Raw genomic sequence first — 144179 nt, forward strand, 5'->3', positions numbered from 1 at the left:
TTTCTTTAGAAGGACACATTTTTTTCCCACGCAGTGGTAGAGCAGCAGCCTATCAATGTAAAATCGTGGATGCCATTATTCTTTGGAAACTACAGTTATCACACAGTTATTAAAAAAAGAGAAAGATTCTATGTGGTAGTACTGAGATTGAATTTGTAATAAATGATATACATATTTGTTTGAAGTGATCTCAGGAACTACCAAGCATATCCTGGCATGATGTATTAAATTCTGCATTTCAGAGAAAGTTGAAACATACCAGTAAGAGGGTCTCCATTTCCTTTCTTTTATCACCTGCTAATGATTTGAGGTAAGAACTTACTGAGGTGAATCATAGGAGAACACATCTCTCAAGCTGTTTTAACGTTGTTTACAGACCTAGCACTAATTGTGTTATTGATTTGCTCCCTCTTCTTTCCTTAGAGCTGTCTATATAGTCTAGAGACTGAAGAAGCATCTTTATTTAACTTAAAGCTTAGCTTTTAAGTGGAATATGTTGTTTATCAGAAGATCATCAACATATTTTTTCAGTGAATGTGCTTACTTAGGAATGTGCAGATACATGGAAGCAAAATCCATGTGTGCCTTTGTTTTGGCCAACAAAGGCATTATCAGCCTCTCTTCTGCAAAAATATTCTGAAATCTGTATCAGAGGAGTAAAAGGCAGAGGTGCTAACCACATTTATTTTGTGGGTTTTTTGGTTTTGTTTTTATGTTTTTGGCTTTGTTTGTTTTTGTTTGGTTTTTAAAAATCTCTTGTAATGTATGGATCTTTGAGTAAGTATGTTATTATTACTAAAACACTTGCAAAAATTCCTAGGTCAGGCTGAAAGAAGAGTGGTACATGAAAGCTTTTTATTCTCTTTTGCACTCACATATTTCTCCATGCAACTCCCCCCCCCCCCTTTTTTTTTAAATAGCCTTTGTACAATGGTAACTGTGCTACTTTCCATCTGAGGTGGGCCATGCCATATTTGGCCTTGTTCTACTCTGTTTGAATGCCTCAGTAATGTGGTACAAGAATATTGCTAGGAGTTTCCTGGGAAGCAGTTCTGTGACTCTTTTCCCATCTTGTTCACAAATACGTCACAAATACCCCAAATGATTACATAATTGTTTTCAAGTAGATGCACAATTATCGTTCTAACACAATCATTAGATTACAATAGTTTATTATCAAGGTGTTGGTTTATAAAGCAAATATACCAGGCTTTGAGATTAAACTCCACCTTTGCACAGATTTGGGCTGTAACACTGACAGGTTAAATGCCCAGAGACCTCCTGAAAGGTGATTTGGTACCTAATGGTACAAATGAAGACTTCCCTAACTTTGCCATCAGGAGTTTAACTGCTGTTGTATCAGCAGCAGTGCTCTTGGTCTCACATCTACTTGCGGACAGAGGCATAGTTTCTCACCACCCCTGTTGTGGAGTTGTGTCAGAGGCAGCGTATTTTACTGGCAGGACTCCAGGTGAACTCTGCTGGTTAACAGGATCTGCTTCTGGACCAGGGCACTGGCAGCATTCTGAACCTTTTTGTGCTCCTCTCAATTCCCAGGCAAAATCCTCTGTTGCACATAACATGTGATTCTCTCACACACAGTTATGTAAATGTTGTTTTTCCAAGCTTGACATGTCACGCTGCTGAGGAGAGGCAGGGGGACAAAATATGTTAGCCGCTTAGCATCCCTATAAAATCTCATTTTATCTGTGAGGAATTGTCTGCTCTTTCCTGTTGGTTCATCTGTATTGCTCCAGAGTGAGGGTGATCAGCAGAGAGACTGATGTGCTCCAGCACTGCTCACTCTTTATGGGTTCCACTTCCTTTGCATTGTTTTTCCCTTGGAGCTTAAAGTGTACAGCTTTTTTTTTTTTTTTTTTTTTTTTCTTTCTTAGTTACTTGCAGCCTATTTCTACATTGATTTCAAGAAATAGGGAAAAATGCTAAATAATCACCAGAAAGAAAAGTCCTTGGTGATTTTTTCTTCATGTAATAAAATTTAAATTGCATGCAATATGTTGCTGCATAGCATAATTTTTATATGTATTAAGCACAAAATAGATGAGTCATTTTTTTAGGACCCTCAGAATGCCAGAAGCATGCTTGTGTCCCTCACACAGTCTCCCTGGCTAAGCATAGGAGGTGTTGCAGTGGTGGAGCTCATCATCCTTGGAATGATCAGGTGCTGGGATGCTTTGCTGTGACCCTCAGTCTCCTGGGCAGGCAGTGGAGAAGATGATGTGAAAAGCAGCAGTGCACTGCTGGCAGCCAGGGTACCTGCAAAAAAGAAGACCTGTAAAAGGAGTATCTTACCAAGGACTTTTTTTATTCTTGCTTGTTGCAAGAGTCCCTGCCTGCTTGGAAAACCAGCTTCTTGTGTACAGAGCTGGAAATGTTTGCCCTGGGATAAGATCTGCAGGGCTTGGAACACAGAACCTTGCTTAACACATTAATTTTTTCTTTCATGTCATATGAAGAACAGAAATACCTGTGATTGCTGGTGACTGCTGAGGGTTCCTGTTAATTTCAGTCTACAAGTCATACTATGAGAGAACCTGATAACATCTGCCATTCCTTAAGTGTAGTATTATCAAAGGTCAAAAGGATAACAGTTTTAGCTTGGACTTCACCAAAGGGAAATATTACAAGGTCTTATATGAAGAGTAAAAGTTTCCAATCATTAAAGGGAAGAAAGAAGAGAACAATTCTAAAATAGTGTCTACAAGGTTAGGGAAGAAAAAAAAATCAACTCTTTACTTGATGTTCATTAGAAATGATAAGTAACTCTAATGGGAAAATAGGAGGTTCATCATCTAGCTCCATCAAGTAGAGAGTTTGGTCATGTCTATTTCCTCTCCTTGAGTGGTCCATCTGTGACTAGTTTACTTGCTGGTGATTGAACTTAAATAGGAGAAGTTAGTGATCTTGTGGAAGTGAACATGCTCAGCTCCTCCTCTAGGGCATGCTGAATTGTAGTATATTTCATTTTGGTAAGAAAGAGAGCCAAAGAAGTAACATCAACTGTGGAGAGTTTAGTTCAAGCATGGCTTAAAGAAAAAGGCCATGAAGCCATGCAATTGAGAGAAAAGTAAAAGGTAGTTGCGAAGCAGTTCCAAAAGCAGTTCCCAACCTGATTTCTATAAACAATTAGACTCTCTCAGGCATCATTGTATAAACAATAAGATTCTCAGACAGTCTTCCCATAACAAGTGAAACACCCTCTCTGGGAAAAGATGGCACCCTGGGAACAGATATGGAAGTTTTGGGAACCTTTCATATCACAGTGGGAACACTGGTTTTATTTTGTGTAAACAATCAATGGTATTGTAAAACAAAAGGTGTGGTTAGAGTTTTCTCTGTTAGCCTATCATGAACCTGGATTTTGGAATATGCATGAAGTTCATTAACACTATTATTTAAACTGGCTGATCGATCAATAAACTTGAGTTCGATGCATCAAAGGATGGTACTTCTCCCCTCACTTCAACAATCAACAAATCCAAACTGTACCCCACTTCAGCATTAAGACCTGCAGGGGTGGGGACAGATGTCCTTGTCCTTTGCTTTGCTGTTGTAAGAAGTTTTAAAGGTTAGTCTGGGATGGAGCACCGAGGCATCTGAACTCACTGTGGGCAGAGGCTGCAGCAGAGCAAGGCTGCAGATGACAGCCTACCCCTTCCTGGAGGCATTGGAAGGACCAGGACAGGGGTGGCCCTCCAGGACCTGTCCCCTGGAAGGGACTTCCAGCAGCGATTGCTACAAGCAAGAGCCTCTTGCAGATTTTGGCAGTCTCCTGCTGTAGGAGGCCTGGGTGAGATTTGTTTCAACAGCTGATGTACATAACCCTGAGCAGAGACACAGGCCCAAGTGACTTCTGTGTCTGTCCTTGCCAAAGTTCCTGCTTGCTTAACCCAGCAAGTGACTTTTCCTCCATGCCTTCCTTGATCAGGCTTTACTGCTGAGACATTGCCAGCCAACTGCCAAACTTCAATTTCTTTCTCTAATCTTTCAAATTCCTCTGTAATCAGCCTTTTAGATCTGCTCATAAGCAACTTTAGATTTTTTGTATCACAAAAAGGAGACTCTAACCCTCAACACAATTCCCTTCATTCAGAAAACTTCAGTTGTTTGATGTTAGCTGAAGAGGTTGCTTAGCATTTTCTTCCCAAACAAGTTGCTTTTCTCTCCCTCTCTGCTTATTTTTCATAATAAAAAATGGGCAAGTGTCACTGACAAAAGACTGAGGGTAAAAACAGTGCTGGGACTGAATTGTAAAATGAGTGAGTGAGGTATACACTGGTATCTGAAGTTGCAGGTTGCCTTGGGTATCTCTTCCTGGAAAGAAGAATTTAAGTTTCCCCACTTCTGAACTTTGCTCTTATGTAAGCACTGATTCCAAACAAAAAAGGAAATTCACGAAATGAGAAAACCTCAGATGTGTCGGCGGCTGTGAAGAGCCGGAAGCACTGTTACTAGAAATCTGATGAGTGATAACAGCACAAGGGTTGAGTGCTTGGGGTAGGCGTGCTCAGTGTTACGCTGGTTTTATAATTTCTCTGAGTGGAACTGGGGCATTAATGCTGCTCTCATCTCTGTAGTGTCTGTATGCTTCAATTTGCTCTTTCTGTGGGTCTGGGAGAGCTCCTCTGTGAAGAGGACAGTTGTGCTATGTTTATTAGCATTGCCTGAGTTTATTAGCATTGCCTGAGTGTGAAAGAAGTGTGTGAAATCTCTCAGGGGCTGCTTGCTGGGTCTGGGAGCTGGTGCAAACTCAGTAGTACTACTCCAATGAATCATGCTGTGCACTGGAGCTGTTTCCATGCTGGGAATAATTTATACAGATCAGGTAGAAAGTTGTGTTTTGTGTTAGTTACTGACTTGTGAAGTGTATTTGGCCAGGGGATTTTCTTTTTTTTTTTTTCCCCAAGCTGAAAATAGTTGTGGTTATATTAGGGCTGTGTAAACTTTCTCAGATTTCTCTGATCCGTAAAAATTAATTCTGTTGGCTTGTGTGTCCACAGCTGTTAGGCAGGCCCTCTTTGGCATGGATTTAGTGGTTTGCTTGAATAAACCAGCAAGGCAGGAAACAGGCATTCAAAGCAGTGGTTTACTGACAGTGAATGCTGTGGAGGGGGAAGAAGAGAGGAGTAAAGATGCAAGCTTTCCAGAAGTGGCTTTCCTGCTCAGACCTATCATCCCCTGAGAGCAGGACAGTAGTCTGTAGTTTTGGGCTGACTGTCTTGCAGTATGGGCTTTACTAACAGGCAGTTTATAAAGCTCTGGCATGGAGCATTGCACAGCCTCTGAATACAGCCTATTGGGAATAGATTTTATGTTTGTTTGTTTGCTTCTTCTTTTCTTAGTAACCCTGCCATTCACCTAGACTTGCTCCATAAAAATCAGGGACATGGCACAGTCCCATCCAAAGCAAAAAACTTCAAATATGTTGTTTGGGACTCAAAGACTTAAATCCGAACCAGACATGATCTTCTATACAAAATTTCTGCAGGTCTTAAATTATTCAGTTTAGATTGATAGTATCTGTTTGTGTCATATGTGAGGTTTAGCTCAACTAAATAGAACAAGCCCAACAATTTTAGACAAACACAGTGCGAAATGAACATCTTGTCCATTCCATTTCTTTTTCTTTTATTGTTTGTTATTCCAGACACAAGCACTGGAGTGAAGGTTACAAAATCACTCAGGACATGCCAAACAATTATAGTCTAATCATAGTAGAATAGCTGGGCAGTGGTGTTCATCAGTTAAACAAATGAAACAACATTTTCACTTGCATGTCCAAGTAAAAATTTGTTAAAGACACTGAGATCTTGTCTGAAGGGCAGAATAAACAGGTGTCTTTTTTTTTTTTATACAAATGAACAAAACAAGACTAAATTCCTCTGAAAAATTTAAAGATTATAGAAACAAACACACAAATCATTTTAGTACACTCTGTTCTTTTTTGTTTTCTTCATTACACACATAGTATCATGCTTGTCTTTACTCATAACTATTGGGCATCTACATTTTTTTTTCTCAAATAGGTTTCCTTTCAATGTAACCTGCTACACTGTGTAGCTTTTGTTTCCTCAGATTGTCTCTTGCACCTTTTCTAGTTTGAGGCAAAAATTTACATAACTCTTTGATTCTGGAAAGAAGTAGTTTTTGCAAAATTACTAATGATCCCTGATAGAATATAATTCAAGTAATACTTGGATTGGCTCTTCTGCAAGGATGTAGCTGTTACTTTAATGACATCTTCAAAACATAAATGATGTGAGAGCCCTGCCTACTGTAAAGACTCTCTCCTTTCAGGATATACAGTGTCTTTGGCATTCATTAATATGCACTGGCACTTGCAGATGAAATGTTTAAATGTTTGATGGTAGACCTCTGTATATTTAGAGTCGGTTTTGTGGATGCATATTTAGCATGTAACTGAATTGTTGATTTTTGTACTTTAAAAAATGCATTTGGATAATGCTTTTCTCATCAGTTAAAATATTAACTTTGTATTGGTATGAGAACATTTTCTAATACCTTTTTTGTGCTGTATCTTAAATCACCTTCTCTCTCCCCCATCACAGCGACATTTGATAGACATCACACTGTGTAGAGTACTTGGAGAGAGGTTTTGAGGGAACTGAGTTAATAAATGGTGTCCAGGGAGGACAAATTCCTCCAGCAGAACCTTGTGGAGGAGGCTGTTTTGTGTCCACAGCTCCACAGCCCAGGAATCCAATGGGGAGGAAAAGCCCCAGAGATCCCACAGGAGGAAGGGCTCCAAACCCAGCCCAGGGTGCTCTGAGGAGGAAAGACCCACCCTGTGCTGGGAAGGCAGCTGAAGATTTAGCCAGAGCTTGGACCTGGTGGTCCATGAGCAGCTTCATGATGAGGAGAAGCCCCACAAGTGCTTGGAGTGTGGGAAGAGCTTCAGCCAGAGCAACAACCTGATCTGCCACCATCACATCCACACTGGAGAGAGGCCCTGTGAGTGTGGGCAGTGTGTGAAAGGCAGCAGAGACAGCTCTGACCTGATTGTCCACCCGATGGTCCACACTGGACAGAAGCCCTATGAGTGTCCTAAGAGTGGGAAGAGGCTTCGGAGCAGCTCCAATCTCCTCCTGCAGAAGTGGATTCACGTAGAGGAGAGGCCCTTCTGCTGCCCCTTCTGCTGTGGGAAGGTTTTCCAGCAAAACTCCAAACTTGTCACCCACCAGAACATCCAGAGCTGAGTGGACCTCCCCCAGCCCACGGAGTTTCTGACCCTCTGAGACCCATAGGACTGCAGGGCTGGGCCAAAGGGGGATTTTGGCTCCCATGGGCTTTTCTGTTGCTGTTGGTGGCTGGAACAAATAAAGGACTGCAGCCAACCCAAAAGCTGGATGGGAGGGGGGAGCTGTGCTGGGCTGGGACCCTCCCCAAGGGCACAGCTGGGTCCTGGCAGGTTAATTAACGCTGACAAGCAGAGCTGGCATGGAGGGGGATGTCCTACTGTTTATTTGCCATGGAGATGGCAAAAGCACTGGGATGGCACCGGACACATGGCCCACCACCATGGTCCCCTCAGTGATACTGAATGCTGTCAGTGACACCGAGTCCTGTTGGTGACAGAGGTTTGGGTGGTGACCATGGGTCCCATCAATGACACAAGACATGCTTGGTGACACTGGGTCCTGTCAGTGGCACAGGATTTGAGTGGAGTGACACTGAGTCCCATTGGTGGCATGAGGTTTGGCTGCTGACACAAGGTCCTTTCAGCGACACTAGGTCCTGTCCGTGACGCTGGATCCCTTATGGGGATACCTGGGTCTGGTTGGTGACCCTGGGTCTGGTCAGTGCTGCCATCTTCTCACATCCCTTCCCACGAGGAGCAGACCCAGTCCCCACCAGTGCCACTGGTGCCACAATGTCCCCGACGTGTCCTTGGTGCAGTGTTCCCACTACATCCCCTTAGCCAGGGCAAAGGATGCCAGTGATGGTGCAGCTCAGGATCAGCGTGTGGATGTCACAGGTGCCTGCAGGGATCACCACACCTCAGCCTGTACCCCAGAACCCCCCATGATCCCCCAGGGAACCCCCAGTCCCCCTCCCTGCTGTGCCCTTGTAGGTGCTGATGGCCTCAAGGTTCATGAAGTGCAGATCCTGTTGCCCCCCAGCACGTGCCGCACGTCCCTTGCCATGCCCAGCGCAATCCTGCATGAGTTCTGCTTCAGCATTGACATGATCTCGGAGGCAGCCTGTCACAGACATCTTTTCATTAAAAGCCTTTCATTAGGATTTCTCCTGCTGAAGCTGAGAAGTTTCAGCAACAAATGTAAACAATGGTTATCTGCTGCTGAATGCAACAGGTGTGTCCGTGATTGGTCTCCTGTGGATGTTTGGATTTAGTGACCACTCATGGCGGAGCTGGGTCTCGCAATCTGTCTGAGACACAGATCTTTCTTATTCATTCTTTTCTATTCTTAGCTTAGCTAGCCTTCTGAGAACTTTTCTTTTTATTTCTTTTTAGTATAGTCATAATGTAATATATATATCATAAAACAATAAATCAAGCCTTCTGGTCATAGAATCAACATTCTTGTCTCTCTCTCATCCTGAAAACCCTTGTGACCGCAGTCACAGCAGCCCTATGGGGACACAGACAGGGACACACTGACCCTCTCCAGACCCCCCAGTAACCCTGGGGACAGTGCCACCCACCTGCCCTTGTTCTTGATGCAGCCGAGGTGCAGGCAGGCGTGATTTCCATCACCATGTCTGCCAGCTTCCTCTGCACCAGCTGGTTCCGGGCCAGCGGGCCCCCAGACCGCTTCCTGCAGGCCTGGGCAGGGGGGCAGTGAGGTTTGGGGTCTGAGGGGTGGTGGCCCTGCTCAAAGCACCCCCAGACCCCCGTTATCTGTCGAGAACATATTGCTGCACTGTCTCCAGAGTCCAGGGAGGGAAACCCTTAATCAGGAGGGACACCACACTGAGGTGTTGTCTTCCTGTGTGGATGGGTACTGTGGCCTCTTCACCTTGTCAGTGGGATGATCAGGGGCCAGGTGGCACAGCCAGCAGTGTGTCTGGCAGCACACACAGCTCCCTCCTGTGCTGGTGCTGTGCCAGCCGATTGCCCTGCTCGTGAGGAGCCTGGCATCCCGCCCTGCAGAGCTGTGGGACAAAGTCCCTGGGACTGGAAAGCAAGACCTACTGCTGTGACACAATTTGAATACTGCTGTTTTCTGTGATAGCTTCTTTCCTAGGGGCATTTCTAAGGTGCTGTCTCAATTTTAATTGATTTCCTTAACTCTCCTAAAGTTTTATAAACTGTGATTAGCAAATCCTCTCATCCTGGCAGGCAGTGATATTGCAGCAGAAGAAACTGTGATGGTGAAGGAAGTGATTTGCCCAGGGTTACAATGCCAGTGTCAGAATTTGTGTGTGAACTTGGACTCTGCAAACCACCTCCTCCCAGTGAGGATGGCCAAGCAGAGATGGCATCTGTGTCTTAGGAACAACATTACTTTCCCAGTAGCAGGGCTGGGATCTGGGCTAAGTACATCCCAAGTGATACACTTTGCTTCAGGCTCATTTTGCCAGGGGATGAGTCTCCTTCTTAATGTGACCACCTCTATTCTGCTTGACATGTCTTTTAAATCAAAAGAGGGAAGAAGAATGAGATTTCTCTTGTGGCACAAAGATGTGAGTTTCAGAACTTGTCAGAAAATATCTTGTGCCCCAAACTCTAAAGATACATCATTTTGCAGCTGTTTCAAGAGATTAGAGCAAATGTTTTGTGGGAATAAATGTCTACTTAGATGTGGCATTTCAAATGAAACCTAGAATGTCCTCTTTGACAATTTTAGCTTTTGTCTTCCCATCTGGAAAATGCAATTTCTCAGTGGCATTAACTGCAGTTGCACGAAAGTCACTGGACTGGTGTTGACTTGCATTTACTGAAGATGTCTGGATTAATATTCAAGGAGTAGCTGAAAGTGTGGCTTTTTTTATTTTGTTGTGGTGTACATTGGTAAGATTTGTCTGGTAAGCTGTATTTGCAGACATTTCCGTATATCTTTAAAGATGCATTACTTTTATAACTTAAATGGGGAAAAACTCAGAGAGTGGAGTTTTCTGGCGTATCTAGCTGTATAATAAACCATGTGTTTTCCTGTTGCATGGTTATCACCACAAGTTGCTCCCCTTGCTGACACAGTGGCACTGGCAAAAGTTTTGATGCGCAGCCTTTTTTGCACCCAGCCTTTTTTTCCCTTGCCTGCTCTCTGTGTGAAGCAGCAGATCAGCTCATATCACATTGAAGACAGTCAGACTCCAGCTCGGGCAGCTGTCAGATGTCTACTGGTTTTACTGGATCCAGCTGTCAGATAAAGGTAATTAATTATTCTTAAGTGGTTAAATGACAACTGTAGTCCCTTGTCCCACCTGCTGTATGAAGCTTTCTGTTTAGGAAAAATTATTTAATTAATTTGTTCTGTACAGCATAGAGAAATCTGGGGTGTAAGTACTGCTGGGCTGTGTAATTCGCACAGCACAGATAATGCAAAGTTCTTAGAGAATCCTTACTGGTGAGGTCATGCCATGGAAGGAAGTTAAATGGGGATGCCTCACCTCTGTTCCTGGGAAGACCATGGAAGAAATCCTCTATAGCTGTGCTGAGGCACATGGAGGACAGGGAGGTGATTCAAGGCTGCCAGCATGGCTTCACCAAAGGCACGTCCTGCCTGACCAACTCCGTGGCCTCCTGTGATGGAGTGGTTCCATCAGTGGACAAGTGAAAGGGCCACAGATGTCATTTATCTGGACTTCTGTAAAGACTTTGACACATTCCCCCTTAACATCCTTCTCTCTAAACTGGAGAAGTGGAGAGAGATGGATTTGATGGGTGGACTGTTTGGTGGATGATAAATTAATTGGACAATCACATCCAGGGGGTAGTGGGCAATACCTCAGGGTTCTAATGGAGATTAGTGACAAGTGGTGTCCTTAAGGAGTCTGTATGGGGAGCAGTGCTATTTTATCTCTTCATCAATGATATGGACAGAGGGATTGAGTGCACCCTCAGCAAATTTTTAGATTACACCAAGCTGAATGGTGCAGCTGAAGGCTGGCACACCTGAAGGATGGGATGCCGTCCAGAGGGACCTGGAGAAGCTGGAGAAGTGGGCCCATTGGAATCTCCTGAGGTTTAACAAGACCAAGTACAAGGTGCTGTACCTGAGCTATGGAGAGCCCCAGTATCAGCACAGGCTGGGGATGAACAGATGCAGAGCAGCCCTGCCCAGAAGGGCTTGGGGGTGCTGGTGGGTGAGAGGCTGGACATGAGCCAGCCATGGGCACTCCCAGCCCACAGAGCCAAACGTGTCCTGGGCTGCATCCAGAGCAGCGTGGGCAGCAGGGCCAGGAAGGGATTATGCCCCCCTGCTCCCCTGTGCCCCTACCTAGAATGCTGTGTGCAGCTCTGGGGCCCCCAACATTAGAAGGATATGGATGTGTTGCAGCAGGTTCAGGGGAAGGGCCACAGAAATTATCAGAAGCCTGAAGCACCTTCACTGTGAGGAAAGGCTGAGAGAGTTGGCATTGCTCAGCCTGGAGAAGAAAAGGCTCTGGGGAGACCTTGTTGTGGACTTCCAGTATTTTAAGGGGGCTTATATGAAAAATGGGGTGAAGCTTTTCAACAGGACTTGTAGCAGTAGGCCAAGGGGCAATGGTTTTAAACTAAAAGAAGGTAGATTTGTATAAGTTGTAAGGAAGAAATTATAACTATGAGAGTGGTAAAACACTGGAACAGGTGGTCCAGAGTGGTGGGAGATGCCACATCCTCTGGGAACATTTCAGTCAGATTGGATGGGGCTCTGAGCAAGCTGAAGGTGTCCCTTCTCATTCCAGGGGTGTTGATGACCTTAAAAGATCCATTCCAACGGAAAGAATTGTATGATGCTATGATTCTGTGTTTTGCTATTTTTCAATATAAACATTGAATACCATGTCTGAAACCTGCCTTGAATATGCAAAGTTTGATTTTCTCAGAAAATATCTGGGAACTGGATGTCCCAGCCCACTGCTGCATCAGAGATAGAAAAGCTAAGATAATTCACACACATTTTACAGGTAGTTTCCTGAAAAATGGTGGAGAGAGGTTTTTTGTTGTGTGCTGCATCTAGCTGAACACTTGCAGATTGATTAAAATCTTCCCCTTGGAGATGACACTGCATATGAGACTCCCTGTCTGCTTCTGCTTTGAAGGTAACTGCTCAAACCTGCTTTATTTAAAAATGAGAATTTCCTCTGGGCAACATTAGAATGTAAGTGTTTTTTCTAACTCCTGAAATGTAATCCATTTGCTTCTAGCCATCAGTTGGATCCTGCTGTTCACTGGGTAGAGGTGATGAACTTAAATGTAGGAAATGAATGTCCTGGTACCAGACCACTTGTAGTCCTGGAATTTTTTTTTTTTTTAAATACCTATTCCAAGTAGTTTCCTGCTGTCTCCTTTGTTTTCTGAACCCTGACACAGAGCTCACTATAAGATGTATTCTCTAATAAGAGGTTGATTAAAGTCTCTCTCTCTGCAGGAACGAAGACAAATAGGTTATTTTCCTGTGGACCACTTCTGTCCCGTCCGTCAGTATTTGATAGCTTTCATGCCTGGGAGCGGTGCTGCTTTGGAGGAGGGTAGCTGCAAGCTGGTTTTGACTCTGGGGGATTTTCTCCACACTTCCCTGCAGAAGGAGTGAAGGGGGTCTGTGCTCCTTGCTGGAGCTTCCCAAACTGTGCAGGAAATGATTCCTCTCCCCCTTGAATGCAGCTCTCTGATGTGGGTAGGGGGCTCTTGTTTTCCTAGTGCTGTTTTGTTGCTAAGACATCTTGATAAGAAGGAAGGAGAGGGGAAGCTTCAGAAAGAACGCCACCACAGCAACAACCAACAACCAACAAAATCAATAGTAACAGTAATTAAAAAAAAATCTTCCCAAGCCTTCTAATTTTTCTCTTTTAATATAACAAAAATCTCATGGTAGTTGTTTGTTTCCTGCTTTTTCAGGAAATAACTTGTTTGTATGCTTGTGATTCTTTATACTTGTGGCTCTTTGTACATGCCACTGTATGGTTTCTAGTGTTCTTTATGGTATGCAATCTATTATTTATCATGATCACATTTCCAGTCTTTATTCTTTTCTTTTTACACCGATTCATCAAGATACCTGTACTTTCTGTATGTTCTGTTTCCAGCCTCTTCCAGAAATACCTGCATACTCTTCAATACATAGGCTAGATTATATCCTGATGATACTGAAGTAAAAACTGAGTTGTTTACACTTCCCACTTGAGCAGAACAGCAGGTGACCTGTGGTCATACTGCTCTCCAGTTCTGTATTAGGGAAAAAATATAGTTATTAGCATTTGGGGTAGGCAGTTTAAAATCAAATGTGTATAATTAAGGTCAGCACTGAGTCAGCCTTGAAGGCTGTGATTCATCTGTGATGCCCTGTGCCTTGCAGAGTGCAGCCCCACGTCCCAGCCATCCCTCTCTGTGGCTGCCAAGCTGAGCCCCTGTGGGGGTGAGGGCAGGGCACAGCGATGTCTGCATTTGTAAGCTATACAAGGAATATATGTAAGGAATGCTCCCAGGCCCTGGAACCTGGCAATCTCTTAAATTGCTAAAACACTTGGAATTTCAACCTATGTCAGAGAGAGCTCTCTGAGAAAATTGCCAGGCACTTAACTTGAAATTTCAAATTTGGCATTTACTCTGTGCCAAAGGTTGGCCATTCACATGCTTGATTTAATCAAGTAGCTGCAGCTACTGTCTTTTGCCTTTTGCTGATAAACAGGCAGGCTCAATACTGGTAGCAAAGTGTCAGGACATCTGAGATGCCCTCCAATAGCAAGTTCTTTGTCAGAAATGCACACACCACAGCTCACTAACTAGTTAGGGAGATTAGGGAAAGGCAGTTTGACTTCCTCATAAAATCCAAAATAAAAATCGGGCAGGGATAGGGAAGCGTCTGTTGCCTTTTGGACACAAGAGCCACTGCCACAGGGCGTGGTGGGACACAGCAGACGCAGGCAGACACAGGGTAGTGCCCTGCAGAGGGTGAGCCCCATGGCCCTCTGTGCAGGGTGGGCTGGGACCTGGCCAAGGGGACGCTGTGGGGCCCTTCAGGAGCACAGGCAGCGCACAGGCACAGGGGTAAGGCAGGCGGATCAATGCCTTGGGGCAGATTTTGGCTGCGCTGGACATCCAGCAGGGGCAATCCAGCAGGGACACTCCATCAGAGAGTTTTAATGATGCTGCTGCCATCAGCAGCGTTTCCTGTGAGCGTGCTACCTGGCTCCCTGCATCTGGGCTAACCAGCTGTCTGTCCTCCTCCTTTCCAGGGCTGCTTTGTTGACAGTGATCTCTGGTGAGTGTGGTACACTATGAGGCTACAGTCAGTCCATCTGCTTTAATGAAGACCATCTTCCTTTGTCCTCTTCTGAGCATGTTTATCAACCTCTTTCCCATGGTGAAATGGCTTTCTTTTGGGTTTTCTCCTGCTCACCAGGGGAGGGAAGATCTATGCATGCATCAGAATTTTTCTCAGTTCCAAGTGAAATATGACCACTGGTGGAAGTCTTTTGCCTTATAGAAGTTCATTGTACGTGTACAATGCACCTGTACAATAAATACAGGATGAATACATAAAAGTGCTGGAGAACTACAGCCCAAATAAAAAAGGTCCATCCAAACAAATGGTCTTTGGTTTGGCTGGGCTTTATATGTGCCCTGCCCATGATGGAGAGTATTCTTGGTGTAATAATGAAAAGAGCAGCATCAAGAGTAATGTGGCAGTGAATGGTATGCCTTGTGGTTAGAATTCAATTAACAGTGTTTGTATTTTGTTTGAGAGGCATGAAAAAAAGAAACAGTAGGCTGCTTTGGGTATTCCAGTACAACTTGGAAAGTAAGCAGGCTACACTTCCTACCCTAAACAAACAAACAAAAATACCTGCAAAAATAAAGAGGTTTTCTATGAGACGCCACAGAAAACCAGTCTAACTTTTTGGAAGCTGAGCTATTTAAATCAAATTACTTTTGGCAATGTCATAGCTATGTATGAAACTGCCAATAAATGACAGAAAAAAACCAACCCTGAGTTAATTTTGCTTTTATAAAGTTTATAAATATGAGTAATGGTTTAAGTTGCAAAGCTCTTGCTGTTGTCAGCTGTTTGTTCCCCAGTGCATAAATCTTACTATAATTAGAAGTGTATATTTAACACATGAATTTTTATCTCATTACACTTCAACATAAGTGTAAAATCTTGGTTTTCTGTAATGTTTTGTTCCTGGAACATGTAGTTCTTTCAACACTTTCATTATAATATAATTGGTTACTTACTGTTGCAATAGAATTTCATAGTGCTTAGAAATGGGGTAAATCAATAACTTTTGAGAGAACCTGATTTAAAAACTGTCTGTTAAAAAACTTTACTAGATATGTTAATAGGCTTTCCCTAGTGGATGACTGGATTTTTGTGTTTTGTCACACTTACCTGAATTTTTCTAGCTATGGAAACACTCAATCTCCTGCAAGTTAGAGAACATTATAAATACTATCTTCTAGAAAAATAGCCTGTGAACAGATTCTTTCATGGAATGGACAGGAATATGAATCTTCTCCTGCATGGATTGAAAGAGGCTATGTTCCAACTCCCTGGTTTATTACAGTCTGACTTTTTGTAAGAGGATTTCTTGGATGTAACCTATTGTTTTTATTCTCTTTTCCTCCCCCTTTACTCTTTTCAAACCTTCAGGCAATATTGAATGAAAAAACCTTTTCTTTCATGTGTGTTTTTGCCAGCACAGGCACTGAACTCTAGTTTTCAATGGTTGTCTTGCAGCTATAACTGGTATAGAGACTACAGAAGGTGATATTTTGGTGGTTTGTTTGTTTGTTTTGTAGTTTTGGTTTGTTTTGTTTGGGTTTTTTCCCCACTTGGTTCATTTGCAGTGTCTTGAGTCCCCAATATCAAGCAGTGGCCTCCCTAAATGTGGGAAATCCTTCATTGATATTATATATGCTGCAGAAACACTGATAAAAACATCACCCAAGCACTGATTCGGGGTGTACCCACTTACTGTTTAGTCTTTGTAGTATTGAGATGTTGCATTGAGAGTATTGAGCTTTTGAGATGACGTAGTGCAGCTAGACCTATCTGTCTGTGGTGCCTATAGAGACCTATCTGTCCCTTTTGGGAATCCAGATACAGTACTGTGTGCCTTCACAGGCCATCAAAATACTATAATCAAGGACAGGGGTAAGCAGAAAGCTCACTGATGGTGCTGTGTTACAAAAAAAAAAAAAAAACCACAACTTTTGTTCTGTTTAATTTTTTTTCTTAAAATAAACATGCTTTTATTTGCTTGTTGACTGGTACATCCTAAGCAAAACTGAAGGCTTTTGAAAAATAAGGTAAATATATTAGACTGCTCTTCAAGAGGGTATTTATTAATAAATTGCTAAAAGCTTTTAGGGAGAAACTGTACTGAGCTACTAATGACTTTTCAGAATTCTCTTGTGAAATTTTTCTTGGTAATAGTTTTCCCTCTCTCTTTCTTTCCTCTCCACAGTGCAGCAGTTTGTTTGAGAGCTCCCCTTGACCTTATGCCTTTACTATACTTGAGAGCCCACCACACACAGTCTGGGGGGAAGCACTGCTAGGGGTGGCCACTCAAAGGCCCAGTCCCTCTTGCTGTGTTTCGAGCACTGCAACGTGCAGGCTGCTGTCCCAGTTTAGGGCGCTCCATGCAGATGGGGAAGGGGAACTGTCAGGTTGAGCTTTTGTCTCACCAATTTCCAGTCTAAACAGGAGAGCAGAAGGTAGTGCTCTAAGGACTAGTGCACTTACCCTTGAGCAGAAGAAGAGGAAAAATGGTGAAAGAGAGCATTTTATCTCAGAGTGCGGGTTTGGAACTATTTGCAACTATAACTATCCACTACTTTAGGAGTGGATAAGCAAGAGGGAATGATAAGACCCTAAAAAACTCTGCTCCAGGTGCTGTGATAGTAAACTCCAAACAGGATATGTGGCAAATATAGGAAAAAAACCCTCCAAACCAACAAACCACAGACTGGAGACTAAAAAGTAAGTTTCAGTGGCAACAGTTCCTGCCAGAAGAGATAGCAACACACGTGACACATGTAGATAGCAGGTTTTATGGACTAGAAAAAGCTTTGAAGGAAACACTAAAAAAAATAAAAGGGAGGAGGGGGGATAAATAGAGGGAAAAAAAGACCTTATTTGATTTCTAAGTTCCTTAAGCAGTAACCACATCCTCTCTCTTTCCCAGCTGCTTTTCTTTAACCACCCAGCTAGTGTTGTTCATATGGGCAGCGCTCACATTGAGAGTGAGAACTTGTCACTTGGCCATGATGAGGAAACACTTCCTCCTGACCTTTCCCTTTGTGTGTTTTCATAATGTATGGCTGCAAAGTTTGTTCAGCTGTTGGACTGGGGTCAGTGTACCACCTTCTAGTTCAGTTATGTCTTAAATCTGGCAGACCAAGGACAGACCTGATGTATGCAAGAAGCCAGGGCAGGGAACATTGCCCTCCTCATCCACCCACACAAGTGGTTTTGGGCATAAGATGAAGAAAAAGAGTCCTTAGAGCTGAGTTGTGTGCTGGCCTTTCCAAGTACAGGGAGGGCCTATGAAAAGCTTTCTAATTGCCAAAATTGTTAAAGTCCATACGCCACAACATCCCCTCTGCTCCCTTAGAAGTGTCTGCTGGAAGGAAGGACTACAACCAGCCCACAGGTGCAGGTGTTGTGAGTGAAGGCAAACACTTTGAAGATGAGGGCCTGCTCCTGGGAAGGGAGGGTCTGCTGGCAGCAGCATCCCCTGGGCAGCCTGTGCTCACCCTGCAAGATTAGCGTCCTCCCTGGGAGAAGCACTGCTGGTGCGGGGGTTTGGTTTTTGGAGACTGTCAGAGGTTTTATCCCAGGTATGAGAGAGAGACAGCAGCTGTAGATCTTGCACAGAAAATCCCATAAGGATAGGACCCTGCTTCCCTGGATTGAAACTAGGGATTGCTCTAATTAGTAGAAGAAGACAGTGCCAATTTGTCACCTTGAATGGGTCTTCAGCAAGTGGTGCTATTTTGCAGCTGAATTGGTTAAAGTTCCTTCCTTTGCTCTGCTGAGAGCTGAGAACTGAGTTGGCTACCCACTGCAGCTAACTTTTTAAGGGATTTGCACAAATGCCTAGTAATGCAACCAGAAAAAATGTCTGAAAGGTGACAATATTAGATGACATATTTGTTCGCAGAAATGTATGGGAACTTAGAGCATCTTTAAGGGAAAAATATATAACATCCCCCCCCCCCCCGCCTTTTGTTGTTTCTACTCAGCTTATTTTATTTCCTTGCAAATGCTTCTTTACCTCTTAGTAATTTTCCCTTTACCTTTCTCTGTTACAATATTTGGTCTGTTTGTCTTCTTGAATAATAGTTTTAAAACACAACTAAGTAAAGGATATTTTCTGAATTGTCAAGGAGTGGACAAGACTGAGATAAAATGATTCAAGAATCATATGAAAAAAAGCTAGATATTTTCCAAGGTTGCCCCCTTGCAAGTCAGTTTTTAAGTGTTAGTTTCAGGATTTGCTGTGCACTGCATATGGGGAGGGGAGGACTGCTGTTGTTCAAAGGGAATCTATTCGGTAATACACGTGGAAAACCCACCACAACACATCTTTTCCCCTACCAAGATGAGAAAGAGGGTGTTACAGCAAATATCACAGAAGGATCTTGCTGCTTGTATGAGACAAAAGAGAACCAGCTGGGATGCTGGAGCTTGGAGAGTGCAAGTGGCAAATCTAATTGATGTGGCATGGCAAAAAGCAAATGCCTACATGAACAATGGCTCGTGCCTTGGTTGATGTCAGAAAGTTTGCATCAGTGTCAGCACCAGTGGGAAATATGTAGCTAATTTCTTTTGTCAGGATGGAATCAAGGTCTACAGAAATCTGGGTTTGGAATCCAGAGAAAATGCTGTTATTATTAGGGGAGTGGGATGCAACTGACAGTGTGCAAGCTTAGCAGTGTCCTCACAGGTTATCCAAGCACCTAATGGAAAAGTGGCTGTCATGCCCTCTGTACAGAGTAACCTTTGTCTCAGATGTGCTTTTGTTAAACAGTAATTGTGGATGAAACAAAAACAAACCTCTGCATTCTCCTCTCTCTATCTATTGGTTCTGTTACATGCCCAAACAGGTAAAACAGTGCTTAGCAAGCTAGCTGCACTTTGATTTTGCTGCACTTACCCAGCATCTGAGAAAACACATAACAGTTTTGACTGCAAGGGTCAGTTGCATATTTCTGGGAATACTGCTTTGGTTTTAAAATGCAGCCTTTCCAAGTGGGTCAAGCAAAAATATCTTTGATGGAGCAAATCATTCCCAGATACACTTGTGACTGGAATTTATTCACTGCAATTTAAAGTTTTGAATAAGTTGTGTGGGATACTAGTGAAATACTAGTTAAAAAAAAAAAAAGTGATCAAGCTTCACAAATTAATAACATCCTGAAAACTTTTGCTTCTAACTCCCTTTTTTTTAAAGTAACAAGTTCCTCTCTGATATTTGTAATAAAACCCACAAAACCCCATTAATATTTAGCCCTGCTGAATAATCTTCCCACATAAGAGGGGATTTTCTCTTGTGGTTTTTTCAATAGATTCTCAGTCTGTTTTGTTTAAACACCTCTGCAAGTTTTTCTTTTAAGTCTGAAGATTTTTCATAAGCTTGCAGGTGGTTTAGAAAAGACAGTGCTCTGCTTTTAGGTTTTTTTCTCTTTCTAACATGAAAAAGTCTCTAGGATATTCTTTAACTAGTTTTCTTGTAACTAAGAAAATGTTTGTGTGAGAAATAAAGAACATCAAAAGCAAGCAGAACAGGACAATCCCCTCCCTTGCCCAGCTGTGATGCTGTGCCTGATGCACCCCAGGACAGGGCTGGCCCTTCTGACTGCTGGGGCACTGCTGACCCATGTTCAACTTGCCACAGACCAGGACCCCAAGGTCTCTTTCCACTCCACTGCTCTCCAATCTCTCATTCCCCAGTCTGTCCATACAACCAGGGTTGCCCTGTTCCAGGGGCAGAATCCAGTTCTTGTTTTTGTCAAACTTCACATGGGTGGCAGTTGCCCAGCTCTCTGCAGGGCCTCTCTGTCTTCAAGTATCATTGTCAAATTTACTGTACTTTTGAGTGCTATGTCCAAATCATTTATGAAGATGTTGAAAAGCACAGGGCTGAGGATGGAGCCCTGTGGAACACCACTAGTGACAGGTCACACCAGTCTGATGTCACCCCATTCTCTGCAGCCCTTTGTGCCTGACCCCTGAGCCAGCTGCTCACCCACCACATGATGTGTTTATCCAGCTGTGGGCTGGACATTTTCTCCAAAAGGGTCCTGGGAGAGACAGCATTGAAAGCTTTACTGAAATCCAAAAATACTACATCAGCTGGCTTCCCTTCATCAACCAGGTGGGCTGCATTGTCAAAAAAGCAAACTGAGTTGTCAAGTAGGACTTCCCTCTCTTGAAGCCGTGCTGGCTGTGACTGATGACTGCATTGTCTTTCAGGTGTTTTTCAATAACTACCAGAATCAGTTTCTCTATAATTTTACCAGCCACTGAAATGATATTGCCCTCCTTATGTTGAAGATTTTCTGATAGTTTCACTCCTGTCACCGGGGATTTTTAAACTAGTCTTTTTGGTGAGCAGTGTGATTAAGAGAGTCAGCAATTACCACTTCACTCATGAGACCTTCTATATCAACAGGAAGCAAATCAAAGAGGGCAGCTTTCCTGGTTGTCTCCCGTAGCACCTGTACCATGAAGTTATCATGTGTTTTAGAAACGTTACCATGTGTTTTAGAAATCTTCTGGTCCTGTTTGTGCCAGCTGTGTGGTGCCAGCTGCCTTAACATATGAGAAGTTGAAGTCTTTCATAAGGACTAGGGTCATTGATTTAGAGGCAACCTCCAGTTTCTTAAAGAGTAATTCATTGTCATTGCTGTCATGCCTGGGTGGCCTATAGTAAACTCCCAGTTTACTGTCCTGCTTGGTGTCTGTGGATGTGCGCTCACATTTTTGTGCAACCTGGACATTTAAGTCACTTTCAGTAACACTTAAGATATGCTTCTCAGTACAAAAAATATTATTTATACAGTTCTTCAAAGGAAAAGTTCCTGGCAAAAGTAGACAGACTTTGATCAATCTGTGAATTGCGGCATGTTTTTGGAAGGGGTCATATGAAATAATGTTTACAGAGTGGTCAGTGTTTCTGTATGTTCTTTATTTTATGCTGTAGAGGTTTTGTGGAGCAATTTATCTTTTTTCTTTATTTTTTTTATTTTTAGTTCTCTGATAGAATGAATTAGTTTCCTTTGTGAAACAATGGTGACAGGAAGAAGAGTCATCCTTATGACCTGCATCCCAGGTCCTTAACCCTCTCAGAAACTACAAAACTGAGCAGTAAGGGTCTGTTATGCCTCAACTCTGTAAGTCCTCAGATGCCCTTCCCACAGCTTCATTCCTATGGCAAACTAAAGTGAGCTGTTCATACAGCAGGCTACAGTCTTCAAAGCATGATTGTGTAAGAATGTAGTTTAGACTTTTCCCAGGACCTCTGCCATCCCTCAAGCACTTAGAAGGGGACCAGATTTCAGGGTGACATCACTTTGATGCCTCCCATGTGAAGGAGTAGGGGAAGAGAAGTTAGGGGATTTCTGTGCTCACTGATCTGTGCAAGTATCCTGTCCTGCTTGGCTGGTCTTCCTATCCAACCCTCCTCTGCAGTTTTATTTAAATGCTACTCCTTCTTTAGTGAGAAAGTGCCATCCAGCTGGAGCAGATCATATGGACATACACCACTTGCCCAGCACTGCGGTCAACTCCTGCATTCTGCTACATGATTTTGGTTTGTTACAAGATGAGGGCTGCCCTGGTTCCTTTGCAGATATCTTCATGCTGCAGCCATTTGCAGAGCTGTGAGCCAGTAATTTAACAGAAACAGCAGGAAGATGTTGCAGGGTTAAACAAAATCAATAGTACATGCTGCATAAAGACACAGTGACATCTGCACAGCCTGACTGAGTTCAAGCAGTGTATCCACATTTATGTAAACACTGGGCTCAGTCAAGTGGGTTTTGCACTTCTCCTTGTGTTCCTCCCTCCCAAGTGCCATTTAGGACTGGAGTGTTGGCAGCTTGCTCCAGGATTGTATTAGCTGTGCTTAGCTATGGCAGGTGCCCATGACCAGCTCGCTCCCTGTCTGATCAATATGACTCCAGGCACAAATAAGAGATGTCTGTTAAAGAAAGCAGCTGCATTAAGAAATTTACATGTATCTTTCAAGGTTTAGAATAATGTCAGAGATGAAGAACTTTTTATAAATTAGCTTTTTCTACTTAGGTTCTGATTGCAGTCTTTTGCTTCATACTCTGTAGGGTTGTGAAATGCTAGCTGGCATTTTGCCACAATCATGAAATGTAACTTGTCCTTATTAATTCGGTGTTCAAGGACAAGAAAGTAGGATTTCTTGGATTCACAGATCACCGGAAGAAAAAGGTACTTTGCTCTGAAAATTGAAAGGAGTCTTGGTCTTCTGGGAGCTGCCTTTAGGGTGTTGTATATTTGCAGATGTACATGTAAAGCTAGGAGGAATTTCCCTTCTCTGTAGTTAGTAGGATAGTAAATTTTTCAGTGACCTGTATTAATAAACCCTCAAAGGTGTTTGTTACTAAAAAAAGTTCCATTGATCAGCATCTTCAAAGACAAGAAATTCAAAGATTATGACAGACTCTGTTCTTTAATCAATCATTTGCTGAAAGTTTGAAGTATAATGCAATTCCATCTACCATATTGTAATACTTAATTCCAGGGGCTAACTCACTACCTTTAAGCAGACAGAGTCAAATCTTGCTCTTTCAAGAAGTGCATTTATGTTGCTAGATCCTTGGCTTGCGCACATCAAAGAACACCTGTAGCAGAGGGGAAAGGACCTAGTCTGCTTTTTTTGCCTTCAGAAAAAGACAGTAAAAGGTGAACAAATCTAAGCCATTAAGTGTGCCTGGCATTTCTGAGGACTGAGCCCCAAGCATTTATTCTTATGGGTGCATTCTACCACTGCAATATTTTTTCATTACTAATTAAGTAATGCAGTATTAGTAAATATGTGGTTAATACCATCCAAGTCTTTCAATTGTAAAGCCTGTCACAGTTTGTTATAGACTTTTTCTTAAAGGGTTTGACTGATTCCTCCTCCTTACACTTAAAGGTAAAATTGGTGCTGTCAAACTTTAAGCATAATACAGTCCTGGAGCAAGTCAGAAGTTAGGTTACATACACGTCTTTCACAGCACCTGAACTTTTTATTTGGGTGGTTTGTTTTTTTTGGTTTTTTTTCAGGCTGTATGGAGGCTTTATGCAGACCCATATTAAATGCATACACCAGAGGTTACACCTACTAAGAAAGGATTGAGTGCAAGAGGAAGCCACGGTTTTTAGAGTAGGGAGAGAAAACTTACCCCACGTTAAAGTTAATACTTCAAAAGGCTGAAGTGCTATCCAAATGAAGAAAATGAAAAAGATCATAAGCCCTGGCAGGTTCAATGTCTAAATACAATTATCTGTCAAAAAAAGAGTTTGAGAAAGTTAACAGACATAATAAATCTCTCTTCAAATGCATCAAGAACAGGAACCATGCCAGAGAGTTCGTAGGGCCAAATAGATGATACAGGTATCAAAGGAGGAGTTAGGGAAGAAAAAGCTGTTGCAGAACAAGTAAACAAAACCTTCAGAGTAGAAAAAGCCAGGGAGATTCCCATCTTGGAGCTTTTCTTTGTGACAGGCTAATCAGATGACCATCCCAAAATTAAAATTACGGAGCAGTAAATGAACTGTAACATAATACTAGAAGCAGATGGCATTGACTTAAGAGTTTTAGAGGTATTCAGAGGTGAAACAGTGCAACTTGCTTTGCACTGTTTTCATAGCTGGTAAATGTGACACCAGACTAAAATTTTCCAGCATTTCAGCTGAGGTCTCAGGGAGGTAGGGGCATGTAAAAATAAAGTGCATAGTAGAAAAACTGGTAGAAATGGTAAGAAAGGAATGGAAAGAGTGAACACAGACAAATAGGATGTGTTTGCAAAGAGTTAATACTAATTTGTGAAGAGGGAAGTCCTACCTCAACAACCTATGTGCTCCTTGAAGTGATTTGCCAAAACATGTTAGCTATGAGAGACCCTTTGATACAAACTACCCAGATTTTTGAAAGGCTTTTGGCAAAATTCCTTCACAAAGGTCTTTGAAATGCACTAGATGAACAGTGCATATGTACAAGGGAAAGCACAGATGAAAAATAAGCTGAAGGGTAGTAACCACGCTGGGGAGGCAGAGAATGAATGGTGAGCTCTCCTGCTGGGACAGGGACAGTAGTGGAACTCCATGATGAGTTAGTGCTAGGATCTGGGATGTCCATGTTCCATGGTACTGTCCTTAATAAAATAATGACCACAAATGGGAAGAGGATATTCCGCTACATAAAATTCTGACCTAACATTGTACTGATACTTCTGTGTTAAGGCAGGCTCTTCTCCATTGCCTTTCAATCAGGTCGTAGCTGCTGAGAGAGGTACCTAATTAGAGGTCTATAAGACAAATGCTATGAACTTCCACTAAGCTTCTCAATATAAGCTTTTGAATGTTGGGTGCCTTAGAGGTGAACAGTAGGCGTACATGAGTCCTAAAAAGGCTCCTTGACTCTCTGTGTAAATGTTTCCTTAGAATGAGCGGCGCAACTATCCCTTAATCCATGGATCTGTAACAGATTTAGCAAAAGAGACACTCTCCTGTTCACGCCATTTAGTCAGAAGTCAGGTGGAATAATTTTAGGCTACTCTACATGACATGTATATATTCATAGTTTTACATTAATTGATAATGAAGAATTTTATGAAGCTGTGTTCCTTTAATATTGAGGTCTGAAACATGAGGACATGCTACCAATCAGAGTGCTTTTTGGTGGGGACTTTGGTAGCTAAAGTTCTGGTTTTGTGCCAAGGAATCTGCTTGACTCATTTCATGTGTCTGCAGTGTCAATTTGTCTTGCTCTTTGTTTGATTCAGTTTTTTATTCTACTCTTAATCTTTGCTGGTGGGACATTTGTTCTCCAGATCCCTCCATCATGCTGCAAAAAATGCTGTACTGGACTGTGATGTATTTTCTTGTTATTTTGGACAGAGAGCTGTGACAACTGTTCAGGATGTTTCACTCCAGAGGTGAGGTTAATTTTGTACATGCCCTCTTACCTGGACTAACTGTTCATGGCTGCATTATCGAAATACAGTTCTGGTGCTTTTTGGTGACATTATTGTTCCTCGCAGTATTTTGATGGGAAGTTCATTATCATGCTAAATTTTCAAACCAAGATGAATCTATGTCTGATGAACTTACACAGAATATGCAATGACATATGGGATGACACTGTAACAAGTTTCTTTTTGTTTTCTGACTTAATGTTAGCAGATATCAGCATGGAAAATCATAAAGCTGAATAACATTAGAAATTTAAAATTGAGTTGGGAAAGACCTGAAGACTGTAGGCTACTCTAATGTAACAACAAAGATATCAGTGGAATTGAAATCGTAAACTCCACTGTTGATTTTGTTTGTGTATAGATATTAAATTACACAAAATTGCATAACAGTGGCAGTGTTATTTACAAAATTGTAGCTGCATTTGGAAGAGATTTTGCATTTGAAGTAAATTGTTTAACAGAACAAATTGTCCCTGCAAAGCCACAAGTATTAATATTGTAATGATGTTCTTATTGGATAAGCTATTGCATGTAGGTGACACACAGCCACTGCAACAGATACTCTCTGGCTTTCTGTCAGTAACACATGGAAGGCAGAAGCTGAATAGCAGTCATAAATTTTCCTACAGAAGCTTTCTTTCTATAAAAAACAGTCTACAACTTGATAAAACTCTGAGATTATTTGTAATGGAATATTACAAATATTCCACAGTTAGGGGCCTCTTCAAACTCAAGGTTCAATTTATATTTCTGTCACAGACTATTTCATAAGACCATATCTGACTTTTGAAAAAGTTACTCTAATTGAGGACCTACTGGAACAAAAGTTTGGAGCTTCTGCCATCACACTGCTGAATGTTTAAATCAGCACTGTCCACTTTTTAATATCTCACCTGTACTGTCTGTGCATTACTTCTTTATTTGAAAAGCTATTTGGAATATTTACCTTCCTCTTCTCCAGATTTCTGTCTGTCCATCTGTCTCTGTCTGTCTCTCGCTCCTTCCCCCTCCTACAGAGTTCAGGAGATTTTAAAAGGCCTGTAAAAGTCTAAGTTCTCCCAAAGTTTCCACCTTCTTCCACTGAGATTGTGTAAAACTGAGTATCTAATACCCATGAGGATCTAGCTGAACACTGCAGGGCTAGGGACAGTATTTACAGTGTTGTGCGTCACAAAGGCTCTTCAGTGGCACTGCAAGACTGCTGCAGGATCTTTAAAAATAACTACAACAGTCAAGGAAAAGTTCCTTGGATTCTCTTCTCAAGTGGTTGCTATTTGCTGCTGTACAAATAACTGAAAATTATCTTTGATACTCACTTTACATTAATTTCATTACTAGAGGAACAATAACTCTTGTATGAGAGAAATAAATATTGGGATACTTAAGTAATGGAGAGGATGTCTTCTGATTCACATTTCCAAAAATTCTTAGCAGGTTTGATAGGAAGAACTTAATTACTTTGAGGCATGATGTGACAATGAATCACTAAGAAGCAGCACCCCAGGAAACCATGGGGAAGAATGATTTGGTAGTGACATAATTATAGAAACTACATGGCAGAGAGAGTTGTTTGTACCAGTGGTAAAAGTGCAAATCTGAAGAAAGGAGGAAGGCAAAAAGTCATGAAACAAATAGCAAAAAATTATCAGTCCTTTAAAATAACTTTTACCAATGGACCAAGGTTTGCTGTATCATTGGCAGTTATTTTACCTTCAGCCTTTCTGCTGTGACATTGCTATTTATTTCACCTGGGATTTCAAATGTAGTTTTTTCCCATGTCGGATCAGACCAGTATGTGAGCACATGTATGGAAGAGATGGAAAGATCACCTTAATTGACATCCTGATAAAGACCTCAGCAGTGTAATTGGAACAATGTTATGCAACATAATGTGTATCATATTTTTGACTCTCATTAGTGAGATCAGAGGATATTTACTTTGTTTACTACTCAGATTGGTCTTTCCTGCCTCTGTAACAATTCTGAATAGACATTTGCAAGCATATTTTCTTCTTTGTGGCTATGTGGTTGTTAAATTAATCAAACCTGTTTAAACAAACTTTTTATTTTAAGCAAAAGTTTTCAAACCAGACGGCCTTAGGTGAGGTGCTTAAATGTTGTGGACTATTCTGCAGGTGTCTCTGCTGTTTTTAAGGCAGAGAAGCCTGAGAAGGTCTACCTAGAAGTATTCAGAAGCAGCTACTCCCAGCCGCTTTCCACACCTTTTCAAGTACTGTTCACCACCTCTTCTGCAGTGGCAGCAGAAAAACTGTACTCTGCTCAGCAAGAGTACAGTAACTGCACAACCCACCTTGATCAACAGCTTAAATGAACATGATGCAAACTGAAATGGTGAAAATATCAGCAAAAATCCCAACTTTTCTACTCTTCCTATGGGAATAGTAGCAAAATCACTTTAGCCTAGTGTAGTGTATCAGTGCAGTTAGATGCAGAGGTTTATTTAGAACAGTCCTCTTCTACTGCCAGTTCCCCTCTATTCACCCAGGCAATTTTAATATAGAAAATGAAGTGGTTAATGGAACATTTGGAAGAATGTTTCCCTATTTACACAGCTACAACTGCAACACAACGGTCTCCATGAGATGTAATTGGTGGAGGAGGCCAGCCTGGAAATGTGTGCTGCTGTTTATAGTGATTCCAGCAGCTGGAAAGTGCCTGTGGAGCCTCCAGAGTGTGCAGTGCCAGACCAGCATACTGATTCTTTTGTCTGTGTGTCCCTGGGCTGGTGGTGTGGCCTGAGATACTGCTTCTCTCCTTGTCTAGAAGCTAAGGGCTTCATGAAGCTGGCATGAGACCAGGGGGAGACTGAGCCATCATTATATCTATTAATGTTCTGAGAGAATAAATGAATTCAAACTTGTGCAGGACAGTGAGGTCAGGGAAGGTATCTTTTACCAGCCACGTTGAGTGTGGAGGTGTTACCCACGTTGATATGGCTCTTTTTGAGCTGCTGAATGTACTGTGGACATCAATGTTCACAGAATTAGAAAAAGAAACGTCTTATTGGCCAGTTAACAAGTTCCTGTCCTGTATGGCTTCTGCCTCCAGAAAGTACCACAGAAATGAGAGAATGTACAAGGAACACCATATGGTATTAATATCATGTGATAGATATTAAAATGATGCTGGGGGGGGGAAAAAGGCTATTTTCTGACAGCTTGTCCTTTATATATTCCTTTGTGTTTGATTTTCATTAATTGAGAAATCTCCTTTAAAAAACCAGCTCTGTGGAACTTAAGAAAATAAAAAGCAATAATATATAGACCTGTGTTCTTGCCAAGTCTCTGCCCTCTGCTTCTTGGTGATAATGCTATTTTCCAAACACCTGCCTGAGCTGTACCTGTTTTCTATTTCTGAGAAAAAAAATTGGTGAAACAAGTACTATTATAAAACATGTTTGTTTCTTAAAAGTACATTACTGATCAAATCTTATTGAGACAAAGGGTAGCCTGAGTTCTATACTTCTATAAAGAACTTCCAGGAAAAGATACGAGGTCCTATTTGTTAACAGAGAGCTCCAGTCTGTAGTTTCAGCTACAGGTTAGGGTTACACTGAAGCAGTTTTTGCTGCCCTCTCATCTGTGTTTGAAAACCAGTACAGCACCAGAGCAGATGAGGTCAAATACGCGTACCAGCTATATCCAACCCAGTCAAATTTCCTCATCCTTTTGTCTGTGAATTTGAGTGAAGCTTTCTCTGGAAAGACTTGTTTCTTGCTCCCTGGCTAAGTTCTCCGTCAAATAAATAGTGATGTCCTGGATGTGTAGAAAAGCAAAATTTTCATGTGCCTTTGCCAACTTTTGATAATTTACCACATCTGAATCAATTGTGCACATTGTGCTCTCACACAAAGCAGTTCTGAATCTAAACAGCAATGCGAGGAGCCTTTTTTCAACTACTATAGCATTGCCATGAATTTGCTTGTTTTAATAAACCCTGTGAGCTAATAACTATTATATCCAATGCAAATGACTCAATCAGACAGCAACATTTTCTCTGCTAGTGTTTCATCAGATTCCTAATGAGCTGGGTGTTTATGTATGATTTTCTGTAACACCTTTCTGAAGAAGGCAAAGAGGAACTGAATTTCAGATGGAGTGATTAACCACAGCAGGGTACACCAAAACACTATACCCTGCCAAACAATGACTCGGGATTTGCATGAATTTGCAGCTTGTATAAGAGTCAGAACCCGATTGTAGGAAATTTGGTAGCTGCAATCTGAGAAGGGGATTAGGAAGCTGGCTTGTTATTGTAAACCTATCTAATGGCTATCTGTCTGTTCTCCCTTCTCCTGTGCCCTCCTGCATGTACACACACACACACACCAGACATGTGACAGTAAGATCAAATAGCAGTTTGTGGACTACCCTGCCGTGCTGTGCTGCTCACCACATTCCTGCCCTGGTGCCTTACAGACTTACTGAAATCCTGAAGGCCTTTCCAGCTCTGTGAGCCAACAGGTGAAATGACTCACATGTCTGGCCCATCTATGCTCTGTGCAGTTCAGTGTGCCCAGCCTGGGCAAAACTTAGGCAAAAATGCCTTCTCAGATGCCTAAGGGGGAAGCAGAAGGAACTCTCCTTGGAGCAAAAGTTCTCCAAGGAGCAGCAGTGGTTGAGGGTCACATTTTCTTTGCAGCATGGAGGATATTTCATGTTCTGTGCTGGGGCTGAACCCCAAATGGCAGGACCATTCTGCTGAAACCTGCTGCATTTTACTTCCTCTTGGGGCTATATGACATCACCTTCCTAATTTTGTCAAAACCATTGCTGAGGACAAAGTCAGAAACTGGAATCACAGTAGATCGGACTTCAGTGTTGAACTTTTTAAGTTATACCCAAAGATTTGTAAACTTGGGCACTCACTTTAACTCTCTCTAAGGCTGGTTTTAACATACTTCTGTGAGTGATCTTAATTCAGCATATAGTCCCTCTGGGTGAGAGGTTGCTTCAGAAAGTTTACTGGACGTGGTTTCACAGATTATTTATGGTGTAAAGGTTCATCCCCATCAAGGCGTTTATGGGAATCACAGCAGGCTAGCTGCCCACAACAATGAAATGAGAACCTCAGTACATCCTGTTGCTTGATCTATGTCCTGTATTAAAGGGAGCTGAGAAATAAGGGTGCATCAGGCAGCACCATGGCTTTGAGTTTGAGGATGTCTGTCTGCTGCTCAGCAGGCTGGATCTGAGTGTGCAATGTTTATTGTGTTGGATAACGAACAGGAGTCTGTTTTTGTGTCTATAGTACAGCCATGCTCTGAACCAATTTTAGGGAATCCAGATCCTTAATGCTGAAATATTGACAGCAGTAACAAGGTTTCTCTAGAGCCCCTCAGTAATAATGTTGGCAGTTAAAATTTTCACTGAGAGACATTCACCCATCGCGTGGTTCACAGACTCTGTTTTGTAGAAGGGCTAAATATGCTTCCATGTCATACCACAGACACATGAAGAAGAAAAGAGATTTTTTTAAATGCTCAGTTTTTCTAGCCAATTTGAGCAGTTATGTCTTGGGCCTTTGCTATGCTGACATAAAGTGTCCATTTTCACTTCATTCCTTGATACTTTAATGCAATAAAATACATGTTACACTTTCGGCTGGCCTATTACTGTACAGAGAGCAGGGATGAGTTATCTTGCTAGCTGCCAGTCTGGAGGCTTCAGAGGGAGAAGGTTTCCTGATTTACTCTTAGGGATTTAAACATGATACATCTTCAAAGTTTAAACAGTAAGTGTTTATAACAAGACAATTTAATGGATTTGAGCTTTACTCTGAGTTGAGTAACAGGTAAAATTAAAGTTCAGGGCTTATCTAGAGGTTTGGCTCAGAAAAAGATTAATTAGAAAAGCTTGTTTACATAATTGTGGCATCCAGGACTAACTTCCCCTGTAAATACAATGTGATCAGAAAGCTCTCCAGCTCAGGAATGACTGCTTTCCAATCCCACTCCACAATGTGGAGTGCCAGTAGTCTGGCCTTCAGCTCTGGCTTAATGCACCGGGGGCATCAGAGGTCAATAAGAGAAAAGGCCAGTTGTGGGAGAGCTGGATTTTGGCGGGTGGACATGGGAGGCTGGGATTTCATTCCCTCCACACAGTCATCCTGCGCTATCTGACATGCTAATGAGCCTTGTCTGGGGGCCTCCCAGTTGCTCCCAGAAGGGCACAGAGGTCTTGCACCATCTGTCAGCCTATTCAGACATCTCAGAGAACCCCCCAAAGCCTAAAAAATTATTAGGTAACTATGTTTCTGTAACAAGACCCAGAGTATGTAAGGTGCCTTCTGGAGTTTGAAAGTCTAACATGTCTGTGTTTACACAGAACCACAAAAAATAGCAACTTATGCACTTGAACTTAGGTAATGTCTGTACTGTATTTTTTCTTATGCACAAATGCTGCCAGCACATTCACATGCTTACATTTCCCTTTAAGGTTAGCACATAAAGAATGCTTGTCACAGGTGCAATAATTTTTTACACTTAAAACCAATTTGCAATGATAAAATATATCCAAAACCAACAAAATACTTCCAGTACGTAACACTTCTAATGAAATACTTCATAACTGTAAATACTTGATAACTTTCAAATACAAATGAACACAGCATTTTACCTCCACCACTGAGAAACTGTTGACCTTTGAAATCTAGCTGTTCTTTTTTCCCTCTCTCCCTCTCTCTCTCTTTTCTTCTATGATAATGTAATTTTGCAAAGTGTGTTTCTTAGCAGTATAAAAACCAATTCCTCTTTTTGAGGCAAACAGAATGAGGGGACTCTTCTTTGCAGAGTGGCTCTATCTTGATGGTAGAAATGGAGTTATGAAAGACCTTACAACCCACGATTACCTGTAAAATCACTTTCATTCTTCTCAGATGTGTTGTATCAAATATGAATGTCATAAAATGCAACACATTTATTTTGGGAAAAATTATGTCAGAAAACTGCTGGCAGCAGTGATTTCTGCTGTAAGTTAACAAAGACACAAAGTCCTCTGAAATTTCATGAGGGTATGTGAAACATTATTAAGTTAAAATGGTAGTAATAAAAAGATCTGCAAGGTACTTTTCCCAGTGGTGAATTACTATCCAGGTACTGTGCATGAACAATGAATGGTTGGCTTGAAAACAGAGCTGAGAAACCTTCTCTATGAGATTTTACATTTTCCTTCTACGGCCTGCATCACTCCTCACCAATGCTCTTCTTCTTACCTTTTAATTCTGACAAAAGAAAAGCTGATAGAATGACAACATGGTAAATGTAGCACGATGCACACAGTTATTTTCCTCCCAGCACATGACATATCTGACAGGGATAGTAAATCCCACCTGCTTTTAGACTGTATCTCTCCAGAGGCCATTGCCAGGACAAGAATGCTGTAGTTATGCTGTGCTGGTGATATGGCTGGTGTGTGCTAACAGGAGAAAAACTACAGATTGCAAAATTAAGTGTGAAACAATTTAAGATGCTAACTGCTAAATGTACATTAGCAGGGTAATCTCAATAAAAATAAGTCTTTTTGCCACACCTTAGAGGTCCTGTGTTCCTCAGCAAATACAGGGGATAATGCTTTAATTATGTGTCCTACCCAAAGTGCATGCAGCATGGTTTCCTGCATTGTATGTGTCTGCTTCTGGCAACCTTTACCTTCCTCCAGTTTTTCTGGCACTTTGTCACATGAAAATATCTGTTCCCTCCATTCCTGAGGGCATACACAGATTGAAAGAGCTACAAAATCATCCTGTTTCAGTTCAGATTTGCTGTCTAGTGGCTAGAAATAGGATAGTTGACAACAATTTATGATTAAGACATTCCTGAAGAAAATGACCATCTTGCCCTATAGAACTTGGTGCTGATTATGAATTTGAAAAGTGCTTTGTTCAAAAGTACATTGTTTTTTTATGAGGAAGGGTATTCAGATTCATTACACTTCTGACACTTTCTTCTGTTAGTTGCATCAAATTACAGAATTTACTAGAGTTAGCCATTGTCATGCGTCATGCCTTTTTATTTCACCATGTTTTTAGATGGGTAAGTGGGGTTTGTTCAGCTGATTTAAACTGCTGAACTTCTCATTTTGCTCATGAGGAGGCAGGGGCCTAAGGTTTGTGGAAGATCTGCAATCTGTGACCCATCCTCAAGCATACTTGCTCCCTCTTATCTTCTGACAAAACTATGTGTTAACAGCAGGAAAAAAGTCACTTCAAGAAGCTTGGGTACAGAATTATAAGGACCATTTAATTAGCAGCAGAGTGCTTGGCTTTCTAAGGGATCAAAATCTTTCATTTCAGTGAAGGACACAAAGTCTGAAGTGACTAGCCTTTGAAAATGATGCCATTTGCTCCATTTTCAAATACAGTTAGTATTCTTCCATGCTAATGGCATTTCTTCTTTAGCCACCTGTTAGAAGATCCAGGAATACACATAGCATTTTCACTTGGTGCAACCACTATCAACGGGCCCCATTATTCCAAAAATGGATGATTTCTGCTTTATCAGCTACCCTGCAAATAAACACTGAGAAGTGGTGCAGAGGTACAACTGGGAAATTATTTCTTTGGTACATCCAAAATTAACACTTAAATAGTTGTTTTCTTCTTCTCTAAACAGTCTCAGTTTTATGACCCAGCATTTTGCATTTTCTTTTAAAACAGGTGAAAATAGGACAGTCAGAAAAACTAACCACCATGAATTTTTAACTCAGCAAAGCATTATGCATGATTGATGTGAAAGTGACAGCTTAAAGGATTTTTTTTTTAAAGACAAGCATGGGTATCAAAGTAAAGAACATTTCCAGAGAGGTTTCAGCTCTTTTGTCCCTAGGAAGAAATATTTGTACTGTCAGTGGCAGCCCAGCTTTGCTGAAAGGAGGGTGTCTGCACCAACCCAGTGCCAGAGAAATTATGAAGTGCCTCGGCCACTTGCAGGATGCTTTATTAAGATTATCACACTGGTAAAGAAGGGAAGAAATTCTGACTGGAGGAGAGGCAAAAAGAAGCAGGCTTCACTGTTTCAGTGCTTCAGCATCTGAGTTACTGCATGGATTTCCACTGACTTTACTTGGTACCTTGGCATGGGGATTACCTTTGGCCCCACGGTTCTATAATGCTTAAAGAGTTTTTAGTCTCTAAATTAAATGTTGAAGGAATACTTAGTTTTCTTCCTCCTAGCATAGGAGTGAATAAGTTGATATTATTGGTTCTCAGTTGTATGTAGAAAATGTAGATATTATATATCATAATCTTTTATTAACTTCAAGAAACTGAACAATAGAGGTGACAAGTATTCTTTTAATGGTTGGCTCAAAAGGAAGATATTCATACCTTTGGTACATACTAGTTAGGGAAACACAAGAGGATGTGTGGGGCCTAGTGCTATGGGGTTTTTTTTGGCATAAAAGGCATATTGCTACTAGGAGAGGGAGGAAGTATAGGGAATCAGAAGGCAGCATGAAACATGCACCTATTTGAGAGCTCACTGGCTTTTGATCCCTCCCATTTATATTTTGCTTCTAGATTACAACACATGTAAAACATCCCAGAGAAGTAACACACATTTTATCATTTCTACTACCCCCCAAATTTGGGAATGCCAGAGAAACAGGTGGCAGGGAGACATGTCAGGATTGCTACCATGACAACCACATTTACCTGGCTGAAGTCAAGAGAAGCAGTTCTTCTCATGTGCCAAGGACTGGGGCACGGCCATTGAATCCAGTGTGCCAGGGCATCACTGCAGGGCTTGAGCCAGAAGGAGCTTTGCTAACTCTGCCCTGCATGGGGCAGGAGCTGTGGCAGGAGGGGCACTCTGTCTGCAGTGGCCAGCTTAAATCCCCACTGCAAAATCCAGGGGCTGCCCAGGAGCCCATGGGATCTTCTCCTCTGGCCTTGGGATTTGCAAGGTGCATTGGGTCGCCCTGTGATAGGACCAAGGGGACATGATGCTCCCTGTTAGTGCTGCTGTGCTTTAATTAGGCTCACTGGTGACTTCTGTGGGGACTTGCTGCCTTTTGAACACCCCATGGCTGGTTCATGTCGGTGTTTGATTTGGGAACTTATTACTGCTTATTAATCTGCAAAGTAAATCACATCCTGGTGTATGGTTACACTCACTATATTATGAAATATTCTATTTTATGAGATTCAAAACATATATACTTTTCATTAAGGTACCTGTTACATTAGATAAAAAACTATTTTGTTTCAATGGGATACACCTGGTACTTCATACTTATTTAGAGCTTTTACCCAGTATAAGATGAGCTGCAGATATACAGTGCCTCCTGAGACTCTTAAAGAAACATTAAAACCACAAAAATAACAGTTCCTAGGGTGCACACAGAAGCATACTGCATTCAGCCCTTCCCTCAATTTCCTTTTAAGGGGTCTTCACTGTTAATAAGATTTTTCTCTAATGAACTATCAGGGCTAGACTCTGCTTGTCTATGCAACTAAATGAGGAGCAGATTTTAATAATTTTGATGGATATGGAAATACATTTATTCCTTCTCATCTACTTGGTCTCAGTTGTCAAAGTGACAGCAAATATTTCTGAAAGGATTTTACTGGGTTTCACCTGAATGACAAGTAATACCTCAGCCCAGACCATTTATGTTTGCAAGAAGGGAGTGGTTCACATCAGAAAGAAATGTGGATATGAGTAAGGCAGATACAGAGCTTTGCCAAGCCAGGACAATAACAGTGGTGAGTGCCACATGCCAGCCTTATGTGCTGTTTCACCATCTTAGGTGCTGCCAGCTGTCTCCCTGCTCATGGCATGATGGGAGCAGCAATAGTTTGTTGGCTGTCACTCAGTGAGACTGTGCTTTTATCACTAGCCAGGCCATAAGGTTGGAAATAACTTCAAAAATACCTCGTAGAGTGCTGTCAGTGCTCATCCATTTTAGTGGTGCCACATCACAGGCAGTATAAACCTAATGGGCTCACAGCATTCTCCTTCTGCCCTGAATGAAGAGAAGCCTCTTGCCTTGCTAGCTGTGTGGCTCCTGCAGGAAATAACGAGAAAGGCATGGAAAACGTCATTTGCACAGTCACATTTTGCATATGGAGTGCAGGCACCATCTCTGCTGGTATGAGCATGCTCTGCTGCACACTGTTTCCTCTGTTTCCAGTGAGCCAGCTTTTGGAATCACGTGCACTAGGTCAAGAGCTCTCCAGGGCTTCTATAAACATGGGCATTTGGGCACATTGCCATTCCTGTTTGGCCTCTCTTGCAAAGCTTCCTGACTTTGCAGGACACAGGGAGTCAGATTGCTATGAGTGCTTGTGCAACTCAGGGAAAGCACCTGAATTAGACCCACAGGCTGTCGTAACTGCTTTGAAATCAGCTGACGTCTTCCTCCAGACTCTTCGCACACAACTTTTTTCTCTAATAGGCAGTGATGTTAAGAAAGGAAAGCAAGTGGTTACAGACCAGACCAAGAGATGAACTCCAGATGAGCCTGGAATTGTTTCTACTTAAGTTCCCAGCCCTAGAGCTCGCACTGATTTCCCTGGGAGCACTCAGAGCGTTTAGATCTGACCAGCAGAAGGGAAAAATTGCTAGAGTCATCTTAATTTACTTTTGGCCTTGACCCTTTAAGCCTAACTAACAAACAAACAGGCAAACAAACAGGCAAACAAACAATTCTCCACACCAGGAAAAAAGGTAGTAGAAATATTCAGACTCCAAACATAAAGGTAAACTTCTCTTTGCATGCTGGTGAAAAGGAATTCTCTTCAGGGACATAGAGCCAGAAAACATTCAAAGGATGTCATCAAAGGGAGTGGCTTGAGGAAACTCACCTGCCATGTTTGATGTTTCTTGTCAAACACAGAGTAGCCCTGTTTGAAGCGTCAGGAAACAGGGAAAAGTGTGATGTGATGTGATGTGATGTGATGTGATGTGATGTGATGTGATGTGATGTGATGTGATGGACAGGCCCTGCACCCTCATGCCTGCAGACCTGCAGGTACAGGAGCCAGCAGCTGCCTGCTCTACCCTCCCCTACTCTGGCTTCCCATCTGGTCAGAAATTGCCACCCAAGTCTTCCCATAAAAGGCTGCTCTGGAATTCACGGCTGGAAGTGGGAATCCTAGAGAGGTGTTGTTCCTGATACAAAGCACCAGAGGGTGCTGAAAAAATTTCTGTGTAGGGCTGAGGGAAAGAAAGGGTATAGGAGAAATCTCTGACCTGACAATCCACTGCCCCTGACTGCGTGTGCATTCAGGGAAAGCAAAACACCAAACTATTCAGTTTCCATGTTATCTGCAAGGACTTCTGCCAACCAGGTGTCAGAAAAGGCCCTTCTAGTGTAAATGTGACAGACCTACCAGCTGACATCTGCTGCAGTAAATGAGGGTTGTGTTCCAGCACAAGTGGGCATGCACTAATTTGAAATCAAATATTTGAAGCTTGGAGCCCACACACCTGTGATTGATTTAACTCCACGTCATGAAGTTTAGGGTACAGGATTCCTTTTCCTAATGCCATGCCTAAAATCACTGGTGATGTACTGTGCAGAGGAGTATGAATGAAATCTGAAGGCTCCGAGTCTTCATTTTTATTATGTTTGCAAGGTACTTGAATGAGATTATATAATATGGCATATGTGGCTGTCTGCTTTACACTAGGAACTTCAGGTAATTTATGGTCATGAAAATATTTCTTAACAAATCCTTGCAAATGGAAGCAGTGGTATTTTTAGTTTTTTAAAAAACATGCAAGGCCTACTTTTATTTTTCCCATTTTTAATGTTCATGAGTACTTGCTTAATCCATGTAGAAGGTGTCTTTCAAGTTTCTTTTTTTGCCCCTTTTCTTCATTTACATTTACTTTGAATGGGGATTTCCACGTTCCTGCAATTATGTACTGTTTCTAAAACATTCTAAGTAAAGATTTCTAAAACAACTCCCGAGAATAAAAGCTATAGGGTTATGAGGGGCAAATTTGGAAGGAGGAGACAAAGATATATTTACTCACACTTATGAGGTTGAAAGTCAGACTAAGATTTTTAAAAGTGTTCAAAGATCTAACTAATCTAAAAGTTTGGGAAGAGCAGCTTTAACAAAATGCTTGATCATCTCTGAACTGACTAATCTTTGGACTTGGACGTTCTTGGAACTATTGCTTCCAATAAATATTAATTACAAAAAGATTTCTATATCTGATTTATTTTATAAAGATGAAAAATAGCTGATGGCTTAGCACTTAAAAATTTCAGAATGAGCTGCTAAGGGACTATTTGCACAGTAATTGAAAATAATTATGAGTGTGTGCTTGCATTGCTTATTATTGCTTTTATGGTAAGGAGTAGTATTAACATGTTTCTTATTATTAAACTAGAGAGCTGGCCCCACAATTAATGCACTTCCACTGCCTGAGACCTCTGTGGCCACCTGCTGTAAGCCAATGTATGAGTTCAGGAATTATTACAGGACTCAGAGTATTAGCCTTGGGCTAAGAAGCCTGTCAGAGCATGATTAAATGTTCCTTTAATTTTCTGTCTTTTAACAAAAGGCGTGTTTCTGTGCAATCCATCTGTAAGAGCAGGGCTTGTGCCTTTGACATCTGTGAAATCTGCAGCTGTCAGAATCTTTCTTTCTTGTGGATTTCCAGGTTGGGGAAAAAGAATAATGCTAGGTTTTCTGTCAAAAGATTGGGTATTTTGCTGTGAAATGTAGGCCTGAGTAGTATTTTATTAGCTTACAGGATTTAAAAAAAAGCCCGTGTATGCATTCTCTTTTGCCTGCACAAGATGTCTGTGTCCTGTGGCACTGATTTCATGATGATTCCCTTGCCCTGATGGCAAGTGATCATAGATACCCACAGGAACATCTTAGATATGTGCCTCTAAATCAACACTCCCCATAATTGTTAGTGGTTTATCATGCTGGAAACTTGGGAATGTCTGCCCTGGTTCCTCTGGATGCCCTGCATCTGGATCTCCACTGAGACAGGGAAAGCACTGAGTTCACAACATCACTCCTGGGATGCCCAGTTGCAAGCTGAGTTTTTGGCATGGAAATGTAATCCTGTTTCTCTGCGTACACTTTGTGCCTTCCCCTCGTGATGATCACAGGCTTGTGATGAACAGCAGCTCCATGTAGTAAACTGCACTAACTGCAACTCAATGCTTATTCAAACTGGGACTATGCCATAGTAAATGTAAATTTTCCTCTCTGCAGGGAGACAGATGATTTTAGAAATATACTATTATTTTTATTTTCATGTGGAAGGTTAATTCAAAGAAAGTAAACAATTTTAATAACTTGAAATACAAATACTCTATTTTCAGACATAAAACCCCCTGTACTATCATTGGCAGACCATAGACTTCAGTTTGTAATTAGGTGATAGTTGTCCAAAAGGTTTTCCCTTCACTAAGCACTGTGATCTCCAGTCAAACACCTTCATTTCTTATATTGCAACATTTTCAGGAGCTTGGTGATTTCACCTGGAGTTCAAATGACAATCCTCTGTGCCACATATTCACAGGCACAGTGCCGGTACTCCATGAGTAGGAGGCTTGAAGGAATAGGGTGGCAGTGGAACAGGGTGGCAGCATGCCCTTCAGAGGGGAGTGTGCTGGCAGATTGTCCAGGCCAGCTGGAGAGCACTCTCTGTACTCATCCTAGCATTCGGTTTCAGGAGCTTAGAGATAAACAAGATCAAATAAAAATCAGTTTTTATTTATTTCTGCAACCTGCAGTGATGTTTCATTCTCTAAACCTGTTTTTATTTCTGTTTTTGTTTCTTTTCCTGAGTCAAGAAGCATGTGCCATGGCCATGTATTGTTGAGGAGAAAGGAGGTAGATTGCCTCTCTCTTGGCACTCTATGTGCCAAGGTGTGTGCATGGCAGAGCAGTTTGAAATGGGAGTTTGAAAAAACAGTATTGTCTTACTTCTCTGTGCAGTCAGTAAAAAAAGTCAGAACGACAGAATAGTTTGGGTTGAAAGAGACTTTAACGATCTTCTAGTCCAACCCCACTGCCATAGGACGGAGCACCGTCCACTGGACCAGGTTGCTCAGAGCCCTGTCTAACCTGGCCTTGAACATCTCCAGGGATGGGACACCACAACTTCTCTGTGTGCCAGTGCCTCTCCAACACAACATTAGAGAGTTTGTTCTGAAAGTTTTATCTAATTAATCTAACCTAACCTAAGGTGAAATCACCTTCTTTCACCATAATAGGTTTTGTTGAATGCAGTCTTTATAGCTAATTATTTGTAATAAACAAATAGCAGAATTACAGAAATTCCAACAAGCTTCAAATGTAAAATCAGACTGACACTGTCAAGAAGTAACAGCTCTCTAAACTGACATGCACATAATTAATTGTGATTGCTGTATTAAGAGAAGATAATGCATTCATTTTTACTTGTAAAATCTTGAAGAATGTGTAGTCAGTGTAAGTACAGCAGAGTATGTTACTACCATTGTCAAAGACAAAAGTGGTGCTGCTATTGATTTGATGGAGTGCTTTTCAGGATTATTGAAAAGGGGTCCATTTATCCAGCAACAAAATGCAGTACTTCCTAGGACAAAAGGTGACCACTCTGACTGCTAAAGGAAACATGATTTGGGTGCTTCATGAAATCAGACTTTGAGGGAACTCAGCACCTGTACCACACTTTCTTTACCTCATTACTCCCAGATGCAAATCAGCACCTGAATAGACAAAAATCTTTCTAGAGTCAGGGTCTAGACCACAAAGGGAAGAAGTTTTCTGCACGCAGTTGACTGTGCAGGAAAAAGCACAAGTCAGATGACAGGACAGTTTCCAAACTGGCACATGGCCAGGTTGCTGGAGTTCCTAAACTTACTTTGGCTAGGGAAGAAAAAAGCACTACAGGAACTCTAAAAGGAAGTTTTCATTCATCAATTGCCTGAATTGCCCTGTTGCTGCGTGGTGGCAGATGGCAGTGCAGGGGACAAGCCTGCCACGTGTTACCCGTGCGGCACGGCCAGCCTGGCTGGTGCCTTCCGGAGAGGAGCCGGCCCTTCACCCCGCTTCTCAGGCAGCTGTCAAAGCTGCTAAGTGCTTCAGTTCACCAGCAGAGTTTCTGAGGTATGGACAGGTATTTTCCAATCAGTTTCCAGGGATGCAGGACTACCTGCTTCCCAGCAATAGAAAGGTTCTGTACGTGGCACTTTTAGAGATGCGATTTTTGACCTTTGTGAGGGGACACTGGCAAAACATTACTTTGATATCTGGATAAAAGCTATTTAGACAAACTAATAATTGCAGGGCCTTGGTATTTTGCTCAGCCTGCTTATTTTTCTATAGTCCAAAGAGGAATGACTAGAAATCAAGCCTATAAAAATATTATTCAGGAAATGGGTGCATATAAATTAAATACAACTAACATAAGGACATGAAAGTAGTCATCTCATAAAACCCAATTTTTGGTGTGAGCAAGTAATAAATAGGCCCTCTTGCAAATCTGAAGAAGGTGACAAGAAATATTTTTTTTTTCATTTATAGTAAGTGCATAAAGTTCACTGCTCCTGACAACTACACTGATTTTTCTTGTGTGGAACACTGTGGTATTTTATTTAGGTGGTAATTTTAGCACATGTGCAGACAAGTACTACTGAAAAACAGAAATGGCAGACTGTATTTTTTTTTTGTTAGTATGAGAGTACATAAACAGGAAAAAAAAGTTAAATATTCCCCTTATTAGCAAAAAACCCACTCCTTTCTATACTGAAGAAAAATGACATGTATATATTCCTTGAAGTCTTACCACAGCAGATGAATTTGCAATTTCTAATCTTGAAACTTTTAATTCCCCATTTGCAGGGAGGCGGAAGATATCAATTTGCTTCTTTTCAGAAGTGCACCAGAGCTGTTCTCAGGCTGTGTTTGATGTCTGTTTATCTACCAGTCTCCTAAAAAAGCACAATCCACTTCAGCTTGACTGAGGTTTGCAAATGAGCACTCACTTTGGAGCATCAGGCCTGTTTTCAATTGACTTATGCTTTAGAGACACAGTCAGTCAGAAGGCACAGCTTTAAAGTCCCTAACCACATCAGAAGGAGATGAAATACATGTACATAGTTGTAGCACTTCCGTGAGATGCACAGACTTTTGATAGTGTCAGACAGCTTCCCTTTTACACTCTGGCTCACCAGCCCAATTTGGATCAGTAGGTATGTATGATGAACAAAAATGCCACAAGGCTAGTTTGGCGATCTTGGACTAGTATGGATTTGAAGTTGGTGGGAAGATTTTTGCATAGTGAGATGCTGTCATGTCTTTTGTGTGATGCAGGGCAAGGAAGGGCTGATGTGGGATGGAGAAGAACCAATTGACCAAAGTACACTGGGGTAGAAGTTAACTATATTTTTTGTCTGAGGACTACTTGATGTGAAAGATGGGAAAAGTACCCAAGGAGACAGGTGCTTTTCACATGGAATTTCAGTTGAGAGGGAGGAACTATCAAAGAACAGCAACATGTTAATATTTGTGGTAATAATGTTTGGTATAAGACTGATTTATGGGGGAGGTAGGAAAATAACGCAAAGCCAGCAGGCTTTTGGACAGCCAGACAATAATTTGCTTGGAAAATACACAAGAAATGATCACATAGAAAATTTGTTTAAAGGTGAAAATAAAAACCCTAGTGAGAGTTAATAATCTCTTATAACAAATATAATGCTGATTCAACCTGAGGCAGTTTGGGAGGCTGGAAGCTGTAGCAAGTAAATAAATTTAAATATTTACTATGAAATTGGAGATAGGAGAGTTGCAAATGTTCAGGCTACTAAGAATAAGTATGAGGGAAAAAAATGAAGAGTTAGGGATGAATTGAAGATGGTCAACCGTGGACTGAAATAAGAGTACTGAGCAGACTTCTATAAGGGCAGTGTTAGTAACAGGCAGAGTGAGAGAAGTTGTAACCCATCATTGGGTGGAAAGGGAAAGCTAGATGGTGCTGACAAGGCTAAAATGTCTGATGCTTGTTATGGATTACTTATAACCAGAAAGGCCAGCTGACTCAGCAGTAGAGAAGTAAGAGTTGAGGACAGACTGAAACAGAAAATATTTAGCTAAAGCAGAGATTTCCAGTTTGTCTGGACCTGACTTGAACCTGGAGGACTGGCTGTGCCCAGCCTTGAGCCGCACCTTCAGGAGTGTCTGTCCTTGTTGCAGAAGGCAGGGGGCTCTAACAGGTAATGAAAGTCCACAGCTTTAAAAAAAAACACAAATGAAGAGGAGACTGACGTTATTGGCTCTGACTACAGATTCAATTCCTAGAAAAGTGCTGGAACAAATACTCGGACTGAAATACCAAGAAGATAAATACAGGATGAACAACAGGCAAAATGAGTGTTCTCAGGACAAACGATTTCAAATCTGTCTAATTTTCTGCCCTGGCAGCATGTCAGGCTCTGTGCACAGCAGTCGGTTTTCTTGATCTCTCAGTAAAACTGAGAGGTGACAAGCAGGTGACATCCTGATAGACAAGTTGAAGGGACAGAATCTGTAAAAATTACTCTAAAGGGAGTGCTCAGCTAGGAAGCCAAGTTCTAAGTGTATTGATTAGCTGCATTGTATCAAGCCAGAAGGGTGTGATATTGTTGCAGCCCACTCTTCTTTGCATTCTCTCAGTTTTTTCCAAATCACTTGTAAAGTCAAGTCAAGAGCATGTTGGACAGGTTCAATTAATATTCCAGTGAGAAGAGTCAGAATTCCACCTAGGAATGTGGTTAGAGCTTGCTATGATTGTGGTAAACTGGATATATCTTCAAAAAATAACATGCAGTTTATTAAGGGAACTGCAGCAGAAAACCTTTGGAAGGAGTCATATGGAATAAATCTAGTATTTATATCACATGAGCAAAATCATTTACAAAAAGATTCTTTGGAAAAGTCCCGTCTTTTACAGCAGATCACACACTGAAGACGAGTCAACAATGTCACCCTGTTGTATAAAAGGTAAACATCCCATGGAGATATCTGACCACATCTGTTTGTTTTAAGATGCATTGTGTTCAAACCACAGCTGTCCTGAATTAGACACTGGACTTCCAGAAATAGATAACTATCTAAATAAAACCCAAAGTAAAGAAATTAGAAAGAACACATGTGAGGACAAATTTATGGTACTGGAAACTGTAAAGGGAAAAAAGACTGAAGGAAGACTAGATAATGATCCTCAAGCACAGAGTGTATGTATCTTCATAAAAGAGGGCATTTTTTCTTTAGGCCTACTTGTGCTAGAAAATGAGATAAAATTGTAGTAGACAAATGACAGGAACAACTGCTAGCAAAGTCTTACTGCCAGTATGAGAGAGGAGTTGCATGGGGTATTAAAGAATGTCACAAATCTCTTTGTGCCTGCAAGAACAGAGGAGATGGTCTACAAGATCCTTGGACATTGAATTAATACCTTTGAAACAAATGAAACAAATTTGTGAACTCAGACTGTGGATTGACAGATAAATACACACAGTTTCTTCATTATTAGAAGACAGAAGATAGCCCCCTGCACTAGAAACTTCTTTTTGACATCACTTGCAGCCTTTTTCTCTATGTTAAGAATTTTCCAACCATATGACTCGTAAGAAAAGTAAAACAGATAGAGGCTTTTCAAAGGTTTTTCACTTACCTGTTTAATCATCCTTCCTTCTGTGTTTGGGACTATATGGACACCACACGAGTATGAGAATTTGTACTCTGCAATCTGGTTGTTTTCTGGAGGTTCCCTGCTCACTGCAGGGTACAGTAAAATGGTTAATGGTTTATGTATTCTTACAGAAAGACATAAATGAGATAATATGTATAACTGGCTGTGTGCTCAGAGCTATAAATAGCAGATTTGCTGACTAATAAGTTTTCAACTACTCTTGTCTTGATGAACCAGGATGAACCAGATTAACCCAGAAATTTTGCTATACCTCTAGATACAGCTATTAATATTTACATTGCCACATTATCACTAAGTTTCAATGAAAAGCACATATAGAAAAAGTACGAAATGTGGGCTTAACATATGAGAAGTTGATTTGCTGTATCCCCAGGTCATCAAAACACTATAGGATTTGCAGGTCTAGTGATTAAAAGTGTTCGATAAAGGCAGAGGTCAATCTTTCATGGGCTTTCAGAGCATCACTTCTGAAACTAGACTGGTTGGTTATCTTATCTGACTTTTACAGATTTGGTTGTGCTACTCATGAAAGTTTGCACTAGGCTAAGACAGATGTAAAGATTATTTTTATTTTCTTTACTAGAGGACAAAATGTTGAGACAGACTTAGCCTGTTTTTCCAAGACATTCCCCACCTGAAACAGCTCCCCTTCTGGCTCTTGCTGAGGAATGGGGAGATCAGAGTGAGCAGGGTCATGTTTATTTTTCCTGAATTTAAACCTCAGATAGCTTCTGTGTGCAAAATCATCAAGTTCCTGTCCATTCCAAGTCTGATGGGTTCTTCCCTGCATCTCTCTTTTTTCTTAGGAGAGGTATAGAAAAGGTTTTATAAAATAGCAAGGAACTTCAAGTGTTCTCTCCCTGACTCTTACCCTCAGCAGGGCTTCTCCTTCCTTGTGAGAAACTATAAGGATTCTTCTGAATTGCATAATGTGTTTCCTAGGCCTTGGTTCAGCTGATAACTAGGGTAAGGTCACTGGAAGGCTCCCAGAAGGCTTGCTTAGAGGAAGTTCTTGCTGTGCTAATACTGTTCCAAGCAGCTGCAGATTTAATTAGAAAATTTGCAAGGGAGCTGTTATTTCTAGTGGAAATCGTTAATTAGCCCCATGAAGACAATTGTCAAGTAAAGCTGTCCTGAAGATGTTTCCTGTCAACTCAGTAAGCATGTTTAAAGTCTTGGAGATAGTTACAGTTTTATTTACAAGCTATTGCATCCCTTGCAGTCAAAGGGATGGTGCAATAGGTGTGGTCTAGTCCATATGAAACGTTTCTGTCTTTACCTCAGGTGAAGTAAGAAGATATGTATATTAAATAAGCAAGATAATTTATCTTAGGGGCAGTTGCAGCATGAGATGTAGCAAACAGGAAGAGTTTGGACTAAGCTGTCATACATTGAACAACGTCTCTCATCAAAGCCTATGAATTTTATTGGTGCAATTAATTGCTTTGAAATACATGGCCTTGCTGTTATGAGTAAAATGAGGTCAATATTTCATCTAGGACACCTAGATCTTGTATTTTCCAGATGGGTTTAAAACATGTAGCAAGTTTGCCCTTTCTGATTTGACTTGTGTTTAAGCTCAGTTCAAAGTCCAGTGATGTAAAGAGGTTCATTTACGTTACTGTTCTGTGACTGACAACCAAAAACTAACAAAAGACTATGCAGACAGGAATATACACATTCTTAGAAAGAATTTATCTATGATGCGAGGAGTTTTCATTAAGAAATTTTCCTTTGTTATCTAGGGAGAGCCCTGATCTACTTTCCATGGCAGATCATAACAGTTTAGTTCTGCTGCAGCACAGGGGCTTAATCCTAAACCACTAATCGCCCTAACCTCCCGTCAGATAAATTTAAATTGAAAACCAAAGAAAACAGGCTAAAATGTATGTGAATAGGGAGTGGAGGTTAATAGCTGGGTACTTATGATTGCAAAGCAATCATATAGACTGGCTTGCACAAGAGAGATGTCCTAGTGAATTTTAAGTTAGCCTCAAAAGTTTCTTAGGGGTGACTAAACATGGAGATCTGATTTTTTTCATTTTAGCTCTACTTACTGTTATCTTCGGTCACTTTGCTGGGCTCTTACATGGTGTGGGTGATGCAACTGGAATTGCATCAGGATCACACGAGGCAGGAGATGCACCAGCAGCACACACTGTAGGAAAGGAGGGTTGGACTGAGTCATGCTGTGTAATATCTTCTGCATGGGAATGGCAGGGCTGAGCACCAGCCCCAGGCCTGGCCCTCCTGCAGCTCCAACTCATCTTCCCTAAAGACAACCAAGTTCACACATACGCTTCCCAGCAGCCTGTCAGGGCCGTGAAATCTGAAGTGTCTCATGAATCATCAGCACCCAATCCACTCAAACTTAACTCCCCCTGACAGCTTTAGGACTCTGAAAGACAAAATAGCATGGCTAGCACTCCATGCTGCCATGGTTAATGCCCTCTTTTTCTATCAATATTCATATGCATCCTAGTTCTTGTAGGATTTTGGTGAAGTGCAGGTAGATAATTGAGAACTTGGAGGACTTAAATCTATGGAATTAATGGGCTGGCTGCAGGCTGAAAGGAGCTATAGGTAACATATTTCCTGAAATATATATTTAAAGGGGGAAAAAAGGAAATGTGAATTCTTGAGATGGAAAGGAAATCACAATTCCACAATAAGTTTGGAAGTTATCCAGTGGAATATAACAATAAAGTTCAAAGAATCATCAAAAAGTCCATTCTATTTGTTATTAACTGTAGGAAAATTATTTTGCTATTTTATAGCTCTGAGGGGAAGCATCAGCACTTTACACACAACACTAGCCAGACACTTACTAAAGGCTGTGAAAGGAGTGGACCGTGTCCTCATTAACACTGGCAGGTGGGTGAGGAGGTGGTGGCCCTGGCAAGCCCAGGCAGCTCCTTCACTGAGGCTGGGTTAATCCCAAGGAGGAAGGCTCAACAAAGAGCTTCCAGCCAACATTGCAGCCACAGCAACTGCAGGCAAATTATAAAGCTGGGATGGAGGACAGAAGTTTTGACAGAAGAGGCATCATCTATCTGGGCAAGGTTAAGCCATAGTGGCTTGGAATGTCCTAAAAGGACAGATAAAATGATAGCTGTAACATTTGTAAAGAGGAAACACTAAGTATTTCTGAAACCATTAACATCTTGCTAAGATGAAGAAGGAAGAGCCAAGTTTGGTAAACATGAAAGAGAAATTATCTTTTTTTTTTTTTTTTTACTAGAGAGGGCCCTTTTAGGAAAATGAAATTGCTTTCAAGGACAGATTTGTTAAGATCTGTGTGTTTAAAATGGGGTTTTAGGGTTATTGTTTTTTGATGGGTTTGTTTTTGGCTTTGTTATTTTGTGGGTGGATTTTTGTTTAAAAGCCTTTTAAAGCTTATGGCTTTTACACTATATAGATTATCTGTTTTGAAAATTTTTTTAAGACATAATCAGAAGTCCAAATGTCAAAAATTAAACACATGTTGTGAAGTAAAAAAAAAAAATAGAATTTTACCTTTAATTTTTAGTTGCTCTAGTTTGGTATTTTCCACACTATCTGTTCATGAATTTTTCAAGATTTTAATTTTCTGCTTCCATTTCTGGCCAGGGCACTTCTTGACGTCTCAAAATCTTGTTGTCTCAAAAGAGCTGTAGGCATGCACTTGTGCTACTAGAAAATTTTGTTGCCTTTAACAACAGCATGAAATACTGTTACAGTGTGAAATATTGCAACAGGGAACAGGAGAATTACACAATGCAAAATTTTAGATTTCTGCAAGGAGAAAGGAGACAAAGTGACAATCTGTAGTTTTAAAGATGAGGGAAAAAATATATTTTTTCTGTTTAGTTTTGGATAGACTGGAGAGAAAGTTTGAGTGAGAATGGGAAAACACATACACCGACATGACTTGTCTGTGTAAAATAAACCCTGTAAGGTGCTTGATGCTGAAAAGTTTTGCTATAAGGAATGTGCTATCAGACTACAGATTGTGAAGAATTCTTGCACACCTTGTGAAGCTGCTGCTGCTAGGTGCCACCAAAAGGAGCAGCTGGAATAGACTCTTCTTCTCTGTCAGGCTGAGCGTGGCCTGTAACAGATATCATAAAGGTCAGTTTCACTGTGGACACAGCTTTTTAAATGGACTAATTACTTCAGCAGCCCAAGGAACAAACATTTGTTGGTAATTCAGCCCTTCAGTCTGGGCCTCCTGCAACAGCAGCAGTCCTCCCTCTGTCTTTGTGTGGTCTCTGGCTCTCTCCTGCCAGACCACATTGACTTTTGTGATCAATCCATTAATCACTGCATATGTTGTACAATATTCTTATCAGCTTGAGAAGCAGCCCAGCTTTTTCCAGGAAGCGCTTTGGAGGGGCCCCACATTCCATGTGAAGTCTCCTAGTACCAATATGCTCTGGTATGGAATGACATCAAACAAACTAGTGATTTCCTTGGAATGTGTCCTGGAAACTTGAGTTCTTGATGGCATCTGACATCCCATTTGCCTTGAAGTTAAAATTTTGATGATGTCTAGCCTGGCTCTACCTTTATATAATTATAAGCTGTGGATTTTAAGCTGTCTAAAAGAGATTAAACTGTTTTCCAACCAGCTGCTGCAGTCTGATGCTTGGCATATGGGTAATGGATAGAGTTACCAATTTGGAAATATGTGTAAAATTAGTAAACACCTTCTTAGAAAAAAGGGTAGAGAGATCAGTGAATTTTTCAGAAAACTAGGAGACAAATGCTGTTTTCTAGTAGCCATAATAATTTTAAAGAGGAACATTTACTTCTTGCTTTCAATATAAATTTCCATTGCGTATAGCACCAGCATTGAGCAGGGACAGAAAAAAAGCTGCTGCAGGGGTATAAGGCTATGCCTACACCTTGCATAGCTTGTAAAGCATCTCTCAAATCAGTGGAAGGCTCACATGAAATGAAGTTCTGTCACACAGCCATGAGATTTTCCTGCTCATGCAAGGGTTTCATGGTCGTTGTGTGTATGCTGGTTATTTAAAATACAGGTATGACTCTCTCTTAGTTGATACTACAGCATCTCCAGCACTCAATTCTGAAAGCCATTCTTGGTGCAACATTCATATCTGTAGAATCTGGAACCACTTTCTATCAAATATTTTGTGCTTCTGTTTTCTGGGGGTGGGAGGGGTGGGCTCTGCATGCTTGGAAAGCAGCATTGCCTTCCCAGGGTGAGTTTCTGCCACAGCTGGTGAAATGCAGCTGCTGGGTGGGCTGGCACCAAAGCCAGGCATGTCAGGTGGGATACTGCCTGGTGCTCTGGCACAGCTGTCTCACAGTTTCTGTTGATGTCTTCAGAAGGACTCATATTGCTAGCTCAGAACACTCAGCATAGCTTGGAAAAGTGCTGTTCTACTCCAGAACTAGGTCACTGGGGAAAATGAGAGCAAACGGAAAAGATCAGTTTCTCAGAGGGGTGATTTCTGTTAAGACAGTACGTGGTCTGTTTTGAAATGGCTTAGGAGAATTATTTATGCCTGTTGAGCACTACAAGCAAGTCATCATTTGCAACACATTTAGGCTTTACAAGTGACTGATAGATCGTGCTGTGACCCAGTTAGGAAAAACATAATCTCCGGTACCTGATGGTAGTTTAAATAGTTCAACACTTCAATACAAGCAATATTTTTCTTTCCTTATTAAAAGATGAGTTGACGCTTACAGCTTTTCTGAGGTTCCCTGTCCTAATACTATTTCCAAAGTATTGTTTGAAGGTCGTTGCTGACAAAATGTCTGGAGAAATTAAAATATTTCATTATTGTATTAGAGAAAGAGAGGAAGGAGATAAAAATGTTTTGGATGCTTGCTGGAGAGCCAACTAAACGAGGAGTTTCTTCCTGTGTACCTCCCCAAGAGGTATCCTGTGTTATAACCATGGTATTTTCACTTCATGCTTTGTGACCTTGTCATTTGAAGGCAGGTCTGAGTCAAGGACCTGCCTTCAAATGGAGTTTAATTTGTCTGACTAAGAGATAATTCAAATCTAGTCAGCTTGAATGAAACTATAAACTAGTTGAAGCAATACTCCCAGTCTGTTCATTGTTCTTCCCAAAGACACTGAAAACCAAAAAAAAAATCCCTGCACAAACTAAAAGAAAACCATCTCATTGGAGGAAAATAAGTAAAGGGATGTGAGGAGCTATTTAACCACTACAGACCTGCATTGATGGTGATGTCTTGCATGTTTTGAAAATTCAGGTTGCAGTTCACAGTCTGCAGTCGACCCTATGCTGCTCATCCCTGCTGCAGGCAGAGCACCTGGACTCTTTGCCCATCCAGGTGTGCAGGCCACATCTGCACCTCAGTGCTGAGGCTCATGTGTGATGAGGTGAGAACTGACAGTCCCAGACCCAAAACCCATGTCCCTGCATCTGATGGTTCACAGAAATGGAAAGCTGCCCACAGCAAGAAACATAGGAATTGCTGCAACAGTTACCAAAGTTGTATCTAAGAAGCTGACTAAAAATCTTTGTATAGGTTGAAATAATGGCACTATGTTGTACTGAATGGAAGGACAGAGGGAAGAAGTAATTTTATTTATTTCCAGCAGACACTGTTGAAAAGGTCCCATGAATAGAGATGGTGTTTTCTTTATAGCACTTACAGCTAAATTAAGGTAAACTTAGATAATGAGTGTATCTCTTCTCTATTTGGGGTGTAAAAAATGTCTGTTTAACATTTAAAAGTAAAAAATGGCATCAAAGCACTAATTTGTGAGTTATGCTACTCTGGAATTGTGCCATTTACTTCAGTGGGAAATTAAATGTGATGTTAGAATAAGTACTTGATAAAAAATCTGAATGTTAACAGTCATAAATATCCTATTGTCAAGAGAGCTGCAGAAAAGTTCAGTGGTTTGTCTAAGGGATTCAATAAAGAGATCTGAAGTACAACAAATGAATAAAAGAAAAGTAAGAGTCTGTAGACACAGGGGCACTCTGAAATTTACCTCCAAAGATGCAGAGACACAAAACTGAAATTATTTCTATCACCTCCAGTGTCTGAGAAGTTTATCATTAAAATAAGTTTTTCTGCAAAGTCTGTATACCAGGGTGTGATATTGCTGGTTTCAACTGTCATTTAAGAATAATTCTAGTCAGCTTCTTGTAAAATATATGCAAAAGTGAAATGAGACTTGTGGTTTCTGCTGTTGTAAAATTTCCTTGACTTTTATTAACTCTTTTGCCAAGGCCTTTCAGTCATTAGTACCTCAATTAACGGGAAAATGATACATATTCTACTGTTTGAATAGTGTTTAAGGAGCCTGTTTAGACCTTTTCCCTATAGCAAATCTTTCCTGTACATCAGTGTGATTGTCAAGCTCCTACTGGTTTGCACAAAAGCTGTTTGATAAGACTGTGAAATATGGTAGAAACACAGTGTTTTGGATTTTTTTTCTTTTGAAGTGACCAGGTGGAAAACCAGCTTTCTTCTCTGTAGGTGCTGACTGAGCTCTGGAGAGGAAAGTTGCTACAGAAAGATGCTTGTCTCGCAGGGTACCCCTGCCCATGGCTTCAACCCTGGGAGCACATGGGGCACCCAATTTTCATCCACATCAAGTTCTGCTGAATGCAATTCACGACAGTAACTTCTGTTAGGGCCACAAGAAAGAAGCGAATCTGCACTGTGCAGGAACACGTGCCCCTCTCCTAAGTGTGTCAGTCTTGGCAGCCCAGATGTCATTCAGAGGGAGATTCACCAGTGGCAGCTGTGTGAACTAGTCCTTGGCGACTGAAGGGCTGCACACCTGAACTAGTGGCAGACTGTCATATTGTAAGCTAGGTTTTCAGTCTCTCCTTTAAAGATTATGATCATGGACATCATTCAGTTGTGTACATGCTAAACGATACATAAAGAAAATTGGGGAAGATTAATTTACCTTTTTAGGAGTGAATCTGCATGGATTCATTCACTTCACTGGAATTTGTGTTCCTCTGCAACAAGCTGAGGGAAATAACATGGTTGTATGAATCAGCTGCAGCTGGACTAAAAATGAAAAATAAATCTCTGCTGTATCACAGGTTCCAGGCTGCAAGAGCCAACAAACATTTTCAGTGTAGCTCATCCTCGTTCTTCTGGCACCAAACAACTCCTAAAAATCCAGATGCTGCAACTCAATCCAGCCAGCTTCTGGAATGAAGCCAAAACTCTCTTTTCAGTTTGACAAGTTTCTGTTAATTTTGAAGGCTATCCCATACACATTGTAGACCACCAGAAGAAGTAAATCTTGCCTGTAGAAATCCATAGGATCACTAGGTTTTCAACTGATGCTGACTTCTCCACAAAATGTCACTGATCTTGGAGGGTCACTAAATCCTAGAATCATTAAGGTTGGAAAAGATCTTTAAGATCATCTAGTCCAATTATTGACCTAGCATGACCACCATGTTCACCATTAAACCACGTCCTCATGTTCCGTATCCATGTGTTTTTTGAACACTTCCATGGATGGTGACCCCACCATAGGCTCTGAGAAGCCTATTGTAATGATTGAGAATCCTTTCTATGGAAAAAAAATTTCCAATATTTGATGTAGAACCACCCCAGTTTAAGTATGGTGTTCTATCCATAGGTCCCTTTCTTGGCTGTGGACCCAAGGAGAAATCAGATATTTCTGTCTGTCAAAGAGGTGTCAGGGGTATGACAGCTGAGGGGCAGAACTGACAACATGCATACTGACAACACAGTTTTAATGGCCTTTTTGCACTCAGGTTGAAGAACTCAAATTTGTGGTTGACTGTTTTGCTTTGTGCCTGAGTGGACATACTAGGGATTGAGGAGGGACACCCTGAGTATGCCAAGGAGGGACTGGTGTGGGTCTGCCAGAAAGAATCTGATGTACACTGGTGCACATTTCCACATGGAACTCCCTTCTCCTCTGTCAAAGTACAGGATACCTTCTCACCACCACTGTTCAGGGGGAAAGCAACTTCTGCTACATGACTAGCTTTTTTTTGTCTTTTCAGCTATATCACATTTACTTCACTTGCAACATGCTCTTTTATTCTTCTGTGAGGCTTCTGTAAATTTCACATTAAAAATATATTTAATTTCCCTTCCGTATATGAAACAGCTGAAAAAAATTATTTTAGCTTCTATTATTTGCACTTGCTAATGAAAATTTTCCCCTTAAGTTCCCAGTAAGTGTGATAGTTCTTGATGGTAATGCTTGCCCACAAAGGTTTTGAGAACAGGATATTGCTGTCTGGTGAGTGAATAGGAGCTCCTTAAGAGATACTGCAGACTCAGTGGTCAATGCCTGCAAACATTTCCTTGGCTTAATAATTTTTTAACTAATTTATTTCCTGGGTGTTGCTGCTTTTTCAGTTAGGTATGCAAAACAAGAACAACAAGGATGTGTTATTTAAGTACTTGAACAGTACTATCCATAGGCTTTCTGCACCTATTAATGGAAACAGATGTATTGCAAATGAAGTTTGAGAAAAGCTGTATGAGCTATGAAACAGAGAAATCTTTAATTAACTGTAAATTTTTCTTAGTTGTGTTTAGATAATACTTTTTTGTAGGGTCTCATTAACTCAACTAAATTGAGATAAAAATGCTTGACTGCACTTCTACATTTGTAGTGACTGCAAATACCTCTCCTAGGTTTTTTCTTACTTGCCTTTGAGAAGAACCAAGTTTTTAATGCTGTGGCATGGTTCACAAGAAGAGCATTACCTTCAAGCTCGTGACATAATTCACTTGCCTAAGGTCATATTACTTCTTGCCAAATGAAAACGTTCAATCCTCTACAATTTTATAAGAGATGAAGATTAGAAATTTTTCATTTTTCAGTACTAAGAAGGAGATGTTGCTCATGTAGAGAACACATAAATTTTAAAGAAATAAACCATGATGACATTAACCTAGTCATCCATTGCTACCGCTGAACTGAAGACCTGGACCAAAACTCAGTATTTGGTCCTTTCATACTACTTTTGCAGGGATAGCTGCTCATTCAGTGACGTTTCAAAGTAAAAAAACAAGTGAGTTAGGATCTTCTAAAGCAGTATAGGAGCTTGCATAAAGGCATGTAAACTACTGCATCTGTCTATTGTCATAGAAGAAGGGATTAGGTATTGTGGAGACCTATTTTCTCTTGCTAACTTTCAGTCAAATTTTATATTATGTTCTGATTGAAAGAAACATTCTGCCTTCTTAACTCAGGTTAATGAGTTTGTGCAAAACTTTGCTTCATTCTGAAAGCTTTGATAAAAAGAAAACACGAAATATTATTCCAGGGGTTAATGAATTTATGGTGTTAGAAAATCAGATTCTCCCTGCAATCGAGATGAGAGCCAGGTACACATTGGTGTGCAAATACAGCCCTGTAATTGCAGGACCTGAGTGTGCTGTCTGCAGAGTATTGGAAAATGCCCAAGAAGTAGTCTAGACACATAGATGTTTGTTCTAAAACATCTTTCTGAGTCTGGACTCCTCTAAGTATGTGACACACAAACATTTAGGGTCTAAATCATGAAAATGCTGAAATCACAGGTATTGCAGAGGGGTTACCTCTGCAATATCTTTTGCCGGATATTTTCTCACCTAGAGCAATCTCTTGAGCTCTTCCTGCACCAAAAGTACTCATGGACACTCAGGAATAGCCTGGGAAGGGGGTCTCTGCTTGTTCTACCATCAGTTTATTATGTAGGTTGTGGAGCTGCTCGCAACACCCTTGTGGCTGTGAATACTTTGAAATACTGTGCCTGGCATGACAAAGGTTCACCTTTTTGTTTCATCCAAGTTACTCAGTGAGTGTTACATGGCTGTCCTTGTCCTGCTGGATGAGGGAGCGTTTCTGAGAGTGTCATGTGCCAGAGCAGAGCAGAGCAGTGGAAGTTAGCTCATGGCAGCAGAGACAATGAAGTGCAGAAAGAGTTATTTCATGATCCCTTTGTACCAGTTAGTGAGAGCCATGCATGCAATTGCCTCTTATCTCAACCTCTTCTGGTTATTACAATACACCTTTTCTGAGAGCTCTGAGGAAGCTGGAGTCTGCAGTGTTAATTTTATTAAGCCTTTCCTTAGGAGCTAATTGAACTGGGAAAGGCTGATGCTTTGTTGAGCACTCTGCCCCAAAATGCAGAGAATGTTGAGCAGAGACCACATAGTGATGTGGCTTGGTGAGTCAAGAGTCAGTGTGCAAGTGACTAGTGGAAGTGTTGTCTGAGGGTTTTTTAAATCAGAATTTGTGAAATGAATACAGCCAGGTAACATAAAGGTAATATCTATGCTGAGATGGGTGATTTTGCACAGCTTCAGCCCAGTCTACCTAAACCTCCCTGTAAAATGCTTGAAAACTTCTCTTCCAAGCAGACTGCAAGATTTTTAAACAGCTTGTGGATCCAAGTTGCTTGTCAGACTGAAAGTTCCAGGAAGTGAGAACACACATATAGTAAAATGAGATAAATCTGTAATACATGAGCTTACAAAAAATTAAGACCAAAAAGCTACATTTGTGAAGGAAATTATTTTGAGATATCTCTGTAATCTGGAGTTTGAGGAATGAAATAAAAGAGGTGGAAATTAATCCAACCTTTAATGCAGTCTCTGGTCATAACCTCTTTTTAGCTAAAGCAAATGAAAACATACCATTGTCTAGTGAGCCAGGGAGCTCCAGGACACAGAGGCATTTCAGGTATTTTTCAGGACTTTCAGCATCACAGAATTTTGTGTTAAAGGTAACATCTGAAGACTACCTTTTGTTTTATGAGTTAGTGTGAGTTCTCAAGCTCTTCTGAAGAGCTGACTTTGTCCTTCCCTTTAGAAAACCACAGACCCAGGAACTATTGCATCCATCTACAGGTGAATTTATTTTGTTTTGTCATTAATGCAAAGTCTCTTTGCACTTAAAAGTTCAATGTCACTTTTAGCCCTTTAGAACAAACTCACTCCTATGGGAAATGAAAACCTTTTTAACTCAGTTCCCCACAAATTCCCACTTAGCTTTCTTTTACCTCACCTCTACTTCATTCCTGCACCAAATGGGTGATGAGTGAGTCTTGCTCTTTTCCAGCATGATCCAAGTTGTGCACCATATAAAATTCTTAAACCAGAAATGTTAAGTGTGCACCCACATTGCCATGTGCCATGTCAGTTTTGCCAAAGCTGTACAGACCTTTTGGGATGTAGCTATTGCAACACTCTGCTGAAAAAAAAGAATATTTGATGTAATGTGTAATTTCACCTGGGCCATCGAGTTTTTATAGTAAAATGTGATTCCATCAATTAAAGACAGGATCTAAAGGAAGATGTGTTAGTACTTCTATTTGAATACAGACTGTTCCTTGCTGTTTTCCTGTAATGACTTCAAATATGCCTTCCATTTCCAAGGTCTCTATCTATAGGCTGTCATTAACAAGAGTTGAGAAAATAAATATTGACGGAACAGGATGAGCAAGCTTTGAAGTCCAGGGCCTGGTGACTAAGTACTTAAAACAACAACAATGTCCACAGCTTCCTGATTTGTGAAGTATCTCAAAGCACAAAGACACAAAAACAGGGGAAAGGAGCTCTTTGTACCTCCTTTTGTTTACTCATCCATGATGGTCTCTGCTGGCTAGGTTTGTATGCACAGGAGTACCTGTGTATTTATCACACACACAGAGTCTAAATATTCTTAACACTTTTTTTAGACTCTGGTGTGAATGAGCAAGCTTTCTCTCTCCTCACTGATAACAGAGGCTTGCTGGCTGCTGTCCAGGACTTTTGGAGGAAGTGGTTTTATGAGACACCTGGTTTCCTGCCCAACACTCTGGCAGGACTCCAGTCCCTGCAACTGAATCTCCAAGAAGTATTTGGAAAGAAAATTCTCACTTTTATTCTAGCACTGCATTTGCTTTGATTTCTGCTTGTCATTAGGTTTGCTACATGTGGTGGAAATTTGTCAAACACTTAATGTAATTTCCTTCAGTGCTGGCTTATACCTCTCCGTGATTTTAGCCTCCACCACTAGTATTGCAGCTGGACATCAAGGGCTTCTTCTTTGGTTTTCTTGTCTTAATTAATTTTAAACTCTACCTTGCTTGCTATTTTTGCTCTGTTGAAATCTTTTTAGCATTTCCAGAATAATGCTGAGTAGCAGAAATTTCTTAGTAAAGTAGAGGCCTTGTTGGTGAAATATAGATATTGCTGGCTACACCATTTTTTATTGGTTTCATTACTAGAAATAACACTAAAAAGCAGCAGAAGAATGCAGCCCAGGTTTGTCTCAGAGCAAAGGCTGCTCTGGGGCTGCTTTGCACCTCCCAGCTTGCTTGCAGATGATGACAGAAACCAGGACTCGTTAGGGAAGGGTGGTGGCTGGTGCTGCTTGGAGAGCACTGGCGTGTGCTCCCTGAAGAGGGGACAGGCTTCCCCATGGTGATATCTCAGTGAATTTGAATTTTGCTGGGGATCTGGTGAATCCCCAGCAGCTCTCCCACTGCTTGGTGTCATGCTGGGAAGATATGTGCAGTGACAACCACCAGTGTGACTTCTTTCCATTTGCAGGAGTCAGTGAGATTTGCCTTCTCTGGACATTTTAATAATAATTTGATCTTTTCCACGGTGTGGGGTTTTTTCCCCTCTACACTAAATTAAAGTGGTACAGTCAAGTTGTATTTTAAGCATTGTTTCTTTATTTGATCATCTCCTATCATTTTGTTGTTTTTCAGTTTCTTAGTTGCAGCACAGGATTTAAAGTTAGACAAATAAAAGAAGTTTAAGGGTAAAATTTACCATTACTGAATAATGTTTTTTTGAATTGCAATTCTGTGAAACTCAGTGAGTTATAATGTTTGTTTCTCTAACCAAATAACATGCTAGGCTTTCTACTGAAAGGACCAATAACAATTGCATTTCCATGAAAAGAATTATTTAATATAAATGCATCCTTGTAGTGAGAGGCTCTTCAGTGCTTCACATTTCATTACCAAAAGAAAGGACATTTCAGGAAAGATACATTGTATTAGCACATGATGAACAGAAATAATGTCATACTGTTCCTAAGGTAAGACTGAATTTAGGAGTAAAGTTAATTTGAAAATACACAATCTCCAGAACAGATGATGTTTTACAGAGCTTTCCCTAGATAATGCAGGAAATCGCAAGTTGGAAATCTTATGCATCTCCACGGTAGCAGGCAGTTGCTCATCTTTATGAGTTTCAACATCTCTGACACAAGCACTTTTCCAGGAAAAATTGATGTGCCTGAAATGCGTATTGACCTCACACTAATTAAGTGCTCTGACAAGCTCCATGAACCAATGACGCCAATGACAGTGCCAAAACTTAAGGATGTTTAGGGATTAAATCTATGGATTGCATAAAACCAAAAAATGTTAGGCTAGAAACTCTGGACTAGGTTGAGTGCTGAGCTTAAAAATTTTTGATGTGGCCATTCACTGCCTTCCTCATGCCTTCAGCACAATCTTTACACCAACTTTAATGTCTGTATAAAGTAAGTAACTATGGCATTTATTAATATATTTTAGTTGAATCACATGACAACTTAAGTTCAAAGTCCTTGGAAAATATGTATAATTATTAATTTCAAGTAGTAATAAAAAAATAGTTTATGTTTGTGCCTTTGTAAATGTGCTCATTTCCGTGCAGGGTACAGTGGTTTCCAGATGGGGAAAGTTTTTAGCAAATTTGAGATTTCCTTACTTTGTGCCATCTATCTAGAAATGTTATGTTGTAATGCTTAGGAAACATCCCCAAAATAAGTTTGTTTGCTTCAACTTAAAATCTTCTTTCTTCCCAAACCCCTGAACTTGGAAAACAAAACAAAACATGGGTCCAGTGATCAAAGATATCACGAGTCTACAGATTTTCTGTTCTTTCCATACGTATCTTTCTTTTGATTACTATGTTTTTTACCACTTGAACAGGACCAATATTAACTTAATTAATTTATAGGGTCAGGTAACTTGTGGAGTCTATAGCTCTCTGCCCCTTAAGAAAAGTTTTACAATGGAAAATGATCACTACATGGTGATTTTCTCAGTTTTGTCCTGAATAACATCAGCCAGTCCAAGTTCCCTTTCAGCTGTTTTGTTTCTCTGTTGTCATGTGCTGTACCACTCCCCAGGTCTGCCCTTAGGAGTCAGAAAAACAGCTTAATCTTTCTAAGCTAATGAACATGTTGTTACCAGTACATCATGTAATAGCTCCAACTCTCCATGCTGAAATTGTTTATAAGCATTTACTGGTATGAGGTGCTGCTTTCTGGTCTCTTTCTTCTAGTAAAAAACCAAAGAAACCAGCTGTGGAAATGATACTTGAATGTGATTCAGGAGATAAAGGTCTGATGAGGAAAGTTGCTCTGGAGAATATCTACTGTGGGATGCATTCTCCTTGGGAAAAGAAATAAATATCTACTGTGGGATGAGTGGAAGGCCTCCCTCACATGGAAACAGTTCAGAAGATTTGATTTTAGCCCAGGAAGAACAGTCAGCAGGGAACTTATCCTTCTGAAGAAGGTAAATTATCTAAAAAGGAGGTTTGACTCTGAACAAAACACAGGCCTGGATCTTCCTGCATCGAGCCTCCATGAAGCAGATACCCATTTCTTCAGCCCTAATAATAGAACCAGCTGATTTTCCTATGGTCTAGCTTTTTATTATTAAACTATTATACTGCGCAAAGACCTACAAGATCAGTGGCAGAAGCAAAAATAACCTACATCTAATTTATTATACATAACTCTGGCACAGGCCACAAGACTGGCTTAGTCTTGAGCAGCACTTCAAACCCTTAAAGCCTAAAATCTTCAGCTGGCAGTTGCACAAGCTCCTCAAAAAGAGAATTGGGCTTTCAGACTCACACTGTTTTGGCATAGGATGACACAGCCTATAGTAAGGAAGAGTAGGAACATTGTTACAACAAGCCAGGCCACCTGGTCCTTTGGACAGAATTGTACCCTGTGGGATGTTTTTCCCATGGATTCAGCTCTCTTGCAGACTCAATCAGGGGGCAAGTTGGGTGGGTCCATGGAGAAAACAAGTCACACCTCTATTCTGAGTTAAAACTGAAACGGTAGTGCTAAAAAGAGCAATGTTTCTGGATACAATTGCTTCACTTACTCACAGTAACTAATGTTTGTGCTGCCTATTCATGGCAAAAAAAAAAAAAAAAAAAAAATCCAAACAAAAAAAACAACCAAAGAAAGAGCAGATTGTGGTAACAGTGGACACAGAGGACAAGAATCAGTTAACTTATTTTCCCTTGCTGCAAGGTAGAGAATTTTACAGATTATTTTAAAAGCAGAGGCAGTGTTGCATGCAGCACTGGAAAGTAAAGGGTTCTTTCCTTTTAATATCTTTACCAGTTGCAGATTAACTTTATGTTTTTCCATCTTGCAATAGTGATGGCTTAAATCTATGGTAGAAGGGGTGAAGGACTTACGTGTTATAAAATGTTAGTAACTTTTTTAATAAACTCATTTTTCTTTTTCTTCTTGTATTTGTTCTGCAAACATGGAACACCTGTGAATTCATCTTTCTTCAAAAATGAACCTGGTGCAAAAAGTTGGTGGTTATGCATTATCTACAAGTGATCCATTGCTACAAAATTAGAGGGAAAGCAACTGCTTCATCCTTTATCAGAAACCATTTTTCAGTGTTGAAATATAATGCAGTTTCCACCAGGTTTTTAGAAGAGGTCTGAACAGAGCACAAAAAAGGTTCACATTTTCAAGTAGTCAGTTCACATTAAGAAGCTAAGAGGTGAATCAGAACTTCCTGCAATGATTAATGGATAACAGAGAGCTCTGGTTCTCAATTAGATTGCTCTTTTATGCCCCTTTTCTTCTCCCTCTGGTTAATTACAGTTTCCTGAAAACATTACTCTCTTCTTGGAAATTCAAGAGATGACTGGTCAGCAACATCATATGAGATTGTTGTCATCATGCTTCAATTCACGAAGAAATGGAAGCATTGAGGGTTTATGTTCATTTTTTTGTGGTGAATATTTTCTGCTTATCTGCTGTCTGTATTATCCTACATCTCCTTGAATACCATGAACGTGTTCATGGTATTTAGGTTTGTGCCTGGTCCATTATGCCCACTATGCCCAACAATCTATTTGTAGTTTCCTCATCCCAGCCATCATAAACAGTGATACCTTTTCAGAGGAGTCTGAAGAAAAAAGAGCATCAGGAAATGTTCACTGCCATACCAGTGTGGAATAGTGTAATGGCCAGGACTTTTCCAAAAGTAATGAACTTTATTTTTTAGCTTTTACTTGTTGGAATTAATTTCCCCTTGCATTTGTCCTTCCCTTCTTCTGTGGAATACTGAAATTCCAATGAGTAAGCTCAGAGCTGTGTCCCTGTGGTATGCTGCCATGCTGTGTAACTACATTGTGCTGCTCAGAGGAGGGAGGAGGTCAATGTCTGCTGTCTTATTATTATTACATATATGTCGAAGTCTATCTGATAATTTCTGACACAGACAGAAGTCTGTCACTGGCAAAAAATTTTATGACTCTTTATTTAGGCCTTAAACAATGAAGAGTCTGTCTAAAGAGAGATTGGTTAAGTGGTTCACAGCTATTAGAGATAAGTCACGTCTATGAGTTAGATCCATGTTGCCCTTTTATTCCTGGCGGCATGAGTGCTTCCTGAATATGTCATCCCTCATACCCCTGTGAAGCATTGCAGTTGGTGCTGTAACCAAGGAGGGTCCTCAAGGCAGAGAGAGTGAGCATTCCATGGTGAGTGGTGGGCAGTGGGAAGAGACTGCCCTGCCTCTAAGCACTCTGATGGCTCCGTGTGCCCATGGGAAGAGCCTGGGAACCTCCAGTATGCAGGCCATTCTGCCAAGGGCTCTCCTACAAACCTTCTCTGAAAGCAAAACCAGTATGCAACATATATACAGAGAAATCGAGGCATCCACAGGAAGAAGAAGTTCTTTAATGAACATTACCCACAAAGTAGGTCTTATTTTATAGTTTTCTGAATTAAAACCAACCAATAAAGCAAAGAAAAAGCTCCAGGAATTCACTGTTCTGACTGTCTTCAAGAGCACTGAGAGTTTAGCAGTCATTAGCTAGGGTGACATACACTAGAAGCCTGAAAATCTTCTCACTAATCACAGTATCTCCTATTTCCAGTAAGACCGACTGAAATAGTCTGCACACCATCCCTGGTGAGGACAGGGATGCAGCATTATATACCTCAGAATGAACCACGTGGATTTGCCCACAACCAGGCGATAACACTTCCTTTTGGAAATAAATATTCTGCTCCAAGAAATGCTAGGTTTCCATAGAAGAAGAAAAATAAATTGTGCATGTGAGGTAGTACAAGAGGAAAGAATTTGACCGTCAAATTGTTTCAAAAAATTGTTTCAAAAAATTTTGTTTCATTCATGAGAGTGCCATTCATATGATAAGGAAAAAGTCTAGAAATAAAAATCAATATTTTAAATTCTGTGTCAGAGCTGTGATTCCTTGACCTGTCAGAGTTCAGAGTGTGGCAGTTACTCTTTGCCAGCTGCTTCTGTATGTGTTCCTACAACACGGTAATTGCTCAGGAATGAACAGCTCAGAGGAATGGGTGAAGCACCTTGCATTTCGTGAACAGTGTTGCCAGGCAGAAGCATGAACCAAGGTCATGCTTTGGGGTACTGAAGGCACTGAGAGCTGCTATCACAGCTGATATTACAGGATCTTGTTCAGTTACTTTTAAGTCTTGATTTCCTAATGGATCCTTTTCATTTTTAGCAATGTTCTCCTTCCTTCTTAGACCAGGTCTCATTAATATACAGGAAGTAGAGGATCACGCTGTAATAGTTGCAGGGACTTCAGTTTCCAAATAGGGGAAAATGAAATTCCCTTGCATGCTAAATAAAGACAGAAGCCACAGGGTTCTGCACCACAGTCTCTTAGGCTCACTTGTGAACCACTGGTTTTGTCAAGGCATGCCCTTCAAATTGCAGCTCACACAAATAAATTTCCCTAGCTGGAGGACTCAAATCTGAAACATAAAAGTGCAAGGCTAGGAAAAAACCCTCCAGGGATCATGCAAGTTGATGTGTAACCTGACAGGTAATTAACTTTTTCAAAGAACACTATTCACTAGAGGAATCGTTGAGGTTCACTACCATTTTTAAATAAAGTTTTTAAAAAACCATTTTTAAAGTTGTCACAGTGGACACCCTATCAGATGATTACCAACAGTTACATGATTCTAAGACATGAACTGAGATGGCTACTTGTAGTAGAAAAATAAGAAATGTAGTATTTAAAAATATCATGTTTAATTTCAAACCTCCATAACTCCAGATCCTTTATCATTACACTGATGACCAACCATTTATACATGTTTCAAGCTTGTGCGTTTCATTTCTTTAACTGCAGGCCATTGCAGTTCTCTTTGCTGAGCTTTTTCACATTGGTTTCGAATGACCTCACCTGTTTCTTGGGATCATTTTGAGCTCTGCTCCTGTCTTTGAGAAAGCTTACATTCCTCCTGTGCTCATTTTTTTTGGAAACCGTGACAAACACTGAGTAGGACTGCATCACACAAGCTGTTAATGAAAGCTGCCATGACAAGATGCAGGACCAGCCACTATCAGACTTGCCCATCTCTATGCCTGTGCCATACAGATTTCTGCAACCTGAACTTTTCAGTGTCAAGCAATATGAAGACACTAAATAAAACAACTTTGTAGACTGAAAGAACTTGCTTTTTAAGTAGAAAAAAAAGGCAACACATTGATGAAGCAAAGTACAAGGGTAGCACAATATGAAATTTTCAGCTTGTAAAATGGTTTCCAAATAATTGCATGCTTTATAGGGAGAGTGCTGCTTAATGAGGAGATTTGAAATTATGTGGCTGTTTCACTTGAGAAATGGCAGTGAGAGGAGAAAGACATTTTCATATGGAAGAAGTTTTCTATCCATTTCTGGCATGGTGCAAAAGAAAATATTCCCACTTGGCAAGTAAAAGAATTATATTCTCCTTGGGAAAAGAAATAAATCAGGACTGGGTGTGTCAGCTATGGTCTTTGCTACATGAAAAAGAACAGAAATTTCTCTGCTGCTTTTTAATAGAAAACTTGATGAAAGGTTATACATTCATTGCTGGAAGTTTTTAGATTTTAGAGAAGGAAAATAAGTGATAAATAGTAAAGATGGTTAGTATCATTTTAGTTCTGGAGTTTGTTTTGAGTATCTAGTTCAATGGAGGGAAAAATAGCCATGGGTCTGACAAACAACTTCTCATGCCAAAATGTACCTGCATCCTTTTTCTGTAGGTTTGGGAAATGTAATTTGTTGAGTTCTAGCAAAAATGCATAGCATGGAATTATTAACTTTTGCAGTATTGCAATATAAAATAAAATCCTGTCCCTGCATTAAATATGAGGAAGGGCACAAAATCCCAGAATTCAACAAAAGCTGAGTGGCCCGCTCATCCATACTATGGTTATATATGGCCCTGGACTTAAAAACAAAAGAGCATTTGGGATAGGTATGTATGTATATAATAAATAACACTTGCTACTACCATACTGCTGAGATCCACTAGTCCAATATAATATTAGATTTGGGGATGTTGCCCAAATGAATCAGGAGAATTACTCAGTTTGAACAACAGAGTGAAGCCCAGATCATGACTGGGGAAAAAGCTACTGGTTATAGTAGTTATTATTTTGCTGGAATGAGCCACGTGAAGAGGGAATGACAGTATTGTTGAAAATGATGCATAGGCTGTGTTGGATTAAATGTTCTGCTTGAGAATTACTTGTTTTCCTGACTGAAGTTCTTCATATTTCCTGGATGATGCAGCACATTGCATGAGGCATCCTGTCTTATGCAACTTCATGTCACATTACACAGCTGATGCAGCCTTCTGTAATTATGCTGGCATATGCTGAAAGTAAAACAAGAGGAAACACATGTTTCTAAATATTGTAGTAGAAATAATCTTCCTTTTTTCCTGCAGTTGTGTTGGTTGGCAGAGAACAAAGATGTAGACTTTTTGATGACAAACCTGTAAGATGTGGGAAGTGATGACATTGGGGTGACTGGGCAATTATGCATTCATGGCCAGACTGAAGCAGGGGAATGCTTTACCCAGCAGCATTGAGAGATCAGTACCACTGAGACTGCTGTTGTCTTTCCAAGTCTCATAATAGGGGAAAAATTCCTACTTGCTAGGCAGGACCTCAAACACAGGATCTGTGTTTGACCCAGGGCCCTCTTTTAAGACCATGCATTATAAAAACTTCGTTGATTACCAATTTTGTTACATTTCTGTAGAAGACACTCTGCATGTGTCTAAGTATTTCTATACTACTCAGTATGTTTTCTGCCACCATCTGTTCCCTTGACTGTCTTTCATTCCTGACCACTTACTGGCTCTCTCTGGAACACCTGACAATGGGTGCCTCTGCCTTTGTTCTCTTTTGTACATGAAAAAAATATGATGAAGTTAGAAGACAAGCAATCTTCTTGCAGCAGCAACAAACTGTTCTGTAATCTTTTCCCCTTCATATCCACCCCCCTCCTTATCACTCTTAGATATGGATGCTCTTCCAGGAGAAAAGAAGGAAGCTATGTGACTTGTTCATTCAGGAGGCTAAGTGAAATGCAGGATATTGATCAAGAAATTAATCTGAATGATTACTGGAGAAGGTATTCAGTCACACATCATGTGAGGTATTGTTTTTCACAGTTTGTAATATCAGTGACCCCAGGTACTTCATAAAAGTACTGATGAAATCCCTGTGTCTTTTCTTGAAAATTCTATTTTGAGATTCACTTACCCAGCTGGGGAAGGACATATGAACCTAAATTATAATATAAAGGCTAAATTAGTGTTGTACTGTGTAGCTTCAGGAGTGGTAGGGTTGCATACCTTTCTTTGAAAGGGTACATTATCGCCTGACATTTTTAGTCACTTGGGTTTGTGGAGTTCTCAAACACGCTACATACAAGGAAACAGCACATTACATAACTAAATCTCAAGAGTCAGTGGTATATAATACACAGGCATCCCACAAAGATCCCTTTCAGGGCCAGATATTTCAGGGTCAGACTGGTACATATGGCTGCCGAGATTCAGCTCAGGCAGGGAGTCATAGGATTTCCATGCCATGCAAAGTTCAGGCAGACTGTATTTAGGCCAGACTCTGATACAATAATGTGAGAATTACCATTGTTTGTAAACTTGCTTCAAACAGGTGTAAACATATGCATTAGGAATATGTTATGTATGTTACTTTCCCCTTTTCAGCATAACAATGCCTGCTAGCAAGTTCTTATTCATCTTGCTCTCATAAAATTCTCTGCCGTATCTACAGCCCTAAATGATACGTTGATACCTATCTATCCCAAGTACGCTTTCTACTTCTCCTCCAGCTGCTCATCTTGCAAAACATTTAACTCCTCAGTGCTTCTTATGACAGCAGCCTTGAGACAGGGAGTATCCCAGGGTGTGGGAGGACTGCGGCCCCTTCTCCCACTGTGCTGCCTGGCATGCAGCTGCTTTCCTCTCCCACTTAACCAAAGATAAATGTTTAGTAGCTCAAATCTTATTGAAAAATGCCTAACAATAATGCCAAAATCTACATATTTCTTTAAGAGGGCACTCTTCCTGGATAAGGGAGCCCTGCTATACCCCTGCATTCCAATGCTTAAATCCTTAGACCTCTCTTAGTGCTACTCTTTCCTTTCTCCTGGAATACCCATATAAGTCCTACTACTAGACTCCCCTCTAAGGGGACTGTTAACAAATTGGGACGTAAAGCCTGCATAAAGCATAGTCAAAATTAAAATTTCTGTCTTGTATGAAGCAGGATTGAATTTCCATACAAAACAAAGGGGATCAAGTGCATCCTCAGCAAATCTGCAGCTGCACATGAGTGGTGCAGTCACACCTGAAGGATGGGATGCAATCCAGAGGGACCTGGAAAGGCTTGAGAGGTGGGCCTAAGTGAATCTCATGAAGAAGACTCAGTGAATCTCATTAAGTTTAAGAACAATAAGTGCAAGGTGCTGCATCTGATTTGGGGCAAAACCTGCTATCAGCACAGGCTGGGGATGAGCAGATGCAGAGCAGCCCTGCCCAGAAGGGCTTGGGGGTGCTGGTGGGTGAGAGGCTGGACATGAGCCAGCCATGGGCACTCCCAGCCCACAGAGCCAAACGTGTCCTGGGCTGCATCCAGAGCAGCGTGGGCAGCAGGGGAGGGAGGGGATTCTGCCCCTCTGCTCTGCTCTGCTCTGGGGAGAGCCCACCTGGAACCTGCATCCAGCTCTGGGCTCCCAGCACAGGGAGGACATGGAACTGTTGGAGTTGGTCCAGAGGAGGCCACCAAGGTGACTGGAGGGATGGAGCACCTCTCCTGTGAGGAAAGACTGAGAGAGTTGGGATTGTTCAGCCTGGAAGAAAGAAGTTAGGGTGATGTAATTGCGGCCTTCCAATTTCTGAAGGGAGCCTAAAGAAACATAGAGAGGGACTTTATTACCCTTTTTACAGAGAATATAGTGACAAGATAAGGGGGAATAGCCTTAAGTTGAAGTAGGGTAGCTTTCAATTAGGTTTTAGGAAAAAGTTCTTTTCTGTGAGGGCGGTGAGGTGCTGGAACAGTTTGCCTAGAGAAGCTGTGGATGGCCCATCCCTGGAGGTGTTCAAGGCCAGATTGGATGGTGTCCTGAGTGACAAGTCACCTTTCACCTGGTCCAGTGAAAGGTGTCCCTAACCTCAGCAGGGGAATTAGAAATAGATGACTTTTAAGGTCCATTTCAACCCAGATGGTTCTATGTTTCTATGAAAAAGTGGAAAAAAAATGTTACTGGGGAGCAAACAGTTCTGAATGAGTGATTCATAATTAAAGTGCTTCACCTACATCTGTTGAAAGTGTAACAACCCATTTTGAGTAATTTCAAAAATTAAACTACATTTCCTAAGAGATTTCTTTTCTCTCAGCAGTTGCTGTTCATGTGTCTTGTATCCTAATTTCTCCCATGAGCTGGACTGTAAAGCTCCAGGTTCCCCAGGTTCCAAGAGGCCTTCTCTCCCACTGTGGTTGATGTTTATGAATGTTTTTGATTTTCTCAAAATGGCATTTTCTCTTGAAAATAGAATTCCTGTTTGTGTCTACCAGTTATCCTCTCAGGCACTTTCAGAGTCTTTACCCAAAGCCTTTTTCACCCTTCTGTCTCACTGCCTCATAGTCTTGTGCACAGTTTTGTTTGAGGATGTATCTTGCTAAAACCCAACAGTCATGTATCTACTATCCTGAAGGAGGAAATCACATCTCCCTTCTATTGATGTTACTGGGTGCTGCATTCAGTGTACTTAGAGCATCAATTCACACAGTTCAACTTCATCTTACAGCAGCACTGTAAGATTCAGTGTTCTACTAGCAGGTCTGAATGCTTTCACCTGCCTCTCTTAATTCAGAAAAAAGGTGCAATGGGTGTCTTTCAGGACTGAAGGTGCATATATTAGCAATAACAGTAAAGTTTGGGTCTCCCATTCCCTTCAATCTTTCCACTTCAGCTTGATCCGCTCCCCCCCCCCCCCCCCCCCACCTCCATTACATCTGGTTTCCACTTTAGGGGACTGTAAAAAGAGGCTGGGTGTGTACCCAAGCACACACCCAGTTCTCCGGTAGCCTCCCACAGCCTGACAACCCACAAGGCCAGATCAGCTTTCTGTTCAGAGCCTGAAGAAGTCAGCTTTGCTCAGGGACAGAGTGATGGAGCTATAGCTCTCTGTCCCTGAGCAGCTGGGTGGGACAGGTTTAGTGGGCTACAGGCACGCTTAGCCTCTGTCCCTGCCATCTCTCAACTCTTTGACGCAGAGCATTGCCACAGCCTCGTGCAAAGTCTCTCAGCAGGACCTGCAGAGGTGAGCTGGGAGGCCCAAGGGCATGTCCCTGTGCAATCTGGGGTAGGCAGGGACTATTATGGGCAGCCCAAAATCAGGTTTGTCTGCAGATGGCAAAAAGGTTTGTGCTCTTTGGCTCTGCAGATCACCTGCCAGCTAGCAAATCTGCACTGCATGGTATTAATTTCACTGCTTAGGTTAGGATGTAGGATTTTTTCCCTCCTGGTGTGCTGGCTTTGCTTGCAACCAGGGACTATACCACCCAAAGGGATCCCACTGTAGTTTGCAGGTGATGCCTGGGTCACCCAACACAACAGAGACCTGGATTGGAAAACCCCATTTGATGGCATTCTCTGCAATCATATCTGTTTGTGACATGTTGATAAACTGACTGTTTCTGCTTCTGTTACTTATCTGACATGTTTAGAACTGACAGATTTCTTGTTTCGTCACCTTTTTCAGCTCTCAGAAGTACATGGAAACCATTTCACTATCTGGCTCTGAAATTCCCACAGCTGCTTCTGATTACTCATTGTTTTCCTAAAAGTTATTTTTCAGATTGCGGTTTTTTTTTCATCATATGATATTCACACCAAATTCAAAATTAATTAAAACTTCCACCCTCAAATAATTCGAAATAGATTCCATTCTAGGTTTAGTTGCACCAATATTGTATGTCTAGTCTCCTGAAAAACCTAGTATAAATTCCAAGATGTGTTCATCCTGACATTAACTGGAAATATTTCTATGTCCTATGTATAAAATGAACATTTTCATCGGATCACACAGGATTTAGTAAACCAATCTCCACAGGTCACAGGTGGGAAAAATGACCCAATTTTTCTCCTCTGTTTACTTTGCATTACCCAGAAACCTGTAAATAAAATAAACAAAACCTGTAGCAGACAGTTGTGTTTTCACTCTGTCTCTCTGGGCTCATTCCTCCTTTCACTCTGTTAATTAATGTAATTAATTATAATGAGAGTAGTTTTCAAATTCTACATCAAATAGTGCATCTGCCAGAATTCTTGAATCTCCGATGGCCTTGTCTTTACTTTGCTGACACCAAAAGCTGCTGTGCAGGCCATGTAGTAGGTACCATTGGGTGCGTAATCCCTTAGAACACCTTAGCAACATCTGGATTCACTATCAGGTGGTGTGGGAGCTCCTGGCAGGCTTCTCCACATAAGCCCTTGGAGAACCGGGTGACCATATGAATATGTCATGGTGTGGTCTTTTTGTTTGAAATTTAAGTTCATTTGATATACAGCGTGTTTTGCAGAACTGGGTGATTTTCTTTCCTCTTGCAGCTGTTGCTCACTTATCCACCAGTGTTAGCTGCATTTCCACCAGCATTAGCTGCCTCCTTGGGCCCCCAGGAGAGTTCTGTCATCTCTGGGGGTACTTCTCAAGACAGTACTCAGGGCTGCTGCTTTTCTGGACACTAGCTTTCCCCATTTCTGGACACATGCTCCTGGTCATCTCCTGCTTCACTCCAATTTCTCTTCTAGTTACATAGTGTTTAATTGAAGAAAAGGATATGGAATGAGGATGGCCAAGAAAATTCAGAGCGAAAATATGAATAGCCTGATTCGGAAAGGATCCAAGAAAATCACTGAGTTGGGATCCCATGTTCTTGCTTAGCCATTGTTCAATTCAAACACATTTTGCAAGCTGTTTGGCCAAATAATATTTATTTAGGAGGAGAAAAGAGAAATACTCAGTGAACAGTTTCACAGCTTCATCAAGCTCTGAGCAAATGCTGAGTAGCAAAAGTCTGTCTTTTCCTTCAGAAAAAAATGAATCTGATTCTTTCAGATCCTCTTCAAATCAGATGTAGACAGTCTGTAGCTAAAACTTTTTAATAGTGAAAGAAAGAAAAAAAGTAATTGCAGAAGCAGGCCAATATTTCAAGGGTTCATATCCTGCCTCAGTCTGCAGGAATGGGTACAGATCTGTCTGTAAGCTCCATGTTTGTCTGACAGTGGCACATGCAATGAACAGATGTTATCTTCTATTGAGGACATATACTTTAAGGGGCAGATTTTAAACAATGGTCTCTTTTTTTCAGCTACAAATGTGGGTAGGAGGAATTGCAGAAGTTTGACAAGCACAAGACATTTAAGTATGTGATTGTCCCTGCAGGCAAAGTACTCAGACACTTAAATTATAGGAATTACTTCATAGTTATTTGTGGATGCAGAAGTGGATAGGTAATGCCTGATTAAAATCAAGATTCTGAGGCTTTATTTTGACCTCATTTGATCATGGAAGGTTCTGTCTTATTTTTACTGATCCCATGTTATCCACTAGTAGCTAGAGTTCTGGCAAACATATTGAAAAATAAGCATTATGTATGCCCTGGCATCAAACAACTAACAAACTTGAACCTACACCGTTGCCTTTGTCTTGCAGGAAAACTCAATTATTCTTAATGGCCAGTAAGCTGTATTTGTCTCTCAAGAAAGATACCCACAGAGGGAGAAGGGGAATGCACCATGTGCATTAACAAAACTACATGTAGGTCAGATATGGTACCTGCATGGTATTCCATCCCATTCTCCCGGAATGATTAAAGGATATCACTTCAGCAGTATTCTGCTTCCTCATATTTATAAATTGGCTACAGCTAAAACCACCTTAAATTCATGTGTTCAAAACCACAGTTGTATTCAGGTCTGTGTTTATTGATGGTCCTTACTGTATGGTGCACCGACTTGGCTGTCTTCCTTCACTGCTTTCCTGGTACCTTATCACTGTTAAGTACAAAATGTCCACTAAAGCTGGTTACTGCCCTAGTAACACTTCACAGAACTGTGTGAAATCCATACCAGAAAAAAAAACCCAAACCAGTTGATTTATTCCAGAGAGGAATCACAGAATTATAGAATTGTCTGGAAGGGACCACCCCATTTCAATTCCCCTGCCACTGGCAAGGGCACCTTCCACGAGACCAGGTTAGACAAAGCCCCATTCAACCTGGTCTTGGGCACTTCCAGGGATGGGACATCACTACTTCTCTGCACAATCTGTTCCAGTGCTTCATCCCCCTCACAGTGAAGAATTTCATCCTAAATGAGAAGCAAAGTGATGTCACTGGCCACTCGTCTTACAACACAGCAAGGTGCTACATGGCATTTGCAACACAGGTGTATGGACACTTGTTGAAAGTGTCATGGTACTGTTCTTTATATGAATACCAAGAGAAACCAAGTAGCTCTGTCCTCTGTGAGTTTGCTTTTCTCTGAGGCATTGGTGGATGCCCTGTGTTCAGTAACTATTGCTGGTTCCTTGGCAGGTGGTCCTTTTAAGAACAGGGCTGATATCTTTTGCTAGCAAATGGGATTCATCCTCCAGATTAATGATGGCATGTTGCCCTCACAGACCTCAATGCATAACCTCTACCAGTAGATAATCACCTTCCAGGGTGTTGAATAACATGTGTGCTCCATGTACTCTCAGATTTATCATTCAATTTGAAAAGAGAAAGCAGGGGGGCTGTGAAAGAGTCCTCTTTGTTCTCCATGCCTCACCTCTGACTGAATCCTCTTTGAACTCCATCTTATTTTTTGTCACCAACTAGTTCTTCCTAAGGATTTGCAGAAGATGTATTCTCTATTGACTAGGATAGTTTGACAGGGTTGGAAAAAACCTCTGGAGGTTTGTTAGTACAGTAAGTTCAATCAGTGCTAGCAAGAGCAGCAGGAGGAAAGAATAAACTCAAGGGAGGTAATGTTTTGGGTAGGTGTTAAAATAGTCTGATCACTAGTGACTCATGGGTAGTGATGTGAAAATTTCCTACTCCTGAAGGTAGAAATAAACACTAAAACAGCTTTTTATGAGTGCAACGGTTTGTGATCTCAGGGCACATAGCTCAGTGGATACTGACACACTATAAAGTAAAATAATAAATCTGAAGAATTCATAACAGGTGAAGTAAGATTGCACTGAGAAGCTACAGCTGTTTTAAGAAGAAGAGTAATGACCCACAAGATGCAGCTTAGTTTTCTCATTGCTAAATGTGGCCAGTGCTTTGTTTTGTGCGGACTGTGCTGCTGCCCAGCTTTAGCCTCCTTTAATGCTAAACAGAAGCATGAACACCACGGACATGTCAGAAACAGTATGAAGGTGTCAGAAATCAGTCTTGGCATCCATTTGCTTGCCAGCCTACCTCTTGACTAGGATGTTTTATGCAGAGAGTAGTGAGCTGTGTAACACACATTGTGTGCTACCCTGGCAGCAATGGGAAGGCAGCTGCAGGGATGACAGGGGTTTTGCAGCAATTCAGCATCCCTCCTGTTCTGTCCTGTCCTGAAGAAGATATGCAACATGGGAATAAGGAGTATTCAGTGGACGGACTACATCCTATTTTCCTTGACCTTCTTAGGAAATCTGTCAGTGTTAAGGTTTTTTTCTTTTGGTTTTCCTAACCATTTTGCACTGTATTCACAGAACAAAGGCAGTATCACGGAATGAGAATAGTAATAAATAAAGTTATAAGTTATATACAAGTAATAATTTTTCTTCAAAGAAAGCTGATTCTGATTCTTCACTTGACATGTTTCAGGTAGTGTTACTGTTGCTCAGGTTACAGAACTTGTGTTGCTTTGTTAGACAAGCCAAATAATACCTCATCTTTTTTTTTTCTGTTAAATGTTTTGAGAAGAAATACATAGATTTATAAGGAAGGTGAAGCTTAACTGACAGTCAGTAGCATTAACAGTGCAATATATCTGGGCATAAAGCGCTGCTTCAATTTAACTAGCTGCTGTAACAAAGTTTTGTTAATAGAAAGAAATCCTGTATAACTATGCAATTACATTCAGGAACTTGTCTGGATTTGGAGTTACATTTTTGGTCAGGCAAGGGTCTTAATGATGTTCAAAATAAGAATAACTCAAAGCCTATAAAAAAGCTGTCTAAGAACCTTTTTGATTTCCAATATGTATTTGCTACGGCAGCTCTCTGGAAACTGCTCTTATCCTCTGTCTAACAGCTTCTACCACCTGATTGCACCAAGACAGCACGCACAAGTGTATGGACACATACACCAATAGTGTACTGAACAGCAGGAGGAAGCAGAGGTGCCACAATAAATCTTAAGCTGCAAATGAGACTGCTTTATGATAAACACACTTTACATATAAAACAGCAAAACAGGCACCAGAACTTTTTTTCCAGGGGACAGTAATTAATAAATAATGAGTAGAAGAAAACTTAGATGAACGTGTGTACCTGCACTATGTACCTTTGTCACCTACCTGTGTACACATCTGTGTTGACTGCAAAATAAGCCCAGCTGATGTGTCAAGCAGGACAGGGCTGTCTCCATCCCCTCCTTGCTGCACTGTAGCATATCTTGCACAGATATGCCTGTCTTACCTTCTCATACTCCATCCCATCCCATTTCTCACACATCTCTATGGCACATCATAGAGCTTATCCTGGTTCTGAACTTAGGTGAAAGGAAAACCAAACTACTTCCTGAAATAAAAGACTGCAGCACTTGAAGACGATAAAGGATGTAGAGAGGAAGCCTTATGAGGAGCAGCTGAGATCACTTGACTTCTTTAGCCTGGAAAGAGGAGATGGAGGGGAGACCTCACTGCAGTCTACAAATTCATCACAATGGGAAGCAGAGGGGCAATCACTGATCTCTTTCCTCTGGTGACCATGACAAGACTTGAGGGAATGGCATGAAGCCAAGTCAGGGGAGCTTTGGGCTGGATATTAGAAAAAGGTTCTTTCCCCAGCGGGTGATTGGGCACTGGAACAGGCTCTCCAGGGAAGTGGTCACAGCACCAGCCTGACAGAGTTCAGTAAGTACTTGGACAATGCTCTCAAGCACATTCCTGGGGTGTCCTATGCAGGGCCAGCAGTTGGACTTTGCAGATCACAGAACATTCTAAACTGAAAGAGACTCACAAGGATCATCAGGTTCATATGAAATGAGTGGTCCACAGAGAGATCAAACCCACAATTCTGATGTCATTAGCACCATGCTCTAATCTCAGGGTCATTTCAATGTTCCTTGTCAGTCCCTTCCAGAATACACTAATGGTCCTGCATGCAGATTGTGAGGAGGCTGAGGAAGGAAGTCGTCTGGGCCCCTGCAAGGTTTTGGGCAGGAACAGATACATTTGGAACATTAGAGGAATCTTATGTGCAGTCAGGTGTACATGTCTGTGTGTGTTTGGTTATGCCTGAGAGACTCAGGCACAGTCAAAAGAGACACAACAAAAGTGCACACAGAAAGAGAAGGCAGTGAGTAAAAGCTGAAAGCTTTGGGTGTGATAACAGACAGAAGAACACTTGAGACTCTCAAAGAACATTTGTCCTCTGGACAAGGAAACTACTGTCTATTTTTGAATTTCTAGTGCCCTGAAAAAATTGTACATTGTCTAGCTTCTTTTAAAATAAATAAGATTGCAACCATATCAAATGTATCATCCAGTTGTCCTGGTGGAATGAGTTTGCAAGACCTTGAATATCAAAAGCTTGAGTCAGGTGTTCCGATACTGATGAGAAAGTATATCTGTTGATACTATAGATTAATTTTATTGAGAAAGTTGACTGCAAATCTCATGGGACAAGGTTTTCATTCAATTTCTTATATATAATTACAGCTTTTTATAAGGACTTCCCAGGCAAATTGTGTATTTTGAAACTTCCTATCTTTTAATATAATGTAGTTAATAAAATTACATAAGGCAGCATTCTCTGTTTGCCTCTCTGATCCTGTCCTCCTTCACCATGAAAAAGCTTCATTATGCTTTGAGGGTCTTGAAAGTTCTATTTCCTTATAATTAATTTGCTCAGTCTTGCTTCATACAAATCAAGCCTTCTTTTGTTCTCAGGGATGCAGATAGCATATTCCAATTTAGTGTTTGGTTTTGCAGGCACCAGAGATATTTTTAAAAGAGACAGCAACATTTCAATAGGTGTATTTTTCAGGGCATGCTGTTAAATGCTACCAGACTACTCTGAGCTCTAGTATTCCTACTAGCAGAAATTAAAAATAACATAGCATATTCCATCTGACTGTGTGTTACCATCTGGACATTTAATGATGCTCCCACAAGTTTGTTTCCTGCGTCCCTATTTTACAAGAAGATTACTATAGAGATCATGAAATTTGTCCAGATATCCACTTGGGTTTATGCTCTCATATTTCAGATGCTTTACCACAGAGAGCTAAAGCATGATCTTTTAAAATAATAGACAATCTGGAACTTGAAAGAAACTTTTATTGTATTTAAAGTAATTTGTATCCAAAGGCCCAAGCTTCTTTAACTCATTATCTGACTTCATTTTATGTTATGATTATAACCCAGATTTTAAGTCCAGCATGCTCCCAGCTACCTTTCCTCTGTGTTCTTAGCCAGAAGGAAAATGCTTCAGTTCTTTTTCAATTATTATAATTGTCAGATCCTATATTATTATTGGTTCTTGCTTAGGTAGAACTATTATGTTCTGTGCCTTCATAAAATGTTTCAGGCTAATCAAATAATAATGTGGAAAAATAATTTCAAAATAAATCTAAGACAAATATTAACATATAAATCTGCCTTTAAAATCACTCTCCATTTCTCAAGATTCTGTTTTTACTTCTTGGTAAGCTTTTGTGTACTGGACTGATTACCTCAAAAAGTGGTATTTCATATTCAAGAATGTGCTTGTAACATAAATTTAAAAAGCACAAATCAATCAGGAGAAGAATTAAACCAAATTGACAGTATATACCTAGATTGTATGAGATCAGTGCCAATGATTTAAATACAATGGCATTTTCCAGCCTGAAAGCCAAATGAATACTTTGGAAGGCATGTGTACAGCGCTTGTTTACAGCCTACAAAAGGTTAATGTTCCCTGATGACTGTGACTGCTGAGTGAAGGCTGGCAGAACCTACACTCCAAAAGGCAGTCCCAGCATGGACAAAACAAAATGTTCCCATGGTCTGAAGTGAACTTTCTCCTCATGTTGGTGAGCAGCTGGGCAGAGAGCTTAATTAAGAGTTTGCTGCACACCAAAAGTGTACCCTGCAAGTGCACAGTTATCTCACAGGGGCACGCGTTTGCACCTTGAGCCAACTGTGATATCAGTGCCATAATTGAAGCCCTCACCTCAGCTTTAGGAAATGCTGTGATAACAGCAGCGCATGCTTTTACATGAAATATGCTAGTGAATGAACAATCTCTCAAGCCAACGTGATCTGCAAACAATGTGAAGTTGAAGCAGGATCTTTCATGTATTGCCTGCAAGGGAACTTTCCATTTATTTTATGCTGTAAATAGCTTCTCCTTAAATTGTCTACAACCTCTGTTGGAAAAGCTGGTAAGGAGCTCCTGGATCTCAAGACTTGTTAATATTAATGTGGTTAATTCCTGCTAATGCATAAGAAGATAAAAAAGGAGTCATAGTGACCTGACTTTTCACACAGAAATAACTGATGATGAGTTTGACTTCTTAATTTAAGCCTGACTGTGAACATCACTGTTTTGTAAAATGTCCATCAGCCCTTGTGGTAATACCGGCCTACCATTTTATTTATAGGCTCAGCGTACAATGATGCAAAAGCAGAGCAGAGTAAAGCAAAGGAGATTTATTCCTCCAGGTCTACGTGATGGGTCTGTTTAATATGTACAAAGAAGCTAATATGGAGAATATCCAAATACAGGGAATATCAAGTATCAAAATTTTGTATACACATTGTATATGTATATGTGTATGTATATATGAGTATAAAGCGAACTAAAGATATAAATTAAACTCCTGCTGACTTAGAATGAGAAAATATTTGTGAAAGTAGTGGTAAGAACTACAGTGGTGATTAAGTAGCAATTTCCTGTGGTGGGATTTCACATGGGGCTCAAACTCCTTGAATGCTTTAAATTTTCCTCTTGTTCATTTGCATGTGGCTGCTTAGCCATTTTCAAAGTCTGAGACAAGAACTGTGCCAAGCTTCTCAGCAATTTATGCAAAATGAGCAATGAAGTGGTAGTAGGATGGTGGCTCAGAGGGTTAGTAGGAGCTGAGAGTGGTGTGAAGGGTTCTGAGGGCAGCAAAATGGGAATTTACAGTGATCTCGGTAAGCCATTTAGCTTTTCTGGGCTGGATAGTGTATCATATTATCTTCTTACAAAGCCTGATTCAGACATATTTGCTTTTTTCACTCGTCAAATTTGGCAGAAGTATTGCCAGTATTGGAAAGGCTTCTAAAATATTTTTGTGTAGATTTGCAAAAATATCTTTCATTGATATTAATATTGCTAGAAATGTCTACCTCACTGTTTAAGAGACATATCCCATGCAGTTGTATTTTGCTACCTGGATGGCATATGAAAGATACCATGGAGTTGCCTGCTTTGGCAGCAATTACAGGCACAGATGTTGTTACCTCTCACTATTTTTAGCATGAATCTAGCCATATGTGGTGTTTTCTTCAGACCTTTAAAATCTTGAAGATTTCTGGAACTTTTGTTTTTAACATTTGTGCAATGAGAAGCTAAAAAATACAGGTTTGCATGGACCTGAAATGCTTAGCACTTCCATGTATTTTTCAAATTGTTTAGAAGTTAGGGCCCTTACAGGAAGGTTGATAAAGTCAAAGCTGTCAGTAATGTGCATTATTTTACTCTGCTGCTCCCTTTTCCCCCATCATTCTTGGCCATTATTTTACCTTTCTTTTTGGGTACTTTAGGATATTTCCAGTCTAGATTACATCTATGGCCTGGCGATCTTGTATGAAATTTTAACAGGTTGTGAGGTCTTGGAAAGGCCTGGTGAGCACTGAAAAAGTTTTGAGCTACTGTATGTTTATCCCATTTGAATGGTCCAAAATTTAAATTTTTCAGAGGGTATGATAATTCATGTCATAGCTGGCAGATACATACTTGCTGAAAAGATACCTCTCAGTGGGAGCAATTGTTGAATTTCAGCACCGTGAAAATGAATGTTTTGTTAAAAAAAATACCAGATCAGATCTGGGCTCTTGGCTATAGTTAGTTATAATAAGGCATTATAAAGGCATTATATAGTTAGTTAAAATGCCTTTCAAAAAAGAAACCCAAACACTTTTGCCCCCAATTAAAATTTCATATTCATATATATAGGTTGATACTGAATGTGTGACAGATATCAGAGTAGCAATTCAGTAGAGCACTGTAGTTGACTCATATTTGCAACATAGCCTTCAAGCACTCAAAGGTACTGCCAACTGCATGTTCCTCCTATGACATTTATAAAACAAGATTTTGTACTAATGTTCTGTGTGTGCACACTCTTCAAAATGTGCCTATAACACGCTTCTCCCTGCATATATGGCTACATAAAATTTATGACTACAGAACCCATAAATTTTTCTTCAGGCTGGAAACTATGGAGCAGCATGTGCTCAGAAACAGCAGATCTTATCAGGTAGGATTAGCAGACAGGAGGATGAAAAGCAGTTCTCAGCAAGCTTACATCTGCTTTACTCACTTCCTGCATATTGCAGATTGCTGCAGGTCAGGAGCAATGACTTGTTATCAGCCAAGGCAGCAGGCACTCTGAGTTGAGTGAAAGAGTTGGGGAAAAATTTATAAATTATATGTTCTCAGAGGACACTCGTAGGGGATCAAATAAACTTGGACAAAAAAGTATTAAAAAGAAATTCCTTCTTTTAATTATGGTGACAGCTGCTGCAGGTAACCAATTAGCTTTACCATAGCATCTGTGAACCTTGGAATGGTGCATTAACTTCTCACAGTCTGTGCTGCACAAACACAAAATAAAATGAAGGCTGCTGTGGCAGGCAGAGTGAACTGCACTGTAGCTCAGCTAGGAGCATCACCTGGCACGGGGTAAAGGTGCATCGTGGGAAATGCTCACTGTTGCTCAGCTGAAAACACCTTTTAAACCTCTTCTACTTGCTTATTCAGATGGGAAACACTGTTCTTTTCTCAAAGTAATGAAATCTGACAGGCATATTAAAAATATTTAATACACAGAGTTAAAATAAGCAGGCTTTATATAGAGAATGTAATGGTAAAATAGTCATAAATAATATATAAATAATATTGTATGACCAAGAGATGCACTGAACAAAAGTAATCAGATTCAGTCAATTAAACTGCTCCAAATTACAACAGATGTAGTCACAGAGGCATGGTGAGAAAGGAATCCTGTTCCTTATGTCCATTCCAGACAGGATAGTGAAGTAACACTTGCTTGTGAGGTTGCTGTATCCATCTTGGCATCTCCCAAAATCTTAAAGAGCACCGTGGAGCTCTCTTCTAAATAGATTTTGGGTTTCATGACTTTAGAAGTATGGAAAGTTTTCTGTACTTTGTTAGCTAAAATGAAGTAACATGACTAACATTTCATCAGGGGCAATAGCAAGAAATTCACCAGTGCTGGAACACTACATAGGAAATCGCTACTGCTCATCCACTGTCCTCTGGATTGATTTCATAATGAGATATCACATGGGAAAGACCAAACCTCTAACAAGTAGCTTGACTTCAGTTTAGAGTAAATACAATTATTGAGTATGATGGAATAACATGGATACTTGTAAAAATGGCCTTGCTAGTAGTATGTGTAAAGAGGTTTTTATTATTAAATTAAATTAAATTAAGCTTTGAGCAGAAAAATTGATTGCTTCTTCTCTGTCTCCTCAGCATATAGCACTTTGCATCTCACAGGGCTTTGAAATAATTTATCACATACATTTTGCAAAGCTGACAACACTGTATGCAGGATTTTAAAGGCAATGGGGTTTGTTCTCTTAAAAATGAAGTTGCAAAATCTAGTAGTGCAATAATGTCCAGTCAAGAGGCCCATGGAGGAGAAGGAGGTGATTTCAGACAGCCCACACAGCTTCACAAGGGAAGGTCCTGTCTGACCAAACCAGTAGCCTTTTACAGTGGAGTAACTATGTCAGTGTATAAGGGAAGAGCTACAAGTGTCATTTTAGATGGACCTCTGTAAGGCCTTTGACATGATTCCCCCCTTCTTTCAAAATTGAAGAGTAATGGATTCAACAGGCAGACTCTTAGGAGGATTAGGAACTGGTTGTGTGGTCACATCCAGTAGCTAGTGGTCAATGGCTCAGAATCCCAATGTGCATCTGTGATGAGTGGTGCTCCTCAAGGATCCACACTGGGACCAGCGTTATTTTATCTCTCCATCAATAACATAGAAAGAGGGATCATGTGCACCCTCAGCAAGTTTGCAACTGACATCAAGTGGAGTGGTGGCACTGATTCACCTGAAGGACAGTATTTCTTCTAGAGGAATTTGAACAAGCTGGAGAAGTGGGCCCATGGGAATATCATGAGATCTAAAAAGTCCAAGTGCAAAGTGCTGCATCTGATTTGGGGCAAAACCTGCTATCAGCACAGGCTGGGGATGAGCAGATGCAGAGCAGCCCTGCTCAGAAGGACTTGGGGGTGCTGGTGGGTGAGAGGCTGGACATGACCCAGCCATGGGCACTCCCAGCCCACAGAGCCAAACGTGTCCTGGGCTGCATCCAGAGCAGCGTGGGCAGCAGGGGAGGGAGGGGATTCTGCCCCTCTGCTCTGCTCTGCTCTGGGGAGAGCCCACCTGGAACCTGCATCCAGCTCTGGGCTCCCAGCACAGGGAGGACGTGGAACTGTTGCGAGAAAAATCCAGAGAAGGCCACCAAGTTGATTGGAGGGCTGGAGCACCTTTCCTGTGAAGAAAGGCTGAGAGAACTGGTTTTTTTTAGCTAGGAGAAGAGAAGGCTAATTGTGACCTTACAGTTCCTGAAGGGAACTTATGTGAAAGATAGGAAAAGACTGCTTAAAAGAGCAGGTAGTGAAAGCAAAAGGGGAATAGGTTCAAATTGAAAAAGTGTAGGCTTAGATTAGATATAAGGAAAATGTTTTTTACTGTGTGGGTGGTGAATCAGTCAAACAAGTTGCCCAGGGAAGCTGTGGATGCTCTATCAAAGGTGATTAGCCAGGTTGGATGGGGCTCTGAGCCACCTCATCTAGTGGAAGGGTTGGAAGTAAATGATCTTCAAGGTGTCCTACCACTCCACACCATTCTGTGATTCTGTGATCTCCTTTCTCTGCCCTGCTACCTCTGGGTTAGGTTATTTCTGCCTAGATGCTTTATATGTATTCAAACTGGAGCTCATATGGCCTCACTTTTGTAGTTTTGTTAAGTCTTTACAGCGTTCTTTGCCAATGGCATGGCGTTTCCCTACTACAAATAGTTAAGTAACTTGTTTAGAAACCATCCTTTTTAGAAACCACTCTTCTAAGTCTTTACCAAAGGTGTTGAATAATCTGGTCCTTAAAATTTTCCAGCTCCATGGCAAATTAGCATTAAGTCCTGCCCTTTGCTGCTTACTCTTTTATATAGCCCAAAAGACCACTTCGTCCAAACCCCCAGCAGTTTTGTCTCTTAATAACTTTTACTTTAATCGTATAGAAATTATCTTACCATTTGAGAAGTTTTGACCAACAAGTGTTGTTATACTTATCCATCTACATAGGCATATGTGCTCTTTTTTGTGTTCTCATTGATGTGGTTTCCCGGGGGATGTGAGTCATCCAAATATAAAACAAACCAGGGCAGAACTTTCTAACCTGGCTGCTGCTGGCATGAGTTTACTGTTGTCTCTCCTCCACAACTTCTTGGTAGTGGGTCTGCAAATGCTCACAACATTTAACAGTGACAGCTTATAAGTCTGAAAACATCTCAGGGTTCAACACTGCTGGAGCAGAAAGGACTGGGTTTTTTATATTCTTCATGATTACCTAACAAAAGTAAGTGGAGCAAATTTGGGTGCCTTCTGACATACAAAAATTGCCTTGTTCCATCTAAAATTCTTTCCATTTTTCTCTTTTGTTACCTGCTTTTAAGAATGAAGGAGCTGGACAGTTGAATCTTGACTCTTCAATGCCCTGTCAAACTGTATATGGTATCAAGTGATTGTTTTGTGGTGTAAATGGTAACTAGTCTACCTATCCTTTCGGAACATCGTTCAGTTCGTGATGCTACAGTCTGTGAGCTTCCACTCATAACCTAAAAAGTTCAAGCAATGTCTATCTTTCTTTGTATCTGTATTATCCATTGGCTAGTAAACATATTTCTTCCTTCTATTTTGCTTTGCAGATATTTCAATGGAAAGTGATAAAAGTTCTAGTTCTTAAAAAGCAAAAACCCTGCATTTTAGGAATAGAAAAGCATAAATTTCTGCCTAATAACTTAAAAAAATTAAGTTAGGTACAAAGAACATGGAAGGCAAACTTCAGTTCTGAATTTAAGCTTCAATGTGTATGCTTTGGGTTAAAAATTGACAAAAATAAGGGGACATTCTTGACCATAGCTCACTGTGAACACAGTGCACTTACACACTGGAAAAAGATCCATTTACTTTGACTGTAAACAAAAATGTTAATAGATTTTTAACCCCAGTGTGTGTTCTTCATGCAGATTCTAAGGCTGTAGTAAATGCAAGTAGATCTTAAGCATTACCTCTGCAATATGGACTCTGGCAGCTGAAGGATTATTTGTGCATGACCCTTCTCCATCTATTTTGTGTAGTAATTTTGTGTCTGGTTATGAAACTGTGAGTGGTATGGGGTCATGGCAGTGATGCAGGGAAGGGGTGTCTTTCAAGGGATCAATGTTCATCCAATTTAATCACTGTCTGAGGTTTTAATTCCTGTTTCAAACAAATGAATGCGATACTTGGAGTATTTCAATACAGACACTGTGACCTAGTCATTTCAAATAACTTAAGAGGCCTTTTGTGAAAAAGTAGAAAAATGACCCACCTTTTCACTCTTGCTGTTACTGGGCAATTTTCACCCTGCAGAAAGGAAATGAATTACAATTACCAGGGCTGGAAGTCATTCAGTAGGACAGAATGCATAAGCCCAAACTCAATTTAATTTATATAGTGCATGTTTTTCTCCTTCTATATCTCTGAATCCTACTTTTCTGCTCTTCTGTAAGTGTGTGACAATGGGGTACAGAGTTCTAAACCTGTCCTGCTTTATTTTTTTCTTTCCATGTCTGGGTTGTTTGTCCCATACACACTTAAAAACAAAACAAAAAACCCCAAATAAATACCCTACAAGAATCAATACCTAGTCCAAGCTCTAATGTTGTCCTGTTAATAGCTAATTAAGCCAAAGGCTAAGTAGTAAAAGAAAGTATTAGAAGGGCAAGACCATGCTTCAAAAAGATTTAAAGCTAACTGTAGTTAAGGCAAAACAGCACTCTGAATATGCAGCAGAGCTGAAAATATGATGATAAACAAGAACAGAGACTGTATTCTGTCATGAGAAGATCTGTTTCCATATGCTAGTATTTCATATGGTGATGAACCGTACAGAAAGTATTGATTTCAGAAGGTCTTTCATACTTGACTGAGTCCTTCAAGAAAAAATATTTGACATAGTATTTCTGAAAGAATATATCAGAGATTTTAATCAAAAATTTAAAGAAAATACAGACTGGGATTGTTCATCTACACTCACACACAGAGAATTTGGCCTGAACTGATACTTGGATTGCCTGCAATACAGGTGGGAAAGAAAGGACAGGCCTAGCGAGCTGTGCTATAGAAAAGGTCTGTCCTTTGCTTTGGCAGTTCTACTGCAGTTTCACTTTTACAAGGCTCCCACTGGTGATCATCAGTTTCTGCTTAGAAAGCTTAATGCTCTGTCTCTAAAGACATATGCCCTTGGGAAATTTAGGTGTTATGCTTCTTTGAAGGTCTTGTGGTATCACTAGTATAGTGTGATTCCATATTTGTTTTCCATTGATAAATTTAACAGTCAGCACCTATTCAAATTTCTGGGATTGAACAAATCTAATGAACCTTTATACAGGTTAATAAAACAAAATTAAATAACTAAGAAAAAGTAAGTAACCCTACTGTAATTTTTCTTGTCTTTTTTTATCTGCAGTTCTTAAAGACTTTGCTATTTACCAAACCAAAGATGTTACATTTGAAAAGACACCTGCAAGCTGAGTTCAATGGCCTTTTGTCACATCAACTCTCCTACTGTCTAACGAGGAATCTTTTGTTTGATGCCACAGGTAGCACTCAGCATCATTTCCCAAGGTGGGAAGCTATTCTTTCTGCCCTCAGAAGGGATTCTGTGTTCTTCTAGGATGGCAAGATTACCTGACAGACAGCCATGCAGAAACAAAACACACCATATTATAAACTGAGCTACTTGGTGATAAATTGTTAGGGACTGACTTTCTGCAGCACACAAAACAGAATTGGTCTAATATTGGCACACATAGGAGGAATTTGTAACCTTGGGTTGCAAATACTTGTTGCTTTTCTTCATTGGTGATATTAGCCTAAGAAATATACTCAACAGAGGAGGCATGGTTTGGGGTGTATGTTGGTGGGACACCATTATTACTACACCATTCTCTGACAAATCTAGGATCCTGGACATACAGCAGATAATACATCAGAGGGGCAGAATGAAGGAGGACATGTCCAACTTTTGCCCCACTAAGAGCTGCTTACCTCTGGATCAGCCCAGTGCACAGCTTGCAGACACAAGGATTCAGTTGGGTCCTGATGACATCAATTTTGTTACTTTACTTTGTCATCATCCTCTATCAGGATTAGACCTTCATATGTGCAGTAAGCTCCATGAATTTGCTACTAACAAAATATGTTATAGCATGAAATGGGAAATGGCTTCAGATGAAAAGTGCATTGTCACCCTAAGCCTACTGAAACTATCTGTATTATCTACTGAAGAAAGCACTCCACCAACATCCATCAATGTCTTTTAATCACAGAATCACAGAATGGTCTGGGTTGGAAGGAACCTTACAGACCCTCTTGTTCCAGCTCCACTGCCACGGACAAGGAACACCTTCCACTAAACCAGGTTGCTCAGAGCCTTGTCCAAACTGGTCTTGAACACTTCCAGGGATGGGCCATCTATGACTTCCCTGGACAGCCTGTTCCAGGCATTCACCACCCTTATGGTATGGAATTTCCTCCTGATATCTAATCCAAACTAACCGTCATTCAATTTAAGATCATTCCCTCTTGTCCTATCACTAATGGAATAATATCTAATTTCACATCACTTTGAAGATCCAATCAAAATAACAACTGTGCAATCGAGATATTTCAAGCTTAGATCTACTTGGTGAAACATGGTTTCAGATGAAAAGTGCATTGTCGCCCAAAGAGGAAAGAGCTGCTTCAAAATTCTAACTTGGCTTTAAAACATAGGCAGTTAGAGAAAAAGCGTATGTCTGAGAGTATTTTTCCAAACTAATGATTCAGCTTATAGTTGACATCTAGAAAAACCTGGTCCAAAAATAATAGGAGAGGATGCCTGTATAGAGTTCTACTGAAAATTGTCTAGAACAAATTAAATCTTCCAATTATCTCTAGCTATAAGTGTTTTGGTAGAATGTGGTCTATCTTTTAGGATATGTCAGGAATAGTCTACAAGGATGTTATAGAAAAGCTAGAGGCAATGTAACACATCTGTTATGAAACAATAACCTCTTGCTGTCTCCTGGAAACACAACTCTCCAACTGAGTTTTGTCCCACTTTAAAAAAGGCCTTTAAGAAAGCGTAACGACAAAAATGTGACAATGTGTGACAGCACTTGAGAAAACAAGGAGGAAGGGACACTGGCACTTAGATTTTAGTCATGTAAATATGTTATTCTTGCAAATATTTAACAGATTGTGTCTCTGCAAAAAGCTGGAAAGGAAAAGGTAGGGGAGTGAACACAACAGTGTGTGCAGAGTAACGAAACAGGATAAAACATATGCTCTCTATCTCAGTCAAATATGTAAGAATATTGAATTAAATCTGCAAGATGCTATGGGAAAGGAAGCAGGCTGTAAATGGCTGTTAATTGTAGGCTGCTGTTAATTAACAGAAGCATCTCTTTATTATTGATTTTCATTGCTCTGGCAGACAACTATTTTTGCTTATATACACATTATATTAGACAAATGTAAAGAACACAGAACAAATGTCTTTGAGAATACGTGGGGCAAACTGTATCAGGTTTTCTCTGATTGCCTATTTCTGAAAGTTCTGTGTTGTAACAAACCACATTTCTCCTGTAACAAGACTTTCAGATGAAGAGCCCTTATAGAAGTTGACTAAAGAAAAAAGACCCTATGTTTTCTTTCTGGTATTGCAGATACTATCAATGTGATGAGAATGTGAGAAATAGTTCCACCCCAATTCTGACTATGGACAAAGGCACACAAAAGAAAACTGTGACATCCCAAAGTCTACCCCAGTTGTCTTAATAAGTCCATGAGGGCCAGTGGATCAGGTAGATCCATCCCTGGAGCAGGTCTGCCACTGGGAATACAATTGTTTTCCTATTGTTGCAGTATCTCTGTACACTGAAGAAGGATCATAAACCTGGCAAACTGGTAAGGGGGACTGGTGACTCTGTCAGCAAAAGAGAACAAACAAAATGAACTCACAGGAACTTCAGAACTCCAGAGAAACTTAAAATAAGATTCAGAGGTAGTGTGTGGAAGCCTCAGATGTATAACTGGTATGGTTATGCTGTGTGGGCTCAGGTTACAGTTTGAATTCAACAAGTTTTGCTGATGATCAAGATTTTTTTCTGAAAATAGTTTAGTCATTTTGCATGTATTTTCAAAATAGTTCATGCGATAGGTAAAAGCAAACACTGACTCAATTAATTCTTTGCTATTCTTTGTACTGTTCTGTCTTGGTGTGAAGATAGAATCATCTTCACACCAAGACAGAACAGTACAGGGTTTTAATTTTCCTCATATTATTGACAGCACTGTGATAAAGCAAAACAATCTGTTATGGTGAATACTTATAAATGGTGATGAGAATTGAAGTTAAAGAATAGGAATGAACTCTTTAAGGACTCTAATTCTAGAGACATTGTCACAAACAAGGTCTCTTTAATATATTTCAAAGAATATTTTATTGCTATTTCCTGCCTCTTTGTATCAGTTGAGCTATTTGTGTAGCTTACTTTGAAATTAAATACCGACTGAGTGGCAACCAAGTTCACAACAGCTGGACAGCCATAGCTGAATAGATCATGTATCACCAGAAATGCTGATGAAATTACTTCACTTTTTAAACAACAGGGCAGCCTGTTTGTAAGCAGGGAGATAATGGAAATATGAATCGAAGGCTGAAGAAAGTGATAATAACTTACCTAAAAATCATGCTCTTAGGACTTAATTTCTTGTCAGGTACAAAAAGTTCTGGGTTGGGATGCCACAAGATGGAGGAGCAATACAGTGAGTGGCTCTGGGAGAGGGCGTCCTAGTAATGTAGGCACAGCCAAATTTGCTTCTTGGGAAACTCAATCTGATACCTTCAGCAGAGCAGCAAAGGTAGCTTTGTCCCATCACAAGGGATGAAGCTGACAGGATCAGTACAGGCTGAAGAGCCCATACTGCACGTAAGAGAGTGCAAATCCTCACAGGATTTCTCCACCAGACCACACGGTCACCCTTCCCAAACCCACTGGAAATTACTCTTCTCCTACACCTGCTTACCACCTTGCTCCTCCCATAGTTGTTCCATGACCTCCTGACACCCTGAACCTCCCTGGCAGCTACGGTGAATGCTGGCTGGGAGGAAGCTGATATCCCTGTTTGTATTGGGAAAGGAAACAGAAAGTACTGGGCTGGTATGGGACATGGCACCCATGCTACAGGGACCAGAGAAACAAAAAAAACAGGACAATCACTGGGCTGTATGTGTGCCTGCCATCTTTTGCCTTGCCAATGGGGTAGAGAACTTGAAATTATGGGAGCAAACATCAGGGCTGGGTTGCCCAGTGCTATGCACACAAACACACTGCTTGGGTGACACTCCCACTCTCCAGCCTGGGAGGGCAAAAAAGGCAATCCAAGGTGTCTGCCTCCTCCAGCCTGCATTTCATCTCACGCAGCTGAGGGGCTCTCTAAGAAGCAAACTCAAAGAGAGAAAGTGTTTAGGAAATGGAACATCAGTTTGAAAATCCAGGATTGATGGGGAAACCAATGACAACTGAAATACTGAGGGAGTAAATAGCAGTTTGGGAGGACAGGCACAAGAGAAACATGCTGCAGGGTCATCCTCAAATGGTGCAAAAAGGCAGCAAGTTCTTGCAATCATTTTGATCTACATATAGAAGTCTCTTAGATAAATGGCCTCTATGGTGATCATTATTAATTTGTTTTTCATGAATTATTTTGTTTTTTCATCATTATTTTGTTTCTGAATACGCAGTTCTCTCTTGAAGAACTGAACATACCAGACTTCTTTGTAGAGAACATAAAAGTGATTTATTTTTCTGCTTAAATGTAATTTTTTGCAGGCTGGACCATGTTTTTCTCAGGACATTTTTTCAGACAAACCCAACCCAAACTATGCTGCCAAGTATTACAGTAAATCCTAGACTATGTTTGACTGAGGAAAAGTCTGAAATTAAAGAGAAGATCTCAGGTGGTGTGGCTAATGACCTGTGCCAGCACTTGATCACATCACCTCTATCAAGGGAGCTGTGTACTGGGTTTTGTGTCCTGCTTAGTATGTGAGAGCATGTCTTCTCTGGGCACAACCCCAGTGGCACTACTTATACCCTGCCAACATGCTGAGCTGGGAACAAGAGGAAGTGTCAGGGGAGACTGAACCTATTTTACTTGTCTCTTAGACTGACTGATTTGACAAACTTTATCAATAATCAGAGAAAAAGCCTTTTGCAGTTTTGCCTAAATGATATCATGATGTTCTTTTAAAATGATACGTCAATGGATAACAGGTCTCATAATAATTTTAGGAAATACAGTTAAGCCAAAAGACCATTTCAACAGAACTACTGTGGGTTTGGAATGGACAGTCAATTACATATAAAGTACTTTCTCAGAGATTAACACCATATTAAAAAAAAAGTATGAGTTTTAGAATATAGTGTCATTGCTGCTAGTACTCCTTTACTGTAGTCTATTGTCCTAAAAGGAAATTAGGAGCTAATAGCTTTGAAACACTATAAAGGCAGTAGGATACAAGTGCAGGAACTGTAAAGTATAAAGAACAACTTTTGGAGGATAATAACTTGTTCTTGCTGCATCCTTATAATGCTATTTATTTACAGACAGTAAAATTAAAATTTGTTGCAACCAAACTAAAATATAGCTGGTAAAAGTTTCCCTTCCCCATTGTTCCCTCTCTGTCTCTCTCTCTTTCTCTCTTTTCAAATCTTTAAAATTTAATCAAGAGACACAGGCATATGTTACGTACAATTGTCATTATTGTCTGTCAATATCAAAATGTGTTGGGTTTGTGTGGCCAGATTTTGGTAGCAAGGAGTTACAGGACTGGATTTTGTGAGAAGTCGCCAGAAGCTTCCTTCATGTCTGGCATGGCCAGTGCCAGCTGGCTCCAGATGTCCTGCTGGATGAGGCTGAGGCAATCAAACTTGATGGTAATGCTTTGGGGATAACACATTTAAGGAAAAGTTACTGCACAGATGTAATTGCAGACAGACAAGAGTGAAGTGAGAGAGGATCAAGAGCCCTGCAGACCCCTGCAGTCAGGGCAGCAGGAGGGGCAGGAGGTGCTCCAGGCACAGAGCTGGCATTCCCCTGCAGCCCCTGGTGCAGCCATGGTGAGGCAGCTGTGCCCCTGCAGCCCATGCAGGTCCATGGGGATGCTGAGATCCACCCACAGCCCATGGAGGAGCCCCAGGCTGGAGCAGGCGGATGCCTGAGAGGGCTGGGAGCCCTCGGGAGGCCTGTGCCGGACCAGGCTCCCGACAGGGGCCTGAAGGCCATGGACAGAGCCCAGGCTGGAACAGATCTCCTGGCAGGAATTGTGACCCTGTGGGGGACCCATGCTGGAGCAGGCTGTGCCGGAAGGACTGCACCCTGTGGAACAGTGACCCAGGTTGGAGCAGTTTGTGGAGAACTGTTTCCTTGGGATGGACTCACACTGGAAAAATTAATGAAGAATTGTCTCCTGTGGGAGAGATTCCATGCTGGAGTGGGGGAAAGACTCTTCTTCCTGAACAGAGGTGATGAACTGACTGACATGTGGTGAACTGACTGTACTCCCCATTCCCTGTCTCCCTGCATCACTTGAGGGGAGGAGGTAGAGCTTGGGAAGGAGGGAGGGATGGGGCGGGAAAGGGTTTGTAAAATTTATTTTGCTTTTCATTATCTTGGTCTGATTTTTTAGTAATTATTTCAATTGATATCCACAGTTCAAATCCATTTTGCCCTTGACAGTATTTGACGAGTGACCTCTCTCAGCCCTTATCTCAACTCATGGGCCCTTCATTATAGTTTCTCTGCCCTGTCCAGCTGCAGAGGGGAGTTACAGAGCAGCTTTGGTGGGGGCCTGGAATCCAGCCAGGGTCAACCCACTATGGCCTTTTTGGTGTACCAGCTGGGAATTTAACCCAGGTTGCAAGAATGGGAATCTTACGTTATACCATTACCATGCAAACTCATTACTACCACAGAATGCTTGGGGTTGGAAGGGATGTCTGCAGATCACCTAGTCCAACACCTCTGTTAAAGCAGGTTTCCCTACAGCAGTTGCTTTGGCTATCTTCAGATAAATTAGACTTTGTATTCTCTCTGGGCAGCCTGTTCCAAAACTTTATCCCCCTCAAAGTGAAGATGATTTTCCTCTATTCAGATAGAGGATATTCCTTCCTTCAGTTTGTGCCTGTTGTCCCTTATCCCCTGCCTCAAAAAATTCTCACTGTCACCATGGTTGGTAATATTTAAGTATAGTGGTTTTCTCTCTCCTAGATTCTGTGCATAATCTAAATGCTCACTTTTCACTCCTATTTCTACCTTTTTGTCCGGTGGATTCCCCTAACTCTATTTCCAAAGGTCAATTAGTGACTTCTGATTTTTCAAAACCACTAAAGCATGACTGCTATTTATTCAGGTTTTTTAACAGAGAAGGTTTCAATGTAAAATTCTGCATGCCCTAGCAGGATTTCAGAAAAACCTGCTGTGATAAGAGCAAATTTTTAAAGATGTTATTTATTTAAAATAGGAACAGGAAAAATATGTCCTCCAATCTTAAGGAACTGGAAGAATCCTTACTGCATTTTTCAAGTTTGTGTATCTTTCAGAGTGTTTTATCATCAGATTAGACTCATATTTTAACAGCTGTAGTAGGAGATTGCTGCTGAGAAACTCTATCCTAGTAGAGCATGGTCACTGGGCATATGATCTCTGAAATCTCATTTTCTTTCCTCTGAGGGAACTACAGAAAGTGTCTCTTGCCAACTATGCTTAAGGTAAACTGACACTGGCAGTTCCACTACAGCTTTCCAAGCTTGCTGGCAAAGTATTGGGAGGGTGAGGGAGCAAAATTTTTTCCAAGCAATGGTACATTTGTGCCCTAGTTATTGCAAGAGTGAGCTAGGGGATGACAGTGAGGGATGTTTTCACTGGAGTTGGAGGCTATCTGGAATGGCAAAATTGTTTAAATGCCAATTATTTGCTTCATGAAGACCTTTGTGCTTAATTATGACTACACAGGGACAGTCAGCTGGGAAGAATGGGCACAATGTATAAAACCTAATTGGAAATTTTTTGTGTTTCTCTTTTTCATACTCTCTCCTATGGGCACAATATGCTTATCAGATGCCATTTCTGGAAGAATTTATGCTAGTTTTTATCATGTACACTATTAAGAATTTGACCATACACATTTTGTGAAAAACTTCAATTCATTTCACAATACTGATCCTACTACTCCACTCAAGGCTTACTGTTCTTAATGCTCAGTTTTGATGAAGATGTTGTGGTTTTAAGCCCGGCTGGAGATTAAACACCAGACAGACAGTCTCAACCCCATCTTCTGAGGAGAGATTAACTCCACGCTATCTGAAGTAAGGATACATGATCAGAGTGTTATTGCAAATTATGACACTCTTTGGTTCATGTAGGTCTTTGATCAACTTTTTTCACAATGTGCAGGTGATCCCTCTCCTCTGCTCAGCACTGCTAAGGCCACAGTTGAAGCACAATTCCTAGTTCTGGGCTCCCCACTACTGGAGAGAGAACAGGGCTATTGGAGAGAGTGCAGACAAAGGCTGCATTTAGATAACAAAAGAACTGGAGTGTCTTCTGTAAGACAAGGGTGAAGAGAGCTCAGACTCTTCTGCCTGTGGAAGAGGAGGCTATGGATAGATGTCCTCAAGATGTACAGATACCTGAAGGGATAGTGTGAAGTCAAGGGGAAAAGGCTGTTTCCAGTGGCACTCAGTGACAGGACTAACGGAACTGGGCACAAACTGAAACATCTAGGGGACATTCCTCCTCAACATCAGGAAATACTTGTGTACTATGAGGGTGATCATGTACTGGCACAGGTTTCCCAGAGAGCTGCTGTACTCTACATTCTTGGAGATATTAAAAGCTGTCTGGAGGGGGTCCTGGATATGATGCTCTACATGAGCCTCCTCGAGCATGAACATTTGACAAGTGACCTTGGCAGGTCCCTTTCAACTTGAACCACTGTCACCTCATGGGCTTTCCCTCCAGCAATGATGGGTGCCTTCTACTCCTTTGAAGGCCCTTGCCAGAACTACATCAAGATGCCCTGTTGGCACTGAGGAGTTGTCCAGAACTTCCCCTTTATATTGCAAGACTGCCTCTTGCCAGGCCTTTCTGCTGGGCACCAGCTTTCCAGCAGAGAACCCAACAAGCCTGATCTTAAAACAGCCCCTGATCTTGCTGCTTTTCAGCAGCCACAGCCTCTGTGCATGGACTCCAGTGGGCACAAATGCAAGGCATGCAGGCTCCAGAGGGACCTTCAGCTTGCTCTAGCAGCTCTGGCATGGGGGAGGGCAGAGGTCTGGGCACTGAGCAAAGGCAGCATCTTAAGTGCTCCTCCATCCTCTGCCTGGCTGCATGGAGGAAGTGCTGATCTCTCTCACTGGCATCCAGTGACAGGCCACATAAGGATGGTGCAAAGCTGCACCAGGGGAAGCCTGAACTTGACATTAGGCATCCTTGCTGGGGACAGTTGTTGGTAGCAGCTCTCCATGCCCAGTCCCAGAGCTGCTGGAGGATTTTCCCCCTCCCTGCCAGGTTCAAGCATGCAGGACACCCAGAAGGTACAGTCACAGCAGCAGAGGTAAGTTGGAAGGGGACATCTCATTCTGGGAGGCTGTGAGGCTTTTCTTCCTCAAGGACCTGGGCATTTCCATCACCCCTCTCCAGGTCACTGATGGCTACGGTGCCTCTTCCTTTGCTAGCGCGACACCCACTACTGCGGTGGCAGTGAGGCAGTGAGAGGCAGCCACTCATCACCAGCTCCCTGCAGGCCACTGCAGCGAATGGACAGCATGGCCATGGAGCTGGACAACTACTGTCCCATCTTCCTGGACAGCTGGGAGGAGGCCAACGATGTGATGCATTGACTCTACCAGTTCTGCCACCTCTGCATCCTGCGTGGGCAGAGAACAAGCCCATGTGCCCCTTCTGCCAGACACGTCCCAGCAGTCTGCATGTCTCTCTTGTCAGGGGAAAGCACTGGGTGTCAAGGAAGCTGTGCGCAAACGTGACTGCTGTGAAGGATGACAGCCTAAGCCAACCACCCATGGTAGGGTCAGAAAAGGCAGCAGTAGACTCCCAGTGCCCTGTCTGCCTGGGAGATAACTAAAAGGCAGTCAAAGTGGCCTGCTGCGTGCACAATTTCTGCTTTGCCTTTATCTGGTATGGGCTGGGGAGAGACACCTGCAAGCAGTCTCTGGGGAAGCTGCCATACTCAGAGGGAGGGGACAGCCATTATGAGGAGTATGTAGTTGGGTTTTCTGCCCTTCTGCACAGCAGGATTGCCATGGAGAGGGCCTGCTGCTAATCCTTACAGCCGCACTACAACTTGCACAGGTGGCCCACCAAAAACCACTCCTCAGCTGACAAAATGAGGCTTGTGGGGACTGACAGCACAGAGGCAGTGCACAGAGGCAGGCAGAGCTCCCCTTCCAGCAGGGTCCCACACCAGACACTTCTCTGGAGATAACCATGCCACGTGTGAGAAGCACTGGGTCAGACCTGCAGCTGCTCCAGACCCAAACAACAGCAGGATGTAGCTGCAGCCCCTCAGCAACCCCCTCTGTTGCCTCCAATAAAGACCATGGTGTGTATGTGTTTCACAAAGCTGTTGATTCTTCAAGAAGCATCTGGCATACTTTTTAAGGTATTTATGGGCTACCAGAAAACAGTGGCATAACTTCTACTGATTGTGCATGATCTATCTCTGTTTTTATGCTTTTCCTCCTCTCTGTGAATAGGTTGCACTACCCTGCACTTTCATGCCTTTCAGATAGACAATATGTGCTGTCAACACTTAAAACCCTGGCCTTCCTCTCATGCCGTAAGCTTCTGAGTGTAACGTTTTCCTTCTTCACAGTACGCCTAAAGTACTGCTTTCCTACTTAAATTTCTCTTAGAACAACTGGGGAACTTGGACTAGTTTCAGTAATGCACTAGCTGGTACAAAATGTTGTCATGTTAGCAGTAGCAGCACAGGTCACTCACAAAAAGTGCTTGTTCTGGCTCTGTTGCCATTTGCTTTGCCCTCTTATACTGTAGTTTATCAAAAGCCCTTGAAAATGGCAAAGTTTTCTTTTATGAGATTGGAAGCCAGGTTATGATTACTGACAGGTACCTGAGTACATAAGTAAGCACTTCCAAAAAGAACTTAGTAGGAGGCAGCTAGGAGGGAAGAAAACACAGATGCTGGGTTCCAGTAAGCCTTCATATTAAAGGATCACGTTCCCTGTAATGGTACTTAACAAGCGTTATTAAAGCCCACATGCAGAACATTCTTTTACAACGCAGCATCCCAGCAGAGGATAACTTTGCAAGTGGGCACTTGTACCCCTTCTTGTAAGTCGGGACACTGCATGCGAACAGAGGATTGGAAAAAATTCTCCCTGTCATTGTAAATGTGACCCTCTCCTGAATAGATCTGGCTCCTTCTTCTAAGTAAACTTATCACTGCTTTTGCTTCCTACACCTCAGGCTGCAACTCCTATTGTGCTTAGCCAGCTTCTTTGAGCTCTCGACCTCCATTTTATTGCATGATACTTTGCACTCCTCTTTTCTTTCTCCCTACTAGTTTCTTCCTTTCATTTAAATACTTTGTGTTTATCTTTGTCAGGAAAGGGTGGTCAGGCATGGAAAGAGGCTGCCCAGGGATGTGATGGAATCATGGTTCCCAAAGTTTTTGATCACTTTTTGATGCAGACATGGTGCTTAGAGACACGGTTAAGTGCTGAAACTGGCAGTGGTCAATGGTGGGACTTGGTGCTCTAAGAGGTCTTTCCCAGTCTTAACTATTCTATTAATCTGTGTATGTGTAGCACAGCAATGACCCACTGCCCTTTCTGCCTCACATAATAGCTCTTGCCTACAATGACACCAGGCTGAGCTCATTCTCCTGCTACATGAAATAATTCACTTTTATGATGTTTTAGAGCATTGTAATGAAAGGTTCCTTAAGTAAAGGGCAATAAAGAGATTTGGTGACCAGGGACTTAAACAATAGTAACATTGGGCTTGAATAATCTGTCTCTTGGTTCCCTCCTTTTGTGTTAGAATGTAAATTGTCCTTCTCTCTCCTCATGCAGCCTGCTCAGTAAGTTAAAGTTAGGAGTAAGGGAATGTCTCACCTTCCTTGGGCTCTATGGGCTAGCATAGCCAGTAACAATCCACCTGCAAATTAGAGGAAGGTAAACTGAGGAGGTGCCTCAGCACCCTCACAGAGAAGAATTTCCTTCTGCTATGTAACCTGAACCCACCTTCTTTAAGACTGACTCCTTTAACTCTTGCCCTGTTGCAGTCCCTCGGCAGCTCTCCCGCAGGCTGCCTTCAGGCCCTGGCAGGCCGCCATGGCGCTCCCCCTCAGCGCTCTGCCCACCTCCCGCCGCCATGGCGCTCCCCCTCAGCGCTCTGCCCAGCTCCCGCCGCCATGGCGCTCCCCCTCAGCGCTCTGCTCACCTCCCGCCGCCATGGCGCTCCCCCTTCAATGCTCTCCCCACCTCCCGCCGCCATGGGGCTCCCCCTCAGCGCTCTGCCCAGCTCCCGCCGCCATGGCGCTCCCCCTTCAATGCTCTCCCCACCTCCCGCCGCCATGGGGCTCCCCCTCAGTGCTCTGCTCACCTCCCGCCGCCATGGCGCTCCCCCTTCAATGCTCTCCCCACCTCCCGCCGCCATGGGGCTCCCCCTCAGTGCTCTGCCCAGCTCCCGCCGCCATGGCGCTCCCCCTTCAATGCTCTCCCCACCTCCCGCCGCCATGGCGCTCCCCCTCAGCGCTCTGCTCACCTCCCGCCGCCATGGGGCTCCGGGCCCGGCCCTGTTCTCCTCATAGCAGTGTACTTCTAGAGGGACAAGGGGCACTTGCAGGGCTGAGATTTCTCAATTAAAGCATGTGGAGACTAATGATAGGCTGTTCTATGGGAATATTAGAGACTCTGGCTGTGACTAGAGACTAACTCTCTTCAGCATATGAAACCTTTCCCTTGTGTTTTTCAGTGAAGCTGGATGTAACATATGAATAAAGTGGTGTCAGCTTGTGTTACATTACCTGATTGCATAGTCATTATCATGCTTATGCGAATGAAAGTATGATTGATTGCATGTTCACATAATTTCTTGACTCTGTGTTAAAAAGTGTTGCACCAAACATGATCTTCACTTAATTGAACATGCTCATTCCTACCTACATCTTAAATGTGAAGGAAAGATCAAACATAAAATCTGGAGAATTTTTTTTACACTAATGTTTCAACTTAATTTCTAATCAAAGCTTAAACTGCTCACTGACTCACAGATTTCATCTAAAATGTCACTTTTGTTGTTTTCTTGAAGATCTGTTTGACAATAGTGTTAGAGTTCTTTGTGCCTAAGATACTTGGCTTCCCTTATCATAAAGCACTCTGCTACTGTTATTGTGCTTTTCTGCAGCTTAGCTCTTTGCCCTGCCGTGTGTTGTAGATTAATTCCCAAGAATGAAAGTATATTGCAAAACAAATGAAGAAAAACATTCTCAAGGCTTTATCTTGACCTGAATGTTCATGCTCACTTATATGATGCAAGTTTTGAGTAATTAATGTATCTCTGACAAAGCGAACACTAGGGTCAAAAAAAGTATGCAATGTAAATGTTGTGATCGTCATACAGTGGCTGCCTCTGGTTAATGTAGCTTCATATTTCATTGTGTCAGGAAGGTTGCAAATATTTTTTTCTCAGAAGGTCAGAGAAAGAGGTGCAGTTAAAAAAAAAAAAAAAGTAAACAGTTCCCTGGGAAACTAGTAAGAGAACGCATATGGAGCCTTAACCTTCAGATGAGCCTCAGACAAGGCACTGCAGGTTTTCCCAGACTGGAAATTCCTCATGAGAGCATTCCTTCTGCAGCTGTAACATCCTTTGGCTGCCTTGTCTCAGTCAAAATGTGGCCAAGGATTTTTGTTTTCTCTTGTGTTGACTGAGGTGTGAGGGTTAGGGAGACAGACACAAGTCACAACAGGGAGACAAAATTCTGATCAAATGTTGAGTTTTTTCTCCCCGTGAGATGATCAAACAATGACAAATGTTGCCCAGAGAGTTTGTGGACTCTCCATCCTAGAGAGTACTCAGAATTCAACTGAATGTGATGGCCTGAGCAGATATGTGGTCAGTGACCTCCAGAAATCCTTCCCACCCCGAGTTATTCTCTGAATCTCTATCTTCTAAAGGTGACATGCCATTTTCCTGACACAGAGGGACTTAAATGAACAAAGGGCATAAAGAAAGTAAACAACTTCTCATAAGAGATCTGGGAAAACTCCAAAGGGAAAGTCAGGAAAAATCAATTTGTGTGAGATACAAGATCACAAATAGAGACTTGTCTCTCTCACCAACCATATCCCAATATTCTCATTCTTTTGGTTGATCAGGACTGTGGGGGAAAAAAAAGTTTATTAAAGCTCCATTAAACTTTAATGCATGGGATCCTCAGTTTTTAACTCATACAATTATTACTTTCTCCACTCTGCCAGAAAATGTGAAATAGCAGAAAAATTTAAATTACAATAAAACTCTTTTCTCCTCATCCCTATCTTCCTGTACAATGTCCCAGTCAAAGAAGGCTGAAAATAGCTTTGTTCAGTAAATCTGTTTGTTTAACTAAAGTGTATTGTTGTCTGGGGACAAGGAGAGTTTCTCTGAGCTAATGAAAATCTCTCTGTGGTTGGCCTTAGAGTCCATGTGTTCATTTCCTGCAGGGAAAACACTCAGAACCAAACATAAACTGGCATAACTCCACTCTTTGAAAGATCCTCTGTCATCTTCAGTGTCAAAACTGGGTTGTGTTGACAACGTTTCAGTGAATTTTTTGCCCATTTAGTAATCGAAAGTCTGATCATATTTGTGCATGTGTCTATAGACAAAGGGACATTAATTATTTTCTTACAGCCGTCCAGTTTTCTTGAGCTACGCTAAATTGGCAAATTATGTTGAGGAAACAAAGAGAGGGGAATTACAAAAATTAAGATGAACATGTGCCAGAAGAATGTGCTGTCACTCTGCTATGGCAGATTAGCAGCTGTTTTGCCTCCTCCTCCCCCTCAGCCCTTGGGGGATGTACATTACATCTCCAATATTGGCCTCTTCGCCCATCAGGGAGGTCACTGACCTGACCCAGCTTTCACCAGTGTATGCTCACAACATTAAACATTTAACAAGGTGATAAGAGCTCAGGGGATTAGCATTTGGGGGAAAAGGGCATGACCTCTAAAACTAGCTCTTAATTAATAAAAATGGACATAAGCAATCTGTTTCAAAATCTCTATTTGGAAGGAACGGGATATAAAGCAGATTCTGTTTGTTTTTGCAGGAGGGAGAGGAGAGCACGGATGGGACTTGCAGTGGTCTTCTCTCCCTCCTGCAAAATGGAAGTCTTAGATCTCTTGGGGCCCAGTGTTAAGTGTTAATGCGAGAAGCAATGAACATTTTTCATTGACTGGGAACTAGTTAGCTACAGATTAATTTAACTACCTGCCTCTTCCCACCGTTGCAGAAAGCTTAATAGCAGGCCTCTCCTAACAGGTATTATTTTCCATACCATTTGTCAGAGACAGGTTTCCTGCATATATGAATCTACCTAAAGAAGAGTTTCCTGCTCTTAGAATGAATTTCACAGTGTATGTGTCTCCTTTCTAGAAAAATGAGATCAGGGGATTTTATTGAGACCCATTATGTAAAGCAACTTTCTTGTGGTCCATTGTGATTTTTTTGTACTATTTTAGTAAAATTTTGGGTCAGTATGATCTAAAACAATGTTTAAAGAACCATGAATACTTTTTTGCACACAAACACCATAATTGCAAAATAGAAATAAAAACATGTAACAAGTAAATTATTTTAACAGTGCTTAATATATACTTGGTCTTTAATATTATGGTGTTTTGATGGTTCATTATTTATAGTTCCAGTTTTCAAGTCTGAAAAAAAGACTCCATTGTTTTGTTTCTGTTAACATTTACATAATTGTTAAACAAAATAAAGCAATGCATTAGCTAAATGTTCTCAAAAGAGAATAATTGTGTGCAATTCAATTACCACTGGAAATAAGGTAACTTTTTTTGACTATATGGGTGTAACTACGTTCTGTGACAGTTTTTTGAGACTTGTTTATACACTGGCTGCTACTGCCATTCCCCCCTGATTTCTCAGCTGAGACAACTGGGCTTATGAACTGAGAGGAAGGTGCAGGACATCCTGACATGCCCCTGGTCTGACTGATGGCGTGAGCAAGGGCATGCTGCAGCACTGCTCTGTGGAAATAACAGCAAACAGCCTTTGTGATCCTCGGAAGCTTTTTTGCCTCTACTCCAGTTTCCTGAGTACTTGCAATGTCTCCTGAAATGACTCGAATGCAGCTGTCAGAGATCAAAATTCAACATTTTTCCTTCCCTTTATGAAATAAAATGAGTGAATAGTGGGCATTCATAGGGCACAGGCACAAACAGAGAATCTGATATTTGTAATGAAGAGCATTCATTAATCATGCAAAAAATAGTTCCCAGTATTTGTTTATTGATACTTAGAAAAGGTGAAAGCATGTTTTCATGGCTGTGTGCTTGTTTTTATAAACACGCTGATTATTCTACCTGGAAATTTTAATTTACTTTATGCTGTCATTTTCTGCAAGGCTTTATTTCAACTCCCATGCAGATTTTGTATTACTCTGTTACTAATTTCCTTTTATGACCTGTCCTAAGGAAATAAAATCTTGGCTTTATTTATGTCTGTATTCAGTTTCCCCATGGAGTAATTTAATAATATGTCACAAAAAACCCAGGACAGTAGTGGGCACAGGTGAAAAATGCATATATATCTTTTGCTTTTTGTCTGTTTTTTGCCAGGGATAATTACTAGATTCTGCTTTTGCTGATTTTATTTTGAAATAACTCAATGGTTTTGTGTTAGTGGAAATTAACTTGAAATGCAACTAGTATAGTTTGAGAGCAGCAAAATTGCCTAATGTATACATCATTAATGTGAATTTACAGAGAAACTCTGCTTCACAGAAAAGATGAACATTTCAGGGAAATAGCCATCCAGGAATAAACAGCTGGAAACAACCATAAGATGACACACTCCTAGAATTGTAGTTTGGGATTGAGGGGTGTGGGGGTAAGCTAGGGCTTCTGTGACTAGTCAGTGGTTTTTACCTTGTGCCAGGAACAAGAGTGGCTTTTACTTCTGTGAGATTTTCACTAATGAATCATCTCTAAGAGTGGTGGTGGCAGGTGAAAGGTAAAACCCAATAATGCATAAAAATAGCAGTAATGGACAAAACACTTAAGAGAGAAAGAAAATTATGTCTCCCAGCAATGTGCACCATCAAGTGGCATGAATTTTCTTTCTGCTGGGAGCTGCATTCCAAGCAGGTGACACTGAGGCTGGCAGAAATGACTGCCAGAACCTGCCTTGGATGTCAGAAGTCAGGTCAACATGTGTCAGTGTTATGACTGAAGAATGAGACCTGAAGCAAGGCCGGCAGACAACTGGACACTGCAGGAGTTTGAATCACAAACATCTCATTAGTCCATTTTTGAGCAGCATAGCAATTAACAGGCATAGGTCTGTCTAGCATTTTGCTGTCATGGTAGCCCCTGACAACTCACCTTTTAGTCAGCTGTGGTGGTGACTCATCCCTAGCATTTGACTGCCAACAAGAAGTCTGTGCTGCCTTACACAAATATTAGCCCAAATGTCTTAACTCTTCCCATCACTAGAGAAGAGTGAGGGTCATCCCAGCTACTTATCCAGCCAAGATACTGTGGGGAGACAAGAACAAAAGGATGGGCCAGGGGCTGTGACCACACACTGGCCTGGCAGTACTGTGCCCGATGTTTTAGGCCTGAGATAAGGAATGCTTTTGTGAAGCCATGGGAAAGGCATTTGAATGTCTTAAATCTAATCTAGTTTGGGAAAAGCAAGATTAGCAGCAGGGCATGTCTTTAACTAGAAGCATGAAAGCTCAAAACTGACAGACCCTTTTGACTCACCCAGTTGGGCATACTACTGCCAGCAACTATGTAAAAACGCAGCCTGTGATCAGCTCAGAGTTATGCCCATCTGTTGGGATAATAGTGGTATTAACCAACTTTCCGTGTGTTTGGATATCACCCAAACACGTTGTGCTCCTCCCTGCAGGGGGCAAACACCAGGCCAAGAGGTGCCTTTTATGGGCAGCCAGGGTAGTTCTGCATGAGACATCTGTTCTCCAGGAGGTCCTGTGTGTCTAGTGTAGGGCACTGTTCATTTTGGCCACTGCATTGGGTGGGGGGAAGTTGAGCACGTGAGTCTGGCTGCCAACAACAGTGATTGTTTTAAGAGCCTCTCAGTGTGCCAGAATAGAGGCTGTAGGCAAATATTGTCTGCCAGTGTTGCAGTGAGAGAGCCGTACAGCTTACGAACAAAATGAGTCACAGAAAGAGACATACGGCTGAAAACCACGAAAGCAGCTTTTTGTGACTGGTCAGCCAAGAATTCACATAAAACTGAAAAGTAATTTGTGCCTACTAGTATAGAGCAAAATGGAAAATAAATACGTGAGTCTTGGGGGTGAAAGAAGCATACGTATTGTACAAGGTGTGTCAGAAGTGTTCCCTTTCTGCTTGTGAGATTGATTGCTGCGCTAGCAGAGGGATTGCAAATGGGTCACAATACCCTTAGAGCCCAGGTTTAGTGCAGCCAGGCAAACATGAGTGTCCTAGCATGACCATGTATCCTTAACACACCTGTACACATGGGACTACAAACTGAGGTGTGAGATGTAGCAGGAAATATGAGGCCTTGTGACATAAATCAATAAGTATTCCTGCAGTAATTGATATAGTTGAGCTGTAAATTTGCTTATTGGGTGGTCTGTAAATTTGCTTTGCCTGTATGCTGCTTCTTCTGCCTGCTAAATTGCTGGATGACTTCATGGTTCTTTTATAGCTTATAGCTGAGATGTGTATTAATCTAAAGAAAACAGACAATATAGTCAAGTCCTTACTAGATAATGTAAACAAGTGTTTGTCAAGTATAGCTACTATTTTTCTATAATAATTCTTCAAACCTTTAAATGCTTTAAGAAGAAACAGCTTGTGTTTTTTATTACTTTGACTAGGAAAACACAATGTATTTGTGCTGGAGCCATCAGTTTCCTAGATTTATCTTGTTGTTCTAAGAAAAAATAAAATACAAGAACTTTTACTCCTTGACATTTGAAAAGTGAGATTCAGCACACTGATGAGAATGCAGACCTGATTTTCAGGCACTTGTTTCTTAAAATTTCAGTCTGAATGTTTGTACTGTTTTATGTCACTCTTTGGCTTGTAGTCAGCAAAGCTTAAAAAAGAGAAAAAGAGGAACAAATTTCATAACTCAAGGAACAGCTGCATTGGTTCTCTGCTATGGCAAAACTAAGCAAAATACCAGAAAGCACCAGGTAATTTAATAAGGTGATTGCATATGAGGCTTAAGCTAAACATATCAGAGAGATATGAATGATGCTATTGTGTTATGCTGCTGGTTTGCTAGGAAAGCAAAGCATATTTTAAAAGACTATGTAATTCTAAGGTTTAATTTGATAGAAAAAAGATTTTAAACCCCCAACACATGAAAATGACTTTGAATTGATTTATAGGATTTAGTATATATTTTTCTAGAGCAGATCAGCTAACGTGTAAGGGTGTGTTTCATTCTTCTTTACTTTGGCACATCCAGTGATATTTCACAAATAGGGATAATATTTTCAGTTCAAAGGCTTCTTCCAGGAGAAGGTAAAGGATAGTAACATCTCTCTTAAACAAATATCTCTTCTGATAGTCCGTCTACAGTGATAACCTCATAGACTGTGGCATGTGTTTAACTTGCAGAATTTTGTGTCCATACTAAGCATCAGAGTAAATTCCCTAAAGTGAATTCTGGTTTAAGACCTGTGTTTATTTGTACAAACCATGTCAATGAAATGGTAAATTTATAGCTGACTCTGAAGGGATGGAAACTTTCAGCTGAGTTTTACTTGAGTTCTGTTATTAAAGGAAGAAGTTTAGAAAAATGCAAGAAAAAGTCAAAGGTGATGGCTTTTGTATACAGAAATACAGACCAACATGTCAAACCAATCATAATACTTTGGTTGAGGTCTATATGTTTTATCTATAGCTAATCCTCTAGACCACTGTAGACTAAAGGAAGCAAATAGAACCCCAAAGGCAAGAAACATCTGTAAAAGTAAACAGCTTTCAGATGAAGAGAGCAACAGAAGTGCTTTCATTTTTAGACTTTGTGAAACAATTTCCACCACTTACACACTTGAGTTTTATTAAGTCTGTACTAGATTTCCACAGCTTAAAGTATAATGAAGGTATGAGCAGTTTTGTTTGGTCCAGAGTTAGGAGACTTGTCAAGGCTGTGCCTTGACATGAGGATATCATCACTCCAGACATGAAGAACAGGGCTCTCTAGGGTTTTTAAAATATGTGAATGTACTTCACTTACTATATAACACTTTAGTGTATGTTGTATGGTAGGTATCCTTACTGAAAGGGTGCTGGACAGCTTCTTGGAACAGGGATCCACTGAAGATTACTAAATACACTGAGAACATTTCTATTTCAATAAATGGCCAAGGCACATGGTGTTAGGGTCTGGGAGATCACGTGGGGAAAATTCTGTGCATGCTTTTTCTGTGCTTCTTTTTCTGACTGTTGTCAATACCAATTGCTGCCTGTGATCACCTCTAGCTTCACATGCTGTGACACAATTGCACCTCTACATTAACAGAAACTTTGACTTTCTTCCTCACTGATTAGTCAGATCTATAGGTCTAGTGGAGGTATATGAGAAAATGTGAAGAAATTTGTATCTGAAGTAGGTCATGCATGGACAAAGCTGGATACTTCAGAAGGAGAATCTCAAAGTCTATCAAGCTCATTAGGTATTTACTAATGCTAATGAAGAATCGGTAGCCTGAATCTTTCTGAGAGTAGTTCATGTCTGTCATCTTGGGATCCACAAACCTGAGCTTCCTACTATTGGTAGTCACCTTTATCTGTTATTTTAATCATCTGAGCAGGGGGTCACTGTTTCTTTGTAGAAAAAAACAGGAGAGCATTACTCAATATTTCTAGAACAGCCTTATAATAAAAAAAACTTGGTTTGGAAGTGGAAGGCCAGGGTTAATTTCATCTTTGCAATCAAAGCATTCAAAAACCACACTGATCTTCTCTCCAGAGTAATGGTTAAACCATCAGCTGATGGGATATTTTTGTTTGGAGGGATCCTTCCTGCTGACATAGTGTCCTTCTGCAGGAAGAACAAAAGAGTAAAAAGCATAGCAAATGGAAGGCATTATTATTTATCCCAGTGGTTAGCCTGTTCAGCTGAGGCAAGGGAATTTGGCAAATAATCTTAATTATAAGACCAGAACCACATAATCTTTATTACTTTCAGTAAAATCTCAGTCATTTTCATTTGAAGAGTCAAGGTTGGTTCGTAGGTGGGAGGTGTGCTAAAGGTTTATCTGGAAGTCTGAAAAAATGGCTTCCCATGGGTTTGGTTCTTCATTGTAGTTGAACAGGAAATAGACAAAAAGCTTCTTGGAATAGGTTTTTCTCAGATGCATTCAGTGCCTGGGGAATTTTGAGTCAAACAGATAAACACAACCAACATTGAGAATAGAACAGGCTAGGTTTTCAGGAACGAATTTTTGTCCCTTGTGACATACTTTCCTCCCTGTTTGCATTAGGGTATCAGTATGGAAAAAACAAACACTCTGCAGCTGGTTTTGCATGCAGATCTGAATCCTTCTATGATATCAGAGCTACTGGTGGGATGAAAAAATCCTTGTGCTTGTACAAAGCTATCTCTGATCTGGAACCAGCATTACTGTGTTCACAGAGTCCTCTCTGCAGAGTCTGGTGATGTTGGCACAACATCTAAGCACAGCTGGACCTGTGCTAGTCTATTTCCTAATACAAAGTATCTACATTAGATGGGTGGGGGGTGGAATATCAGAACATAAAGGCAATGTATTAGCTTTAATTCTTATGAAAAAGTATTGTTGCAATTCTCTTGAAGTGCATTGCAGCAAATGTTGAATAATGTCACTTGGTACTTGACAGTTACATTACTCAAGGTAAAGAAATTGTGGTGTATGTGTACAAACCTTCAATTAGTAGTTCACAAGAAGAAATTTTTGATGTGTTCTTTGTTTTACTGAAGGTATGAAAGTCAAAGGAAAGGACATACAATACGCTTTCTTCAAAGAATACATCACAACTTAAAGCTAAAAAAGTTTCTGGGGAAGTTAATTGGAATGTAAGTGCTGCAATCTGCAGGAGAAGTAAAATTTTGATAGTCTCAAAATTATCTTCTAATGTTCCAGTTGGGAGAGTTTCCCCCCTGAACAATCAGAGTGTGGTACAAGGGTTCTGAGCGTATGAAAGGAAAAATGGTGATGGAACTTGGTTCTGAAATAAGTCACGCATGGGCGAAGCTGGATACTGCAGAAAGGAATTCTCAAAGTACAGCAAGCTCATTAGGAGTTTGCTAAAACGAATGTGGGAAGGCTTGAGGCTCCTTCAGCATGGTTCATATGTCATAACCCTTTGTACCACACCATACAGAATAGCAAGAAAAGATGCTGGGGGTGTTTGGTCAACAGAGGCAGAACAGGAGCCAGCCATGCCCAGATAACCAAGAAGGCCAATGGTATCCTGGCCTGGATCAGCAATAGTGGCCAGCAGGACAGGGCAGAGACTGCCCCCTTGTACTCAGCATTGGTGAGGTTGCACCTCAAATCCCATGTCCAGTTCTGGGTGCCTCCCTACAAGAAAGACATTGAAATACTGGAGCATGTCCAGACAAGGGCAATGGAGCTCATGAAGGGTCTGGAACACAGGTCCTGTGAGGAGCAGCTGAGGGAACTGAGGTTGTTTAGCCTGGAGAAAAGGAGGCTCAGGGGTAAACCTTATCACTCTCTACAGCTACCTTATCACCCTCTACCTGAAAGAAGATAGTAATAAGGTGTGAGTCAGTCCCTTCTGCCAAGCAGGAAAGGATAGGAAGAGAGAGGAAATGGCTTCAAATTGCACCAGAAGATGTTTAGATTGGACACAAGGAAAAATTTCTTCACTGGAAGAAGGATTATTAAGTGCTGGAAAGGATTATTAAGCAGTGGATCAGGCTGCCCAGGGATGTGGTTGTATCACCATCCCTGCAGATATATAAAATACATTTAGGTGTGCTGCCTGAGGATGTGGTTTGGTGGTGGGCTTGATAGTGATAGGCTATCAGTTGGACACTATGATCTTGAGGTCTTTTCCATGATTTCATGATTCTATGAAATAACGTGTACTTCTGAAATAGACCTTTGAATTTGAGGTCACAGATGTCATCAGCGTACTGTGCAGCAGTACAGCAGCATCTTAAAATGGCATTGTGCTCTGTAGCGTGAAGGATGCTGCTCTTTCTTCTTTGACTAAGGCATCCAGAATGAATGCTGAAAAAAATAATTCATTCAGACATTTTCTCAGGAAAAACTGCTGCTTTACATAGCTAGGCATGTCTTCCAGAATACTCAAAATTTGGGACTGACCTTGGCTTTATGCCTGAACAAAGAAAGATACTTTTCATTATTCTGCAATTATTATTCTGCCTTTGCTACTGCATCACCTCTTTACACTCAGACACTGTAAATGTAAATTGACTGTTTTCCATTGGTAGTATTTGAACATGTGGTTCATTATTGTAAGATTTTTCTTCTATTTTCTTTGCTTTTGCACATAATTTTCTGAGTTCTTTTTTATTCTTTAAACTTATATCAATACTTTCAGTATTTATATAGTGCATTAAAAACACATAGTTTAATTTAAAAAGGGAAGGTGCAGATACAAAACATTTCTCCATAACTTTCTAATAGTGCTGCTGTAAAGAAAATTTACTTTGCCCACAGCCTTTGAGTAGAAAATTTATTTTTTTCTACTCTGTTGGGAGATTTGGGCAGTGCTTGATGGAGTATTTTAATATGCATGGTAGCAATCTCACCCTGTACTGACAGTCATGGAACATTTATGTTCTTTGAGTTTTTCAGTCCAGACATGCAATATGGTAGGGTCCCACACTAGTTTTTGGTCCTCCACCAGCTTGTTTTCTTCATGTGCCTGACACTAAACCAACAATTATACAAATCTCAGTAGTTGCAGGGCCAGTTCTGGCAAATACAACAATGTGGACTTACTTATTCCTTTGTTCTGAAATTTTGATGCTGCTTCATTTTCTTCTGCATGATGCTGACATAATGGTATTTTTGTTTGACTATTGTCAGAGCTGAGTCACAGGGGAGTTAAGCGTAATGAGGTTTAATTAAACTTGGAAACAGTAACACTGAAATATAAAATTCTTTTATGTTTCACTTGTAGTGAGAAGGCCTTTTATGCCAACCAACACCCAATCTCAAACTTCAAAGGCATATTTGGAAGAATTATGCACACTAAAAATGGAGAACATAGTCAGCTGTCTTTTATTCAAACATTTCTTCCTTCTGCCACTAGCAATCCTTGTCATTCAACTTAAATGCATTTTTCTTTTATATTTGATACTAGCTCACACTGTAAAAGCAAATATTCTGCCAGGCAAATTATTTAATGGATAAGAATATTTTCAGTCAATAAGATAAAAGGATGCTCTACTATTTCCCCATATTCAGTTAATGTTTTAAGTAAAATATTAGTAGCATGACAATAGTATTCATAGATGATAGTATTACCAATCTGCTGCCTAAATGCTATGATATAAATGCAAGTGCCCACACGTCACACTTGAAACAACGCAGCTATTTTTTCCCTTGCTAGTTTTTGTTAGTTTTTACTTTTTTGTTGAATGGGCTGGTTTATTTTGAAATGCAAGGTGAGAGACCAGATAGGAAGTGCTTGCTCGTCTTGATCTCTTTGCCTATCTGACCGGACTTAAAAAAAAATTATGTGCAGAATTTACATACAGAATGTAGGTATTTAGCACTGTCCCTTCCACTGCAGGCACTTTAATGGGTTTGATGCTATGACTTTATCAAATGGGATTTGCCAGCCTAATTCTGAATGGGATCAGGATCCCCATTACGTTAGCAAGAGATACTGAATTGGTAGTAGATCTTCTCCCAAGAGTGTGGAACACAGCAGGTTTTGAGAAAGGAATTGCAGAGGGAAAATTGGGGAAATCTCATACTGGTTGCTCAAGATACTTTTTATTCACCTGGCTGGAATGACAGATTTTCCTGGGCTAAATGACATTTAAACAGAAAGCTACTCCTAATTATCACCTACTTGTTTCTAGCTTTACCCATTGTGTAATGTCATGGGGGAAAGAAATAAAGTTATAGTTTGGCTTGGTTAGGCCCCAGTTCAGCTGTGGTTTGGCCTCCATGAATATTTCACAGAGTTGTAAAACACTGTGCTGTGCACTAGCCCTTATAATATGAACACAGGGTGTGAGGTACTCTGTGTTTAGTATGTCCCCATGATCCCCACACTAACTGAAGCTACAGTCACCCTTGGGAAGGCTTCAGTACAAAGGACATCTCCACTTCAGATGCATGCAACTTTAGCCAAAAATCTTCACTGACTGTAGCTTAAAATATGTCTGTGGTAGTACATTTTTTTTGGCACCACTGCTTTTAAGAAGATTTTTCTTCTTCATGCATAGCCCAATTTGTCTCTAGAGAAATACTGCTCCAGAAGGGAAATAATTTTCAACAGATAAGCAATTCCAAAGGTATTTATTAGCTGTCAACTCAGATAAACTTACATATAGAAGGACGATGAAATCCCACTTTCTACCCTGCCCTTTTTTTTGTTTATGGGTTCCCAGGCATATTAATTATACTTCATTTGGCTGTGCCCCAGACACTTCTGAACAGCAGGGCAGAGGCCACTCAGTTCAATTGCTGTGGCTTATATTTTGTTCCCCTGAGAATATTTTTAATTATTATGGTGCTTATTCTCAAGCAAACATGTCAGCTTCTCCATCTCACAAACATTTATGAGTGGCACTGCCCCACATGTACCACTGACAGAGATACTTTCTGTTGGCTTTATGTAAATAAACTCTTGCAGTTGTGAGAAGTTAGATGTGCTACTTGAGGGCATGGATATAAAGCACTGGCACCATTGTGAGCTGCTAAATGTGACCTAGTTCATCTTCTTTTACCTGTTTGCAAAGCCAAGCCCCTCAAGATTTTTGTGAATGGTATAGTGAGGGGAGCTGTAGAAAGTCCTGAGGCTTGCCTGAGAAGAAGAGTTTAAAATGATTTTTGAGAGTTTTACATTAGTTATGCTTCCAGTTTTTGACTAAACAGTTCAATCACATGCTTTCTTCCTTTCTCCTTCTCGGTAGAAATAACATCCTGGTAGAAAAGCATTTCACTGATAATCAGCGTTGATACAAACATTTACAAAGTGGCATCTCTTTAAGTATATTTGGATAAAATATATATGAGTGCCTGAGAAAGAAGGGAAAAAAGTAGGTTTTCCAAGGAGCTTTTAGGAGATAATTTTAGAAAAAATTGTTACAAAATTCCCTAACATGGACACCTTTAACAGCTTGGAGCAAGCTTCATTTGAGTCCTGCTTTCTGGAAAGCTTTTACAGATTAGCTATTTTTTAGGCCAAGGGCCCAGAAACTCTAAAATTGTATTCTTCTCAGTGCATTGCGGTTGGTATCTAGTCTGATTTGTAAGTGGCAACTGCATAAACAACACTGATGGCAATACTTACATTTCTGTGATATGTGTCTTGTAAGCTAAATGCTCCAAGATTTCCTTGCTCATATTTACAAATCCAGAGGGCTTTTTTTTTTTTTTAGTGAAATGTTGAGGTAAAAATCAAAATTTGCCTTTCAGGTCTTTTCTCACTTTTCTCACAGAAGAGATAGAAAACAGGACTGGAAAAAACTTCAGACCAGCAGTTAGGCAAAAATTATCTGTAATGTGTTGTATAAATGATGCAACACTTAAGTGCTTTGTGAGACTAAGACCTCACAAAAAATATTAAATAGAATATATAAAAATTATAGGCAGCATCATCTTCCTTATGTGGTTAGAAGTAAGGTAACAGGTAAGGTAGCTTAGAGTAGGAATTCTGGTAATCACTGCTCCTCAAAATTTTTCAAAATGCTTTTCTATTATCTGATTGACTGTATTATCTATTTCAACATACATTATCTATTATCTGATTGACTGTAATTTTTCTCTTCTATTTCTTAGATAGTAACTACTCTTTGCTTACTTTCTGCTTGGGTTTCTGCTCTGTTTGTACAAATGAATGGCACAGTAAAGGGTATGAAGTGGTTATGTATTAGTGGTAGCCCTGTAACCCAACATGGCCCATGGACTGGATCCACCCATCCAAACAGCATCTTCCTGTTCACCAGTGAGAACAGAATATCCATGCAAGCAATGGCCACTAACTAAAACAACTTCTCCTCATAAACCACCAAGAAATGCCCAAGGGATTCAGTGCACAGCTGGTGTGCCTGTGCCACCCCACCATTGAACCTGTGGTAAACAATCTCTGTGAACATTTTGACAGAGAACAATGTTTGTTGCTATGTAGTTAGGAAGATAGAAAGCCTCTGGGTAAGAGAGACCCCAGTATTGATGGAGCTGCTAGGTTGTTCCAGAAACCAGGGGGTCTGAACATTTATAAAATGCTCCCCATTTAAGGTATATTCCTTCTGACCTATTTGCATAGTCCAGTGTAGAGAACCACCTCCAATTTCTGTTTCACTAACATGCAAAGTCAGTTTTTTCTCACATCAGATAATAACAGAATCCTAATTTCCATCATTATTCCATTTCACATTTCAGTCCCTCTGAGCATGAATGATTCAGATATGCACTGTACCACAGTTAAGGAATTGTAAATTTAAATTGTAATTGTAAAAGGCATGACCTTCCCTACTTCTGGTGGAAGTACTACATTTACCCACCTTCAATTTGTCTGTGGCTGTGGCTGTGTTATGCCTGTGATGCCCAGCAAACCTCCCATGGGCTGAGAGGTACTTACATCCTTCTTTTTCCTGAATTGCTTTCAGCAAAAGATCTTTTCCTTGTATCAGAATACTGTGATTAATCACTTGTGCGTTGTTGAATTGCACTAAATAGTTTATTTAGTTGTTGTTTTGCACTGGGTGATTGGAAATTTATACTGAGTGTGTTATGTCACGCAGATTGTTATTTCCCTTCTCCCATCACATGGTCTTTCCCTCATGCACCCTCTGCTGTACCCCCTGGTGGTTTGGCCCCTGGTTACCCTCCCCTCGCCCCTCCTCAATGGTATCCCACTGGCTGCGGTTCTCTTTCCCCGCCCCCATGCCTCGGGTATAAAAGTCCACTGCAAGAAAGTCACATGCTTTTTCTGACCAGGGTGGTCACTGGAGCCAGAAGTGTCCCTTCCCAGGCCAATAAACAAGACACTTGTCCCCATGTAGAGAAGAGTTTCTCCTCTTTTGTTTTGTCCATGTAAGACGGTGTGGGCCAGGGTCCTAGCTAGCCAGAGTGGTCTCATACAACAGCCCAAGATACACAGATTCTTGCAGTGCATGATATCCTATTTTCAGCTATTGAATTTTATCCTGTTTTTATCATTTTTTCCCTCAGAGTCCTTTCTGTATGATACCCCAGTTTTCACCTGCCTTGGCAATTCCTTCCAGCTCTGTCATCATAACAAGAGTACCTTGTTGCATTGATATCATGCCCAGGTTTCCTTCCTAAAGTCTTAAATGATGATTATTGAAAATTTAAAATAAAAGTGATGCCAAGATCCTTGAGGAATCCCAGCACTGTTATTCTTCAGCCTTCTCCATTGCCATGCTCTTCAAAATCAAATTTATATTAATTTTTAAAATTTTCATTATCTCCAGTTTCAATTATTTACTACACAAATTTAGCTGGGTGCTGTTGATGTCTAGAACATTTTTCTTAAATTAATAATTTAATATTTTCTAATAATTTATTAAAATACATGTAAGGTCTGTCATATTTTGTCCTTGTAAACATTTATTACATGTACAAAGCTGCCCTGTGGAGGCTGGTACCTTACCTTGGAGACCTGGCTGAGTCACACCACAAGTGCAAATAAACATGATTTCTGCTTATTCCACACTGCCTCATTACAGGCTAACACAACATGTCTTGGCAGAAACAATACGTGTGGATCTAGAAAATCCTCTCAGAACAGAATAAAAAGGCTTTAATTAACATGGCAAAGAATTTCTGTGAATATTTTATCACATAAAAATAGACTTGTTTTGGTTGTGTTTGCCTTCCTTTTATGTAATCCCACTGGAGTATTCTAATAAAAGATGTTTGCTGGCAGCAGTGCAACAGAAAGAATGCATTCTAAACAAATTTGAGAATATTCATATGTAACACGTTTTGAACGTGCAAACGTGTATTTTTGCCATAACTCTGAATCCAGTCTTGTTTTAGCAACATGCCTGTGCACAACTTCTGAAATAATATCTTTTATGTTCACTGGGACATGAAAACAATATCATGGCTGTGCACTGAAAATGAAGAACCTTTGTATTAAAAATATAGATTATAAAACATTGAAGCCACAGCATGTGTGGTGATTGCTGCTCATGCTTGCCAAGAATTACTTAAGAAGAGTCATGGCTCTGCTCCAAAAGAGTTCTGGAAAAAGAATTAATATATAAAATCAGAAATGGAGTAACTTGCAGGAAAAAAGGCTAACTATAATAAATTATTCTGTCTGCTGTAATTCTCAGTTAGGATTTATATGTTCAGTACAGGGAAATTTCTTTGGAAGAGCATTCAGTATGTCTGCACAAGGCAACATTATTTCTCTCTTTGTGACAAAATCAGTCCACAACACACGAATGAAATATAGTTTGTTGCAATTTCAGTTGTTTGGTTTCTGAAAGGATATCTCTGAATTTCCTTTATAGGCACACCAAAACATCATTGCAGCTATCAGCTCTGCTATCAGAATGGTTTTGGTACACACAGTGATACTCTTTGGGAATACTTTTTAACAACATGAACTATGGAGCCCATGGCATCCCACCAGAAATGCTGTGCTGTGGGCTAGAACTCAGAATGGAAAGCTTAGAATGTTTTTTTGTGTAAATCATATGTGATTCATCTTGTCTGTGGGTGCCAGTTCCATTTCTTCAGATAAAGATAAAACATAGTATAGATACTTATTTAGATTTTATTAAGACAATTGAATCAGTTTTATTATTATGTTTGAATTTAAACTGCATTGATTTTTCTGGTCTGTCAAAATAATGATCTCTACATTTTTACTAGTAGGTTCTGCAAGTTGTCTGCTAAAAAGGAAGGCAAAAATGCCTTTTTAAAATATCTGAACTAGGTTGGTAAGTATTTGCTAAATGAAAACAGATACAGGAGTTGAAATTCTTTTACCATCATTGTTTTGAAAAGTTTTGTCCCTGCTTAGTGGGGCATGTAAGAGGCTGAGGGGGAGGAAACATTTTTTTACAAAGAATTAGGCTGGATTCCCTCTTTTTGTGGTTTGCTGTATTGCTTGTTCAGATGAATGGATTGATATTTTTACCAGCATTGGTGTAACTCTGTTAAGAAAGCAATAATAAAAGCAACAATAGGCCAGTTTTCCCCTCTACTATACAGTAAATTAATTCCTGTGGTTAGTCTAAGCCCAGTGTTGGCTACAATTTGAAGTCTAATAAGCTATTCTCGTGGCATGATCCCTCCAGATTAATAGGCCATGTCCAGTGCCTGCCCAGATGCTCTTAGTCAGGCACTGGCAGGTGTTCTGCCTTCCATGTCCTGATGCTCTGCTGCGAGACAAGCGAGTGTGTGCAGGCTGTATAGGCACTCTGCCCTTCTGCACAGAGAACAGAACAGGGCAGTTTTGTGGTCACAGGGTGTACACCCAAGTGTATGCTGATAAATCTGTGTTAGTGAAGTGCACACAACCACAGAAATGCAGATGTTGAAGGCAGATAAACTATTTAGCTTGAATCGTGGTATATTTTAGCAGTACTTCAAAAAGCAGAAAACAAGCATAAAATTAAAGTAACTTAAACCCAGAAAAATTGACTGAAAGCAAGTGTTTACCATCCTAATTCCAGTTTGGAAATATTGTCATCACACATCGCTTCACAAAATATTCACTTGCTTGGAAATCACATCTGGCTTTGTTCTTCTCATATTTCTTCACAGACTTGCAAGACTGGAGGAGGTACTTATGACCTTGCCTTTGCTTTGTTCCTAAGCATGTGTCACAGACATGGTGTTCCCTATCCTTGCAGCTTTGTCATGGTGACCCTGTGCATTAGGGCATCCACAGTCTGCATTGCAGCTGGCAGCATCAAGATCCTCCTGAACGGCACAGACACCTCTGAAGTGTGGGAATCCTTAACTTCCTCTGCCTCCAGCTCCAATGCCAGGAAATGCATCCTGGCAATGTTTTAAATATTGAACCTTTCCCTTTGTAAGTACTCTTTCGGGGATGGGTATGTCTAAAGCTAGACTGTCCTCATCACCACATCTCCCTTATGCATCAGGGAGTTAGTTCTGCCTTCCTGCCACTTCACTTTCTGCAAGTGAAAGTGGTTCTCTCTTTGGCGACAGTCTGTCCCAGCTCCCCAGTGCACGGCTCCCTCTGATGGAGGTAGGACTTCCACACCTCTGCTGTGTCCCACTGACAATTTTCTCTCTCCATTGCCAGTTCTTTTAGTGCTGCTATAGGCTGGGTTGCTCCAGAGCATGAAGATTTTGCAATTCAGCTATTTGAGGATTTCCCTCCAGGGCTGCTTTCCCCTCCTGGCTATCAGTTCTTCTCCTGACGCAGACTTATGATAATACATTTCATGCATTTCTCTCTGAATTTCTGAGAGAAAAATCAACCGGCCTGTGCACTTCTGCCTTAGTGGGTGCTTCCCCCACTGCAAGGCACCCAACATCAGCCTTCACGTTTCCTTTTTTCACCCTCACAGGCACTGCTCCTCCTTTCTGCCTTCCTCACCTAACGCCATCCCAAATATGTCAAAGGTGGCGGTGGGTGGCTGCTGCATTTGGAGACAGCCTCTGCACAGAAACCTCTGTTTCCATCGGCTCCTCCTGCAGGGTCTCCTTGCAGTAAAGGCATCCTGGGAATCTTGTGGCAGAAGGCTTCCTGTCAGCAGCCAGCTGCCACCATGCTGTGTCCCAGGCACTGGCAAAGGTAGGCTCCTGGTGGGTAAAGCCAGGAGAGTCCGGCAGGAAGGAAGCTCCTTTCTTGTCTATCACACCTACCCTCAGAAGTGGAAATTCTTAAATTGCCAAGGCATTGTAGCACTTTCGAACCTGGATAGTTAGTGTTCATTCTTTGCTGGAGATATTTTCTGTTATCACAGGGTGCTTATCTTAACAATTTTGCTTGCAATGTTCTGTTCCACTCTATTTTTCCTGCCCTTAAATGACAAACAAACTGGATTTCTTTTGGGCTGCTAGTAGTGACTGCACATTCTTACATACTGTTTATACCACTTATGCACCACTACAAAACCCTACCTTTTGATGTGCTATTGATGTTTTAAACCAATTTAAGGTAGAGAAGAACTAGGCTGCTTTCTCTGTGTCCACCGATCTCCAAATAATTACCAGTACTTGTACAATATTGCCTTGTACTGATGTAACTTATTAGTATAATAATAATTTTGAAAGAACATTTTAAATGACAACATTGCTCTGTTGGTCAAGATGTCCTGCAAAGATAGATTACTGTGTTCCTGCACATCTATTAAAAATGTACTCTTCAGCCAAACTAAAGGCCATTGGAAACAAGTCACATACAAATCTGATTTCAAGCCTGCATAAACCATTCACTTTCCACTTGCCTAAAATTACATTTTTTTTCTGGGAGCTGACATTGACAGCACATCAGAGTGATCCTGAAACTTATAACTAATTGGAGAATTGGATTTTCTGTAACAAACTAACACAATAAATATGTATGAATTTTCTATTTCCTGCCCCCACCCTTTTGTTCTTATTTCTCCTTACACATGCCTGGCTTACAGACTTTTCAGGGAAGAGGAACGTCATTGCAATTATATGTAATGAACATCATACATTTTCACTGCCTTTGTGACAAGATTCAAGTATTCCTCACTTGTATGTTTTAGGCTTACCTGCTCACTCCAGAAAGATAGTTTCTTAAGGAGGTTTATATTTTATTCACTAGATTTATTCTTAGTTCATTCTGCTGAAGTGATCAAGAGTCTTTGAATGCATGTCTTGTCAATGTTAGCTGCATTTATGTAGATTTATTCCATATATGGTCAAACTGAGGTGGTAGTGTTCATGCTGCTCCGCAGAATGAAATATTTTGTCCTGCACTAGTTCTTCAAACAACATTTAAAGAACCATCAAGTGGCAACATTGAAATTGAAACTCAGTCTAGGGACAGTAATATACATCCCAGAACATGCCAGTAAAAAACAATCTAGAAAGAGAAGCAGGCATTTTTCTGCATGTGTATGGATAGCTAGCCTTGGTGTAAACTGCAAACTATCCTACATATAATTCAGCTTGCAGCTCTCCTTTCTCCCCATAATGGACAGGTGATACCATAGCAAAAAGAGACAGTTAGACCAGATCTGGTCAAATATCTGCCTGTTGAAAATCTTAGCTCTATCTGGTCCAACATATAAGGGAAGGTGAAGTCTTAAGTTTTGCACTTCACGATAACCAGAAAATGGCAAAAGCAGCAGCTGATTGTATGATTCTTGAAAAGAATCTGATTGATGATCAAGAATCATAGAATATCCTCAACTGGAGAAGACACACAGGGACGTCCAATTCCCAGCCCTGTGAAGGATGCTCCAATAATCACACTGTGTGCCTCAGAACATTGTTCAAATGCTTCTTCAACTAGAAAGGTTTGGTTCTGGGACCACTTTCCTGGGAAGACTGTTCTATTACTCAACCATCCCCTGGGTGAAGAACATTTTCTAAATATCCAGCCCAAGCCTCCCCTGACACATCTTTGTGCCATTCCCTTGGGCCCTGCCACCGGGCACCACAGAGAAGAGATCAGTGCCTGCTTGCTCCGGCTCTTCCTCTCCTGAGGAAGTCGTACCTGCAAAGAGGTCTGTCCTCAGTCTCCTCCAGGCTGAACAGACCAAGTGTCCTCAGTTGCTCCTTGTAAGTGTTCTACTCCAAACCCTTTCTTGTACTCATGGTCCTCCTCTGGATGCTCTCTAAGAGCTTAGCGTTTGTTTTTTATATTGTAGCACCCAAAACTGCCCCCAGAACTTGAGATGAAGCTGCCCCAGTGCAGACTAGAGCAGGACAATCCCTCCCTTGCCCGGCTGGCGATGCTGTGCTTGATGCACCCCAGGACAGGGCTGGGTCTCCTGGCTGCCAGAGCACTGCTGACCCATGTTCAACTTGCCTTCAATGAAGATTCCCAGGCACCTTTCCGTGACATGTCTCTCCAATATCTCCTTCCCCAGCCTGTCTGTACATCCAGAGTTGTTCTGTCCCAGGTGCAAAATCCAGTAGTTTTCTTTGTCAAACTTCATAAAGTCAATGGAATGGTGAATGTAAGCAGAGAAAAGTGCCATCTCTGGTCAGCTTTGAGCTGCTTGGGTGGTCATTAGGCAGAAGACAGCAACTGTCCTCCTGGGATGGTGGTAGATGGCATCAGGGAGCAGAATGTTCCCCCTGTTACCAAGAAGAGGCAGTCAGAGAATTGCTGAGCTGCTTGGATGTTCATAAATCCATGGGCCCAGATGGGATCCATCCCAGGGTGATGAGGGAGCTGGCAGATGAGCTTGCAAAGCCTCTCCATCATTTACCAACAGTCCTGGCTCTCTGGTGAGGTTCCAGATGGCTGGAAGCTGGCCAGTGTGACACCCATTCACAAAAAGGGTGGGAAGGAGGATCCTGGTAATTTTAGGCCAGGCAGCTTGTACCTTACTCAGTACCTGGCAAGGTAATGGTGCAGCTTATGCTGAGTGTCATCACACAGCCCTTACAGGATGGCCAGGGTATCAGACCCAGCCAGCATGGAGGGGATAGGTCGTGTTTGACCGACATGGTCTCCTTTTATGACCAGGTGACTCAGCTGGTGGATGCAGGAAAGGCTGTGGGTGTTGTACCTGTTGTGTTCAGCAAGGCCTTTGACACTGTGTCCCAGAGCACACTCCTGGGAAAGCTGGCAGCCCAGGGCTTGGACAGGAGCACTCCTTGCTGGATTGGGAACTGGCTGCATGGCTGGGCCCAGAGAATGGTGAATGGTGCTGCATCCAGCTGGGGGCAGCCACCAGGGGTGTCCCTCAGGGGTCTGTGCTGGGGCCAGTTCTGTTCATTTTTACCGACTTACATGCGTGAGGGTGTTGAGTCTTTAATGGTAAATTTGCAGACAGCATTAAGCTGGGAGCGTGTGTTGATCTGTTGTGGTGGGTAGCAGGGCTCTGCAGAGAAACCTGGAAGGGTTGGATGGATGGGCAGAGCCTAACAGGATGAAGTTTAATAACTGCAAGTGCCAAGTCCTGCATTTTGGCCACAATCACGTTATAGGCCCCTGCAGCATTACAGGCTGGGGACAGTGTGGCTGGACAGGGCCCAGGCAGAAAGGGCCCTGGGGGTGCTGGTCCACAGCCGGCTGGACATGAGCCAGCAGTGTGCCCTGGTGCCAAGAAGGCCAAGGGCTCCTGGCCTGTGTCAGGAATAGTGTGGCCAGCAGGAGCAGGGAGGTCATTCTGCCCCTGTACTGGCACTGGTGAGGCCACACCTCGAGTGCTGTGTCCAGCTCTGGGCCCTCAGTTTGGGAAGGACCTTGAGACACTTGAGCGTGTCCAGAGGAGACAACGAGGCTGGTGAGGGGCTGGGAACACAAACCCTGTGAGGAATGGCTGAGGGAGCTGGGGGTGTTCAGCCTGGAGAAAAGGAAACTCAGGGGTGACCTTACCACTCTCTACAACTCCCTGAAAGGTGGCTGTAGCCAGGTGGAGGTCGGTCTCTTTCTCCAGACAGCAGCTGACAGAACCAGAGGACAGAGTCTCAAGCTGCACCAAGGGAAATATATGTTGGATGTTAGGAAAATTTTTTTTTCAGAAAGAGTGATAAAGTTCAGAATGGTCTGCCAGGGGAGGTGGTGGAGTCACCATGTTTAAAAAAATTGGATGTGGCACTCAGTGCCATGGTTTAGTTGAGGTGTTAGGACATGGGTTGGATGAGATGATCTTAAAGGTCTCTTGCAACCTAGTCATTCTGTGATTCTGTGAAAAACACACAGAAATTAGTTTTTGGGGTTTGAGGTTTTTTTTAAATTCTAGTGAATATGGGAAAAGTGAGCAAGGAAACAGCTATTTGTTTCTAGGCTCTAATTTCTTAAGGGACATGCTGACCTGGTTTATGCTGTTTTCTATGGCAATTCAGACACCTGGTTGATCGCTTAGGCCACCACATATGCCATGCAATTCAGAGTAAATGATTGTCCAAATGAATTTTTAAATTATCTGAAGATCTTGTGCACATGTAAAAGATACACAGGGAAAGCCTGTGAGTTCTGAAAACAGTTCTGCAGAATAACATGCTTCTCTTCTGGCTTTTGAAATAACAAGTGTCATTATAATCTAGTATTTAGCTATATGGGAGGCTGTCCATGCTCCTTTCATGAAACCTTTGTTCCCCATGGTTTTGCCAAGCCCAGGAGTGAAATTTTAGGATCTGCACAACTCCTGTCTGAAATAAGTGAATTTTGAAAAGCAGACGATTTGCAGAGTCTGGATTTCTTTTCAGATAATTTCCAACTGTAAATATTGTTGCTGTTCCCAAGAACAGGAAGAGGAAATTTTATTTTTCTACATAAAATTAGAATCAAAATTTATCAGTGTAGACATGACCATGCCTCGGAGGAGAGATTTATGCAGAAGCAAGAGATCCCTTCATGTCAGGGATGCATCTCATGAAGTCTCATTGGATTTTCTTTTCCAAATTAGCCACATGAGGAAGATTAGTTTGGTTGATGAATTTGAGAGAATTGCAACATCCAGGCTGTGTTCTGAAACTTCCAGGTATGACCCCTTCTTACAGCTGGAGCACTGAGGTCTTGTCTCTCAGCATCTCAAATGCTCCCTCTGGTGGTGCTGTCTTTGAGGAAGACATCATCTGATGGGGTGCAGGGGTATGAGTCCTGCAAAGGAGGAAAGCAGGAGATAGCAGAAGGAGGGCTGATTTGTGGAGTATGATGCTCATAATGGAAGAGAAGCAGGACTCGTTGTAGGACAAGCTGAGGTTTCATGCACAGCTGCACAACAACAGGTCCATACCTCACAGCAGGGACCAGAAACTCAAGAGATGAGTCTTGATACGACTGCCAAAAAATTTCCCATTAATAATACTTTACCTGAAGATGCAGTTTTGGACAGCTACATATGTGAAGGTTATAAACCTTCACTGGAGAATTCTTGATGTTTTTAAAAATCATCATCTGAAAATTGAATAGTGGGGATTTTTTGTTTGTTAGTTTTTAGTTTGGTGGTTTTTTTGCTTGTTTGCTTCTGTAGTTTTCACTTTCCAAGGTAAAAAAGAAGAATTTTCATAAACTATTTGCTTTGTCATGCCACAGAATGGATGGAGCCTTGAATCTGCTTGTGTGATTGACCTGAAAAACAATTCTGGTATAGTCTATATTTGACACACAAACCCACTTTTTTCCTAAAATGTTTTAAGAGAATACAGTTTCACCTTTCACTCTTCATTAGGACAGACTGCCACTGCACATGAAAGGCTGACCTCTCAACTGTCCATCTTTCCCTATTTCTGTCTCAAATTCTTGGTTCTCTAACACCCTGCTTAAAGGTGTCTGCGCATGGTGGTGCTCTTTCCATATTCCAGCAGCATCATGAGTTGTCTACCCAAGAAATGGTAGAAATGGTCCACATTTTATGCAGGTTTTTGAGAGGGAGAATGACTGTTATCTCAAGACTCTCATTACTGTGGGATTGCTTAAGATAAAAGAAAATGCATCAACATATATGGATGGGTGTCTAAAACAGAGCTGTATTTCTTTTGGGCCTTCTGTGGGTGATGACAATACCTTTGGAATCCTCTTTGTCAACATCTGGAAGGCTCCACACACAGTGCTGCTCCTGTCTGAATGTGCATGTTTGAGAGAACAGGGTGGCTATGAGCAAATAGGTGAATGAAATGTGCAAGTCCTGAGCCCTTAGTTACATTCATGGAGCACGTCAAGCTAAAAGAAGATACAGGAGTGTTTGAAAATAAACAGAACATGAGCCAGCAATCAATAACTGCCTGAAATATTAGCTCAGTCAGAATCAGGGTTCTTGGCTAATCTAGGACACGTAACTGGTCTTGAAATGCGTAAAAGATTGCTGTGAAACCAAAGGAACAGTATGTTTTGCCTGTCCAGGACAGTGCAATACTGGAATGACTTGTCTGTGAGATGGTGATGCCTTCATCCCTAGATGTTTTACAGAACAAGTTGGACAAACAGCAGTAAGGAATAGTTTGCATGAATTTGGGACAGCCTTGGACACAGGGAGGAGAAGAACAGCAATATGACCTCATGAGAACATTTGCCCCATTGTTTTTCTCTGATACTGTGGAATTATTACTTTGCTCTTATTTTTGTTTGTCCTTCTGTTGCTACTCTTCCAGATGCTCTCAGATGTGCCTTTGTGCAAGGATATTTCTGCTGAATAAGACCTTTGCACTTTGCTGCTATGTTGTGAGTAACATTTATGTAGTTATCTTCTGAACACCAAAAGCTATCTGAAAAGTCAGTGACACGTTTTCAATATTTTCTCAAGTATACTGCATGTGTTGTATGATTTGTTCCCAGTTAGTGTAGTTCTGCTTTAAGCTAGCCAGCAGGGAAATCTTGAAGGGCCCAATCATTGTCATTCTGATCTCCTCTGGACCTGGATGGTTGGAGGAAAGCCAATGCAGTATAGAGATGTATGTACATGTGTTTGAAATTTCAGTCCAGTGCAGTGAGATATCAGATATAGCAGCTGCCATGCCTACCTGACTAGGAAGTAAGATGGTTTTGTGTTGCATGCAGACCCTTCATTTCTGATTTAAGATATCAGCAGTATAGGACAATGCAGTGTTACACCTATATCGGGGGCTGCAGAATGAGTTCACAAAACTCTCCAGGCTCACTAAGCAACCTCATTTATTGGAATCCTTGAGACTATGCACATGCTCATAGTTAGGCATATGCCCAAGTGTTTTGCTGGAGGTAGGAGGGGTAAAAATAATTTTCCAATATTTCCAACTTGACAACAACTCATAAGCATCAGTTTATTTAACAAAAATTAGCTGTGGAGCAAAGAGCTTTGGTAGCATATACCACAGCAGTACTTATGTGGCAATTCTGCTATTGCAACAGATGTTCCAGTTTGTTAAGACCAAGGGATCGATAACTAAATTTACAAAAAAATGCCAGCTGCTTAGTGATTGGATGTTGTTTTAATGTGCCAAATACTACTGCTTTGGCCAAAACTGATCCTCTGAAACAGTATCTTCCAAAGCATACCAATAACAGCCTTCTTTTAGTCTCTGACTAGAAGATAAAATAAACCTGCAAAGAATGTTCTTATAACATTGATCTCACTTAGACATCTCTATTTCTGGAAGAATAGTAAGTATTTAAGTCCTGTGTGAAAGTTATTCAGTCAATGCACGCATGAAAAATCAGCAATTGTCTAGGATGTTCTCTATTCCATTTTTAACTTCACCATAATTTAAGCCAAATGGCATAAACAATGCATGTACAACTTCTTTGAATGTGGTTGTGGACCTTGCTGAGAATAGGCTGGTGTTACAATTTGTCCCATACTGCTGGTCCAAAGCATAGAACAAAATAATTATAATGGGTTCAAAATTCTTCAGGTACATTTATGGTATTGTTGGGGCTATGTTTATGTAGTTAAGCACAGATGTATTTGTGCCTATATTTAAAGAAAATCATGCTGCACATTACCTATATTTTGGTAATTTTAAATGCATTAATATCTTTGTGAAATCATATGACAGCAGTAAGAGGAACACTTGGTAAAAGTTATCCAGGAATTATATTTGGAAAAGAAGCAGGATCCAATACACACCAGTGAAAAAAATCCTTGTAATCTGAACAAATAAAAGTGTACCTCTGTTCTATTGTATAGGTATTGCATAGTCCATCCCCAATGTATGTTTTCCAGTCTGCTGCTATGTAGCTCCACCAGACAGCTAGAGAGGCAGCAAATCTCATTCCTTGCTGCCCTTTTCCTGAGTAGCCTGAGCTCACTGGCCTTTGCCAAGTTTGGGTGTCCAGTGCTCACACAAAGGCCCATCAGCTCTTCAGGAGAGAGGTGCTGTAGCATGTGAACCTCATGATATCCCAAGGGATACCAAAGGAGGAAGGACTTCCTCTTGCCTGGGCTGTTCTTATGGTGACCACTCAACTGCCAAAATCAGATGCAGTGCCCATTAACAACAATGGAAAGACTTTGCTTGACTTTACGTCTAGGGTTGATCTAGGAAACAGCTTGAGTTGGATGCATATAAAAGTGAAGAAAGATAGAATTGATGGAAAATGGATTAATTTTAAAATTTCTTCAAATAAAAGTAATAAATTGCCATAAACTAGCAAGTGTCAGACTCAGTCTTTAATTTAGGGCACAGTTGGGTTGTTAATTGGGTTAGCAGTGTGGACAGCCAAATGAAGCGTGACCTATATCTAGTACAGTAGAGTTCAGATTTTGAAAAATTTGCAGTTTTGCCTGACAAATTCCTTCATAGGTATTTAAAGGAACTTTTTCTGAGCATTGAGAACTAAACTCCCACTATGATAGAAGAAAAAAAAACTCAAAGAAAGAGAGGGTTCTGTCTGAAATAACTTCTCTATTTTCCTTTGTGAAGTTCAGCTATGTCATGCTGTTGGTCTGCAGTTACACAGAGTTGCCTCAGTGGTAAAATTAGATAACACCTTTATTTTCTCCCTTCTCCATGACATTTTGCACTCAATAAGACAGTCACCATCTTGATGTGTCAGTCAGTTTGTGGTAAGAAATTAATATAATTTTTTTACAAAAGTAAATAGACCTGTCTTATTTGAAAAGTAGATTTTTTTTTCCCCATATGTAATATGCTAGAAACATTTCCATGTGATTTATTCATTTCACCCACAGGATAGTTAAGCTATCCACTGTTTGGCCACATTTCACCAAATGTTAGATTATGAGAGATGTTTTTACAGGAGTAACTTAGAGTCTGAATGCAATTTCTACCATAAAAATATGTTTTGATTCTTATATTTCCATCACAAGGCTCAGGTGTTTGTGCAAACTGGAGCCTTCTAAATACATTTGCGTTCTTGACAGTTTCTAAGTTCAGGGTTATTATTTTCCATTACAGTGTCTGATGTCAAACATGAACTAAACCCAGGTACACAACCCTGAACTCTTTTTCCTTTTGTCAAATGAGCAGAATATTGCCAGAAGGTGTAATGAAGAAAGAAAAGCACAACCTAAACATGGCCAAGCCATCAAGGCAAAGTGAAAATAATAAAAATATTAGAGGGGATCTCAGGCAGTTTAAACAGTCTATGGAGGTCACTCAGTACCACACTTTGTGTCTTCCAAAGATGTAATAGACAAAATAAAGGAAAAAAAGGTGTTTCACCTCTCCTACTTGATGGTTCCCCCTTTAATTACTTCCCCCTTGAGACTTTTCCAGCTCCCAAGGCAGTGCAATTGTGCACCTTCTACTCAGACCAGCTGCTCTTGAGAACATGGGTCCATGTGGGAGCCACACAGGGAGTCACAACTTCATGTAATTCACCTTTCTTCTCCCTAAAACCCATGACCAACCTTGTATTTTTCAATATTCATGTGCTGCCAGGCTTCTTTTAATATATCTGCAAGACTTGTTTAATATCCTGGAGCCAGGATAGAAAACATTATGTTCTTCATGGCAACTGGTTCAGCTTTAAAGAGGTTCCAGGTTTTTTTTCCCCCTGGTATGCTCCTTCAGCAGGCAAGACGACTCCTGCTCCTCCTGCCAAGCTCTGCCTCTGTGGTGAGGATGCCCTCTTCATGTGCAGCATCCCCCCTTGCTTTCTGCTCACTCAGCTGAGGGACTGAGCAATAATTAACCTGAAAGACCTTTTCTCCATGTCCTATGTTTCCCACGGCTTTTAAAAGATCTTGTGCTGTGGTTTTTGTCCACTGAATATATTCCTTTAATATCACTTTGGAGTGCTAATTAGAGAAGATTCCTTGCTTAGCCTGTATGAATAGAGGTCATGACCAGCTACGATAGATGTCAGGCAACATATTTTAAAGAGGGATTTTCCCTTCCCTCTGTTGACTGGAAGATAAAATGACAAGTGTTATAAAGAACTGAGAGCCATCTCCATGGGGTGGCAGACTCAAGATGTGCTCTGGCAGGAGAACGAGTACCAGTGGGAATATGATGATCGAAATTCCTGATGGACATTCCTGCTCAATGGCATCCTTTTCCTTTAGAGTATGGTGAGGCAAAACCAACCCTGCTCAAATACAAGTGCTCTGCTCTAAATCAAAACACAAACTGAAAAGCTGAGTACCAGGCAAGGGTATGTAAGTTGACTCACTGTGAGAGGGTGTACCCTTAATCTAGATGAATCAGCCCTTGGAGTGCTGGAAGACCTAGCACTTGTTTCTTCCAGAAAACTGTGGAGCAGTAGTCACAATGGTGAAGATACACTGATGACATCTGCCAGTTCAGAAGTGTAGCTTTTGCAGAGGTGCCTGGCTGACAGACAAGCCTTGCACTCTTCTAGGTAAGAGCTGGTGTGCCTTTTTTTCTTGCCCTCATGCTGGCTCCTCCCTAAAATCATCCTGCTTACACATCTTCCCGTACAAAATGACTTATGTTCTTGTCTCCTGTTTCAGACAAGCCAAGTCTAAGCAGTAGACAGCCTGTGAAAAGTTGTTGTAATTCATGCCAAGGCCATCAAGGACATTTCTGTACATCTCTGTGAACTCTTTTCTGGATTTTATGACCAGCTGTTTGTCAGGAATGCTGAGGCTGTGCACTTGGAAACACCAGTCCCTGTAAAGGAACGTAATGTCCCATCTTGCATTCCTGCTGGTGACAATGCCAGGTCTGAGCAGGGCTTGCAGACCGCCGCAGCAGTCCTTGGCAGATGAGGGACACTCGCAGTGCCGAAATGCTTATCCTGGGCTACAGCTGTGTCATCACAAAGCTGGAATGTACAGTATACGCTTTCCACGGGCATAGCTCTGAGCACAGAAATGTGTATACCATCAACGGCACCTGCCCCTCTATGGAGCAGTTCAGCTGTTGTGATAGCTGATGAGCTAAATTTAAAGTTTGCACATGCTTGATTCAATTTAATACCTTCCAAGGGGAGCTTACAGGGGGAAAAATCCAGCTTGGGGAATCTACATTTATGCGGAGTCTTAAAATATTTTTCCTCATTTAAGTTTATGCTCAGCTGGATCTGAAGTTGCACTGTGATTTTATAGTAAAAATCCTGGTATATTATGTATGATTCCCTTTATTACTATTTATAATATGTGTGAAAATAAAGCTGCAAGTTTTGCATTATACTATTAATAGTATTTTGCTTATAATTTCTTGCCTTATTCTCAGGTATATTATCAAAACTATATTTTCCAAGACATCCAAAATTGCCAGGGAGAACATTCGATCCTTCTGTAAGCTGAGGAGTCCAGTTTTTACTAGATTTAATTTATTTATCATTTCCTAAGAGTATAAAAAATAATGTCATGACCACATCTTTGGAAAGATATTCAAAGCATTAGAAGCATATGCTAAATATGGTTTCTTAATCATTCAGGGAATTGCAATACTGCATAAAAGAAACACTTCTATCTTGAATCTGTGCCAAAAAGCCTTTTTAAAATTATTCTCCTGCTCTGGTAAAGCATAGCAAATCATTCTACCAGAAACATTTCAGGAGTGTTTGAGTACTGGCAGCAAAAAAAGGACTTGAAGAAACCTTAAAGTTGCAGTACCAATATTATTTCATAAATTACAATCTCCTTAGTCAAATATGTGACTGTGTGTGATGTAACTCTTTGTCAGCAATAAAAACCTGAGCATTACTAATGCAATAAAGTCATCTTTGGGACTAAAATTAAACCTGAAGTCATGTTGCAACATTTTCATGCATCCCTCTGTATAGTGTTATCAGAAGTGAGATTACCCTCCATGTGTCCAAGAGTGAGTTCATTCAGGTCAGCTTAAATATTCTGGGAGGATTTTCATGCAGAGATAAACTTTGAACAATCACCTATCTTTAAGTATTATGATAGGCAAAGTCCAAAAAAACAGAACTGCAACCTCTAAATTGAAACATCAAGCAAGAAAACCATGCATAAATTGAATTTCCAGGAGCTAAAGAAGGGAAAAATACAGAAAGGTATACATATCTGTGTGATGTTTTATGAAAACAAATGTTTGCAACCACTAAACAGTGCCCTGGGGTTATAGTAAACAAGCAATGATAAGGATGGTGCCATGCTGACTGGCTAGTGTACTGTAGGAGGTATTGTATATCAACAGCCTGGCAGCGTCAAAGCCAAGTTAGAGAAGCAGGAATTTAGCACTTCGCAAACTCGTGACCCCAAAAAGGCCATGGTGTGTGTCAGGATGGATTCTAAGCAAGGAGGGCGAGGGTGGCACCCACCCCTGTGCCTGGAGACCATTCTCTGCTTGGTGTGAGAGATATCATTTGTGTTGTGATAGAATCTGACTGGTTCATTGGCATTTTCTTTTTTGAGCTGAGTAGCTATGTGTCTTCTCTTTCACTTGGTTTAGAAAGACTTAACATGAATTGTTATTTCCCTGCTTAGCAAATCTGGTGCACATATTTAACTGCTATAGAGAACAACCTTTGATTAGCTTCAAGTAAAGACTTGCATTCTTTTCTACAAATTGGCTGCCCTTCTAATATAATTGCTCAGTGCACTCTAGAGTAATTTACTCTTTAGCACAAGTTATATGATAAGTCCTAATAGTATTCCCGTTAACACATAGACGAATTCCTTTGAACCTGGCATGAGTGCAACTGAGATGTTATCAAATTCATTAATATAGCTGTGGGCACTGCACATCATACTCTGGATTTCTGAAAGTGTGGCTTTGGTATGACATTTCAAATTACCTGCTCTGATATTTAGGTTCTTTGAATAACTTAGAAGTACTGCAATTGCAGTTGAGAGTTTACATACATTTGATGTCTAGTGGGTAGTTGACAACAAGATATCCTGTATCACAGCCCAGTGTGAGGTTTCCAAAGGACTGTTTTCAGTCAAGTATTATACTTTTGTAGCCATCATAGGGGAATGATTTAAGGCAGTCAAGTGTGAATGGCAGAGGAGCTGTTTGCCAGCTATTATCACTTGCACAAATCCCATACTTCTTATTCCTACAAACCCTCTTTGTTTTTTAAAATCTTACTTGCAGTCACAAGTTTAATGCATTTGCTTTTGCTAATATTGCACAGGATCTAAAAGTAGGTTAAATAAGATATTGACAAGTTCCTCAGCTCAGTCCTATCATGTTGTTGAGATAATATGAAAGCATTGTGTTTGTCTTTGACAGCTAAAAATAATGGTCATTTAAGATGCTAGCTATCAACTAGAATTCAGCACTTGAGGTCAGGTAAATACTAACGGCAACGCTTTCCATCTATTTCCCTTTTTGCTCCCTTTCTTTCCTGGGGTATGGTGTTCCTGGGGAAGGGCAACCTTCCCTTTTCTCTTTCACAATATTTAGAATTGTACTGAATGTAACAAACATTTCAGACATGGAAAACCAAAGTGTTAATCAGTCACATTAATCCATGCAATTTCATGCATCTGTCATATTAGAAGGTAAAAAGGTCCCAGGACACAATTAAGAACTATCCCAAAAGAGCAGTGTTGAAAATGCAAAGAAAGAGAAACAAGACTATGTCTCTGAAATGTTGTCTGCAGCATAACCTCTTGTTTGGTTCTGCGGTGTGTTCCGGGCCAGCAAGGAAGGGAGCACATTTAGTTCTCTTCTTGTGAAAGAGGATCTCAGTTCCTGGCAAGGGAGGAAGGCCAATGATCTCCGCTGAGTCTCCTGTGGCATTTCTGAGAAGTGCCTGCAAGCACAGCCTATGCCCTGAGGGCAAACCCTGCCTCCAGGGCAGGACTCCTCCCTGCAGCCTGCAAAAAGACCTGACAGCCAGAGAACAATCATTCTATCTTATAGATAAGCATTCAGGGAGAGCAGGACAGAGAGAAGAGCATGGCCAAAATAATCAATGTCTAAAGAAGCCCAATGCAAATTAACTACTGAGAATACGTCAGGGCTCAGGATTTCCTGGAGTGTTGACAATTCTGGCTCCGTAGAAGCAGTGATTTGTACCATGCGGCTTCATTATTGCATTGCTATGCTGCATGGCAATATACTGTAGAATAATACAATATAGTAATAGAATAATAGTAATATAGTAATAGAATGGAGAAAGAAAGAAGAAGATGGAAAAAAGCAAGCGAATATACTGTAAAGACTGTAGGAGACTTAAAGAATCTCATTGGGATCAATGCAAATCTCTTCTCATCTACGAAAGTTGGTAAATGGCAGAGAGCAGTGAAGTAAGAAGTTATTTCCTCCAGTGAAATTTAACCAAATCAAATCAGTCCTGCACTCTTCCTTTTAATCTTTAAAAGACAACTTTCCATGTTGTCACGGCAGGCCTTGAATTCCTAATGCATTTTTATTTAATGCTGTTGAGATTGGAATTTTTTTGCCCCAAAGTGTGGCGTGTGTGGGACAGTGGTGTTTGGTCAGAGCAACGTTAACTCAGTCTTGTAAAAAACAGTTTTGTGAATTTTCAAGTTTAGTGCCGCACTTGGGATGTGGGCCTTGACTGAGCAAACCATTCACCTCATGTGACCTAGACAGGATATGGATCATCCTTATGTTATCACCTTTTTAGAGACTTTTTTGGTAGAAGCAGGCCAAAAACCATATTTACCTGCTGTAGGTTCTCTGAGTATTGTGCTGTTCTCTGTGGAAAAAGTTCAGCTATTTATTCTAGTAACATCTCTGAGGTTAATTCATATGGATGATGTCTTTCTTTGCTTGGTAAAGTAAATTTGGCTTAAAATAAACAGAATTATAACCATGGAAAAAAACCTCAAACAGCTTTATATACAATCTAGTTCTAAAAAAGCTTTCTAACCAAGAGAAGATTATAATGGTACCTGTAACTATGAAAGTAAACTTGGTTGGTGTCAGAAAAAAAAAAAAAAAAACAAACCAGTTTCTGCAATACAAATAAAAATAACAAGACTGATTTGAAGAAATTAATCCTTGGCAAGCCTTATGGGCACTCCTTATTGTTGAAGAGTGTAAGGCTGCTGAAATCAGGATTTGCTATTAGTTTTCCATAAACGTTTCCTGTGAGTTTTTCATAAATTAAAATTTATTGCAGGTTTTGCACATTGAATATTTCTAAATGTAAGAGGGAGGTGGAATGCATTTTTCAAAAACTGAGTAGACTTCCAGAGAAGTTTTATTCGTTTTTTTGTTTTGTTTTGTTGTTTTGTTTTTTACTGAAAAGCAGTGGAATGAATGATAGTGCATAACAAAGTCATAAAGTAATAGGCAGCATGAAAATTTCAAAACTAAGGCTTTCAACCTTGGTTGTGCACTTGTGGGAACCAATAGCAATGACTGGCCTAAAGTGCTGTCTCACACAATATCCCAAAAGTACACTAGATAGTCTGCTCAGAGTTGCAGGTAAGTGCGGAATTACTTGGGCAATTGTAATAGAAATGGAGTTTCTGGGAGAGAAAATGGTTGCTAAATGAAAGTCAAGTGAAATTTCAGAGTTTTGTGTTAGCTTTGCTATTGTTAAGACTTTCATCTATGATTTTAATGCTGGAATGAGGCATTCATTCATTCATTCATTTATTCATTCATTCATTTATTCATTCATTCATTCATTCACATTTCGTGACTGCAATTTGGGACGTTCTGACAAGCATCTTCTGTAGTTTTGTAGGCTGTTCTAAAAAATGCATGGACTTACACAGGAACCTAACAGAGAGAATCCTGGATCATCAAAAAAATCTTGGAAACCAGATAATGAATTACACATTTTGATTAGTTTAATCTGGAGAGGAGATTGATATCAAGCTTAAAAAGCACAAGGGATATGTAGGTTAGAAGAAAAACTTATTAGTGAAACATTACAATATGAAAACTGTATTCCTGTAGGTCTTTCAGGAACATATCAGATAAACACCAGTTAGAAATTTATCTAGTATATCTGGTGCTGCTCTAAGTATAAGGCTTCTGATGCTCCTTTATTATTATTATTTTTTTTTAACAACAGAGGGTTTTTGATGAAGGGCAACCTTGGGGAAGAAAACATTTATTTTATTTTTATGCTGTAAGCATATTTTCTTTTTTATTCTAAGAACTGGAATTGCAGTCTGAAAAATAAATGTTTTCATAAATAGTATGACTAATGTGTGAAGGACTTGAACAAAAGCATGACTTCCATTGCATAGGGGTCCATCCTTGCACCATCAGGTCCAAAAAGCTGGTGCACTCATGTCTCATGCAATGGTGCTATGGCTGTGACTTTAATTTTTATGGCCCTTCTGAAAACTGCAGCTGAGACATAGGACCTAACTAGGTATCAATCCTGCTGGGCCGACAGCCAAGCCTGGCATGTTTGTGCAAGACAAACAATGCAGTTAGGATGCCACAGCCAGCTAGAAGAGATTAGAGAGCACATGAGCACCCGTGTGTGTGTCAGTTCTCCTAGGACAACACATACTCTGCATGAATATGAGCAGAACTCTCCTTATCTGTTTTATGTTCAGTTTTGAAAGTGAGAACTTTGGAAATACAGGTGAAACAATAATTACTAGAAGGCATTCCATTCTCCTTTTCATAAAATGTACTGTAAAATTGAGAGAAAACTGGTCAGCAACCTTTTTGTTCTCATTTTTTTTTCTCTCAGTCCTTGTTGTAATGTCCTCAGCTTAATGGTTTGGAAAGTGATAAAACCACAGAATGTCAACACTCAGTCAAAATAAAAGAACAGAAAACTTACTGCATCCATTTGACCATATGGTTCAGATTGCAGAGTCTGAGCAACTCTTGGCCTCGCTAAAGTATTTTATGAATCTCTCTTTAATGAGGCTGAGAATTTGCCCCTCTTAAGCGCAACTGCTTGAATATTTTATAAAGCAGTGTCAGTTGAGGACTAACATAGACTGTCACCTTGGAGCAACTGAACTAAAACTTCCTACTGCATATGCTATAAATGCAAATATTTTTAAATAAAGACAAACTATATGACTGACAAAGGCATCAGTCAACATGCATGGTCCCTGAATGAAACAAACTCTTGTGAATCTATTGATATTTAAGCTTTTGGCATCTTTTTACTCTACCCATGCAAAAAGGCTTATCACTGTATTGGTGGAAAAGGAATTGTTCATGTCACAAGTTCAGGTTAAGTGGTCTTAAGAGATTCATAAAACTCCTTTCAGAAGGCAACAGTACCTGTAACTGATGACTCATACTTTCTGTATGTATGTATGTATGTATGTATGTATCTATATATGTCTATAAAAATCTGTGGACTCATCAGCCTGTGCTTCAGAACCCAGGGTTCTGAAGTCTCTGACCACATCTCTTCATGCAAATAATTTTAGAATAGTGTTCTAAATATAATCTTATTCTCCTTTTAAATGTACTATGGGTACGAAGAAAAATATGATTTAAAAAATATACCATTATTCATTGTATTATGCACTTTAAAATAAGGAGGAAGGTGTAACTCTGCAGAAATACTTTATAGCTTGAAAATTTTTTTTTGGTTTTTAGAGTCATCTACATTTCAATTAAGAATTCATGAGAGGTGACATTGAGCCCCTTTGTTGTCCATGATGGCCAGCATATCTTGACCCAATTTGCTTCCTATCCTTTAAGAATATTTTTATCTATTCACCAGTGAAACATAACTTTGAGGTTTTTAAGTAAATGACAAGTTTCAGTTTTAATTTCTCAGAGTATGGCTGACACATCAGATAACCATATTTCCTTAAAAATGCATAAAACCCTAAGCAAACATGGATATAAAGACACTGCATAAAAAATTACATTTTATTTCTACTGAGTATTAAACGAAGTGTTAAAGTAAAAAATACACTGATGTTTAAAAGACATGTGGAAAGCAATATTTGAATAACAAGAGTAGTTGAAAAGCATAAAGACAACACAAACTTAGTTTCACCTTTTCTCCTGTGCTTATTTTTCACTGTGGCTGCAGTGCACAGAAGCCACGTGTGTGGCATCTGCACGGGGGATGGCTCTGCCTTGCCCCATGACACATGCAGAAGAGAAGCACTGTCTGACTGGCACTACCTACACTTGGCCAAGGATACTCACCCAGGGAATAAACAAAAAGTGTCTTCGAGGCCAAGGGGAGAAGTCCCCAGCTGGGAGAAGTCCCCAGCTGGCTTCCAGGCCTGGGCAGATACCACGTAGTGCTGTCAAGTGCCCTCACAAAGCAGTGCTCCTCTTTTTCTTCCCAAATCTCTGCCATCCTTTATCCTGTCCCAGATGTCCTTTCACAACTGCCCAGTCCCACCTGATTCATGTTTGTAATACTCTCAATTAAAAAATTAGTAATTAAAATGAAGCCCTCTTTTCCCATATTACTCCCAGCCATTACACTGCTCCATCTGGCCATTCCCAGACCCCTTCTTTTTTTTAAAAGACTCATTAGCATGTGATCTTGTCTCTGCCAGGATACTCTAGTGCCATCTGCTCCCTTCCTGGATGATCAGTCTCACCCTGAGATCACTGTTTACTGCACTTAAAAATCTGACATGTTTTCTAAGCACTGTTCCTGGAGGATGCTGTTACATTTCTCTACCAAAGTCAATGGCCATCAGTCTCTTGCCACATTGACCCTGACCCTTAGATGGCCTGATGCATTCCCAGAACTGTGGGGTTTTTTAAATAACAGCAGATCTGTGTCCCTCAGGCTATATAACCACATGCTGTGCTATGATTGGGTTAAGGCATTTAACTTCTCCTGCAATGACCAAAGACTAAAGTAGCACCTCCCCATACTCAGCATCCTCTTTGTGGGAACAAGTGGTGTCCATCTTAATTCTTGCCGCATAAAAATACTAAGTTCATGCTGTATTGCTTCAAAGAGTTTTCAAAACAAGGTTTTTCATGCATTTTACCTATTGGTGCTCATGGTTATTTTCATGCATGTATATAAATAGAAGGAGTAAGCAGTGTAATGCTGAAAAATTCTTTTGGGAAAACAGCAATAGTGTTTACCTCTGTTATCTGAGAAATTTAGTGTGGGAAAAAACTATTCTAGCATCCTTACAGACATCTGAGCCCAGGACAAATGGGTGACCAACAGTACTTCAATACAGGCCCATTCCCTTGAGTGAAATGGGATCTGCTGTAGTTTTCCATGCCCACCTACCTTCCCAGGAATGATCTGGGTGCTTTCTTCAGTAACTTGGACTTCAAAAAATGCATGGGCATTAAGTAAGATCCAGGAGTTTCATGTTCAGACATCTTAATAGCACAGCAGCGTGTTAATGTCCTCCCATAGAGCCCACCACAAATTCCACATTTTACAGGGGACTGACCTTACTTTAGATAGCAATTGGACCAGAAAAATCCAGAAGCACTGTAAGCCTCTTTCTCTAGGTTTATACAGACATACCCCTAACACAGGGAAGTAACTTCCAGTACTAATTATCATGGAGTTGGCCTCTTTTATGATCCAATTTTGCAATACTGGGAGAAGGGCTTGCTCCAAATCATATAAAATAGGCAACCAAATTTGAGATCAATGAGTACAAACACCTACAAAGACTTAGAAAACCATAAACAACTAAGTTTCCCTTACATTTTAGATAGATCATTGCTGTTTCTGAAATCTACCACTGCAAACATGATGGGTTGTTAAATTTGAAAATATACTCATTCCCTTTAGCGGAGGTTGCCCTTGATGGAATCTGAGAGCAAGGCAAACTTGTTTCCTATGATTTGTACACACACAGATTATTACTGGGTAAATATTTTCAGCAATTATGTAAACTGAAAAACCAGATTTTTAACTTGATAACTGAGTCTGATGATGAGTCTGATGAGTCTGCACTGATGTCTTCAGTGCAGCAGTGTTTTGACAATACGCATAAAGTTGCTGATGCTATCTGCGAAGAGCTGCAACTGCTTTAAGCACAAATGAAAGCTAGGACCTGAGCTATGCCCCCTCCTCTTCCCTGGCTGGACATTATATACATATTTCTTAGAAGTACTTTTTGAACCTTCTTTCATATTGGTATGTTTTGATTCCTGTCATTACCCTCCAATTTAATTGATATTGATTTAAAAAACAAAAGCGTATGAAAATGAAAATCTCTGTTATGCTTTCAGAGAAAGAATTTATAGTCATACTTCCCCATACAAACCAAACTCTCACGCTTTTTCTCTAGCACTGTATTTTATAAAATTATTAGTAAGACTATGGCTTCAATGGAATCATATCAGAGGGACTTGGCACAGGAACACCTTCCCTTGCTTTCCTCTAGACTGCAAAAATAAGAGAGAAACCATAACTGGTGATGAAGGTCTAACCTGCCTTTAAAATTATTCCCACATTTAAAATCACTTTTGCAAAAGTCTGGAAAATACTGCAAGACTGACAATGGCTTGTGCTGACCTAGACCCTGTGGGAACCCACTTTGTCAAAATTTCACTTCAGACAGTGATGATGACTCTAGCTTCCTTTGTACCCTTAGCAAAGCTTAGGCCATAAATTATTTGTGTAGTGGCCCTGTCTGCTTTGAAAGCCTCCTAGCATTCTATTCCTTGTTCCTGTTGCCAGATGTGATCCTGTGATTCAAATAAACAAGATCCCTTTAGGGGACAACATCACTTTAGGTAGGGTATGCCTTCTTTTCCAAAGAGAACTTCCCACCTAGTTGTCTAACAAAGAGAGAAAGCTGACACTTCTACTTTACTGAGAATGCTCCCTGAGACACTTATATTGCAAATATAAGTTATATATATATATTTACATATATAACTATTTTTATAGCTAAGCAAGAATTACTGTAACATTAAGAAGGATCTAAACTTTCCCTGATTAACTAGAAACTTTAACAAATTTCAATCATCAGAGGAAAAAAACCCCATTAAATGAACCTGAAACATTTCAGTGTTATGCGTGTAATTTTCACCCTAAATGAGACTGCAATTTTAGTACTATAAAAGTATAAAATCAGATACAAAAGAGCCCATCCTCATTGCATAGTCCCTCTAATGTACTTTGAACATGCACATTACATAAATAACCAGGTTACAGGCACATTAAATATGGACACATATTACAAAAAATTATGTGATTCCAGGTTTTAAATTGAATATAAACTCAAGAGAAGTGGTTTCTGCACATAAACAATCAGTACTGAAGAAAAAGACTGGGACAAAAATGTGAGTCTTAGTGATCACATATATCTGGATACTGATATGAACTTGGCTCAACAATTAACTTTGGTTCACTGAGGCTTTGTTTTATTAACTTTTCATTTAATACTGATCATGAGATACTTGCTACAGAACTGTGTTTTCTGTAAAAGCAAGTTTTACCTTTCAATTAATAACTTCTGGTATTTTGCCTCCAAAACATACCTTTAGAGTTATGGGCATGATGTCACTCAATTCAGTATCTTGCCACAACAATTTCTTTTTCTCAGCCACTATTCCCTGTCACAGAAGGTTTCACATCTGCAAATGGTCACTGTGCTGTATTTTCTGTTTTTCTGGTTTCTCTCCCCACTTTAATTGGTAGCTTAGCTGCATAAGTGGAAAGTTTATATAGGAAGACCTGTGGTTGAACCCAAATCAATGGTCACTGTCTTCTGGTCATCGACACTGAGCTGTGCTGTGCTGCTGACTTGTACTTTTCTGCAGTATGACTGGATTTATTAGTATGTTTCCATGAAGGAGTTTGGACTTTACTTATGGATTTCCTCCTCTAGACCAGCTAGTTATCATCATCATCATCATCATCATCATCATCATCACATCACATCTTCATCATTAAGATTTTCACCCTATGAGGCAATTGCTATAGTCTTAGATTTGGCCACAGTAGCAGGTGTAAGCTGACTCACATTTATTCTGGAGTGCTGCCATCTGCTATGGTTTATGGAGTGTTCTAGAAACTTTAAGTTGGTGCTTGCATCCTAGTATGTGCAAAAGTATTTGAAAAGTGCTACTATCCAGAATTGTTACTGGACAGAAGTATGGGGTAGGCTGGAGTAAAAGCAAGGAAAGATGATACAGGAATTGCTTGTATATGAAGCAGTTTCTCACAAGTGATACCTCTGTGACTTGACTTGACTACTTTATATTTAGGTTAAATGCCACCTTGACTTTAAAAAAATAAAATTATTAAGAATGTGAGAGTTCCCCTTTCCTGTCAGACTTAAATATTTTCATGACTGTTTTGCAAAGATTTATAGGGAATGATGCTGCATAACAGCATCTTTTGAAGAAATACCAATCCACACAACATAACAGCATGGTTAATTACAAACCCTTCCTGTCATAATGTTGGGCCCATGTAATCAATGCTAAATAAACACTATCAGTGCAAAGTAATTTCATCAGAGTGAAAAAAAGAGGAAGTGATAGAAGTTATTAAAAAAAAGTAAATTCTCTTGAAAAGACAGTGAGCTAACATTCAGAGGATACGATGTACAATGAAAGAGAGGTAGTAAATGCATAACATCCTCTTATTGCCAGTTCCCCTCTGTGGTGACTAACATGATTTACTGTGCAGCCTTCAACATGAAGGAGAAATTGAATTCATCACCTTCCTGGTACTGTCATAGTAATTCTTAGGTGTTTCAAAGCAAGGGAGGAATGTGATTCATTGGGATGCTGTTCAGTATGCCAAGGGAGTACATAAATACCTCCCTTAACCACAGAGGCAGTATTACCAAAATATATAAAAACATCAATAATACAGATGTACTCATAAAAAGGGAAAAATACATTTGGGGAACAGTGGGACTTTGGCATATGCAGTGGATGCTTGAAGAGCAAACTTCCAACATGTAAGTGTATGCAGGCAAAGTGTGTGTTAGTTTACAGTATATTCTGTGAAAAAGACCTCCTTAATTTTTCATAAGGGACTTTATATTGAATTGCAGATTAAAAAAAAAAAAAGTTGGCTCTTCAAATAAAGTTCTAACAGGTATATCTTCAGGATATTTTCTAATTCTGTATTCATCTGAATGTACATCAAATGTACTGAAAACCCCTGGGTGAGGGGAATGGAGTTCTTATGTGCAGCCACAGGAGATACACAAGAGGCGGTTGCACATTGTGTGTCACTGCCCCTTGATTTCTGCCACCCAGACTGTTTCTAGGAAGGATGGATAATTCAATTTCTATAGCCACCACACTCGGCAGGCAGCTATCCAGATGTGGTAATTGCCTCTGAGTATTCCACCAGATTCAGGTGGTTCTTCAGCAAAAACACCATTGTATATATGTGCCAAGGGGAACATTGCTGCACAGAGCCATGAGCAGATTATACCCCTAAATGTGGGCATTCTAAATGTAGAAATGAGAAGGATGATTTCTTGTTTTCTGAAGCTGTCTCACAAACCTGCAGTGGGGTTGCAGATAAGGGTTAGCTCAGAGATAAAGGTTACGTGTTCAAAAGCAGAACCTTTTCTCTTCAATTTGTGTTGATCTTGGTGAGCAATAACAGGAGAGGTAGAGCAGTTATTGCATGGGGTTTTTTGTGTTTTTTCAGTGAAAGTCCACAATGCCAAGCACAGGGATCCTCTGGAGGAGCTACCTACCTACTGTCTGCCTGCTCATCCTCATTTGTGGGAAACTAATTTGTCTGGCTGTACTCTCAGAATTAAAAACATTTTTTTTCAGAGAATGAGTGTTATTATCCTACACAAATAGGGAAATGGATATGAATTTATAGAATAAATATTCCCATTCCTTAGCCTGAAGGTATGACTGGATAAAAAGGCAGTCCAAATGCATTTTGGAAAGATAGGGTCAGTACAAAGTTAAATAAGGAGAGAAGAACTCCAAAGAGGTAAAAGGAGGATGGTTGAAGCCTACATATAGCTTTAAGTTCAGGTAATTTTCTTGAAAAATGATAATATTGCATCCTTTCCAAGCTACACTGTTCTGCACTACCTGGTTCCATGCCTGTGTAAGGCTCATGATGTTCCAATGCAGTTATGTGTACATTAGTGACAGACCAATCTTGAACAAGAGATCTGCAGTTTCTGGGAGAGTTGTATACAAATGTGCATTATTAAAATTCAACACTTCGATGACTTTTGCATTATGTGGGATGAACAGAGGGAGATACTGTATAAATTAAATAGCAGTCTGGTCATTCTTATCTACCATCAAAATCTAAGAATAATAACATGACTGAAGGAGAGGTCTGAATGTGCATTATATGATTTGCTCATAAAGCAAGAAAAGAATGATTTATTACATGCATCTCATTGAGATACTATATATGGTGTCTTTTTCTTCAGATTTTTCAGATGCATCTAACATTTACCTACCCTGCTTTCCGAATAACAGACTGTCACTAATTTAGTGTATGAACCTTTTCTTAAGTGAAGCAATGTATGTATACCAGACTGTGACCTGTTTTAGTTGTTCTCTTCTGACACCAGAGATACTATTAAGGCACTGTAAACGTGCCTTTGTGCAAATTATTTCTCTTTGAAAGTTTCAGGCACTGTAGACACGACATGTACGCGAGAGGGAAGCAGCACAGGTCAACCAGGCAGCACACTGTGAACTCACTCCTGTCTCACTGCTGCCCTGTGTGGTCTCTGAGCACAGGGTGCAGGCAATAAATACAACCAAGTGTCTGTAGCTTAGTCACTTGCTGCTTGTTGCCATCATCATTGGATTCACAGCAGCTGTGAATCAAAACATTTCCACCTTGATTTTAAAGAGGGAGATTGAAGCAATTATATTGTACCCGATCTGCTCAATTATCAAATCATCAGCTAAACTACACTTGGTTACGCACCCACAACTTGACATACATATTCATCATTTGTTACTTGGGAAAGTTGACTCCTGAGTGCCTCCTGTACCAGGATTTTTTAGCTGCCATTCTCCAGGCTGCTGTAGATTGGTCTGCGTTTGTTCATCCTGACTATGATGAGTAAAAACAAATGGCACAGAGCTAAACCTCGAGAGACCTGACCTCACAGCATTTTCCATTGCTACAGCAATGCTGGGTATGGATGTGATCCTAACAAGGGCAGTAAATGATCAAGTAAGAATTAAAAATTTAGCTAAATCAGCAATTTAGTTGAAATAGAGTGAGTCTAGCCTTAAATGCTCATCCAAAAAAGTCAAAATGCTAAAGCATTTTGTACCCCAGATCTTATCACAGACCACAAGCACAATCTTTGAACTAAGAAAAAAAATGTCTGGTTGGGGAAAGTGATATTCTGAATTTCTTCAAAGACTTGGTAAGAGTCATGTCATAAACTCACTGATTTTCAATATGATACACGGTGTTCTCAGTACACACAGCATTGAAATAACAGAAATATGTTATTTTATTTACACATATTTAGGTTTCTTAGCGTCAGTCAAGCACTAGTTAAAAGCAAACAGACAACCTGAAAATTTCAGGCCACTTGCTTTCCCAAGAAGAACAGAGGTGAAATATTAACACTAGTTTGACCAGCTGACTGTCTAAGAGAGTCACTCAGGACAAAAAAATAGTAGCAAAACATTCCTAGAAATTATCTGCCCCCTGCTTTTGCCTCATATATGGAGGGAAATGAAAGGAACATAGAGATGAAAGGATGTTTATTTAATTATTTATTTTAAAGTAGAAAGACTTTGTCATCAGATGCCCTATGCAGTCTTTGTGTTAACCTTTGTCTTCCTTGGCTGGAAATTGCTTATAATCATATGGAGGAAAAGTAATTTTCCTGTTTTCCAATTTTAATAAATAATCTGTGAAGAACTTTCCCACAGAAACATAGGAATCAGAAGTATTACAAAAACATTGAAACAAGAGTACTTGCTTAGGAAACCACAGCATTTGAAGAATCATAATCAGGTTCACATTCATTAAATAAAAGTTTATTAATTTGGCCAATTCAAACCTGACAATGACTCTTTGTCTGTTGTGGTGAGGCGTTCTTTTCCAGAGTCCAGAAGTCATTACCTGATGATGTGTGAAATCATGGCTGCCTCTGCCCTCCCATGCCAACTGTAAAGCCTTTCATTAGAAGCAGTAGCACATAGGTAAGGTTTCCAGTAGGTAAAAAGAGTCAAAAAGCAGCAAGTTTCCTGGAAAACCAGAAAACGTAAAGCCCTGCCTGAGATAAATTGTTTTTTTTTTGTGGCTTTTCTGGTCCAGCATAAAGCAGGTAGAAACAGGAGCACACAAAAAAATGTGCAAAGCTACTTTGTTTCCAGTAATCTCAAGAAGATCGGAGAGGGTTCAAAGAATCACCAGAAACTTCAGATTTTTATCTCTATGGCAGCTTGAACATTTTTAAAAATCGTCCAGCAGAATGCTTCCTGTGTAATGAAGAGTAGCTACTGAA

The 144179-nt window shown here is 40.7% G+C and overlaps 1 long non-coding RNA gene across 3 annotated transcripts; it reads right to left on the bottom strand.

Moving 5' to 3' along the window:
• Positions 1–942: 942 nt before the first annotated feature.
• Positions 943–98401, bottom strand: LOC134432211 (uncharacterized). Of its 3 annotated transcripts, XR_010031264.1 has the most exons (7): positions 98241–98401; positions 97589–97631; positions 84709–84743; positions 49061–49140; positions 47108–47208; positions 36267–36399; positions 943–2277 (listed from the first exon to the last, which is right to left on the bottom strand). It is a non-coding gene; the product is annotated as an uncharacterized LOC134432211 (long non-coding RNA). The 3 variants fall into 3 exon arrangements; XR_010031263.1 differs by lacking the exon at positions 36267–36399; XR_010031265.1 differs by lacking the exons at positions 943–2277; positions 36267–36399 and adding an exon at positions 45018–45115.
• Between the last annotated feature and the right edge of the window lie 45778 nt (positions 98402–144179).

This window comes from Melospiza melodia, chromosome Z (assembly GCF_035770615.1).
Source record: "Melospiza melodia melodia isolate bMelMel2 chromosome Z, bMelMel2.pri, whole genome shotgun sequence".
Classification (NCBI taxonomy): Eukaryota; Metazoa; Chordata; class Aves; order Passeriformes; family Passerellidae; genus Melospiza; species Melospiza melodia.